Source organism: Arvicola amphibius, chromosome X (genome assembly GCF_903992535.2).
Source record: "Arvicola amphibius chromosome X, mArvAmp1.2, whole genome shotgun sequence".
Taxonomy (NCBI): Eukaryota; Metazoa; Chordata; class Mammalia; order Rodentia; family Cricetidae; genus Arvicola; species Arvicola amphibius.
In genome coordinates, this window is record NC_052065.1 from 54,347,260 (window position 1) to 54,491,438 (window position 144,179).

At 41.6% G+C, this 144,179-nt stretch overlaps 1 protein-coding gene and 2 non-coding genes across 3 annotated transcripts; 2 read left to right on the forward strand and 1 right to left on the reverse strand.

Annotated features, from left to right (window-relative positions):
• Nucleotides 1-389: 389 nt before the first annotated feature.
• On the forward strand, nt 390-496 carry LOC119805589. Its single transcript, XR_005283918.1, has one exon. It is a non-coding gene; the product is annotated as a U6 spliceosomal RNA (small nuclear RNA).
• Nucleotides 497-27,023: 26,527 nt separating this feature from the next.
• Msn (moesin) lies at nt 27,024-96,837 on the forward strand. The gene is made up of 13 exons (XM_038316166.1): nt 27,024-27,204; nt 72,806-72,889; nt 81,381-81,476; nt 82,782-83,056; nt 84,722-84,805; nt 86,556-86,702; nt 88,617-88,713; nt 90,733-90,896; nt 92,056-92,186; nt 92,430-92,590; nt 93,621-93,713; nt 94,062-94,286; nt 94,782-96,837. Exons 1-13 carry the CDS (start codon nt 27,193-27,195, stop codon nt 94,944-94,946), a joined length of 1,734 nt encoding a protein of 577 aa, XP_038172094.1. The 5' UTR covers nt 27,024-27,192; the 3' UTR covers nt 94,947-96,837.
• Nucleotides 81,610-81,722, reverse strand: LOC119805642. The gene has a single exon (XR_005283956.1).
• Nucleotides 96,838-144,179: the final 47,342 nt, after the last annotated feature.

Genomic DNA, 144,179 nt, shown 5'->3' on the forward strand with positions numbered 1-144,179 from the left:
GTCTTGAGTTGCATGAGAAAGCCAGCTGAAAAAGCCAGTAAGCAGTGTTCCTCCTCCGTTCTGCTTCAGTTCTTGCCCTGTTTGAGTCCTTATTTTGGCTTTCCTCTATGGTGGACTATGATCAGGACACATAAGCCAAATAAACCCTTTCATCCACAAGTTGTTTTTGGTCATGGCATTTTTATCAAAGCAATTAAAATCTAACTAAAACAGTTATGCATTTCTTCTCATCTATAAGTGCTATTACTTCTTCCCCCAACATTAGAAAATCATCTTATGTTATCAGGGGTTTCAGAGTGTAGCTCAGTAGTAGCACACTTGCCTAGCATGTGGAAGGTTCTAAGTCCCACCTAATATAATAACAAATCATTTTTAATGTCGGAATTGTAGTATTCACTTCCACAGCACATATACTAAAATTGGAACGATACAGAGAAGATTAGCATGGCACTAGTGCAAGCATGATATGCAAATCTGTGAAGCATTCCATATTTTGCCATAATCCACGGTGTCAGAGAGGCTAGGTAACAAGGAGGGCCCATGGGGGGAACACATGGATCTCCCTGGGAAGGAGAAATGGAAGAGCTCTCCTGTGTAGACTGTGTCAGGTGGGGATGGGAAGTTGAGGGATTGGGTTGGGGTAGATGGGTGGAGGGGGGAGAGTACTGAAAGAGATGACTGGAGCGGGGCTTTGGGGGTCAGGCAAGGGAAACTTCCATAAATCTACTGACCCCAGCTAAGACTCCTGGTGATAGTAGATAGTAGCCTCAACTGGCCATCTCCTGTGATCGATCAGATTGGTGACTACCCCAGCTGTGGTCAGAGAGCCTTCATCCAATAACTGATGATAACAGACCCACAGGCAAACATTAGGCTGAGCTAGGGGAATTCTTCTTAAGAGAGGGAAGAAGGATCACAGGAACCAGAGGGGTCAAGGACATCACAGGAAAATCCACAGAAACATCTAACCTGGGCTCATAGGAACTCACAGAGACTGAACCAGCAATAAGGGAGCCTGCATGGAACCAACCTAAGCCCTCTACATATATGTGAGGGTTGTGTAGCGTGTTCTATCTCTGGGACTCCTAACAATGGGGCGAGGGGAGAAGGAAGGGAATGGGAAGAGAGGAAGGAGGGGAACTGCAGTTGGGATGCAAAACAAACAAATAAATAAAAACTGTCAGAACAACATATACATTTCAGTCCTGTTGCACCATCAAATAGGTGGATAGGTGGCTGAGATCATAATTCAGTGTTAGCATATGCAAGGCTCTGAATAGATCTTAAGCATGGCAAAAGCAACAACAATACACCCAAATAGATGGGTAGATGGAGACCTTGAGAAGTAGAGTAAGTGATCCACGGTCCCAAGGTTCATTGAAGTCAGCACTCTTGTTGCTTTGCTCCCTTCCAGAGGAACACTTTCTCTTGAAGGCTATTGTGTTTTAGTTCTACAAATACATGAGGATTTGTTTTGCTTGGTTTTGGTTTTTGGAGACAGGGTCTCTCTGTGTGTAGCCCTGGCTGTCCTGGTATTCACTCTGTAGACCAGGCTGACCTCGAACTCACAGAGACCCATCTGCCTCTGCATCCCAAGTGCTGGGCTTGAAGGTGTGTGACACTACTGCCCAACTACAAATACATTTTTGATTAGGAAAAGAAAAAAGAACTCTGGGAGCTCAAGGCAGAGGAATGGAATTAAGCCCGTGGAGGGAGGCATTTGTGGTTGGGGAGATGAAGCTAGAGGAAATGCCACTGCTTTCCTGGTAAATGTGGGAGAACATTCTGACACTGGGAACAACCCAGTTAGCATCTAATGGACTCACCAAATCAAAGAACAGGATTTTGTCAGTTTAGCATGGGTGCCTTCAGGATGTGAGCACATATACAGGAGATGAGACTGACCATAACTTCTCTGTGAATGAGTTTGGGTTTTAGCCTGCAGGTGTCAGGATCCCACTGTCAGTTCTTAGGCTAAGGTCAGGTATTTAATGATTTGTGTTTTTCATTTTCATAACTATTTCTTGTACTCTTGGCAAACTTCCTATTTCAGTACTTCAAGTTCTGGCATTCTATATGGATGCTACTGGGACTGATTAGTGCACTTGTAACTTCAGGCCAAGCACAGGGATTAGAAAAAAATAGTAAGAAAGTTCCAGACTTGCTCTCAATCTCAGAAGAAAACTTATATTCTGTCCCAAACCACTCAATACTGGAGTTGACGCCTTGTGTTGACTCATCCCTGAGACATGGGGTTGGTAGGAAGGCTGGCCCCACCCTTCTGTCTGGGCTGAGCTGTGTAGATTTTGGACCCAAAAAATGTGCTTTCTAGGCTATTCTGGGTCAGGACATCGGTACTTCTCTGGCTCTGATATGCACTAGTCTCTCAAAGTTTTTGCTTTGCTCCTTATTGCCATCTATATAAACAGAACTCACCCACTTATCTTCTGAGCTTCATGTAAAAAAAAAAATCCACCCAACCCTAAATCCCCATGGCGTAGTTCTCTTTCTTTTTGTACTAAATCATGTTTCTGGGAGTGTAAACATCCAAAGCATTATGGTATCAGAGAAAAGGGAATTTCTGTAGGCTAAGGGGGTGAGGGTGGAGTACTCTCATGGAGGAAATTACATTTGACTTGGTTTATTAAGGGTGGATATTTGCATTCATTTCTGGCTGTGGAAATGATGTAGCTAGCTAGAATTATAATCTAAAATAAACTCCTTCACTCTTAAGTTGTTTTTTTGTCAGGATATTTTATCATAGCAACGGAAATGAAACTAGGGCAGGTTCTGACACATGGCAGTTTTTGAAAGTCCATAAGAGGGGCAGAAAGACTGTTCAATGACTAAACACATCCTAAGGACTCATGCGGTGGAAGAGGGAGCCGACTCATCAAGTTGTCCTCTGGCCTCCACATGTGTGCCTCAGTGCACACACCCCACCCCAAAAAGAAATACAAATTTAATAGAAAAAAATAGTTTAAGTTCCATAAGAGGAAATGAGGATATGCATAGCTTAAACGATAGAATCTTACCTAATGAATACAAAATTCTGGGTGGACTCCTAAGATCTCCTTGAACTTGCTAACTAGCTGAAAATGACATTGAGTTCTTGATACACCTACATCCTTATGCTGGGGTTATAGGTCAGCAGCACCATGCGTGGCAGCACTCAGGAGGCAGGGGCTGGTAAGGATCTCCATGATAGGTCAGCCTGCTGTGCACAGCAAATTCCAGGACAGTCGGGGTTACAGAGTGAGGTACTGAATGAAAGGCATGGGAGGGAGAGAGGAAGGGGACTCAGCTAGAGGTCACCTTAGCTTATGTAGTGAGTTTCAAGAGAGCTTGATCTACAGTCTGAGACACCCCCACCCCGTTCCACACATCCACCAAAAAAGCACTAGCACTAGTGTTTTGGCACATGCCTGCAATCCTAGTTGGCCAAAGCTGAGGCAGGAGGATTACTTATTGTTCAAGGCCAGGCTGCACTACATGGTAAATGCCAAGCCAAACTGAGTTATTTATAGAAACTATTTCTCAAAAAGGGTAGTATTTTGGGCAAAGTACACATATTCATGAAATTGTGAGAAACATATAAACTTAAAAATGGAAAATGATGAAAAAGGATGGCTTCAGTTACAGAATCCTGATCTGTGTTCTGCAGCAGCAGCGCCTCCATAGAGCAGTCTCCACCAAGCAGAAGGAGCTGCATGCCTGCTATCTAGAACCTATACTCTTGATCACTTTGCTCATGAAAGCAGAGGCAATGACCTGTTTCTGTCCTGAAGATTGTATTCATATAGGAATTCTATAGAAATTGCAGAAAGGCTGTTACTACTGTCCCCTTTGGGACTCACTGATGATTCTGATGAAAAGGAAACTAGTAAAGGCGTTTGAGAGGAACTGTGCAATGCACTGTAGTTGAGTATCCAGAATGAGGAGAAGAATTTCAGCAAGAGGGTGACCCGTACAATAACATATGGCCAGGTACTAATAGAGTCCTGGACTGGTTCATGGCAATCAGAGGTTCATGCATTTTAAGTACTTGTGACTCTCTGAATCTTAAGCAAGAGTTTTCTTGTAATAAATAGAATATCTTTTCTGTTCTAGTCACATGCTTCAAAATTTCATGTCTTATATAATACAACCATTTTACATCCACTTTTAATTTATACTGGTGTAACTCCATACCATAAATTGAAAAGAGAGCCTCCCACAAGTTCTAGTATATCATTTTTGTATGGTATTGCCAAGTCTGGTATTCACTAATGGTTTTTTTTTCTACCTCCCAAGTGCTAGATTGTAGGTGTCCATCAACATGTATTTTTTTCCTATTTGTTTCAGTTTTTAAAATTAGTGGTAGAAAATCAAATACAGGGTTTTATGCATGCTAAGTGCTGCAGCCAGCACAGCCTGGATAGCCAAGACTGGCGGGGGTGCCGGGATTGAGACACGGAGGCTTCTTTTCAGGTGGAAGAACAGCAACCTTTATTTTGCCCAGCAAACTTATACCTCTACTCCTTCTGTGGAGACCCGCCAGCCAGAAAGAACACAAACATCCTTGTCAATTACAGACCACAAGGAAGTTCCTCTGTGGGTCAGGGGGAGTTGGGACAGCTAGATCACAACACTAAGCAAGTATTTCACTAACTGAGCCATATCTTGAGTCTTTAAAACATTATATGTGTGTGTGCTTTATTTATGTATGTGTGCCTGCTTGAGTTTTTGTTCACCATGTGCATGTAGGAACCTTCAGAATCCAGAACACAGTATCAAGCCCCTTAGAACTAGAGTTACAAGTGGTTGTGAGCCACTATGTGGGTTCTGGCTAGAGAACTTGGACTTTCTATAAGAAAGCAGCAAGCTCTCTTTTAAGTACTTCCACCAGGTTTCATGACCCACTCTTCTAAAATTTAATCTTTTGAGATCTTAATCCAAGTACACTATTTTCCCTCTTCCCTTTCTGCCCCTAACCTTTGTCCCACATACTCTACCTTTTGCACTCATTCAAATTTGTGGCCTCTTTTTCTCTAATTATTGCAAGTATAGTATATAGTACACATACACACACACACACACACACACACACACACACACACACACACACACACACAAACACACACTTAACCTTATTGGCCTGGTAGCTTAGCCAAATCAATGAGCTTCAAGTTCAGTATGAGTGCCTATCTCAAAAAAGAAGGCAGATTGGGTGAAAAGGAAACCTGCCACTGACATCGGTCTCTACATGCACACATATACTGGTACAAGCACCTACACTCACATGTGTAAAGTACATTGAGTGTGGTCATTTGAATAAGAATGGCCCCCATAGGCTCATATATTTGAATGTTTAGTCATTAGGAAGTGACACTATTTAGAGGGATTAGCAAGTGTGGCCATGTTGTGGTGGGTTTGGCTTTGTTGGAAGAAATGTGTCACTGGGAAGTGGTCTTTGGGATTTCAAATGCTCAAGCCAAGCTCAGTGGCTCTTTCTGCCTGCTATCTACATATCCTTCCTGATATAGAACTCTCAACTTCATCTCCAGCACCATGTCTACTTGCATGGCATCATGTTTTCTGCCATGACTATAATGAACCTCTGAACTGTAAGCAAGCCCCAATTAAATGTTTTCCTTTATAAGAGTTGGCATGGTCATGGTATCTCTTCACAGTAGTAAAATCCTAAGGCATTGAACAAGTATATACACTATACATATGCATTCACGGGTTTTGTTAAAAATCATTAAATATAGATAAGACTAGTGATGCATGCCTACAATCCCCACATTTGGGAAATAGAAACAGGAAGGTTAGGAGTCATCTTGAGCTACATAGAGTTGGATGCCAGCCTGAACCAAGATCCTGTCACACCCACAAAAAAATGCTGGGTATGGTAATGCTAACCTGCAATTCCAGAAGAAGAAGCAGGAGAAGTTCCACGAATTCAGGGTCAATTAGAATTGTACATATGAGTCATGTATCTATATCTAAAGATATATATATATATATATATAATATATTCTCTCTCCCTCTCTCCTCTCTCTCTCTCTCTCTCTCTCTCTCTCTCTCTCACACACACACACACACACACACACACACACACACACACACATTCAACATCAGGGAGGAGGCTTTCAGGTCAGATCCAGCTTGGGTCCTCTGTGTCTAGTGTCTGAAGTACATGGCATCTTCAGCACTAGGAACTTAGTTTCCAACTCTGGGGGACAACTGAGGGCAATAATAAAAGTCTGTAATATTTTAGGGGTCTCTTGGACAACTCTGACCAACAACTTAAAACGAAGGTTTCTCATGACAGATGTTGGTGCTTCTGTTAGATAGTCTTTGACTCTTGAGGGGAGGATTGTCAAACCAATGGTAAAATTTCATTTAAACTATGCATGTATATGTACACACAGACTTCCATGTATTATAGATACTTTAAGTAGATAGGTAATAGTATAATTCCTTATGACTTATTTAGACATGCAAATATTTTACCCTCCTACTTCCTTCTTCTGTATTTATCTCTTCCCCATCCTTAACAAAAGCTCCCACTCAATTTTATCCCTTTCCCCCTCAGATCACTTGTACCCTGCTCTTCTCCTCTCCATTGCTCCTCCTGACCACAATGATTTCTTTTGCTTTCCTGGTTTCTAAAGTTACTCTAGGTAATACACTCACATGGAAAGATTTGGTACTAGGGATCTCAGGTAATAAACATTAGCCTTTCTGTGCCTAGGTAAACTCACTAAATATGATCTTTTTTAGTTCCATCTATTTACCTGCAAAGTTTATTGTAGTGTGAATTCTAATTGGTCTTAATAATGAAAAAATGTATCCAGATATCAGAGTAAATGATGAAAGATCAGAGATACAAAGGAACAAGCTACAGCCAGCTTCTAACTTTCTAATTCCTTAGCCATAGAAAATAAGACCCTTCATCTCAGGGCTGTGGGGTTGAGCCCCACATTGGGTGTCAGTTTATGATTTAATTTTTCTTTACAGATGAATGGTGTTCTTTAATGCATAATGCACCATATTTCACCATCTGTTCAACAGTTGAAGGATATTTGGGTTGTTTCCATTTTCTAGCTATTGTGAATAAACAACATGAATAATGACTGGAGCATATGCAGAGGAATGGTATGACTAAGCCATATAGTAGATATATTCTTAGGTTTTTGATGATTCTCCACACTGATTTCAGAAGTGACTGGACCAGTTTGCAATTCCATCAACACTTAATGAGGGTTCACTTTTCCTAGCATCCTCTCCAGTATTTGTCACTTGTTTTGTTGATCTTTGCTATTCTGAATAGGGTAAGATGAAATCTCAAAGCTGTTTTGATTTGCATTTCCTCAACTTCTAGGGAAGATGAAAGGTTTATTAGCCATTTATTAGTTATTTTTATTTCTTCTTTCTAGAACTCACCGTTCAGATCCCAGGCCTGTTTTTGAATGGATCAGTTTTGGTTTTGACTTTGCTTTTGAGTTTTTATATATTCTGGATATGAATCCTCTGTGAGATGGACAGCTGACAAAGATTCTTTCCCATTCTGTGGACTTCTTATTCACTCTGTTGATTGTTTCTTTGGCCGTGCAGATACTTTTTAATTGTATGAAATACCACTTGTCGATTATTCAGTTTTGGAATAATGGGGTCCTGTTCAGAAATTCCTTTCATACACCTTTATCATGTAGGGTAATACTTATTTCTTCCAATAGTTTTGTAGAACGAATTCTAATTGGTCTTAATAATAAAAACCCACAGTCAGATATTAGGGGGTGAAAACTGAAAGATCAGAGAAGTAAAGCAGCCAGCTGCTGTGCCAGCACAGCCTGAATTCCCAGACTGGTGGGGGTGCTGGGATTGAGACATGGAGGCTTCTTTTCAGGTGGAAAAACAGCAACCTTTATTTTTGTCCTGAGCTAAGGCCTTTTATACCTCTACTGCTTCTGTGGAAAACCACTGGCCAGAAAGAACACAAACATTCTTGTCAATTACAGACCAAAAGGAAGTTCTGCTGTTGGTCAGGGTGAGTGAGGGCAGCTAGATCACAATACCCAGCCACTAGAGAGACTTCTTATTTCTACCAAATCATCGGACTGAATGGGCCTGAGATCCTATCTCCACCTCCCTAGCACTGGGATTAAAGGTGTGCATCTCCCAAGTACTAGGATCAAAAGCATGAGATCCCAAGTGCTGGGGTCAAAGGTGTGTGCCACCACTGCCCGGTCTCTATGGTTAACTAGTGTCTGATCTTCAGGCAAGCTTTATTTGTTAAAGCACAAACAAAATATCACCATATTTTCCTTTTTTGTCTAAAATAAAAAAGGTTATAACTAATATAAGAAAACTATATACAATAAGTACAATAACCATATGTAATATATAGGCAATAAATACAAAACAATGTCTAGTCCATTAGCAATTCCCAAATTCAGAGAAAATACTCCATATCTATTCTATCTTGATGAGTTCAAAAGGTTGTACCTAATTTATTTTCTAATCTGACTTGACATTACCCAAACTATCTTTTAATGTCTCTCAACCTTACATACTTTATACCTCTTTAGTGAATTTCTTTTCTGAATCTAGTAACAAGGAAAACTATAAAGTCTTCAACTCCATCAAAGATGTGAGAAGGAAATATTACCTGAGTAAGCAGGAAGTGCAGGTAAGTGACTTCCAAGGAAATATGAGAAATGACAGAAACATCTGGCTGCCTGGACAGTCACCCAAAGTTCCTCCACAACATTGAGGTATTCATCTTTGCCCTACAGCCCCAGCATATCTGACAGGCTTTTCTGTGATGAAGGATATTGTAAAGGACTGTTCTACCTTGTCTTGGCAAAGTTCAGCAGTCCTTTATTTTATTTTCTGCTTGTCCAATTTGTACAGTATACTGTCAGCAGTCCAGGCAAGAGCACCTTCTTGCCTAGTGGCTTATTTTTACCCAAAGAAAGTAAACTTTATTTGGAATTTCTTTGATGCCCATCATCTTCTCTGAATGTTGGTGCTGCCAGATGCAAATATATCTCAATGTCATAAAAATAACATATTATTAAAACATCTTAAATGCCATATTCTGTAGATCTCTGAAGTGTTTGGAAATGGCCTGTCTATCTAAAATATATTATCTCTGTTTGACCTTGAAAACATAGATGACTACAAGTTTGACTAATTACTAACCTGCATTTCCTTGTTATCCTAAATAGTTGGTAACAATAGCTTTCAAGGTCTAGAAATTTGCATTATATTGCTAAATGAGCTGTATAGTTACAATACTTTGAACAAGATTAGAAATGTATATATAATATGTTCTCAGAAAAATAATCTTAAATTTTTGTCAATGTACAAAAATCCTTATCAATGTAAAATATTTAAGACTATTGCTTTTTTGGTTTAAAAGTAGATTCAATAATCTACCCTTATCCCATCATATCTATATCCCCCTTTTTGTCTTTTCAAAACAAGAACCCTGTATCTAATCTTTGTTCAACATTTTTACTGACCACTACCAATAACAACATGTAACCAGCCACCCTAAACCATGACCAATATCGATAACCTCCTGCTGTCTGGGGGCAGCAGCATCTTTAGGAGATCCTGAAAAGAAAGTTTTGGGTTAATTGTCAAGTCCGGGTAGAGGTAGCTGTATCATTTGTTATCCAGTCTCTGTGTAATGGGAAAGAGCAGGACTTGTCTCAAGTCCTAGCTAAAGTAGTCTGTGAGACTGGATCATTTCAGCTAGCTACCTCGAAATTGTTATGAGCAGTTTATAGTTCAAAGTTAGGTTGTGTTTTTTTCAGCTTAGTGGTGTTATCATAGTCCTGGTAGAATCATCATTGTGTGCCCCAGCGTCTTTTGGAGACTTCAAAGGTTGCTATTAGGTTTGGACATGGTTCACTGTAGCAAACTCAAGCATTTTAAATGTTATATGCAGCAGATCTCAGAGAGGTTGAAGGATCAATATTTGTTATGTACATCCAGACTACAAAAACTCAATTTCTAGTTACCTTGATAGAGACTCAAATTGAAATTATGTACAGGAAGCTAAATGGAGCCTTTTTAAAGAATTAGTTAGTGCTAATTAGTTAATAATTAGTTATTAATAATTAGTTAATTAGTTAGTAATAATTAGTACTAGTTAGTTAATATCATGAAAAAGTTTAAAAATATATTGATCTTATAAATTTTGAAATAATATTTATAACTGAATAAAAGCTTTAAAGTTTTAAAATAACACCAAAGGATTATGAGATTAGTGAGAATACAATAATCTCTTAATTTTTTATTTTTTCTATCCCATATCAGGTAGCTCTTTTGACATGAGACAGAGATTTTGTTTGTTTTGTTTTCTGAGACAGGTTTTTCTGTGTAGCTTTGTTGCCTGCCCTGAAACTAACTCTGTCAACCAAGCCGGCCTCGAACTTCCAGAGATCTGCTTACCTCTGCTTCCCAAGTACTGGGATTAAAGGAATGTGCCATCACTGCCCAGGAAGACAGAGATTTTGGATTTTTCCTTAACAAGCATGCTTTGATTTAGAGAAGGAGAGAGCCACATTCAACTTCAAAGCCAGGTTTAATTTTTTTTTTTTTTTTTTTTTTTTTTTTTTGTTCTGAGCTTTTTTTTTTTTTTTTTTTTTTTTTTTCTCATGGTTTATTTTTTTTTATATTTAAAAATTTCCATCTCCTTCCCTCCTCCTCCCCCCTCCCTCCCCTCCTTCTCCCCTTTCTCTCCCCTCCTTCTCCCCCTTCCCTCCCCTCCCCTCCACCCATACCTCCCCTCCCTCCCTCTCAAGGCCAAGGAGCCATCAGGGTTCCCCACTCTATGCTAAGACCAAGGTCCTCCCAACTCCCCCCAGGTCCAGGAAGGTGATCGACCAAGCTGAGAAGGCTCCCACAGAGCCCGTCCATGAAGAAGAATCAGAGCCCAGAGCCATTGTCCTTTGCTTCTCAGTCAGCCCCCGCTGTTGGCCACACTCAGAGAGACGGGTTTGGTCGCATGATCCATCAGTCCCAGGTTTAATTTTTAATTGAACTGGGATTACAAAAAGGCAATTTGCATTATATGTCTGTAGAGAACAGCAGAAAGAAACATTTGGGGAGATTTATGAAATTTTATCCTGTTGAAAATGTCATATACCAATAGGCCAATTTACTCTTTTTCTTGGGACAGTTTTTCTAGATGATTTGTTCTTTTTCTTTAGATGTCACATTTTTTCTAGTGGTCTTTGGCTTCCTGAGCTGGGTGCCTTTATTCTCCTGAAAGACAAAAGCAAAACCCTACCCTAACTCTAAATTTTGGGGAGGTTCCCTTTTGGCAAGTTATATATGATCAAATGAGAAGCATTTGTTAGTCATATAAGTTAGTTTAGATTGAATGGTAACAATGGTTGGTGAACTATCTCCTCTTCTAATCAAGAGGTCTCTGTTGTTCATATTTAATCTTTATAATATTTACTTTATGGTTTCTCCTGAAATTTTTGTTTTATTTTCTATACCTGTTCTATCATTCAGAGGAGTATGGTTTCTTACCATAGGCATTAGGTTCTTTAATTGCTCTGGGAAGGAGTTTGCCCGACAATGACAGGAAATGACTGAACCAAATTTAACATGGGGGCCTGCAAGAGGTCCCTCAAGGTGTTTTCCAATGGCAAAGGGCTACCACGACTATATGTTGTTGATCTACATTCATTAGTACAATATTGGCCTTTGCCACACCTTCTGCTTACTTCAGAAGGGAGGAGTGTTCTGATTGGATTGTGCTTAGAAAAAACAATGTTTCTAGGAACACCCTGTTTACAATTCCTTTTAAGGTGACCTTGTTTACCACAATTGAAACACTTGACATTTCAATTTTTCTTGAAACCTCTAGAAATCACCTCTTCTATCCAAGCATCATCATGGTTATGAGATTCAATACTGATTGTATATTCGATACATTCCTCCAAGGGTGCTGATCTTGCCTTTCTTGGCCTAATTGCCCTTTTGTATTGCACATTAGCATTTTCAAAAGCCACAGATCAATAATTATTTGTCTAGCTTCTGAATTTGGTATCATTCTATTTACTGCTGAACTCAATCTTTGTAAGAAATCAGTGAAGATTTCTTTTGAGCCCTTTATAACTTTAGTAAATGTCTCATTTTTCTTTCCTATTTCTCCAATTCTGTTCTAAGCATTCAAAGCTGCTGTGAGGCATAAAGCCAGGGTGTGTGGTCATCATACAGAGATTACCTTTGTACATGAGCATAATCGCCCTCTCCAAGAAGTTGGTATTGCCCTACTTCATTGTTCAATTGGTCCTCTATTGTAATTGCGGACTAGGCTCCAAGACTGTTGTAACCAAGGTCTCTCCAGTCTTGAGGGATAATTATATTACAAGGTGACCATGGATTTAACATCTGCTTCACAAAAGGTGAATTCATGCCATATGAAATTATTGCTTCCTTGAATCTCCTTGAATCCAACATTTCCACAGGAAAATCAGCTCTTATACAGCCTTGGGAATATCTACCATTTGGTGATTCCTGTAAGGTTACTGGATAAATTAAAGTTGGTTGTTTGAAAACCTTAGGCTGTTCCTCTCTAATGTTACAATGCAATGCTAAAATTGGTTCTCCTTTAAATTCCTGTGTCTGGATTTGACTATCTCTATGATCTGTTTTAATAAGTTTTTTTAAGGCCTGTATCTTGGCATTCATATCAACCAACTGTTTTTAGAGATAAACCAAGAATTATAGAACCAATAATAAGAGTTATCAAAATAATAATTAACATTATGTCAATCCTGGTTGATTATACCTTCACTTATTTGTTCCATTTTTAAACCGTGCATTGCACAATCATCCAGAGACTTAACTCTCTCCATTAGAATAGTGTCTCACATTTTTTAATATGGGAAAAAGCTTTCTCTAACTAATTTCTCCCTTTAAGGATTCCTAATTGTCTCACCAAATTGGCTGACAATGGCGATGAAGATGTGAGGCTTATTGCTGCTGCACAGAACAGTAGAAGCCGAGTGGCTTTCAAGGCAGCTACCTAGTTTGGCAGCAGCCCAAGAAGGGAGTCCAGGAAAAGTCCACAACCTACCAGGAGAAAAGAAGCAAAAGAGCCGGCCATCTGCATGGGGGAACGTATGAAAGTGCCTAATTCCTGTGGCGTTCGGAGCTCAAAGGCCTGTGGAGTTTACTGCAGAGAGGCTGCAACAGAAAAATCCCAGACCGGCTTAGAAGGCTTGGGGAAAAGAAAGGAAAACCTAGCCTGTAGGGTGTTGACTCTGGCCAAGTGCAGCTCTGGCTTGTGCCAGTGGCTGCAAAGTCACAGGCAAAGGGCTTTTTAGTGAATTTGTGCCCCACGTTGAGTGTTGGGTGCTAGATGTAGAGCAAATTCTAATTGGTCATAATAATAAGTTAGTATTATTATTATGTCAGATATTAGGGGGTGGAAGCTGAAAGATCAGCTAAGTAAAGCAGTCAGCCACTAGAGAGACTTTTTACCTCTACTGAATCCTCAGCCTGAATGGGCCCATGATCCTATCTCCACCTTCCTTATATTCCTATCTCCACCTCCCTAATGCTGGGATTAAAGGTGTGTGTCTCCCAAATACTGGGATCAAAGGCATGAGATCCCAAGTGCTGGGATCAAAGGTGTGTGCTACCACTGCCTGGCCTCTATGATTAACCAGTGACTAGCTCCACCCTCTGCTCTTCAGGCAAACTTTATTTGTTAGAGCACAAACAGAACATCACCACATAGTTTCAGTTTTCATACTTAAGACTATGATCCATTTGGAGTCAGTTTTTGTGTAAAGTGATAGATATGGGTCTAATTTCATACTTCTGCATATGGACATCAAATTTTCCCAGCACCATATGTTGAAGATGCTTTATTTTCTTCGGTTTGTGATTTTAGTATCTTTGCCAAATATCAGATAGCTGAAATTATGTATACTTGTGTTAGAGCCTTTGATTTTGTTCTATTTATCAACATATTTGTTTTATGCCAGTACCATACTGGTCTTATCGCTGTGACTATCTCTGTGATATATTTTGAGATCTGGAATTGTAATCCTTCCAGCGTTGTTCTTTTTGCTTAGGATCATTCTAGGTATCCAGAATCTTCTGTAGTTCCATATGAATTTTAGGTTTTTTTATTTCTGTGAAAAATGAGATAGGGATCTTTATTGGTATTACATTAAGTCTATAAAGGGATTTTGGTAGAATGGTCCTTTTCACAATGTTAATTCTACTAATCTATGAACATGGGAGATCTTTTAATTTTCTGTGTCTTACTCTGTCTCCTTCTTCAGAAGTTTAAATTTTTCAGTGTAGAGTCCCTTCTTGGTTAAGCTTATTATTATTATTAATTATTATTATTTTATTTTCTCTGAGGCTATTGTGAATGGAAGGGTGTCCATAATCTTCTGTGTTTCTTTTGAGTATATAGAAAAGCTATTGATATTGGCAAATTGATTTTGAATCTTCTCACATTGCTGAAATTTCTGATCATTTCAGGAAGTTTTCAGGTAATTTTCTTTTCAGGCATCTCTTACTATAATATCATGTCATCTTCAGGTAGGGATATTTTGGCTTATTGTTTTCCTGTTTGTATTTTTTAATTTCATTCTTTTCTATTATTGCTCCAGCTAGTGATATGGGCACACCATTAAAAAGGAACGGAGACAGCAGACAGCCTTGTCTTGTTCTTGACCTTACTGGCATGGTTTCAAGTTTTTCTACATTTAGGATTATGTTGTTTGTGGGTTTCTCCTATGTAACTTTTATTATGTTGAGATTTGTTCCCTATAGTCTTACTTTCTCTATGACTTTTTCTTTTTCCCTCCCTCCCTCCCTCCCTCCCTCCCTCCCTCCCTCCCTCCCTCCCTCCCTCCCTCCCTCCCTCCCTCCCTCCTTTCCTTTCCTTTCCTTTCCTTTCCTTTCCTTTCCTTTCCTTTCCTTTCCTTTCCTTTCTTTTTTCAAGACAGGGTTTCTCTGTGTAACAGCCCTGGCTCTTCTGGAACTCACTCTGTAGACCAGGCTGACTTTGAACTCAGAGATTCACCTGCCTCTGCCTCTTGAGTACTGGGATTAAAGGTGTGCACCACCACCCTCTGGCCTTTCTTTATGACTTTTGTCATGAAGGCATGCTGGAATTTTATCAAAGGCTTTTTCTGCATCTATTGAGTTACTCACTTGATTTTTTTGTCTTTAAGTGCACTTACATGGGTTTATTTCCTTGATTGGCTTGCCTTTGTCGAATCATCCCCAAATCTTAACTTGGTCAAGGTGGATGATCTTTTTGATTCATGTCTGTATTTACTTTGAAAGTATTTTATTAAATATCTTGAAACTATATTAATCCATGATGTTAGTCTATAATTTTCTTTTTTGTTGTTGTTGGTCTTTACTTGCTTTTGATATTAGATTGATCCTGGTTTCACAAAGACCCTGTGAACATATGGTGTGCATTTGGGTAATCCAGGCTAATATCGGTATGTGCAATTCAACTGCAAATTTAATTCCTTCTTATAATGTAATATAACATAGTCATTGTTTCTGTAAACTTAGTTATAAGTATGTTTGAAGCAGTATTATATTGCCTACTTCTGGGAGTTAGTTATTAAACAAGTAAATATAAAACTAAAATATATTAGGATAGCTGTAATAAGAACTGTACACAGTTATGTTGACTCATTTCTTTAATCCAAGCACTCAGAAAGTTGACACAGTAGAATCATTATGGATTCCAGGAAAGTCTAGCTTACATAGTGAGCTCCAGGATAGCCTGGGCTACATCATCTCAAAACAACAATGAAAATAACAAGTTCCAGGAACGGAAAAACTTCTTCACATTACATTTAACACTTTTCCGTTTGGCAAAGAGAGAAATTCCATTTAAGAATTAAGGAGCAAGTACTGGAGATTGATGAATGGAGTGGCCAATATCTGTGGTCCAGGAAGCAGAGACAGAAGGATTGGGAGTTCCTTGGCTACTGGTAGGTTTCAAAGCTAGCTGAGGCTAAATGAGACTGTCTCCAAAAACAAAATTAATAGCAGCCAAACTAAGTGGGATTTAAGCTGTAGCAAGAAGAAAGGGAGGAGCCAGAAAGGTATGCCACTGTAAGCAGATAGCAGGGGCACATGTGCAGCCTTCTTTAGGAAGTGGGGAAACTCGGGTGGCAACAATTTATGAGAGTAAATATGGTATCTAGACATGGTAGCGCATATCATTTCAGCACTCAGAAGGCTGAAGCCGAGGACTGGCATGAGTTAGAAGCCAGTTTGTGCTACCTAGGAAGTTCTAGGGCAGCTACAGTATGAGACCCTATCTCAACCAAAAAAAACATACAAAATAAAACAATTTCAAGGAGTAGATGTGGTGATTACATCCCCAGTACAATCTATAATGCCAGAGCCCTCAGGATAGCAAGGAACTCCCTGAGGCCAATAAGCTAGTCTGGGGTATTCTGTGTGGATCTAATCCCCTGAAAATGGAGGCAACTAGAACATTGGAGCAGCAGAACGCTGATAAATACAGTCGTGGCTTAGGGGAGCAGCTAGGCAGTGGGTGGATCTAGACAGAGGCTTTGGCCGGGGAATCAAGATGATCTCATCTCTGTCGCAAGCATCATCAATCAGGAGGCCTGGCACTAGACAAGCTTCTAGAAGATGAAAAGAAAAAGCAAGCTACAGCCCTTTCCTTTGGGAGCTTTTGTTGGTATCTAGACAGCATGCCACAGTAGGAAACAATAACACCTCCATTTCCTGAGCATCTGCTGCAAAAGAGAAGCCCACGGACTCCTGGGCCTCAGATTCTGTCTCTAGAAATGCCAGGCACGTAGTCTGGGTTGTATCTTAACAGAAAAACCCACTAGTCAGCCTCTGTAGCTTTTCCCCAAAATATTTTAGTTTCTGTATTAAAATAGCTTCAATGCAGAAGATAAAGAACTACACAGCCATTCATCTTTTCTAAGAACTCACTTGAGCCTCATTTGAGAGAGGACTGGCTTGAAAGTGTGGACTAGTTCTCCACCTTGAGAAAATTCATTCACTTCTCTTAGCCTTAGTTTCCCCGTGGATAAAATGGAAGCATAAGCTAAACGGGATAGTCCTGTAGTCCTTACGTTTCTGAGGCTAAGGCAGATGAATTACCGTGAGCTTTAAGCTACCCTTTGCTACATTGTGAGTTCCCAGCCAGCCTGGTTATAATGTGAGAAATAGTATCAAAAAGAAGATGTAATAAAACATCAAAATCAATGAAGAAATAAAACAAATCGAGGATCTAAAGACTAGAAGATGGGAAAGGTGTGATCTTTGTGTTCTTTTTGTTTGGAGCCAGAGTATCGCATGGCCCAGGGTGTCTTGTAACTCAATATGTGGCCTTTGCTGGCTTTGAATTCCTGATCTCCCTGCCTTTTCTCCCAAGTGCTGGCTTTATGGGGGTATACCATCACAGCCTCTATAGTTATGATTGCTTAGGATTGTGATTTCTAGTTTTTAGAGTTAGTCATTACATTCCATGAGCTACACATGGGATGTTTCCTTTTCTTTCAGATATTGCGATACACAAGATTAATGACTGGACAGTTATAGACCAATTCACCAGGGGAACATTTAAGTCTTTACTGTCTCGAGGAGAGTAGAGCCAGATCTCTTAGACTCCCCAAACCCAAATTTTTGGAGAAGGGAAAGCTGAACAGTTGGGAGTGGTGTGTATGAGAGGGCAAACTAGAGGACTGGTTCTTCTCTTCCCCTGCATCATTACATCACCAGGACTGCATGCTTTAGCGTCACTAGGGAAACCCAGAAACGTGATGTGGTTGGCTCAGGGGTCACTTCAGCTGTGGAGGAGAGCCCTCCATTTTCATCCTTGAGGCAACTACATATGGGTTCAGAGCTGCACGCGTGTATGGCTGAGCTGGATATAAAACAGTCCCATTAGCACAGCGAGAAGGAAAGGAACTCTTTTTTTCCCCATAGATTGGTTCTCATAGTGTATCACAGATTGCCCTTGGTCTCACAATTCTCCTGCTTTAGTCTCCACAATACACACTACTTCAGATATGCAGCACTTAATATAAATTTAGCAATGTTTTCAATCTGCATTTCTTAGCTGAAAGACTGTAGAATGTTTTGTAGCCTGAGGCTAGGATCTAAGGGACGAGGCAAAGTGAATGTGAGCTGTGAAGGCGGCCATTGCATATCAGATCTACCTGGAAATACATAGTTGGCCCAATAGTACCCATGGAAGCAAATGTGCACATAAACAGCAAAGCCCAGGAGCATATGGACAATACACATGATCAAAGAGAAATACATCTGAACACTAATGCTTATACCTGCAATTCACACAGCTATAATCGCTATTTTCCATGTGCAACTATTTTGTGGTTTGCAACACACTTCTCATACTTCCAGTCCCAGTGCTGTTGAAGTGGAGGCAAGAGGATTATGAGTTCAAGGCCTGGTTGAACTACACAGTGAAGCCCTTTCCACACACTCTAGCTGTCAGACATGAGAAACCAATGTCAAATCAACAGAGAAACTTCCCTTTGGTTGGCAAGTGTTCATAGCACTGAGAGGTACGATGTAAGATAGGCAGCAGGATAGAAAATACATACATGGACTTCCCCAGCCCCGGACCCTACATGTTACAATACCAACCTGCCAGGGTTGCATGACAGATTGGGGGGTAACTAACAGATGTTTGATTGAATTTGAGGCCTATAAATAATAAATGTATTATTTATGTATATATATATTATTTATTTATATATTATATATAAATAAATGCATTGATGAATGACACTGTAATCCTGGTCAAAAGTCTATGGCTGGGGAGGTTATAGACCCTAGGGTAGAAGATGCCATTGTTGTTTTCCTAAATGGTCATGCTGTCAAATTTCCTTCTAAATACATGTAGACCTGGGCTTTATAAACCTTTCTCAGAGAAGGTTCTTCTTGAAGTGGGCATCAGTCAATGTGCTGAGAAGAGACTGGGTGCCCATCACTAAAAGGGAAATCTTTATTAACTTTCCACCAAGGCTTAGAGACCATCAAGGAAGCAGAGACAGAAAGAATGGAAGACACAGGGTGGGGATTTGTTCTGTGAAATGCTGTCTTCTGGACATGACATGGCCATGGCGACGACACAGTCACAATACCTGTAGTTACCCGCACAAGATTCAGTCAGCCGAAACTCCAACATGGATGGTGTCCTGGTTTGGTTTCTGTTGCTGTGACAAAACATTGCTCCAACATAATGTGGGGAAGGATAAAATGGCTTACTTTTTATTATTCCTGCTTCTAGCTTCTAGTCCATCATGCCATCAGGAACTCAGGGCAGGAACCTGGAGATAGTGACTAAGCAGAGGCCATGGAGAAGTGCTGTTTGTTTGCTCCTCATGGTTTGCTCTACTGCTTTCCTTATCCATCCCCAGTCAAACTGCCCAGGGATAGCATCACGCAGAGGGCTGGGTCCTCCCACATCAATCGTTATTCATGAAAATATGAAATATTTTCCACTTTGATGGAGATTCTAGGATTAAACCTAGGTTGCCAAGCTTGCATGGCAAGCACTTTTACCCACTGAGCCATGGCCCCCTTTTGTTTTGTTTTGTTTTGTTTTGTTATGAGACAAGGTCTTAAGTAGTCCAGGCTGGTCTCAACTCACTATGTAGCTAAGGATATCCTCCAATGCGTGCACTAGCTCGCACATGTGCACATAGCAAAGTACATGTCCAAAGGTCGGGTAACAACTTGTGAGAATGAATTCTTTCCTGCTAACATACAGGCCCTACGGGTCAAACGAAGGTCGTCAAACTTGCTGGCACCCTTACCCGTTGAGTCATTTCCTTGGTTCTCTTCCAGTTCGTGTTTCACATTTTCTTCTCTTACTTCTTTTATCTTTACTTCTTTCTTCTCTACCTCTTCCTTCTTCCTTCCTTTCTCCCTTCCTTCCTTCTTTCTCTGTTTTATTCAGTTACTTCATTTTATTTTATAGTTGAAATGTGGTGTCCAATTCACTATATTTTAGGATAACTTGACCTTCTGAGATTAAAGACCTGTACCACTAAACTGAGTTTTATGCTATGCCTGGGACCAAATCCAGAGTTTTCTGAATGCTAAGTAAGTATATTACCAACTGAACTATATCCCAACTCCCTTTTCAAGCCTGTATGTATGTGTGCTCCATGTACATGTATGGTGCTTTTTGAGGCCAAAGAGGGAGTTGACTCTGGAATTGGAGTTACAGGTTTTTGGGGACCAAGCTGTGTAGACTGGGAACTGAATGAGGGTCCTCTACAAGAACAAATGCTCTTAAACACTGAACAATCTCCCCAAATCCCCTTCCTTTTCTTTTATGACAAAGTCTCACAATATATCTCAAATTGGCCTGGAACATTCTATGTATCCCAGGAATTGCTTCAAACTCATTGCAGTCCTCTGGCCTTACCCTTCTGAGTACTACGATGATGAGTATGAGTCACTATGCATGGATTATTTTATATATTATTTTAAAGGTAGTTTATGCTGGGCTTTGTGGTACACACATGTAATTCTAGCACTTTGGAGACAGAGGCAGTAGGAAAACTGCATGCTAAAGGCTAGCCTGATCCACATAGCAAGTTCCAGGCTGAGTAAGAGTTTCAGAAGAATTACAGTATTCCAGGGGCCAGAGAAGTGAATCCGAGGTTAAGAATGCATACTGGTCTTCGTGAGGACCTGGGTTTAAGTCCCAGCATCTACTTCCAGCAACACACAACTGATGAGACCTTGTTGAAAACAAACAACCGCAAAAGAATTCCATGTCCTAATTCCACCCTCCCTGCCCCACAGGAATTTATAGTAACTGAAAAAAAAAAAACAACAATGTGTACATCGAGAAGCAAAAGCACCTGATTCCTTTTAAAGCGTTTTATTTTTACTTTGTGAAATTTCTCTCTCTCTCTCTCTCTCTCTCTCTCTCTCTCTCTCTCTCTCTCTCTCTCTCTCTCTCTCTCTCTCTCTCTCTCTCTGTGTGTGTGTGTGTAGTTGAGTACAGGACAAAGCTTCAGATCCCCGGAGCTGGAGTTATTAGGTGGTTATGGTCTGCCCAAGATGGATTTTAGAAACCAAATTCAGGTTTCCTAAAACACCAGAATGAGTTCTCAACCACTGAGCCATCTCTCCAGCCCCCTTATTCTTCTCAATACTGCTGTTTCCAGAGATAACTATTGCTATTAGCTTGCCATTCACTTTTCTCCTCTGGAGACTTAGAAATATGTATAATTCATAAATGGTATCATATCATTAATATCTTTTTGTGACTAAATAATAGACTGAAAGTTCATTTCATGGTAGTTTGTGTGCTTTTAAAAGGCTGAACAACATCCTGTTGAATTGCTATGCTATTTTTATGTGACACCATTGAGCTACATTTTCAGTATTACAATAATGTGTTTTAAAGGCCACTAATGATTGCCATTCAGATTGTTTTATTTAATTGTTATAGTATTGCAGTGAATGACCTTGCAAATGCCTCTGTGCACAACAATAGAATGTTTCTCTGAAGTGCACTAACCGCTAAACTGGGACAGCGTGTGCTTTTTGTTGTTAGGAACCGAGAAAGCAGTAAGGAGACAGGAGAGGCTATCCCATTGGTCCTGTCTCCTAACAGGAGAAGCTGAGAAGTCCAAAGTGGTACTTTTCCCTTAGAAGGCAATTATACTAACCATTATATCACCAGTACCATACCAACTTTTGCCCTTAGAAGACCAAAACAGAATATATTCTATTTTAAAACTGCAGGGCTAGAAATAAGAGTCACTGTCCTCTGGAATGGAGGAAAAGAAAGAAAACAGCAGCAGTTGACGAGACAAAGCGAATGTGGAAGGGAGGCCTGATGAGCACTGTTAATTGACTGTGCGTGCTATAGGAGCTAAGGGGAAGCAGAAAGTTCAAGGAGGGAGCAGAGACTGGGGAGGGCTTCATGTAGGTGAGGCCCAGGTAGCCCAGGGACAAGAGGGAGCACACTGCCTGTGGCCAGAGTAGCCCGGCGGGAGGGCAAGGCCCTTGCTGGGGAGCTGTGGGAAGAAAAGAAGGCTGGGAAGGGAAGTGTGTGCATCATGGGGCAGGCCACCTGCCAACTCTGGGGACAGGTCAAAGTCCCCGTTTCTGAAGATCACCATGCTAACCACATGGAGGGAGGATGGCCAGGGCAGGGAGCCTAGAGGCAGGAAGACCAGGGAGGCACCTGTTTTCACAACTCAAAACAGTTGGTTAGGGAGGACCTCAGGCACTGTTGGTAGACATGGCAGGGAGGAAGCTGTAAAGGACAGACACACAAAGAGCACGGCTTGGTGACCAACGGGAAGGGTCCAACAGAGGAGAATTCAACAAGATGATACTGTGCACATAACAGACAGTGCTAACAACAAAACCACTAACAGATACGGAGCTGCTGGGGAGGATGAAGGTGAGCGCAGCTCACAGAGCCTGGCCCCTAAGAGGTGGCCGGCACTGTGGGACACACAGCAGGATGGAGGGATGGGGCACGTCCTTCTAGAAGTGTAGAATGTGAACTAGGCATGTTTTGCGGAGAGAGCACAAGCAGCGCATGCAGATTGGTCACATATGACTGGCCACTGGTCTCTGGGGACAGAGCTGGGATCTACTGACTGGACTGGGGAGTCCCTGTTGGCAGAACTCATTTCATATTCCAAGAGGACACTCGTTCATATTGAGCTGATCGCCCGGCTGAGGGAAGCTCCTGGATGCCTACAGCTTTATGTGAGAAATGGCAGGAAGAAAGCCTACCCTCTCACTGTGGTCCATTAGTATGATTAATAATAAATGTCCTCAGGCACTTGACGTTGGCAAGATGCCTTGTCCCTGCTACTTATTACCCGTCCCCTGTGCCCAGCTTCTAGCCAGGCCATTAGGTGCTGTACTGATACAAATCATCAAATGCACCTCTTTCCTGACTATGCCTGTGGCAGCTTGGGACTGAGGTCATGGGTTTAGGCTGTTGGAAAGAAAATAGACTTAAATTCACACAACCCAGGCCCGGCTTCTTATCTTATTACTGAGAAACCATGTGATTTTCCAAAAGGTACTTTATTTCCCGGACTCTCAATCTCTTCATTCCAAGCTTGGAAAAGTCTTTTCTGATGCAATGTGAGTTACTAAATGGCTTCGCTAATACTCACTATATGGTAGATAGCGTTTTCTCTGCGGTCATTCAAACGCTGGTTTTTGTTTCCAAGAAAAGAGTACCCTGTTCCTTTGGTTTGTATTCCCAGCCACATTGTGACACAGGGTGAACTTTATCTGTGGGGTGACTGCAGTATATTCTTTCAAAGTACTGCCTGGTTTCAGAATGTATACACCTACACACACACCACATCCCCCCCCATCAACACCCATAAGCTCATGCACAAAAGAAGCTGGGTAGCATGTTAAGGAGCTGAGCAAACTACTTAAAAGGCAAGGCAGGCATAGGAATCCAAGTGGAGTGGGAGAGGATGCCGAAGGGTGGGGGAAGGCAGAAGCATGAAGGAAGACGTTATAAAGAGGCTGAGGGAGATGGATAGGATTGGTCCCAGGCGAGGAGAGACTGCAATAGTGCAAGTGCAAATTTTGATGGTCAGAACTATAGAACTGTGGCAAGTCTTTTCTAGCCTGACTATATGGCTGATTTATGTAAATGCGTACCGCAAGATCTCTGGCTGATCTGGGCGCTCACTAATTAATTATCTTGGCTGGCCGGCCAAAGAGCTTCTTGGATCTACTTGTCGCTGTCCTGTCCTCATGCACCTTCTTGCCAGGCTATTAGGGGATGGGGGAATTCAAATTCAAGTCCTCATGCTTATCGGGCAACCATTTTACCAATGGATCCAACTCTCAAGCCCCTAAATCTTATTCTTACTCTCCTGTTCCTTGACTCTGATGTCTCCAGCTTTCTTGGTCTAGAATGCTCCTGCACTGCATCTCCTCATAGTGGCCCTTGCCTTGCATTACTGTTTGATGTCAGACTTGCCCAACCTTCCTTGAATGGTAGGAATTTACCTCATCTAAAACCTCAGATCTCTCTTTTCACACTCCCTATTTCTCCGTGGGGAGCCAATCTATGTGTGGACAGCTAGAGTTTATTCTCATGTCTTTTTCTCCAGAAAGACTGGCATAAGCCAGATCATATAGAAACTTAATTGTAGGGATTAATCTGGTCCCGGAAAGACTGGTATAATTCTCAGGTCACATATGATCACAGGAAATGGCTGCATGGGGGGGAAGAACAGAAGTATTGATCATGGGAACAAGGAGTTGGTATACAAAGAGGAAGGAAATTAAGCCGGATTTCCTTGCCTCTACTTTGCTCTGACAATAGGGAGACTAGGTTAGGAGGTCTAACCTCCCAGTAACGTCCAGTTGCTTGACCAAAGTCACCATCACCACTTTAACCAGCGTCTGTTAAAGTGGTGATGTGAGGATGTGGGCTTTACTTCACTGGCTCTTTTTCGTCCCTGATTTTAACCATCATTTTTTTTCTCACTTGTACTATTGCAATCTCTCCTCCCCTAGGACCAATTCCACCCATCTCCCCCAGACTCTTTATAATGACTGCCTTCCCTCTTCCGCCTTCCCCCACCCTTCGGCATCCTCTCCCACTGCACTTGAATTCCTATGCCTGCCTTACCTTTCTAGTAGTTTGCTCAGCTCCTTAACATGCTACCCAGATTTTCTTTTCTTTTCTTTTCTCTTCTTTTCTTTTCTTTTTTTAACAGGAAGGTCTTTTCTCATTTGCCGTAGTATTTATTATCATTATAAGGAAGCATCAAAGAATCATGAACAATTATTAGTGATGGGAAAGCCACAGCGGTAACTGGATAGACTCCCCTAACCATGTCCTATGGCTAGTCATCAGAAGGATAAGGATAAGGCTGTATTCTAACTCCATATGGTGGCAGATGAGCATCAGTGTCTATGGTTTCAATTGGCACATCTCAGCCACCATGCCTTTCACTTCTCTCACCATGCTTAGAATGGCTGTCTGCATCTTCTTTATTTTTCGTGTGAGGGAAAAAAATGAAGTGAAGGGGGCACAGAGGAGAGGAAGAATAAGAAGGAGAGTAAGGGGAAGAAGAAGAAGGAGAAGAAGAAGTAGTAGAAGCCGTGAGGAGAAGAGTAAGGGTAAGCGCTCCCCACCTTCTCTTTGTGCATGTGTTTGCAGGGAGTAGATGGGGAGGGTGTGGTGTGGCTGTGGGTGTGCACACACACATGGGGCTTAGGGAATGGCATACTGGGGATTTCCACTTTCCACAAAGTTGAACTAGTCTGTCGTGAACTTATTTTATTTTAGGTATTTATTTTAGCGCCAAAATCCTTTAGGTTCTAGGTGGACATGCATGAAGAAATCAGTAAGTTCCTTTAACTTTGTGTGTGTGTGTGGGGGGGGGGGAAGGTCCACGGGCCATGGCAGTATCAAAGACTGTGATTGGATATTATTTCTACTCCTGCTACCAAGGTCTTCTGAAAGGTGCTGCTCCTCCTTGGGGCAGATACTCAGGTTTTGTCAGAGGACACTCTTTTTCCCCTCCCAGCACCTGGCAGTGAACTCTGGTATCACTTTCTTTTTTTCTGTGCAGGCTACTTCTTTCTCCTCCTTTTATAATGTTTGAATGGGAAAGGACCTTGGAAACCCAGTAGTTTGGTCATTGTTACAGAAGGGGAAGGGACTTACCCAAGAGAGCGCAGAGGACACAGAGTGAGTTAATGGCAAAACTATGATTTGAAGCCAGGTGGGTGTTCTGGTTGTCTTCTTCAAATGACCTTTCCACTATTCTGCATTTGGGTCTCCATCATCGAGGCATATGGTACGTTACCTTATAAAAGACACACAATCCCATGTTCCTGTACAGTTGTCAGAACAGGAGTGTATATCTCATCTGAGACTTATACCCTTATCAAAAAGTGAATGTGAGTCTGGTGTTGGGGTACATACCTGTGATCCCAGCACTAGGGTGGCAGAAGTAGGAGGCTCAAGTCAATGGGTTACCGCTACTACTCTGTGTTAAACAACAACAAGGAAATGTGTAGAAATGGTGGCACACACCTGAAATCCAGTAGAGACAGTAGGATTATTAGTTCTAGACTAACCTAAGATAATATAGTAGGATTGTGAGTTCAAGACTATCCTAAGCTACATAGTGAGTTTAGGTGCCAGCTCCAGTGACAAACAGATCAAATAAAACTAATGTGTTGGGGGAAGGGCTAAAGAAAGGATTGGTGTACTAATCTGAGTAGAGTTGAGACTGGGAATAGGAGGAGAGAAAGTGAACTTAAAAGACAGATATTTGGAAATGATCTCAGTTCTGAAGAACACGAGGCCCAAAAAACGTAGAAGGAAATGTGCCAGGTGAAAGGAGTCCTGTAGAAGGGAATGGAGTGTTGAGGAGGAGCTGAGGCAATTTAGTCAAGAGAAGTTTCCTGAGGAGCAGGGGAACTCTGAAGAGCTGTTATGGACAGCAGAGGCTTTGTTGTGTTCACAGGGAGCTTAGATGAAGCATGATTGGAAGTCATAGAGAAAAAGAGTTCAAACGTACACAGGGGTAACTTTCTAATCAGCAAGAAAGCTTAGGGAGGGAACAGGCAGCTCTAACGGGCAACTGGTGACCCAATAGTGGTAACTCACAGTCAAGGGCTGCACCAGCAACTGCTAGGGTGTGGCCCCCCAGTAATGCTCTGGCTCAGACTGGGGGCGGAGTCTGATGGTGGAAACTTGAAGGGTTAGGGACAGTGAGAAAGGTGGGAGGGGGCAGAGTGGGCCTGGGTGGGGCGTGGGAGTCCTTCCTGGGACGTTTGGGACCCTGGCCTGTCCCCCCACGTGGCCGGAGTGGCTGCACTGGGCTGGGCCATGCTGGGCGGGGCGATGCCCGAAGTCGCGGGCAGGCGGGAGGGAGGGCGGGGAGAGGCGCGGAAGCCAGGCCACATAAAGGAGCGAGCGGCGCAACGGGGGCGGCTCTTTCCTGGGTGGGGTTTGTAAAGTCGTGGCCCGTTAGCAGGAAGCGGAGCAGTCGCCCGACACTAGAGTGGGACCCAATCTGAGCACCCGGCTCTCCCGAGTCCTTGCCGAAGTGTACTGCGCGCTCAGAACAGCCCGACAGTTTCTAGCCAAACTTCACCAACTCCTCCGCCTTTGCCGCCACCATGCCGAAGACGGTGAGTGCCGGGGCACCGACTCTGTCGGTCCTGGGGGCTCCAGTTTGACCTTTGCAACTCTTTGCCTGGGGGCTTGCCTGGCCACAGGCCTGCCGGGGATGCCAGGCTGTCCCTCAAGGTCCTAAGAAGGAGAGGATAATGGGGTCCTGATTTGAGCGCTCTAGACGGCGAGGGGGTGTCCGAACTAGAAGTGTGGTTAAGGAGGGGCTAACCTTTCTTAGGGTCCAGCTCCCCGCCTCTGGGATGAGGCAGTGGAAACTCAGGGTTTTTGGGCACTGGGAAGAGACTCTACTTTGGAGAATATTTCCCCGGCCCAGGAATTGGCGCTTTTCTGAAGTAAGGCTACTACTGTCCCAGAAGAGCCCCGTGGTAACAGAGAAGCGGGGAGGAGAGAGGAAGTTGCTCAGGGCGGATCCCGCACGCCCATCCACCTTTCCCACAGCCGCCTCCCTTCTTCTCGACTCCTGCTCGGTCCCATTCCACCGCTCCTCCGCTCAAACTGCTTTCCCCTGGGAGATGAAGGGGATGTAGGGGGGCTCATCTGCTGGGTTCCTTCCTTTTACCCAGGGGTGCAAACACTTCACTAGGCACAAGTCTGTGGAGGGGCCCACTCAACCTACTGGAAGAGAGGGCAGGTTTCTCTTCCTCTACGAAATCCCTGGTAGACACAGTGCCTCTCTATCCCCTCAGGACTGTTGTATGAGGTACGGGTTTTCTCCTGTGGGGGCCACACCTATCTAGTGTAGTGGCTGATTAGAGATCTGGTCTCCACCCCACTGGCTGTTGCTAGAAGAGCAGAAGCCTCCAGGGAGTGAGGCCTAGGGGGGCCGGATGCCCAGTAGGGAGGGGTGGGGGAGGGGTGTGCTTGACTAATGAGCTCTGCTTGCTTTTGTGCAAGTCACGCCAGGTCCTTGTTCATGAAGGCCCGATGACCGCCGTGACTTGAGTCTCTTAGATGAAGGAGCTTGCTGGGCTCCTATGTTGTATGTTGCTAGCCCATCAATCTTCCTGGGACTGCGTGAGCCTGGTGGAGCTCAGATAGAGACCAGGATGCTTAAGAAGGGATGAGGGCCCCTGGGAGGAGAGGAGAGTGAATAGCTTGGAGGGAGGCCTTTGTGTCTCTACTGAGGTTTAGCTTCCACCTTACTCTATTTCAGCTTCGCTGCCCGGTCGTTCTTTCCTTCATAGAACTAGGTCCTTAATGAGCACAAGTTTGTTTTTAATTTTTAAATTTAATTTTTTGAGACAGAGTCTCATGGTCTTATGTAAAATTATACTTGTGAAAGCCTATACATATGTGAAATTATACTTCGTTCTCATACACTGCCCTCCTGCCATCTCCGTTACCCCCAGATCTCTGGCAGGTTCTTTTCCTCCCCTCAATCATGCCTTCTATTTTCTTACCACACATATTCCGTTGCTGGGCTTCTTGGTTCTGTCTCTTTTTGAAGCAGGATCTCACCCTATAACTTAGGCTGGCATGGGACTCCACAAGTAATGCAGATCGGTCCTGAATTTTTGCCAGTCTTCCTGCCTCGGCCTCCACAGTGCTGAGATTACAGGCTTGTAAACAAGACACCACACTCCTGGCTTGTTTTGGTGGAGGTCTGATTCTAGCCCAGGCTGGTCTAGAACTCACTTTGTAGCCCGAGGTAGTCTTAAAATCTCTTGGAAGTCGTCCTGCCCCACACTCCCAATTGCAAGGATTGTAGGTTTGAGCCGTCACCAAACTTGGCTGCTACTCCTTCTCTATTGTGTTCTTAACCATTTACTTCTAAACTATGGAAGACACAGAATGAGGGTGTAAAATCAAATGCCTTCATTTGTATTAGCCATGAGTTTCACTGTTAGAACCAATTTTTCCTAGCCAGGCCAGCCTGCATTAAATCTGTTGAAATGAGACTTTCTTGGACCGTTGTCTGGTTGCTAGTTTTCTAAGTCTTGTCTTTGATGTTTATCGAGACAAGGTCCCACATTGCAGCACAGGCTGCTAAGTCCTAGCTGTCTTGACCCAGTCCTAGGAATGCTAGGGTCACGGGCTTTCACAATATGGTCATCCCATCTATCCCTTCTGGAGAGAAAGCAATTCTAAATTCAGATGTCTTTCCTGGGACTTGGAGAGGTGGCTCAACAGCTAAGAGTTCACGTTGCTCAGCATTGGGTCTCAGTGCCCACATGGCAGCTTAAAACTGTAACTCCAGTTCTAGGGTTTCTGACTCCCTCTCCTGGCCTCCTTGGGCATCAGGCACAAATATGGTGCACATACATACATGCGGCCCAAACACTCATGCACAAAAAAGAAACCCCTTTCTTTCTTTCTTTTCCTTTTTTTTGAGACAGGGTTTCTCTGTAGCTTTGGGGCCTGTCCTGGAACTAGCTCTTGTAGACCAGGCTGGCCTCGAACCCAGAGATCCACCTGCTTCTGCCTCCCGAGTGCTGGGATTAAAGGCATGCGTGCCACCACTGTCCAGCTTAAAACTTTTCTTTTGAGAAGGTTTTTCCCTTTCACTCCCATCTTTATCTTTAAAAAAATTCAAAGATTTTGGATACTCTTTTGGATTCTCTAAAAAGAGATGGTGAATTTTCAGGGTCTTGAGATTTTTTCTTTATTTTAAGCTTTATGATTTATTAAGTGATACAATTTATTTATTTACTTACTTAACTGGTTTTATGAAACAAGGTCTCATATATGCCACACTAGGCTGAACTCTGATGCTTTTGCTTCCACTGCCCACCCAAGTGCTGGAATTTGAGGCATATGCCACCATACTTGAACAATTACCAATTCCAGTTTTTCCCATGGTATAGATGAAGACATTGAAACTTGCGGTCGGGGAGGACCGACCACGAGTGAGGCAGCGTACCAACAGGAACGCTCCAACTTGAGTCTAGGTCTACAGCCGTCAGACTTGGAAAATCCTGTTTGGTTTACTGGGATTCTAACTTTAGAGCATCAGCAGGCGAGGGAAAAGGTGATCAGTGGTCGTTTGATGCTATCCTCCAGGATAGCAGATGTGGAGCCCAGCTCCTTGAAGTATTCGAAAATGTCTGGCTCTGCATTCAGCTAAACTTTAACAGGGGCTAAGAACTGTTTATTTTCTTGCCATTCCTAGCATTGCTTGAGCCACTGAAGTGGCACTAAAGTGGTACTTGGCGAATAGGGGGCAGAATTTCAGGCTTCTAACCCTTGAACCAGCCCTGCCTGGACACTCGAGGGTGGGGCGAAGGATCAGGAATGAAGGCTGTGTGAGAGGCTTCTGACTCTATCCACTGCCCCACCCCCAATATGTCTCTTGTTTTTGGAGACTGGTTCTTGCTCTGTAGCCCTGGGCGGCCTATAGGTTGGTTTTTAACCCACAGTGGTCTTCTGGACTCTGCCTCCCAGCTTCTGGAATTACAGGTGTGAACTACCACCTGAGGCTGTTTCGTTTATTTTGAGAGAGAGTCTAGCAGAGCAGCCCAAGTTGGCCTTGATTCCAGGCCATCCTACTTTTCTGCCTCTTGAATGGTGGAATTATATAGTCTCTCCCACATTAAAACATTATTTAACTTATTTGCATTGTTATTGTTATTGGTGTGTGTGTGTGTGTGTGTGTGTGTGTACGTGTGTGTATGTGTGTGTACAAGTGGAGATGAAAAAGCAAATTTCAGGAGTCAGTTGTCTCCACTGTGGGATCTGGGAATTAAACTCAAATTTTTAGCCTTGGCCAATAAATGGCTTACCCTCTGAGCCATCGGGGAAGCCACTTGCTTTGTATTGTTTGTGACAGGGCCTTATGTTGCCTAGTTTGCGTTTGAACTGGATATATAGCCAAGGATGACCTTGACCTCTGTCCTCCCACCTCAGCCTCCCATGTGTTACAGTGTCCAGCTTTTCTCCCGCTTTTTGATTTTCCAATTTTTGAACGCTTTGTGAATGTGTAGGTGGTGGAGAACAGAACAGGAACCATCTTGGGGATTTCATCTATGCTTATCCATGACAGATCTCTTGCACAGGGAGGGAAAAGTCAAGGCACAAAATAGTCTTCACTCTCATGTTAATCTGGGGGAAAGGTTTCTCTGTGGATCAGTGATGGGGTGGTATTGACTGTTGCATTATTTTCTAAATGCCTCTATGGCAGCCTGTAAGGACAGTGTTGCCGGGCATGGTAGCTCATGCTAGTAATTGTAGTACTTGGGAGGCAGAAAAATTGTAGTGAGTTTGAGACCAGCTTGAGCGCTATAGAGTGAGGGTGTTTAAAAACTCCCCCACAAAAGGTTGTGTCTTTTCTTTGGTCTGCTTTTATCATCCAACTGCTTTGCTAGGTTGTCGAAGTGGAAGGGACATTTAGAGGTCTTTCCCCATGCTTCCAAATCTAATTCTCTATGGATGAGAAGTGATGACAGCTACAATTATTCTGAACTCTGTTCTAATAGTGTTGCTTGGCAACAGTCTTTCTTACGTCCCATTGTATATTCCTGGGAGTCCACCCCCACCCCCACTGGAATTTCTAGATGCAGAGTCCCTGGAGGGGGAGATCTGGCTACCAACAGTACTATCAAGGGTTGGGCTTTTCATGGCTATACTGGCTCTGATCTTCGAAGACAGATCTGACTCGAATCTTTGAAAGATAGAATTGAGTTTATCATGTGCTTCTTCCTTAACTCCCAATCTTTTCTCTCTGCTAACCCCACCTCATTCTTCTGTCCTGAAAGAGGGAAAACAAACAAACAAGCAGTACAAAAGTGGTCTTTTGGGGGTCTGTCCGTTGGTCAGGTCATGATGGGGATAAATGACCAACTTTGCTGTTCATCCCTCTTACTTCATGCTTGATAGAGCTGAAAAGCTTCTCAATTCCCAGTTCTATTTGTGGTATCTATTTGTGGTAGAAGAACCCTTAGTTTGGAGGGTTAGCTCAGCAGTTTGGATGGCGGGTGTTGGGAAATAGAAAGTAAAACTGAACTTAGAATATTTGTTCTCCTTCTATAGAAGAAGACGAGATGTTCTTTGATTTTTAAAGATTTAGTGTGTGTTATTTATATTTGAAGAAATAAAAACTTTGCTTGATGTCAGGTGCTGCTGCTGCTGCTGCTGCTGCATGCTTTTAATCCCAGGACTCTGAAGATAGAGGCAGGCACATCTCTGAATTCAAGGGCAGTCAGGTGTACAGTGTGAGTTCCAGGACAGCCAGAGGTACACAGAGAGACCCTGTCTCAAAAAACTAAAAAAAAAATTGGAACGTGTTTCTAGGACCTTTAAAGTTCTCTGAATGTATAGATACCTGCCAATAACTGAAATTCTAAATCTTGACTGAGTCTGTTTACAGAATTAAGCAGATATCTTTATAAAGTTTGTTTTTTGAAACCCAAAGTTTCTGTTGGTTCATAATTGACTTGAAATGTATGAGAATCTTCAGACTCAGCCTCCTAAAAGTATCTCAAGTTGTCATATTAAGCAGAAGACTTGGGGAGATTCTACTTGTCTCATTTTCCTTAACGTTTGTTAAATCTACAGGTATATACGACAGAGTTAGTATAAGTTAATTGTGTTTATCAGTGTTTCACAGCAGCAAAGACTGAATGAAACTAAAGGAAATAAAGTTCTGAATGATGAAGAAAGTCTGGGCATGGTGGTACAGGCTTGCATTCCCAGCACTTGGGAAGTACAGGCAGGATCATCAGGAGTTCAGGCATATTCCCATCAAATAGGGAGGTTGAATACAGCTTAGGCAACATGAGACATTGTCTCACAACACAACAGAAAAGTTACTCACAGTGCGCCATTAGCTGATTTCTTTCTGTTGGCTCTCATTATCTCTTCCAGTTTGTCATAAGGGACCTATACCAATAAGAGGTAACTACAGGTCCCCTTCTAATACTGATATTCTTGACAGCCTTCACGATCAAGTGGTATAGCCCTTGCTTTCCTGATTTCATATGCATTCTTTCAGACAGTCCGTAGGATTTGAGTGTCTTTGCTCTGCAGAGGGTACTGGGATGCAAAGTTGATAGTGCTTGCCAAAAGCTATTATCTTGTCTTCCTATGCTTTGCAGTATGATTTGTTGAGGACCAGTTCAGAATGTAGAGTTTCTGGTTCACTTCATGAGATCCTGCCAATGTTACTGGCATGATTACTCTTGGCTATTTCTCTGTTGAGTCTTGAGGTTTGGGCCGCTTTGTATTTTTCCTTACTAGGCAAGAAAGAAACCAAATGACCTTACATTGTGAAGGTGGTAAGTTTATTGAAGAACTCTAGAAAAACAGGAAAAGCTTTAGAAAAGTAGGGTGTGGTGGCCCATGCCTGTAATTGCAGCACTCTGGAGACTGAGGCAGGAAGATGTTGTGAGACTGAGATCAGTCTAGGCTATATAGTGAGCTCAATGTCAGCCTGAATAACAGCAAAACCCTGTCTTCATAAAGAAACAAATAAAATCTTTGTAGGTTTCCCGACTTCTTTTCTCACATTGTACAGTGCCAGCCTTATAGATTTCCTAGAATCTCACTGAAAGGTTAGGAAGATACTAGGTTCCTTTTTGCGGGGAGAGAAAACTATATTGAGACAGATTTCACATAGCCCAGGCTTGCCTTGAACTTGTGTAGAGGAGGATGTTTCTACTGCTTCTATCTCTAAGTATTGGGATTACAGGCATGTGCCACCACAACTGACTGGAAGTTATGAAGCTCTATCTCACACTTATTTCTAAATATGGTTGAGTATTTAGAGATATTTGTAGATATTAAGAAGGTGGTGAAGATAAATCTAAGGTGTATATATTACCAGTGAGCTGAAGAGTATGGGGTACAGCATTTCAAAAAATGCATCTGCACTTGGAACATCTCAGAGCTTCCTCAGCCCTAAGATCCACTTAATCTAGTTTTTTTTTTTTGAATCAGGGTTTCTTACAAGAGTATGTTGAGTTACAGAAAATCTGAGTTGGCCTTCTAGTTCAACCTTCGTATTTTCTATGAGGACACTGAAACCCACAATAAGGAAGAGATTTGAGTGGGCTGATTCTAGGTCCAGGACATCTTGCCTGATGCCACTATCAGGGAGGATGTTTAGTGTTTTCTGACTCAACGGGGGGTGACTTGACCATCATGTTAGTGACTGTACAGCAGTCCCCAGGGACTCTTAAAGATGGAGATGGTCACGTCCTGGACTTTTCTTGGGAACTCCATAGCACTTCCCAGATAGCTGTTTTATCTTGACTGTGAAGGGTTAGTAGAAGACAGATGATTGAAGGTACCTGGGGAGAGGATATTTTCCCGTTTTCCTGCTCGGGATAAGGTCTTCCTGCCCTAAAAGCCATATTTTTCTTTGACAGAGGATTTTGAGTCCAGGTTGAACTTGATCTAGTTATGTAGCTGAGGGTGACCTTTTGAATTCTGCTTCCACCTCTCCAACTCTTGGATTATAGGAGATCACTACCATGACTGAGTTTTTTGAATCCCTTAAAATTATTTATTTATTTATGTACATGTAGCTCCCTCTCTTCTTTTCCCCTTCTTCCCCAATCTGTGTGTGTGCATACCCCCCATCCCCCCACCTATGTGTGGCATTGTCTATGGCATGTATGAAGGTCAGAGGACAAGTTCCAAGAGTCAGTTTTCTCCTTCCACCAGTTTGAACTCAGGTCATTAGGCATAGTAGACCTTTTACTGGCTGAGACAACTCACTGCCCTTGTATTTTGTTCCTTGTTTTGAAATAGATCTCATGAGCCCTGGTTGGCCTTGCACTTGGCTATATAATCAAGCCTGAATTTGAACTTCTGACCTTCTTATCTCTATCTCCCAAGTGTTGGGCGTATGGACTTGTATCTCCATGCCTATTAATCTCTGACCTCTTTGAATTCAACCTTGCTCTGTCTCTTGCATTATAAGAATGCTATTGTACTTGCCTTTCTAATTTGATGCTGTAGCAGCCGTTTTAGTATAGTCTAGAGTCAACTGATCTCAGCTCTCAACACTCACCTCTGTGTGCTTTACTAGTGGGTCAAGTCTGGGGAAGGTAGTTAGCCAAAAAATGACATTTTAGGCTTTCTTAGAAAGGATGTAGTATTAACAAGTACCAACTCTAGAACTAGACTGTTTGGACTTAGATTCCAGCTATGTGACCCATGAGGTGTTCCTACCATGCACAAAGAAAGCCCTGGGTTCCATCTCAGAACTAAAAGGAAAAGGAACAAAGTAACGACCCCAGCTGTAACTCATTAGTTGCATGTGTGCATACACCGAAATACACACATGTGTGCAGGCACACCTACATGCACATATGATGAAAAATGGTTTCTTCCTTCGTGCTTCTGTTTGAATTAAGGTCAATAAATAGAACTCACTGAAGACTTTCTCTTCTCCCGTTGGCTTTGTTGTGAGAGGAGATGTTGGGGGGGGGGAGTGGAGGGATGAGTTCTCAGCGTGTGATTATGACAGACGGAGGAGTATGATGATGCTTGCTGACCAGAGCCTACCTACAGCATGGGCACCTTGGATTCTGAGACTACGATTTTGGCATAATTTTCCGAGTACTGTTCTTTGGGTATACCTGACAACAGAAATTGCAGATGTAATTTGATATAAAATTTGTGTGACTGATGAAAATTTGTATGGTACTGATTGAGGCAAATTATGGGAAGAGTTGAGGTTTGAACATTTGGCGATATCGGACAAAGTAGAGTCCTGAAAAATTACATCTTGATTATGTATTTTGGAGATAATAGAAGCCAACACCTGTGAGAGAAAATAAAGCTTATCTATGGGACATGGCCAGCATTTTCTTCTCTTTAGTTCTAGTCTCCTTTAGAAAGATAGATGAAGCCTCATTCTTAATATTTGTATGAGGCAAGGTTTTACCATGTGGGTCAGTGTCCTTCTTTTGCTTTCTGAATTCTGAGATTAAAGGCATGTGCCACCAAGCCGGGAAAAGCCATTCTTAAGATAGCTGAAGTAGTTTCTTCTCTTCTCATTTTGTTCTAATCTACCCCCATCTCTGGGTCCAGGCCTTTTTCACAAATCTCAGGCAGATTTAAGTCCATCTAAAGGCTCTTTTTTGATGGTTATAATCTTCAGTGAGTCTGTGAGATGGGGTTAGAGGTGTCAAGGGGAAATTCAGTATGATTGTCATTAGTTAGGTTGCATACATCTTTGCTATCTTCAAGGGTTTAGGATAAGCTAAACACCTAAAATCATCATAATAGACACTTACGAGGAGACTGACAAACCTGTAAGTGTTTTACTAAAACTAAAAATCACATAGCCGTTTTGTCTTGGATTTGCTCTTTCTGCAGCATGAAAATATCAGCAGCTTCAGAGATATGTAAAGGTAGAACTTCCTCCCCCATGTTCTTTATTGTCCTTGGTCCCTGGGGCATGGTGAATCTAGCATGTACCCAGGAAGAATATTGGCCATTTTGCTTCAGGGTTACTCTAATTCTCTTCTTTGGGTCCTTGGGAGGTGCTCATGAAGCGTTTGAGGTGGCTCTGAGAACACTTTTGTCTATTTGTCTTCCTGCAATAACCTAGGCATTTTCTTATGATTGGGAGTTTGCTTCCTGGCCAAAGGCCAGTTGCCAGAGGAAACCAGTGACTAAAGGCTTCCTCCCTGTGATGTCACCTTCTGGAACCATTCCTCACGATTCCCTACGAATCAAGTGACCTTATTTGGCTATTTTTGCCCCCCTCAAATACCCACCTCACCTTACTTAGCAGCGACTGTCTTCTTCAAGTTCTCGCAACTCTACCTGTAAACTGTTCTCCTTAGGTAGAGCCCTGAGAGGAGGAGAAGGAGGAGGAGGAGGAGAAGGAGGAGGAATGGGAAGTGAGGAGGATGAGAGAGCGGGTTCTGGAATGCCTGTGATTTCTCCACCCTGCTTGCTTATCTTTTCTTGCCCTCTTGTTCCTGCATAGTTACCCTTCTTTAGTTTCTTACCAAGATTTCTGACTGCTTAAGTGTGGGCTTGCTTGGCTTGAGAAGGCATAGAGGGTGGGGTCGGGCTCGAGCTCTCAGCATCTGAAAGTATTCTTTTGGAGTAGGGAAAGCCTTCCAATTAATAAGGCCAAGTCTTGGCATGTGCCTGTCGTATGCCTAGGTTTCATTTGGCTTTCTTGAGCTGAGTCAAAGGTCCACCTGCCTCTTTTCCCCAGTCCTCAGATTAGGTTCGAAGAGTCAAGCTTTTGCTGCAGAATGCTTCAGGCTCTTGTCTCATTGTCTTTTCTTTCCTGCTTTAAATTTCCTTTTCAGATGATTTTAGTTTATTATGTGTATGAATGTTTTGCCTGCCTGTATGTCTGTGCACTGCTTGCATGCCTGATGCTCGAGGAGTTCAGAAGAGGGCATCAGAGACCTTGGAACTGGAGTTAAGTATGGTTGTGAACCACCATGTGGGTGCTGGGAACTGAGCCCTAATTCCCTGCAAGAACAGCAAGTGATGGCTAAGACATCTCTCCAGTGCTGCGCCCCTCCCCTCGTTTCCTGCTTTATAGTAGAAATTGTGCAGTGGAAGCAGTAGTAGGCCGAATCAGGATATCTGGGTGACCTTGGACAAATATTTTCATGAACCATAATTTCTTTATGTGTGAGACAGATCTTCTGATAATGTGTTTACTCTTAAAGATAATAGAAAGATGATGTTTGTGTAGCAACAGAGAACAGTGAGTATTTCAAGTTGTCCTATCCCCTATTAACGTGACCTTGAGGATGTTTTCTCCCGCAGGTATCAGCAGGTAAACATTCATTTCAGGAACTCTACTGTGTGGACAGTGACTTCGGGAAACAGCTATAGACAGTGAGCCTTGGGAAGGACTTTTCTGTCCACCCTGAAGACTAGAGTGGCTAGCTAGTTTGGGTTATTGTTGACTCCAGAGAGAATCGACGACCACTGGAGTGGCTATACTTCTCTCAGGACGGGGACGACCAGGAAACAAGCCCAAACTGATTACGAATGAGATTTCCCCTCTCTTTATACAAGAGCCTTTTTGGGGCTATGGGGTTACTTTTATTTCGAGCCTTGCATTACTAAGATTTCCTCTTCTCTGAATCACGGGTGTCTCTCTGCTGCCCCTGTAGAGAGAGAACTTTATGTGTGGCATGAGGTGGAAAGAAGAATTTCTAGCCAGGGAGTATTTTCCCCACATACTCTCCGTGCTTGGTGTTGGGCTTTCAGCTGACCCCACATTCATCACCAAAGGTGATGAAATCATGAATTTGTTGTGAGGGCATGCTCCACTAATACAGCATAAGATAGCGCATGCTTTTACTTCCTCCCTAGCTTCTCTGTCTTTGGCCCAGTAGTTGCCTGTGAAACCCGCCTTGCATCTTAGCCATTTAGAAAGTGGCCCTGAACATGAACCTCATGGGCTCTGAAGTACTGGTAACCATCTTCCTTTTAGGAACAATTTTCTTAGGCAGTTTGCCTCGAGATGACTTACTTGTGTAAGGCTCCGTAATGCTGTTTGGAAGAAGTTTCTTTCCCAGCATTGAGCTGGAATGGTTTCTGGGTTGCAAAGGCAGTTCGTTTCTTCTGCTTTGTTGCCAGCTCCTCACTCTCCCATGGTCCCCATATGGGATCTACCAGTTGCAAGTGAGTGGTAGATCAAAATGGCTTTTGGTGAGAGAGCGTAGGCAAGCAGGTCACCAAGGAAAGTAATGTGTAGTTAACCCGGCGAAGAATGGCCGTATTTTTTTATTTCTTCTTTTTGTAAAATATCCCATGGCATATGAGAATGTTTAGCTTACACAGAGAACAATCCTTCAAAAATTAACTTTAACATACTAGTTCTTATTTAGATTTCTTGGCATATGTTACATTTATACCTTAGTTTTTCTATGGCACATTGATTTGAACATAAGAACTCCTATTTCTTTATTCATCACTAAAAGATTGGATAGATGCACATTTAGGATTATTTTTCTCAGTATTTTATAAATATTCTTCATATTCCAAGCTGGCCTGTAGTTTACTGTGTTGTCCAAACTGGCCTTGAACTTGGGGAAATTGTCCTGCCTTGGGCCCTGAAGTGCTGGGAATACAGATAAACATCACCACTCCTGGTCACTTTTTTTTTTTATAAAACAATGGGCGTTTTTTTGGGGTTGGGGTTGTAGCTCAGTTGGTTGAGTGCTTGCTTTGCATGCAATAAGCCCTGGGTTTGGTTCCTAGTGCTGCGTAAGCTGTGAGTTTGATCCCAAGCACTGCATAAGATGGGGGCAGTGGGTATATGCTGTAATGACCAGTCATTTGGGTGGTGCAGGGCCAAGGACTGAGTGTAAGATCATCCTTTGCTTCAAAGTGACTTTTAGGCCAACTTAAGGTACATGACACCTGAACTAAAAAAAAGAACATTTTAATGGCTTTACAAAATTCCATCCAATGACTATGTGTTTCTGTAGACGTGTTGTGTTTCCAAATTTTTTTTACTTCAGTAAACTTGTGGATTTAAAAGCTTCTAGCTTGCCTTACCTCAAGAAGTGGCTATCTCCAGATGGAGATTGTTAGAGACATACAAAGTTGTACAAAATTGTAGTCAGACTTTCCTTTGGGTTGCCAGCTCACAAAAACGACATGGAGGCTTATTATTAATTATGAAAGCTTAGCCTATAGCTCAGACTTGTCCCACTAGCTCTTGTAACTTAATCCATTTATATTAATCTATGTTCTGCCTTGTGTCTTTTTACCCCTCTTTAATCTTGCACCTCCTGTTTCCTCTCTGTGTCCTCTGGTGTCTCTCCTGCTCCTCTCTGTGTTCTCTGCTGTTTCTCCTGCTCCTTGATTCATTTCCTCATCTCTCTCTACCTGGAAGTCCTGCCTAGCTAACTAGCCATTCAGCTCTTTTTAAAAGTGTCTTGGCAAAAACACTTCTTCACAGTACAAAAAAGAATATTCCATAACACAGCATTTCTTTCTTTTCTGTTTGATACATGATCTCTTTCTGTCAGCCCATTGTAGCCTATGCTCAATGTGTAGCCAAGGATCCAAGGATGACCCTGAGCTCTTTATCTTCCTGTCTCCATCTACCAAGTGCAAGGTTACATGCCTGTACCACCTTACTTATAAATCTCTATGCCCAACTTGTGTTTGAAATAGGATGCCACTTTGTAGTCCAAGGTGACCTAACATACAGTGTAGCCCAGGTTGACCATTTTCTTGCCTTAGCTTCTTCAGTAGTAGGATTCCAGGTATGTGCTACTGTACTCAGCATGGGCAATCCTTCTGAAAGGTTTTAAGTCAGCAGTGGACATAGAGAGGGAGAAACAGCAGAAGTTTATGTAAGTGATTCTGCATGACACATGGGAGGTACTGGTAATAGACAAAAGACTCTCTCTCTCTCTCTCTCTTTGTCTGTGTGTGTGTGTGTGTGTGTGTTATGATGATCTATTAGCAGCTATAATGAAGAAGGACCTGAGTCAGTACATAGAAAGCCAAACTTATTTTTGTAACCACTCACTTATTTTCTTTTAAAAGGCAATCTGTTCTTGATTCACTTGTGCTTGTTTACTGTGCCACTCCACCATGATTTTGTTTATTCGTTTCGTTCATTTGTTCATTCATTCATTCACTTATTGGTTTATTGAGACAGAATTTTAGTCTATCACCTGGGATGGCCTGGAACTCATTAGGTGTAACAGGATATTAGCCTCATACAAGTTACCCTCTTGCCTCAGCCTCCCAAGTACTGGGCTTGTAGATATGAATCACTGTGTCCTGTTACTAAGCGGCCTCTTAAAGGTCTATCACTTGTGTTACTCCTGTCCTAACCCTTTCCGAATGCAGAGATGCTGCAGCTTTCCTGAGGCCCTCATGGGACCCTCATAGCCTAGTTCTTTTTATAAGGATGTCTTTGTAACATAGTTCCATCTATTCGAACATGGCCCTGCTCAAGAATGATTCGAGATGGGAAGTGCTCTCTTTAGCAGCAGGTGAGTGTGCTAGAGAAGGGTTGCTCACCCTCGTTTAGATAAAGGTAGAAGGATTTGTAGAAGCTGCAGTGAAACTGGGACCCTTCCAGGTCTCCTCGCCCCAGGTTCTGCTATGGATTCTTAGAACAGTGTTAAGAAGCCTGCTCATTCCAGCTGTGATGGGCAAACAGTTTAGGGGGGAACAATCCAAGCTGAGTTCAAGGTCTTTGGGGGATAGGTACTCTTTTTTCTTTTTTTTTTTTCCACTAGGGTGTCATGTATTGTTGCCCAACCCGGAAATCTGTTTGTAACTAAGGATCGCCTTGAATTCCTGATCCTCCTGCCTCCGTGAGCCAAGTTTTGGAATTATAGGCGTGTGCCACACATCTGGTTCATGCAGTGCTGGGGATTTCACCAAAGGCTTTGTGTATGCTAGGCAAGTACTTATCAATTGAGCTACGTCCCTTAGCTCTGGGTAGACATTCCTGCTACAGCACGCTTTATGTCTTTACCATATTCTACACATAGCCTTTTGCTGCTCTTTTGTTTATTTGCAAGCCTGGACTTTACCCTAGGATTTGTGTCTTGTAAAGAAGCACATTATTTTAATCCGTGAATAATATCTTGGTCAACTGTAAAACACAACGGGAAGGGTCTTGTTCAAAGACTAATAGTAGGGCTGGGGCTATAGCTCAGTAGAGTGCTGGGGTTCATCAGTAGAGTTCTGGGTTTGATTCCTAGCACTGCATAAATCATGTGTGGTGGTATACACCTATAGTGTTAGCATGCAGGTGGTGGATGCAGGAGGATCGGAAGTTCAAGGTCATATACAATTGAGTTTGAGAGCAGTTATAATAGGTGAGACCCGGTCACAAAACAGGGTCAGAAAAGTAAAGTCAGGCAGTTCAGTCAGTTGCAGGAGAAGTGTTTTTGAAGTTGAGACCACTCTCAGGATTACATTCTTCATACTGTATTAGCTGAAACCGCTAGACCAGCTGTTCTCAACCTCCCTAGAGCTTTATCCTTTAATAGTTCCTCATGTTGTGGTGACCCCCAGCCATAAAATTACTTTCATTGCCACTTCATAAATGTAATGTTTGTAATATAAATGTTATGAATCATAGTGTAAATAAATATCTGATAATGCAGGTTATCTGATATGTGATCCCAAAGAGATCAATACCTATGGATTAAGAACTGCTACGCTAGAGTGTAAGCTGAACCCACTTGAGTGAGATTGGTTCCCACTATCCATTATATAGCCTCTATAGCATAGTGCCTGGCATAAAATCGGTACTCAGGAAATGTTTGTTGACTAGATACATTTCACATTCATTAAATAGATATGCCAGCAAGCCAAACAGCTCCATAGTCTACTGGAAAGCACCTAGCATAGATTTCTTTGGGTCCTGGCAGAGTGGAGTGTAATAGTGCCAAGGCATGGAAAAGCAGTATCCTTGCTGTGTACCTCAGAGTGCCCATTTATCTGTGAGTATTCAGCCTGATTACAGTTAATTTCCACTCCCCCTTTCCATGTCTTCACACAGTAGTTTTCATGCCAAGGGGGAATATTGAAATAAGGCCATTTAGTAGATTCTAATAGGCAGCTGTGTGAGCATTTCAATCTGCCTTTGTGGAGCAGCCTAGAATTTGGCTGTAGCGTACATATTTGAGGCATTACCTAGTGTAAATTTTTTTGGTATGTGTAGTACTCATTATGGCACAGCCAGTAGGCAGGACTGAATTATGTAATCAAATCTGAAGAAGTTAGGGCAGAGCCAGGCATAGATGGGGTGGATAACAGGGAAACCCTGGAGATCATCTTGGAGGACCCAACAGCGATTGCTACCTGAGAGCTCAGCACTGCATACATATCTTTGCAGATTTGGGCGTGTTTTGTCAAAGTAGGATTCTTTTATGGGAAGCAGAGAGGTTTTTTTTTCCCTCACTCAATTCTGAGATAGAGATGTGGACATCATTGGAAGGTCTAGTTTAGTAGGTAAGGGTGCATGTTATAAAATAGAGCCTCTGAAGGTTATCTTGCTTTTGTTCTGTTTTATTTTGTTTTTTGAGATGGAATCTCACTAAGCGGTGTTGTATGGCCCAGGACTTGGAATGCAGACCAGGCTAGTTTTGGACTCACAGAGATCTGTCCGCCTCTGTTTCCCAAGGACTAGAATTAAAGGCACGTGTGATCACACCCAACAGTTAGTTACCTTATTATTAAGAGACCTTTCCCATTTGAATTTAAAGGAATTTTCCCATCTCTTTTGTAGTTCTGAGCTAGACATTGTGCCAAGAATATTAATAGACATAGACTATGGGATAGATTTAAATGTACATTGTCTTTATTTTACAGTTTCAGACTTGACTTTTTGGAAGTACTAGGAATTCAACCTAGGGCATCATCATATATGCCAGTCAAGCACTCTGTTTCTCAACTACATTCCTAGCACTCTTTCTGGTGCTTGTTTTTTATTTTATTATATACTATTCTTGAGATAGTTCGTGTAGGCCAGGCTGGCCTTAAACTTGCTGAGAGTTTAAGCTGAGAATGACTTTGAATTTATGATCCTCCTTTTTCTGCTTCTGGAGTTCTGATATTACATGCCTGATGTATACTTTTTATTTTGGGAGGCCTCACTAATTAAACTTAAGTAGGTCAAGCAGGCCTTGAACTTGAAATTCTACTGTTTTAGTCCACCCCCTGAGTAGCTAGGACTACAGGCACAGCTGTGAACTTGTTTATTCATTCTTTTCTTTTCTGTTAATTTGTTTATTTTTGAGGCAGGGTCTTTCTGTGTATTCCTGCCTGTCCTGAAATTCTCACTGTAGACCAAATTAGTCTCAGACTCACAGATATCCATCTGCCTCTGCCTCCCAAGTACTGGAATTAAAGGTGTGTGCCACCATTGTTTTTATTATGAAATGATTAAATTATTTGCTTTGATGAAAAAAAACACAAGCAACAAACCTAGGGCCAGGCATGGTGATGTACATCTGATCTGTAAATATAGAACTGCAGAGGCAGAAGGATTATGAGTTGAGAACAGACTAGTTTACATAGTGAATTCCATACCAACGAAGGCCACTTAGTGAGACCCTCTGTCTTAGTTTGGGTTTTTATTGCTGTGAAGAGGCACTGTGACCACAACTCTTACAAAGGAAAACATTTAATTGAGGGAAGCTTAAAATTTAGAGGTTTAGTCTATTATTGTCATGGCAGGAAGAATGATGGTGTGCAAGCAGCTACCTCTGCTGGAGAGCTAGCTAATCTACATCTTCATCCTCAGGTACTAGGAAGGTGACACTGGGCTTGGCTCCAGCATTTGAAACCTCAAAGCCCACCCCCAGTGACACACTTCCTCCAACAAGGCCTCACCTCCCAATAGTGCCACTCCCTATGAACCTGTGGGGGCCATTTTCATTCAAACCATCATACCCTCACAATCAAACAAACAAATAAAAAGAAAGACAAAATTGAAAAGAAAGGTGAATTCTGTCTTCTGTGTCTGACTACTTTTCTGAGAGGACCACTTTTAACCAATATAAATGTAGACTCGACCTTTCCTTTATTTTTTCTTTCCCTTCTTTTTTTTTTCTATTGAGTCGAAGTCTCTACATAAAGCCCAGACTGACCTTGAACTTTGAACTTTTCATCCTCCTACCTTAGCTTCTACTTAATGGATTACAGGTGTGTGCTGCCACATCCTGCTAATGTAGACTATTTTAAATACATTCTTACGAATGAACCTTTAAGCATGCATGTTGCACTAACTAATGCGTGTTCTTTTGAAACTTGCTTTGCTTCTATAGAGCTACGGGAAAAACTTCATAGGTATAGGGTAGTTATCTTGCCAAATCAGATTTTAAATTTTGAATGGGCATATTAATAAGCAAATTAAGAAATAGGTGAAACTCGGTGCATATAAAGAGTGCATATGTTTTCTCTTCATTTCTTTTTAAAATATTTGATTAAAAATTGTGTGTCTTACTGGGTGATGGTGGTGCATGCCTTTAACCCCAGCACTTGGGAAGCAGAGGCAGGAAGATCTTGGTGAGTTTGAGGCCAGCCTGGTGTACAGCATGAGTTTCAGGATAGCCAGGGCTATTAAACAGAGAAACTCTGCCTCGAAAAGCCAAAAAAAATTTTTTTTGCGTGTCTCTGTGTGGGTATGTGCATGTGAGTGCAAATGACCTTGCAGTCCAGAAGAGGGCATTGGATACCCTATAGCTGGAGTCACATGTGGTTGTAAGCTATCCAACATGTCTGCTGGGAAACAAACTCAGGTCCTCTGGAACAGTAGTGTGTACTTTTTATTTAACTGCTTAGCCATCTCTCCAGCCCCTGCCCTCATCTTTTCTTTTTGAGGCAACATCTGTAGTGACATTTCATTTGTATTTTAATAAATAAAGCTTGCCTGAAGTTCAGAAAAGCAGAACAGCCAGCTACTGGCTCTTACCTCTACCTCAGTCCAAAATGGCGATCCTGCCTCTAGTAATCTCAGAATGAGACAGTGAGTGAGAGCTGTCTCTTCCCATTTTACATTCCTCTCTAGTGCTGGGATTAAAGGCATGCACCACTACCACCCAGTTTCTGTGGCAAACTAGTGTGGCTACTGTGATTAAGGGTGTGTGTCACCACTGCCTGGTCTGTAAGACTGACCAGTGGGGCTGTTTTATTCTCTGATCTTCAGGCAGGCTTTATTTATTAAAATACAAATGGAATGTCACTACAAATGTCTCAACATAGTCCAGGTTTGGCCTCCTGTGGGCAGTGTAGGTGAGGATGACCTTGAATTTAGGCTCCACCTTCTCAGTGCTGGGATTTCAAGGTTGAGCTACGATGCTGTGTGTGACCCACACTCCTTATCAAACGGGAAATAAAATATATCCTGAGCACTTGTTTGCCTGGGAGAAAACATGCACTGACAGTGGGATTTGTGGCCATTTCTACCGCAACAAAGGATATGGAGAGTTGCTTCCCTTCCTGTGCTCATCCTGAAGGAGAAATTGTTGTGGTTTCACGCATATCTAAATGCTCTGTGAAGTACGCGTTGGTAAGGCAACTCACATTCCTGTGCATAAAATGGCCTCTTCCCCTGTTTTGCGGGTTTCCAGTTTGGAGTCATTTGTTTGTAGGCAGCACCTAGATGAGAAGCCTAGTTCTCGGAAGACTGCAGGAAGACGAAGCTGTGTGAGATGAAAGAATCAATGGAGTCCATCTTTATGTGTGATGGTGGGTACTTGCCTTTCAGGCTCTAAAGAAGACTGGTAAGAAGCCTGTTAGCAGTGAAACAGCTAAACCTTCTCCCCATTTAACATGCGTACTAGGGATCTCCTCTTTGTGGCACTAGAGCGGGCTTTGCAGAGTGCTCCCAGGGGCCTGTGTCAACAGTTGAGGGAGACAGTCACTTGTGAAACACAGATGTAGGAGTAAACAAACAAGCAAATAGATAAATCCAGCCTCTTTGTTGCTAGTCCTAGTCTTAGAAAGTTGCTCATTTGAGAATACTGATAATTTGGAGATGCCAAGCCAAAAGAGGAGAAGCAGAATTACCTCCAACGCTGCCTTCCTTCTTCCCACTGTAGTAGACCCGCCTGACTTCTGTATTGTCAGTTGCCAGGCTTCCCCAGTGTGTGGAGAAGACCTTCAGTTTGCCCCCCTTTTAATCAAGCAACCTCCCCCACCAGAGGCTGACCCCAGGCTTTGCTGGGCCTCCAGGCCATTGTAGGCCTGATTACTTTCCCCTTTAGACAAACAGGAAGTGGCTTACAGACTGAGTATAGGAACTTTCTGACTTCTTGTGAAGCACAGAAAGCAAAGGTCAGAGATCACTTCCCAGAAAGAGAAAGGGAAGGGCATTTTTCTTCCTTTCTTCCCTCCCTCCACCTCTCTCTCTTCCTCCCTCCCTCCCTTCCTCTGCTTCCCTCCCCCTCCCCCTTCCCCTCCGCACTCCTCCCCTCTTGCTCCTCCCTCCCTCTCTTCTTTCCTCCCTTCACACAGTTTTAGTAAGTAGCAGTGGCTGGTCTAGAACTCATTATGCTCACTATGTAACCAAGGCTACAGGTTTGTGGTGTTCCGTCATGCTCAGAAAGAACCATGGGTTGGGATTGTGTGTGTGCGCGCACATGTGTGAGAGAAAGAGGGGGGGGGTGCTAGGGATTAAACCTATGGCTTTGTGCCTGCCAGGTGAGAGAGCTAAACCCCAGGTGCGCATCTATATGCTTTGTTGTTTAGCTGCATAAGATTTGCATCCAAGGTAGCACCTGGCATTTATTGTGGGCCAGCCATGTGGGAAGGTCAGTGCTTCTGTGTTGTCTATGTGACCTTGGGATAGTCCTTTCACGTCACTCAGTTTGGTATTCTCCCATTGGTGAAGTGAGGATGATTGTGCTAGCTTCAGAGTTAATGGGCAAGTTGAATAATGTCAAATTGGAAAGCTCTCAACTGTTAGGTCTGTAGAAAGTCAAGCATATAGGATTCAAGTGCTCAGAAAAGTTTAAATCATGTTTTAATGGCCAATGTTGACAAAGGCAGTAGAGCATGTCAGATGAAAAACATTCAGCTCTCCATTAGGAATGGTTATGATATTTAAAAGGGTAAGCTTCAGTTATCAGAGAAAGTTCACTTTGGATCAGCTTATTCATAGTCCATTTGGGATCAATGAGGCATTGCTGTATAATCAGCTTTGAACTCTCTACTGCCTGTCCTAAGCCATGTGACCACAGGGCATGGAAACTGTTGGCTCTTTCAGGGGTAGTCCAGTAGAGGATGTAATTAGTCGAGTAAATATGCTCTCTCAGATTTCCAGTGTAAAGGGTCTAGTTTGTGGTTGCTATAGAACCCCTTGTGTGTGCCTTTGTTTTTAACCCGGGGTCTTGTAAAACCCAAGAAGCTGCCTTGGAATTCAGCCTGTTTAGACCAGGCTGGCCTCAAACATCTGGTGGTCCTCCCACCTCTGTCCCCCAAGTACTGGAATTATTAACCCATCTTAAATTGATGTGGATAACTGATCTTAATCACAAAGAAACAGCAAAATTTACCATCTAGAACAAGGGCTTTTCTCTTGTAGGTCATTTGTACTCTCACTGACCTCTCCCTTTAGGCTGTGAACTCAGGTCTAGTTGGCAAAGTTAGGAGGTAGGGATGCAAGCTAGACCTTGTGTGAGTGTGCCCTGTATGGACTGGGTTCCAGGGAAGGTTTGAGTAATTCCTCCCTAAGCTCCACTGGGATTCACCCTTGATATGAAGAGCCAAGCTTGCAAGATCTTGGAAGCCATTAAGACTCCTTTTTAAGCAAGATCCTTTAGCTATTGAGCGCTCAGAAAGGGAAATTCTAAGGTTAGGGAGCTGAGATGGAGTTCTTTTTTTTTTTTTTTAGGGGGCAACTGTCTGCTTTATAATAGTTTCCTATTTAAAATTGGCAAGTCAGTTATGAATAAGACACCCCCTATCAGGTTTTCTGTTATTGCTCTGTAAATATTTTCATGTACCCCCAACTGTCTTGCTTCCTTACCCTGCATCTGATTTTTTTTTAAAGATAGATAAGGGCATATATAGCCTAGTGCTGAGATTACCAGTATGTGCCACTACCTGCTTTAATGTTGGGGATTGAAGGAGTACAGAGACTTCATGGGTGGTATCTAAGCGTTCTGCCAACTGAGTGAGCTACATCCATCCCCAGCCCTCTCACTGGTGGCCCAGATAAGACAAATAACACCAGCACAAATGGTGGTAATTCCTTGCATTTGCCATACGTTTTATAGTTGTGAAGTGAAGCCCTCCCCCTTTTACTGTTCTTCATAAATCATTTGATACACACTAACTTTTCTCTGCTTAGCAGGTTAGGAGTGATATCTTCATAGGGAAATGAAGGCTCAAAGTGGGTAAGGAATTGGAAAGATGATCTAACCAGTCCTGGGGGAATATTTCAAACGGGAGGAAAAAGATGAGTTTTGGACTCTGCAGAATACCATGTGGGAAAGAGAACACACATTGCTTCCTAAAGGCTTGGACTTTCTCTTGCAAAGCCAGGGTTCTGAGATTTGCAAGGAAAAATCACTTTTGAATAGTTGGTCCTTCCCCATTCCAGTAGCTGCTAATCTCCCCCAATCTCTCTGAAAAATTTGGATCAAAAATGAAGCTTAAAAAATGAAGTTTAGAGAGAATTCTCGCATTTGAGGCTTTTGTGCTGTTGGCCACCTGTTCCATTGTTTTCTGTCTGCTTGGGGCCCCTTTGATTGGCTTCACAGTTGTCTCCTGGTGTCACCCACTCTCTTGCTGGTGTCAGGCCTCTGCTTTCAAGGCGAATTACCCTTTCCATCTGGTTGAGCGAGTAACTTGCTTGGCTTTGTTATGCAGAGTTGCTCACTAGCAAGTGAGAATTGCTTGGCCTTTGCTTCGACCTAACAGGTCAATGTAGCCTCTTGTATATTAGTACGAATATGAACATTGATTTAGTTTTCTTTCCTTTTATTTATTTTTGTTTTGAGATAAAATTTAAGGCACCTCAGACTGGCCTTGAACTCACTATAGCTAAGGGTGACCTTGATCTCCTGGTTCTCTTGCCCTAGTTTTCCAGGTTCTGGCACGTGCTAAGAGCCCAGTTTCTTTCCACTTTTTTTGATTCACTAATTAGTTTTCAGAATGCGTGTAAAAGGATAGATGGTAGAGACAGATGTGTACGTTAGTGAAAATGCATTCTAAATAATTTTCTTCGTGGACTCAATGAAAGGTTTAAAAACGGGGATTTTGGTGCCAGCAAAGTAGCTTGATCATGGAGTACTTGCCTAACGTGTGTAGTCTTTCGTTGGATCCAAACTGCTGAAGAAATGAAAAGGACTGGGGGTTCTGGGTTTGGTGGTACATGCCAGTAGTCACAGCCTTAAGGAAACTGATACAGGTGTATTGCTGTGTGTGAGGTCACAGTCTCCCTGGGCTACATAGCAAGCCATCCAGGACTACATACAAAGCAAAACAGAAATAATCCAACGAACAAACAAAAAATTGTGATGAGGATCTGAACTCAACGACTATAGTGGCCTAAGAGCCAAAGTAGTGAGATGACTAGTTAGAGCAACTCTTCCTACAGTAGGAGCTGAGCGCTGTTTGGAGCCAGCTAGGCCTGCTGACTTCTGACCTTGTGTTCGAGAAACTCAAGCTTGCCTGTGCAGTAGGTCTTGGCATATTTGTAGAAGTTCATGTTGGCTCTAGCTGGTATGAGTTAAGACTGGGCATAAGGATTTTTGTCCAGTTCCCTATGGGATCCCAGTGTCGGTAAAAATTAAGGTAACTGTATAGCTAATGGGAACTTTCCTCCTGAGAAAGGAGAGTCCTATGTTAGTGGACATACAGCATGAATACAGTTGAGATGAGCGAAAATTTTATTCTGGACTTTTCATCCTTTGGTCTCGGGAGGTAGATGTGGCCCTGATAGTTCAATTAGGAATTCTCTAAACTTGGTCAGCGATGTAGGTAATGGAAGTTGCAGCCTTCAGCCCCAAAATGCTGGAGGAAGGTTTGGGGTTCACAGGAAGTAAGGAGCCTCAAGGGAGATGAGTAGCTCTCTTTGGAGAGTGAGTTCACTGTCTGGGCATGTCGCAGGACTGGGCTGGGGTGGGGGTGGGACAAGCACAGGATGGGAGGTGAGTAATGCTGTGGGCAAAGGCATTCAGTCAGTAGGAACATTCAGGCAGTTGGTGAGTAAGAGCCCAAGGACTTGGTGACTTCACCCCTCAACTCCATATGGAAGTTCTGGCATGGTGCTCTTGGGAATTGAATGCTGTTTGTTCTCCACTTCCTGTTTTAACTGGGTAGCCTTTATACCTGACTAGGGAGTGGGGCCACCCATAGATCAGCCTCCACTAACTCGCCGCCCCTTCTGCTGCCCTGTTTTCCAAGTGCTCTATTTCAGTGTTGTCTGTGATTGTTTCTCCACTGCTTCATCTGTGTGGTACCCTGATTAGAGACTAAGCTTGTTTGCTTAGGGTCATGAGAAGATGGTTAATGGGAAAAATGAGGCTACCTTAGGCTTTCTTTTCTCTAAGCAGCTTCCAAGGGAGCTGCCTCCTCTCCCCTGCACCCACTTCTCTTCTCAATTTCTTGAAACAGAAATCATTATGTAGCCAGCCTAGCTTTGAAATCACTTTGTTCTTTCTCAGTCTTTTGAATGCTAGCATTACTGGGCTGTCTGCTTCTCTCTCTCTCTCTCTCTCTCTCTCTCTCTCTTTCTCTCTCTCTCTCTCTCTCCCCCCTCTTTCCCTCCCTCTCTTCCCCACAGGAAGGACAGTTGTAAAGAGCCACAGTGAGCGGTCAGAATGTGGGCATGTCTCAATGATGGCTTTCTTCTCTTTAGTCCTATGAGAAAAATACCCAGCCAGACCACGTCTCTTACCGTAGTCACAGAAGAGAAGCTTGAAGGCCATATTGACTACCGAATGCCGATTGTAAAAGCGAAACACACAAAACCTTCCAGCCAGTGGGCTAATGAACTGACCAGGCAGTTCTCAAAAGAAGAGGCAAATGGCCAATACATATATCGTGTGCATAGCTGTTTTACCGCATGCTTATCTGTGAATCACGTGTGTGCCTGGTGTTCATGAAGGTCAGAAGAGGGCATCAGATCCCCTGGAACTGGAGCTAATAGATGGTTGTGAACTGCCATGTAGGTGCTGGGAATTAAACCCAGGTCTTTGGAAGAACAGTCAGTACTCTTAACTGCTGAGCCATCAGAACTAATTTTATTTATATATTTTTGTTTAATCTTGACCACACGCATTTATTTTTTTGTTTGTATGGGGGTTGTGGTGGTAGGCATGCATACTTTCCTGCATGCATGTGGAAATCAGGGGAGAACTTGTAGCAGTTGGTTCTCTTTTTCTACTTTGTGGGTCCTGGGGGTTGAACTAAGTTTGCCAGGCTTGTCAGTAGGCACCTCTTACCTGCTGAGCCATCTCTCTAGCCCACCAATACATTTTTGAAAAATGTTCACTATCCTTAGCCATCAAGGAAATGCAAATTTAAACCATTTAGAGATTCCACTTTACCCCAGTCAGAATGGTTATTTTATATAAAAAAGTTAAATGACAGAAAGTGGTGGTGAGGTGTGGGAAAAGGGGAATCCTTCTTCATTGTTGGGAGTGTAAACTGGTACCGTCACTATGGAAATCAGTGTGGCGGTTTCTCATGAAGCTAAAAATAGAACTACCATATGACTAAGCAATATTGCTCCTCTATATACCCAAGTAACTTATGTTCTACCACAGAGCTTCTTTTACATCCATTTTAAGGAATTTTTTTATTCTTTGAGATTTTCGTACATTTGTACAATGTATATGTAGCATATCCATCCACCACTTCCCCGCTTGACATCCATGAGGTTGTATGTGCAACAGCCATACCACGTCCAGATGCCAGCGTTTTACAGTTCTCCTCCCCAGCCTCCAGTTCTCCCATTCTTTTCACCCTGTTTTCATCAATGTTCCTTGAGACTTGACTTGGAGGAGATTGGTCATGAAAACTCATCCATGGACGAGCACTCAGTGATATTTGTTTTTGGCACTTTGACCAGTTAGGAGTCTCTGCATTATCTAATAACCACTGCGCAGAAAACAGAAAAAAAGGCTTCTCTGACCAGAGCTGAGAGCAGTGCAAATGCAAATCTATAGGTATAAACATAAATATTCAGAATGCAGTTTGACAGCATGAGTATTTAGCAAAGCACATAAGTAGGTTCCCCTCTAGGGCCTATGATCGTTTCAGGCATGGACTTTTGACCAGGTAACAGTACCAGGCACGGGATCCTTCCTGTGGAGGAAGCCTCATCCAGTCAGAAAGCAGTTGCTTTACCCCTAGAACTGGCATGCCGCTGTTTTTATCAGCGGGCACATCATGCCAACACGTCAGTACCGTGACATATGGGAGTCTAGCACTGGGTAAGATCATTTTTTTGGGGGGTTTTCTTGAGATAAAGTTTCTCTACATAGTCTTGGCTATTCTGGAATTCACTCTGAAGATGAGGATGGCTTCGAACTCGCAGAGATACTCCTACCTCTGCCTTCCAAGTGCTGAGATTAAAGGTTTATACTACCACACATAGCACAAGACAATTGTTGAAGATCCATGTTTTTTTGCTATGCTGTTCATGTTAGCCAGGAAAGAACTAGGCGAATGGAAAAAGTAAATGGCTCTATAAACAGTGGAGTTTTATTCAGCTGTAAGAAAAAAATGAAATCATGGAATTTGCAGGGAAATGGGTGGAACTGGGAATCCAAATAAGCAGAGTACTCATATTACATATTTTCTGTCATGTGGACCCTGGGTTTTAAGTTAGACATATATGTATGTGAGTGAGTGTGGGCATAAGGCACACAGCTAGAAAAGGGAAAAGGGAGATCTGAGCAGATGGGCAGAAGGGGGAGAACAAAAGGAGGATAATAGAATACTTGTAACATGAAAGCAGAAGGGAAGTTTGTTGGAGGGGGTTCAGCAGGAAGAGGACAGAGGTTAGGGGGTAAAGAGGAAGTCAGAAGTGAAGGGCAGAAACAGTGTGAATGAAAATGCTATAAGGAAATTCATCACTTTGTATGGTAATTAAAAACTTAACTAATAAGATAGTATTGTCGGCGTGAGAGGTGGCTTGGCAGTTAGAGCACTTGCTGCTCTCCCAGAGGACTTGAGTTGGAATCTCAGCACCCGCATTAGGCAGCTCACAACCGGCTGCACTTTCCAGTTCCAGGCTATCTAAGCCTATAGCCATGGGCACCTGCCTCCATGCACACGTTCCTACATGCAGACCCATAGACCTCTGTATAATTAAAGTTAAATCTCTTTGAAAGTATTGTTAATAAAAAAAAAACCAGAAGACTATGTAACAGAGACTGTGTGTGGCCCAAAGAAATAGTTGTCAGCCACCTATAGACTGTGTGCTTTGGATTATCAATTTAGTATGCATCCATTTTTTTTTCCTGAGAAAGATTCTCCCTGTGTGGCTCAGGCTGGTCACAAAGGGTCCTCCTACCTCAGCAGCTGGGACGCTTGGCTGATACACCGTGTTCAGTTTATGTCCATTTCCTAGAGATTCAAAAGTCCTCTATAGTCACTTTTCTTGAGCCAGGTACATTGTAGGCCTTTTACTTCTGAATTAGGATTTGGCTGCTTGTCGCAAATTAAAAATCATGTTGGTTGCCAACTAACCAAACTCCTCTCTCCTCTTCTGGGGTACAATTGGAGGTCATAATTACCTAAGGTTAGAATTAAAATTGAGTCTCTGGAGTAGGAAGTAAACCCTGTAGACAGTGTGTTCCTTCACCTCACTGTTCCTTTGTACACATTTGCTTTGCGTTACAGGTGGCCCCAAATCTGGTAAGTATGTAACTGCTGTTGATAGTAATTAGAGAGCTCTGAAAACAAACATGAAAGGCCAAGCTGTATTCAGTGTGGGCTTCTAGGACTCCAGCCAGCATGTCCTGTTCCTTCTTCCACACTCCATCCTTGGCTGTTGTCAGGCCACGCAGAATCCACCATGCCTTTTTGAAAAGGGCGCCTTCTTTGTGTTGTCGTGGGACCACTTTAAACATTAAGAACGCTGGATCCTTTCGGAGTTGTGGGGGTGATACCCTGGTGTGGCTGTAGTAGGGGGCCTACACAGCTGGAGAGGCATCTCCCTTCCTTTCTGGTCCTTTTGCTCATTGCACTGGGTTTAGCTGTTGTGTGGTTCTTTGGGTATGGTATATACCTGTTTGAGCAGTTTTGCCATGTTGTGTCTTTGGGAATCTTTTGGAAGGAGCATGGTTCCAAGGCCATGCCACTCCCCTCTGAATGTTAGTGTAATAGGAGTTGACCCAAGTCTTCCTAGGAATGCCTTCTCCTTGCTGCTCTATCTGCCTCGTCTCGACATACTTAGAACCATAGGTGTTCACCTTGTCATGTGCTGCTAATCCTGGGAGACAAAAGCCACTGGAATTCCTGGCCAGTGGTTACACCCAGGGCACAAATGAATCAAAGCTTCTTAGTCTTATCCTTTTCCCGAGTCTTGCACCTCTACCCCAGGGATGAAGTGGTTGCCAGGAATCTGTAAACATCCTTCTGCTCGTCAGGACTGACACATACTTGTGGGTAGGGAGTGAGTGAGGATGATGTAAATGATCTTCTGGTGGCAGTGGAGATTATATTGACCCTTCTTCAAGATCAGGGTATGGAGCCTGGTCAGCAATAAGGTGATTTGAGGGGAGGAAGAGTAGCAGCTGTAGATCAATGAAATGGACCTATCTGTAGATGAACTCTCAACTTAGAGCTCGAAGTCCTTGGGTGTAGCGCCTTAACTGTTGACACCCAGGTTTCCAGTTGTTAAAGTTCAAATTGATAGGGATACTTATTTCATTGGAATTTATGAGAAAAGTATATGAGTATGATAATAAGCTAGGTGCTTAATAATGTCACATCTCCCTAAATCTCTTATCATATTTTCCCTCTAAATATTTAATATAAAAGAATTTTAGGACTCCAGTTATGCACTGCCTCTATTATTTTTTAGTATTTATTTATTTATTTATTTATTTAGTGTGTGTGTGGGGGGGGGTGTGATGGATACACTCATGGCAAAAGAGGCTCTTTGATCCTCTGGAGCTGGAGTTACAGATGGTTGTGAGCCATCTGAGGTGCGTACTGGGAACTGAACTCAGGTCCTCTGTGGAAGAGCAGTAAGTACTCTTAATCTCTGGGCCATCTCTCCCAAGTTCTCTTTCTCTACGTTTAATGATGTCCTTTGGACTGCAGTAGCTCTGTTTGATTTTCTTTTAATAGGTGGGGGAACTGATATGTGAACCAGTGACGATCATGACTGATCTGTTTTGCAGCGGACACACCTCTCTCTGAGTCCGCTGCTGCTGTTTTTCGGGTGGAAGGGTGAACAGTTGGAGAATCTGTGGGTATTTGTCACTTTGTGAAGAGGAAGCCCAGATACGCAATTTTAAAAAGTCCTAGGCTGAGGGAGTGCCGGGCATGGAGGTGGGGTGGAGGGGGGAAGAAGTACGTGAGATCCGAGGTAGAAAGGATAGTTCCGGTATGAGGGAGACAGAATGCTCAGAGGAGAGAATGATTAGAGGAACTCTTACACAAAAGGACAAAAATAGTTTGTGAAATCAGTGATTCCCTGCTCCTCTGAAGAGGTCAGGCAGCCTGGGCTGGGGCCCACGCCCAGGCCCTTTTGGTGTTGGTAGATTTCATTTCCTTTTTCTATGTGTGTGTTGGGGGTGAATGGGTGAGGGTTGAGGATCTTGTCCTGGTTGCCCCTCTAGATCTGTCTGTAGGAAGATAGGTTCTCTGTATGAACTGGAGGTGCAGTGTAGTTCTTGTGTGATCGGTAGGTGTTAGGCTTATAATGCTAAGCTGGTATCTCAGTGAAGCAGCAGGAACAGCCTCCTCCCTGTCTTGTACATTAGCCCAATTTGTCAGGCCTTTTGCTTTAATTTCTTTCTCTGCCTGCGACACACCTCTTTCCCACATCTGATGAATTGGTGTAGAAAACCTAGTTGGTGAGGTCTCTAATTTATTCTCTTCTGATAGATTCTGGGAAAGCTTGCGAGATGGGGAAGGAGACTTTAACATTTAACTTGATGCCCTTTAGAAGGGTTTCATTTATCACATGTATCTCTGTGGCATTTGGAAGACATGAATTGTTTGTCTTTGTTCTGGATCCTCCATTTGGTCTCTGTGTAACAATACAAGTTCTCTTTTCTTTTTTATCTATTTCTTGTTATTGTTTTATCCTTCAGAATGTGTTAGCTCTTTAGAAATGTACTTAGATGTGTCAGTGAGATAAAGGCTCCTGCTGACAAGTCTTGTGACTTGAGTTTGATCCCCAGAACCCACATGGTGAAAGGAGAGAACTGATTCTCAAAGGATGTCCTTGGGCCTCCATGTGCGTGCTGTGGCATATGCCTGAAGACAGACAGACAGACAGACAGACAGACAGACACACACACACACACACACACACACACACACACACACACAGTAACAAGTTACTATCTGCCTAGCTATTTCCCTTGTCTATAAATCTATCTCCCTTGTGTCTTTCCTCTGCCCCTGATGGCCTGGATGCCCCTTCTTTGTGTTTTCTCAGCTGGTTTTGATTATTTCCACCTTTGCCCTTGCTATACGGAAGGACAGTTCCACGTTCACTGATCTACATATTACCTCCAGCTAACAAAAATTTCTTTCAGAAAGAGGTGGTGGCGAGTACTTGTATTTTCCAGAACCCGAGTCAGGGGAATGGTGGTGAGTTCGAATCCAGCACCCCCATCTTACATGTGCATGCACATGCCCCCCCCCCCCGTTATTGTAGGCGTATGGGTCCCTTTTGAAATGTCTGAAGTGGGTTGAGAGGTAGCTTTGGTTAATTTTCTAAGTCCTGTTAGACTTATAGATTTAAAGAGTTTTATTCAATTGCATGCATTGTCCATGCACTGCCTCCAGGGACAGACCTGACTAGGGCAGCCAGTAGATGAAGAAAAGAGAAATACACAGAGACACAGAAATAGTCAGGGTCAGTTTGTTTGGGCTCTCAGCTGGAGACACCACGGCACCCTGGAAGCCCAGTGTATTTACTGTGTAGATGTGAACAGAAAGGCGGAGTTAATGCATACAGCTGAACAAAGCTTAGGCAGATTGTTACATATCAATAAACAAGGAGGCAGGCTGTATGGCATGCAGCTGGCTCAAAGATTCTGGTTTAGCTAAGCTCATTAGGAGTTGTCTCTGTGGGAGAGCAATGTTCAGGTTGTGAAGGCTGAGGGGCTGAGGGTGCTACAGTGAACAGTTTCTAAATACACTGTCAACATGCGCACTCAGAATCTCCATGGGTCTTGGTGCTCATGTCAACAACGTACATGCACTGAGGATTTCACTCAGTCAGGCTTCCTCTGCTCCCTAAATTGCACAATTATGTATGTTGCTTAGGTCATTTGAAAAACCGTTGGTAATTTCTGGAGAGATCCTGGTGGGCTTGTTGGGCTTGTTTTCTGTTCCTTTCTGAAGATACTAGATGAAAGTTAAGATAATGGAGAAGAACGCTCTTGTTCTACACTGGGAAATATATATATATACACATACATATGTATATGTATATATATATATATGTATGTATGTATGTTTGTATATTCGGTTTCTGTACATTCACCTCGGTTCTGGAACATGGCTGGGGCACTAAAAGTGTTGATATTGTTGATGGATAGGCTAAACAGTTGTTCCTGGTTTCAGTAAATTGGTAGGTCAGCTTATACGTTTAGAGGCTATGGCTTTACCAACTCAAAAGAAAGCAACAGCAACAGCACCCCCCCCCCCTTCAAACAGTGTTTAGAAAGCTTATCTCAAGCTATGTATTGTCCAAAACTATTACGTTTGATGTCATATATTGTCTCACAGAGCTTCCTCCCTTCCTTTTTATTAGAGCTCACTAGGGCCTTTTCCAAAAGTAATCATAGCTCCACAGGCTCCTACTACACTCCGCTGGAAGCAGGTATTTTTTGCGACTCTTCATTTTCTCAAGGCCTGTGTGATAAATGCTCCGTTTTGATGCAGCCAGAAGGTGAACTGAGCTGTTGCACTGAAGGTTGCTGTGCTCAGTGAGGCAGTACTGAAGAATCATAGCTGACTTCTGACTTTTGCCCTCCCTAAACGTGGAATGTTCAGCCACATGCTTTACTGTATTTATAGGCTAGAAAGGGAAGACAGAGGGGAGCCAGGGAATGAGCTGGTTAGAGAGAAGTGAAGACATCAGCAATGATGGGGCCGTGGGACTTCTCCATAACTTTCAATTTGTTTGGGAGCCGTTCTTACAAATTCAAAGTCTTTACTAAGTTGGCTAATGTCATGCCAGGTAGATTAAGTCGTGCTGCCTTAGCAGAAATGCCAGAGCTGGTATTTAAGATTACTGTGGGATACTTGTGTGACACTTGGGAGCCTTTGGAAAATAGAATTGTACTGTCCTTTGTGTCTTCTGGTTCACTGATCAAAGAAGGACGCTGGCATGTTGTCTTCCAGTCTTGGAATGTAAAAGAAGCTGGCAGTTTGCTTTTTCCCTCCTGGAAGGTTCATTTATTTTTTCTCTGGAAACAATTTGGGCTATCACCTTTTATCTCTAGGTGCGTCGCTGTCAGTGTAGCAGGTGCTCTCAAGCTTATCTAGCCCCTCTTCCTGTCTCTCTGTGAAAATAGGAGATTTACTTCAGATTATTGAGCCTGGTCAGGCAGAGAACTCTGGCTCCCTCTCCAGCCAACCAGATCCTCCTCCGCAGAGGGGAAGTGTGGTAATGACATTATCTTTCCCCAGGCAACCACGTGTTCTCTGAGAACAGGATGTGGGGAGGGCTGGGGCCCAGTCACAAGGTGTGGGGGATGGCCGTGGAAAGTGGCTGGCATGTAGCCATGAAGGTTGGTGCGGGCTTCCTTGGGTTTGAGATTAATTAAAAGCCCCTATATTCATTCATAAGTGTTCACTCTTGTGTATACCCCACCCCTACCAAAGGCATGGCTCTATTCTTAGCCAAGAAGGACATACCAGTGAAACACCTGTGCCTGTGAACGCCTCATCTTTGCCCTGCACTCCAGTAAATGGGCCAGATCTGCTTACTGTACCGGCCCATTCCTAATTGATCCTGCCAAGGTGTTGTTGAACAGCTTGGCCTTAGTGGGCATGGGGACTGCCTTTGCTGCTCTTTCTCAGGGTCCTCGTTCATTTCCTACCCTAAGATGGCTCCTTAGTACACTGAGGTAATTTGCATGTTCGGTTTCGCTTTAGGCCTCATCTTCTTCCCCCTGCCCCCACGGCTTTGGCTGGGTCCGACTGGAGATGTGCTGCTGAGGGTGGGGAAAAGAGGATGTAGCTAGCTTCCTGTGCAAAGGAGGGTGGAGCTGCCGCCTTCCTGCTTGTCTGCCCACCCAGCTGCCATTCACCCAGCACTTAACTGCCTGAAGAGTTGAGCTTGGAATGACCAGAGGCTGAGGGAATCTGCCGGGCATATTGAAGTGGGGATTTGCTCACTGGTTCTTCTTTTCAGTGAGGCTAGATGGACCCTCTGAAAGCACCTTTGGAAGCCAACTAGTCTGACCCCTTATTTCAGGCAGGGAGATGGAGGATCCAGAGAGTACTATAAGGAATTGGTGGCAGAACCAGGATCAGTAGAGTTCTAGGAGACCAGACTTGGAACTAACTCTTCATCTTCCCAAGATGTTAGTCCAGTGGGGTTCAAACCGGCCAAACTTCCTGGTGGACTGTGGCACCCTAAGTTGCAATTGGAGGTTCCTCTGTTTCTTCTGTCCTTTCCTACAGCTGTCTGGCTAGCTCAGACAGTAAAGCATGAGACTCTTATTCTCAGGGTCATGGGTTTGAGCCCCATGTTGTACACTGTATGTAATTGGTCTTTTCCTGTCCTGCCAGCCTGAGATGCAAAAGGAACAGACATGCAGGAAAAGAGGTAACAAGCCATGAGGTATGTGGTAGTGCAGAGATTAGTAGAAATGGGTGATTTTAAATATGAGCTAGTTAGAAACTAACTACCGAAGCTATCAGCCAAGCTTCCAATTAATAATGTCTCGGTGTCGTGATTTGGGAGCTTGGCAGGACAGAAAAAGACTGATTACACTAAGCGACAGCTTATGGCTAGAGACCATTTGATTTCTTAAAGTAAATGATAACAGGCAAGCTTTTGACAGAAGGATCTTTGTAATCTTAACTAAGAGAGCTTGAGAATGGCAAATAACACTCAATAGTTGTAGAAACGCAGGCTCTAGGTTTATCTCTGAATTTGCACTGATGCTTTTTGTCTTCTAAGAAACGTGCTGATTATGTAGCCCAAGGTGGTCTCGAACTCATGACAGTCTTTTACAGCATGGTGCTGGTATTATAGTTGTCTCCATAAAGCCTAACTAAACAAATTGCTTTTACCTCACAGAACCTCTTTTTCTCCCTTCCATGAAAAGTTGCATTACTGCCTTGCCTTTGATGTTTGTTTTTCGTCCCTTAGCTCTCAGAGCATCCAAGAAGGGGCATTTGGTGTTTAAGGTCTGCTCATTGCCTGAAAATACCCCTGGGAATGATTATGTGTGGAATGTTTACAAGGCAGAGAACGCAGGAAGACTCTGACAGGAGCCTTAATTAGAGCATTTTGATCAATATGTTTTGGCTACTGAAGTATCTGTACCTCCCACTGTCTGGTTCTTAACTAGATGGAAGGAAGGAAGGTTGAAGACTCTGGACCGTAGCTCAGAGGTTTGACACAATTTTCTGATCAGAATTTTAAAGTTTCCATTTCCCCTGCCTGTAGCACCTGATCTGTTAGGTCCTAACGTCACGGTCCCTGAATGAGGATTTCTGAGCCAGGAAACATTTTGCACCTAGAGACTGCTCGAACTGTGCTCTGATCTCAGCAGCATCTGCGCCAGAGTGTGTTTCTTTAAACTCAGGTAGTAAGTATCTCTTGGCACTTTTTGAAATACAGATTCCCAAGACACTCCTCTCAAGAGCCTGCTACAGTAATCTTGGCTTGGGGTTCTAGGCATCTAGGTTTTTGACTAATGACAGAAATAATGTTGACAGGCAGTTGAGGGCACCATCTCATTAGCACCAAACAACACGTTTGCTGCATGGGCATCATTTAGCTCATTTTACAGGTGGGGAGATTTAAGATCCTTTGGCTCCTTGCTAGTGGAGCTAGATCTTGTATTGATGGTTTTAGACTGTAAGTCCATGTTCTTCCTGCTATTGAGATACTACTTTTGTTGGTGGCTTTAGGTTGTGGTCGTTGTTGGTAGGAAGGAACAGGCATGCTGATCATTCATACTTTACAAACAAGGATACTAGCATGTAGAGGGATACAGTGACTATGGAAAGACACTGCCATCCTTGGTCTTTTTGGGTGTTAGTTATGTTCAGCCTTGGAGAGAGCCTTATACTAAGCCACCAGCCTAGATGTCTTCTGGTTAACTTTAATTGTCTATGTTTCTCTTCAACCAGATAGTTTTCTGGCCAATTTGTCATCATGAGGCTTGTAATTAATTATCTTGGTGGCTTTTACTTTCAGATGGTCAGCCCAAGAATTCAAGATGGCTGGCCAATTTCTGACCTAAGAAGCCAGAATGAGCAAGGGACTCTTCCAAAAATTTTCCTCAGGTGATTCTATTGAGTCATTTTTTAAGCCTACTTTATGGTGGTTGGGATACCAGCTGAGATATTTAGGACATCTTGGTAAGTTGTATTGACTGGTAAGGGTTAGTAATATAAGACAATACAGGATAAAAAAAACTCAGGCAGAATTCAGAGCAAGCAAGGAAGGCAAGGCAGCCTTTGAAGAGGGTAAAGTATTATAAATGCTCTGCTGTATTCACTAATCCTTTATGACTCTGTTTCTTGGGGGAATTTCCTATCTCTCCTGAGAGAGAGAACATTTAAAAAAAAATCCTGGGCCAGGCTGTGTGGTGCATGCCTGTAATCCCAGCTGCAGAGTTGTGAAGGGCAGGAAAATTAGGAGTTAAAGGTCAGCTTTGACTACATACCAGGTTAGAGGCCTGCTTAAGCCACGGGAGATCCAAATAGATTAATAAATAAACAAAGAAATACATGCAGAGATAAATATGTCTCACTGTTGTATATGGCTTCGCATTATCTAAGTGACTTAGAAATTTCGTTACATAGTAGAATTTGCACTCGAAGAGTTCTAGAAGGGTTCTTTTGAGGCCTCTGGTAGTCAAACAGACTTTGCTTTAACTCGTCCCTACAGAGAAGGTATTCATAATGATAATGGCACAAAGAAAGGGGGATAAATAAGCATCCTAATCTATTTATGATGATTAAGTACTTTCTTATCTATTACTTAAGTTTAGTCTTTCAATAGCCCTGTAGTGAGGTTGAAATTAGTAAAACCACTTTACAGAAAATAATTTTTTGTTTTGGCAAAGCTGGGGATAGAGCTCTGGGTCTTGTGTACTAGGCAACCACTCTACTACTGAGCTGCACCCCAACTCTGGAAGTGAGTGTTAGAAAAGGTAAAAGAGACCCACAAACCTCTTCCCACTCTCTTCTCTTTTGCTCTTGATAGACCTGGGGCCATTATTCCTGGGAGCAAGCACTTTCAGTATTGGTGGGTTCCCTTTCACCAGATTTGGAAGTCTTCTCCCAATCGAAGTGGCTAGGAAGTCAACCTTAGCCTAGCCCTGGGCTTGAAAACAGTACTTTCTTATTAATTAAAATTTTTTCATTTATTTTACATACCTACCAGAGTTTTCCTCCCCTCTTTTCCTCCTGTTCCCCTCCAGCCTTCCATTTACCCCCTCCCCATCCACTTCTTCTCTGTCCCTAGTTAGAAAGGGGCAGGCCTCCCATGGGCATCAACAAAGCATGGCATATCAAATCGAGGCAGAACCAAACTCCTCCCCCTGCATTAAAGCTAGATGAGGCAACCCAGCATGGAGAAGAGGTTCCCAAAAGCCAGCTCAAGTGCCAGGGGCAGGTCCTGATCCCACTGCTAGGAGCCCCACAAACAGACTAAGCTACGCAACTGTCATACACATGCAGAAGGCCTACATCAGTCCCATTTAGACCCCCTAGCTGTTGGTCTAGAGTCTGTGCTCCCATGAGCTCAGGTCAGCTGTCTCTGTGGGTCTCCACCATTGTCATGCCCTTGATGCCTCCTGGCTCTTAGAGTCCCTCCTCTCTCATTTCAACTAAACTCAGAGTTTGGCCCAGTACTTGGCTGTGGATCTCTGCATCTGCTTCCATCAGTTACTGGATGAAGGCTCTATGATGACAATTACGGTAGTCATCAATCTGATTACGGGGCAGGCCAGTTCAGACACCCTCTCCACTATTGCTAGAAGTCTTAGTTGGAGTCATCCTTGTGGGTTCCTGGGAGTTTCCCTGGCACGAGGTTTCTCCCTAACCCCCTATTGAGACATCTCTTTCATTACTCTCCCCATCTGTCCCGCTCCCATTAGGTTGGGTGGAAAACAGTACTTTTTGACTAGGCCGATAAGCTTCCACCTGGCCCTTCAATAGTTTACTGATCCTGGCTTTAGCAACTGTAACACCTAGAGACACAGGGCTTGGTAGGATTCTGCTGAGCAGTTGAAGGAACCTAAGCTTGGTTCAACTGCATTGTTTTTCTGAGACATGATGTTGAAGGTTGAGAAGCTATGTCCCTAAGAAGAGGGAATAGAGCCCTCTTCTGGTGCCTGGGGCAAAGCCAGCATCATCAGGCAGCCAAAAATGGTCTGTCTCCAGTCTACAAATAACTTCCTGCAAAACTTGCTGGCAGGAGCCTGGGTCAAGTAGGAAGCTGACTGGAGAGAGTAAAGCCCAGCTGGGTGTGGTTCCAAATAACAGTTTCTCACATTTGGACGCTTGTGTTATTAATGATGGGCTTGCTTCCTTTTCATTTTGCCACTTTCAGAGTTGTATGGGGCTTGAAGGAGTCCGTTACTCTTTGCTTCCTAGGTATGACCCCATTTCTTTTATCCCCAGTTCTTTATGTTTTTGCCTCCATAGTATTAGGAAAGATTTTGTCTCCCTAGAATTCAGAGGTAGTGCATTTCTCAGCATGGAAGTTAGATCTGCCCTCTGTTGAAAACCAAACTTCCAAATAGTGCCAGCTTTGAGTTCTTAGTGAAAACATACTGAAGCTGCCTCCTCTGCATAGTATCTCTAGATTTAAAGGGACATGTATGGAGGGGCTACTACTTAGGAGATTGAGGATGGCATGAGGGCTTATTAAATATGCTGTGGGAACAAGAGCCATTCTTTTAAAATTAAATCTTATTATTTCTGGTGCTGGTCTTCGTTAATCCTTGGCAAGCCTCTACAGCTGAGCCACACTGCTAGCCTAAACAGGCAGACTTTAATCTCTCTTCTCACACTGCACGGTAGCTGTATGCCACTGGGCCAGTGCCTCTCTTTCCCGTACCTCACTATTCATATTGAACTGTTGGCTTTGAGTCAAATGATCACCGAGGGACCTTTCAGGTTTTAGAGTTTGTTATTCCATGCTGTTCATCGTTTTTCAGATTAAAGGGGAGAAGCTCTGAAGGGAGAAAGCAGGCGAATTTCTGGGGAATGGCCATGCTAAGGGCACTGTGGGCCACCCCATGTCCCTGGAGGAAGATAGGAGCTGGAGTTGGCCGTTGTTTGTTTCTAGGGCATGTCTTGACTGATGAGCTGCTTTTGATTAGTGAGACCATAATTAGTGTGTGCGCGCGCGCACACACACATGAGTAGTTTCTTTTCTGACTTTCACATGAGAGGAGTAGCAGGGGACAGGATTTGGGTCTCGAGCTGAGCAAAAGTCCGTGAAATCGAGGCTGCATTGAGGAAGATGACATCATTGTTTCTGACTTTTGTCATCTTAAGCCTTTGTGCTGAGCTCTTCCCCCACACTGATAAGGTGGTTGTATGTATTCTCGCTGCTGAGAAGGTTTAGTGCTCCAAACATGGTAACCGAAAGAGTAACCCTCCAGTTTCTAGTGTGCTCTTGTCTGTCAGTTGAAATGCTTCTTGGAATTTTTCAGAGGGCAGGGCCCAGCCAAAACAAATGAAAGAGACTCTTGTCTCCTCTGCCGTTTTGGAACAGCTCGAGTGGTTGGAGAACTAACGTTGAGTCATGAAGGTATGGGTGTGGGTCAGTCAGGATTGGTGTGATTCTCTTTTATAAAAACTATGGGCAGCAGACACAGGCATAGGGAAAGTTAAGCCCAGGCAGGTCTGGAAAGGTCTGGGAATAGGTCAAAAGAGAGGGAAGGGGTAATTGCACCAGGTACCATTTCCAAATCACTAGGGAGAAAGCAGAAAAAGTTGTTGCATAGTGAATATGTGTGTGTGTGTGTGTGTGTGTCTGTGTCTGTGTGTTTGTGTTAGAGGAGGGGCATAGTGAAGGATTTTCCAGCTCCTGGGCTACAGAGTCAAGGCAACTCTTGTTTTCTTCCTAGAGAAAAGAGGGGCTTGAGTCTGTTCTGGGATCCTGAGGATCACGATAGACCAGGCCCTGCTGCTGGAAATGCTGGGGGAAGGTGAATCTGGTCACACTGGTGACTGAGGAAGAGATTGGAGTTCTGGGGTTGCCCTAGTAAGGCTTGTACTTCCTCTGGCTCCTCTCCTCCCATCATAATTGTCTTTCTTACATTATCAGCCCCCTTGAAAGCCCAGAAAGAAAGGCCATTCCCTCAGAATTCAGAGATGGCAGGTAGTCAGTAAGGCTGTTGAGCTGCCCAGAGAGACAAGGGGACCCTACCCAAGCAGTGTTTCCCAGATGTACCCAGGCTTCCTATGCTGCAGTGTGTGGGCTTTGGCAAAATAGTTACCAAGGCAGTGTCTGAAGAGAGCGGTGAAATTGCCATGACTAGAGAGGTGGGTGGAGTTATGGAAGGAGCTCCAGGAATGTCCAGAAGACCCGCCTCCACCAACTGCTAGCAGAGGACATTTGGCTTCAGTGATGTGAACTGAGCCTGTGGGTGATGGGGCTGGCACAGGGTTGGTATCCAATACGTGTCTGTCACCTGCCCCTATATACTTCAATTTTTTTTCACTTACAAACTGACAATATTTACGCTCATCTTTCCAGCAAGTTAACATGTGATTATTTCTCTCCCCTTCTTCCCCGCCCCCCGGGGGACACACACATCTATTTTATATAGTTAGAAATGCCCAACAGGTGGGGGCAGATTACGGCCAGACCATTTTGCTGTGGAGGAGTGCTGCTTCCATGGGTGATCCTGGCTCTAGGGAAAGGGAGGGTCTTTTATTTGAAGCTAGTGGACACATCAAAAAGCACCCCCAGCTACTGCTGCCCAGACAGCGTCAGCGGCTGGCCTGATTACGTTTCAGGCTAACCAACTTGAGTGTAGGAGTGATCCTGGTGAAGGCTTTGGATGGGAAACCACCAAGATGAGTTCATTTGCACGGAGGCTTCCCGTGGGAAGTATCTATGTTCGACTGTTCAGCAAGCTTCAATGGATTTATTGTTCTTGGGCTAGAGGTGGGAGGGCCAGTGGATGTGAGAGGATGACACACTCTTGAAATTCGTACCCATGGTTTTTCTTTTTCTTGATCCTTAAACCCTTCTGTTCTCCATAGATGCAGTCTTCGACCTCAGCCTATGTCTGCATACTCAGGCCCGGCTTAGGCAAGGATTTAGCTGTGTAAACAGTTCTCTCTACTGCGAATTATGCTTTAAATTGCTAGTTTACCCAGATCAGCTCCTTTATTCCCTGCCAGGGAAATTTTTGCTGGATTTGGATGCTTCAATTTCAGGGTTTTCAGAAAATTTCTGAGTGTATTTATGTGTACATGACCATAGTGTGCAGAGGTCAGGGGACATCTTATGCTAGTGGGTGCTTTCCTCCCAACATACAAATGCATGGCTTGAACTCAGGATGTCAGGCTTGGTGCTGGGCACCTTTACCCTCTGGCCACCTTTTTTTTTCTTAACCTTCCCAGACAAGACGCTGCCTCATTGAAAAAGAAGGGCCAATTCCAAAAGGAGGACAGTAGGTTCCTATGGCCAGAGGGCCTTATGCGACATGGGTCTGCGCTGTAGCTTGTCTTGTGTATGTGCATCTTACATTATCAAAGAACAAACCAACCTTTCCCAGTACCTCTTACCATCCACATCACTTTAAGGCTCCATTTATTTTACTTAAATCCCCTTTCCTCACTTTTTGTGTTTTCTTTTAGTTTTTCTATTTTGAGTCTCATTCCCAAAATTAATCCTGTCCTTGGAGATCTATGGAAAAACCACCTTAACATGACTCTTAATTCGCACAAAAGATTTTTCTGTTCTGCTTTTCAGGGACTTCCCTGTGTAGTAGCACTGCAGTTCTTTGGTAATTCAGTAATTGCCTCAAGGTCAGAGAATAGTTCTCCAGTTCTCCTACACCCATAATTCTTTAAACACTGTGCTGCTTCTGTATTAGGTGAATTGAAATACATTTCTAGGAAGTTCTTTACCCAGAAATCCTTCTGTCCATGAATAGCGTTTGAAACAGGAAAGACCTATGAATGTGGACACAGTTGGCTCTCAACCAACTGTGGGTTGGAAATATTTGGGGAAACATTGTGTGTGTACTGAGCATGTGCACTTTGTATGATTATTCCTGAAACAACAAAGAATAGTACTTATTTACATAGCATCAACATTGTATTAAAGCATTGATTTATGTTGTCAGAGACTGAACCCAGGGCCTCAGTGTGCTAAGCTGTGGCGGTTCCACTGAGCTGCATTCCCAGTTCTTATATTTGGTATTATAACTATTTAGAGATGATTGAGAGAACCCAAGAGGATGTATGTAGGTTATATGCAAAGGTTACCACACTTGAACATTTGTGGAGTTTGGTGTCCTTGGGGGTCCTGTAAGCAGTCCTTTACAGATACTAAGCCAGCATTTGTTTTCACTAAGCTCTAACTTAAGAGTTACCCTTTTAATTATAAATATAAGCAAAAATTTTAGTATTAGCGGTACCTATTATCCTGTCATCAGTGGAAGTCTTTAGACATTTAGTTATTCCAGCTCTCCCAAAGTATCATTTAGACTAAATTTAAATTTACAGTAGTGCAATAGCTATGTTGTATTCAGAAGACTTGCCACCCCTCCCCTGTGACTATTGACAAGTTATACTGATTGGAGGAGCAGTGTCACTCCTTTAAATGATGTAGCCACAGATGAGCTGTCCTTTGTGTATTCACAAACTTCCCATTCATGCTTGGGCAAGGGAATCCAATTAAACTCAGTGGACCAAACAGAAAAAAGAAGCCATAGAAATAAGGAGAGGGATTCTTTGAGAAGAAGACTGCCAATGGAAGATGGAAGGGGATGAGAAATGTATGGAACTGTCAAAAATATTTTAAAAAATAAATCACAGTAGTAATTATTAAGACCCAATACTAGATAATGCTAGGTAACTTAATATGGTATATAAGTACATGCTATTAAATTTGACATCTTTTTCAATATAAATTGTCTCCTTGTTTTTATTTTATGCCTTTAAAAATATTCTGAGATGTGTTCCATTGGCTTTGCCAGATTGGCAAGAATGGTATCTGACATAAAATGGTCAAGAAATGTCCTCTTTTCTCTCTATATGTACTGTGTTCAAGCTGCCTGTGCCTCCACCCCTGTACCATCCATGAAGCCTTGTGCATGCTGGACAACTGCTCTACCACTGAACTGCTTCCTTACCCTATATCCATCTATTTTATAGCCTCTTATTTGATGGCTATTTATGTAACCAGCATTTTCTTGTGCCTACTTATAATTACAGAGATGTAATTCTAGAGTGCTCGCCATTACACCATAGAACCACACAAGATGTAATTCTAAATTACAAATAAATATTGAGATGAGAATAAACCAATATATATTCCCTCCTCCTCTCTTCGACAGGATTTCCAGAGCTTAGCCTAGTGTTTGGTTGTGGATCTCTGCATCTGCTTCCATCTGTTACTAGATGAAGGTTCTGTGATGACAGTTAGGGTAATCACCAATCTGATTACAGGAGAAGGCCAGTTCAGGCACCCTCTCCACTATTCCTAGGAGTCTTAGCTGGGGTCATTCTTGTGGATTCCTGAAAATTTTCCCTAGCACCTGGTTTCTCCCTAATCCCATAATGGCTCCCTCTGTCAAGATCTCTCTTTCACTGCTCTCCCACTCCGTCCCTCCCTCAGCGGGGCCATCTGGTTTCTGCACATTCCCATCCCCCATCTCCTCCTTTCACCACCCCCAGGACCCCAGTTTACCCAGGAGATCTCATCTAATCTCCCTTCACCAGGGCCATCCTTTTGTCCCTCTTAGAGTCTTCTTTGTTACCTCCTTGGTCCTGCCTCAACTCAACTGCCAGGGTTTGTTGACTCCCTGTGGGAGGCCTTACCCTTTCTGAAGAGTGAACGGGAGGTGGGCTGGGGGAGGTGAGGGGGAGGAGGGGTGGGAGGGAGAACTGTGGTGGGAATGTAAAATGAAGCATATATGTGAAGAAAAGCCTCTATCCCCATTTCTCTGTCTGTGTCTAGCCTTAGTCACTGTTTTTTTTTTTTTGTTTGCTTGGCATGTTTTAGTGTGTGTGTGTGTGTGTGTGTGTGTGTGTGTGTGTGGTGTGTGTGGTGTATATGCATGCTTGTGTGGGTATGTGCATGTGTAGAGGACAGAGGTAAATGTGAGGTGACTTCCTCTATCACTATTTTATTTGTATGAAAAGAGCTCTCCTGCTGAAACTGGAGCGTATTGATTGACTAGGCTGATGAGCCATCGAGCTCCAGGAATCTGCCCCCCTCCACCCTTTACAGTGCTGGGACTGGAGACACGCACCACTAATACCAGCTTTTATGTGGTGCTGAGGATTGAACTCAGGTCCTCAGAATTGTACAGCAAGAATTCTACTCGCTGATCCATTTCCTAATCCCCAATGGATAGTTTGCTGTCACTTTTCATCCAGCACAAGGTGACTTGAGGCCGTATTTATCATGGCAACCCCTTTCCCCACAAATTCTAGCCCACTGGACCTTTTTCTCCATACTGTGTGAGGACTCATTACTATAGGAAGCTTAGGGTAACACCAAGTAAGGTGGCTAACCTCGCCTTACTCACAAGGCACTTGATTTACTTGTTCCTACCTTCAGGGCCTTTCCTGTTTCATTGTCAGTCCTGAAATAGATTTCCTCCCTGAATCTCTGGTGAGATTTCTTTACAAAGGTATTCCTTGGGTCTGGTATTTATCAGAATTCTTTAGCTGGCAAAATGGTGTCTGCTTCCAAGTTGGTGCTACTGACTTTTGTGCTTGGAAAAAGCCCAAAGTTACAAAGGCTTAATAAGGTTTAATATCATACCTATTACATGGGGATTCACATCTTTGGCAATTCCATATTTTGGTTTCCTCTCAATAATGTGAATTTTTAAATAATTTAAACAAGGGAGAAAACACCCATAACTTCCGCATTCAGAAGCAAAGCCTAACTAACACTAAGATATTATTCCACTTATCTATATATACACACCTTATGAAGCTGAACTTGTATAATATATGAAATATTGTTTATAATTTTATTATGAGTGCATGTGTAACATGGGAGCACGTGGAGGTCAGAGGACAATCTCCAGAGTTGGTTCTCTTCCTCCATATATGTCTGAAGGCTTCAGTTGAGATTATATATATATATATATATATATATATATACACACACACACACACACATATATTCATGTTTGTGTGTGGACACTTTATATACATGCACACACACTTTGATTATATTCTTCATGTTTTCCTTATCCTCTTTACCTTCAATAGTTTATTTTTGTGCTCTGCTGCATTTAATTAGGGTTTCTTGCATGAACACATGTTGGAGGTTATTTACTTGAGCAAGTACAACTTGCCAGTGGCTGCACCGGAATGACTCCTCCCCCTGCAACAACTAATTGCCTAGAGCTTCTTAGGGAGGGGTCGAGTCGCATTAGCTTCTGCCCTATCCATGTTGATGTGCCCAGTATTGTGCAGGTCTTGTGGAATGTGCTCAGTATTGCTGTGAATTCATAGTTGCAGCTGCCATGCCATATCTAAAAGACAGCATTTACAACACTCCTCTCCAGCCGCCAGCCACTTCCATTCTTTCCGCACCATATTCTGTGATGTTCTGTAGGCTTTAATTTGGAGTGGGTAAATGCAGGGCCAAGCACTTAAAAACCACTTAGTCTCAGCACTTTGACTAGCTCTGAGTCTGTGTTAACTGAAAGCCATTGCAAAAAGAAACTTCTTTAAGGTTCAGAGTGAAGCTAGTCTATGGATGATACAAGCACATATTTAGAGGCCACTTTGACTACATGTCTATCAAGTAAATCAGTAGTAAGTAGTAGGTTCCTCACTAAGGCGTATGACCTCCCCAGTCATGGGCTTTGGAGCAGGTTTACAGTATTGAGCATGACTTCCCTCCTGTGGAGTGGGTCTCAGAACCCACTTTCAGTCAGAAAGTGGTCGGTTACTTCCATAACCATCATGCCTCTATTACAGTGGCTCTCAACCTTCTTAATGCTGCAACTCTTTAATACACTTCCTCATGTTGTGGTGACCCCCCAAACATAAAATTGTTTTCATTGCTACCTCATTACTGTAATTTTGCTCCCGTTACGTATTGTAACATAAATGTTTGTGTTTCCTGATGGTCTTTGACCCCCGTGAAAGTGTTGTTGAACCAACCAAAGGGGTCATGACCCCTATAGGTTGAGAACCGCCACATCAGTGTCACCTTTTGCTTGCAAGGTTGCTGTTGTAGCTTGGAAAGTCCATAGCAGAGAACCCGGTATTGTTTTTTAATTTTACCTTGTTTCTTCAACTATCTCCTAGTGCCATAGATAAGCCAGGCAGTAGACCAGAGGTAGGGAAGAGAATGCTGTGACCTGGAATTGGCTGGTGTAGGTAGGGAACACTTTCTGAAAGAAATACAAACAATATTTTCTTCCTCTTTGTAGCATACTGATTTGCATTCGTGTTTGCCTCTTGGTGAAGCAGTGTCTCTGGCTGTGTTCTTATCTTCAGTAATGTGGTTGAGAATATGGTTAGCTTATGACTTATGTCAATATTTTACCTTTCTCCACACCATTTTCTTATTTACTCAGCTTCTTGGCATTTGAATTTTTTCCTTCAAAGTTGAACAGAGACTTTTAAAGCCAAAGAACTAATTTGCTTTCTTTAATCTCATCCTAGATCAGTGTGCGTGTGACCACCATGGATGCAGAGCTGGAGTTTGCCATTCAGCCGAACACCACTGGCAAGCAGCTGTTTGACCAGGTAAGGGAGGCCTTGTTCCTTAACCACTTCTTTTGCCGGTAGGTCTCCTCACAGTGTGGACTACCTACTCCTTCTGAGTTTTGGAAAAGGTCTCTTTTTCTACTTGCCCTTCCACGGGAGGTAAAAACAAAAGCTGAATCCAGACTTGATTAAAAAGGAGGCAAAGTATAATTTTGGCAACCTGAAATCTCAATCTCACTGCCCTAATAATCCTATCCTTGATCCTTAACAAAGGAGACAAGAGACAAGGAATGTTATTCTATGCTAGATTTGTTGAAAAGATGAATATATTTTCTTTCAACTTTGAAAGATGTGCTTAGTTATCTATGTATCTATCTATCTATCTATCTATCTATCTATCTATCTATCTATCTATCTATAGACAAGACAAGTCTCTTTAAAAAAGCCCAGGGTGTCCTTGAAGTTACTACCTAGCTTAAGCTGACTTCTAACTCAAAGTCTGTATTCCCCAGCTTCCCAAGTGCTGGGATTATAGATAGGTGTGTCTCTCCATGCCTGCAAGTTCCCCTCTTACTTCCATGAACAGACTGTGGCATGTGTGCCCATGTACATACACAAATATGAAAGAAAGGGGGAAAATTCATGTTTATATGCCTTTTGTTTTTATAAAAATGTAATATTATTTATATCTTTACCATTATCCAAAAAACCACGATTACTGTGACATATAAGGTTGCACAAAATACCAGATCAGAAATAGACAAGACAATAAGAAAGCCCAAATATCTTGGAAGAAAGCATTATGTACAAACACGTGGCAGAGTAGTAAATGATGGGTCCCCTTCTAATACCATGATGCCTTTTGTCTCATTTATGAACTAGAATTGGGAGAGAGGCTTGATGATCTAATTTTGGATTTAGTTGGAACTTACTCCTTCTCTGGAGTTTGTTTGTGTTTTTGTTTTGAATAGTGTAAGGTAATCACTGATGGTTAATTTGTGGAAATACTGAGGAACTTTGTGTTAGTCTGAGGAACTTTGAAACACATAAGTAATGTTTTGACATTCCCTTAGCTCACAAGTAATTACAGTACTAGTCTGCAATGACTAAATGCATTTTGATTATATTAAGGTTTTCGTGTGGGTTCTATATTGGAGAGCTTTTAAAGGGATCAGCCTAATGAATTGGCAAGAACACTAGCTTGAAAGTCAGAAATTCTGATCTCTAGAGCTGGCTTTGCCACTAATTTCTTGCTTCCTGCAAACATTTCTTTTCTTCAGGCCTCAGTTTTTCTATTTGTACATATTTCCTCAAATTTGGTTGTCTCTCAAAAATTTATCTCTGTCCCTTTTTATGACACATCTGCTTCTCTCCCTTCTATATGTTCGTTGTTCAGAGTTCAGACAACCCTTTTCTGTAAAAAGAAAGGAAATGCCTCATTTGAGTTGGTAGGAGGAGAAGGCAGCTGGCAGAACATCACTTCTGGATTGGCTCCTAGCAGTCCATGAGACAAACATAAGGAGGCCACATAGACTCCTGCGCTCCTTGTTTTAGATAGTAAGGTCTTAGGAAGAGGTGCTGAGGGGAGAGTATCAGTCATGGTGGATTTTACTTTGACCTCTTCTTAGACTCCGTCCAGAGTTCTGATTCTACTCATCTCTCAAACCAAATGGTCCTCCTTCCTGCTCTTACCACTGGGGTTTGTCCTTTTTCTTTGGAGGGGGCTGGCTGATGAAGACACGGCTTAGAGTCTAGGGCAAAATATAATCTGTGGGTAAAGTTTTATTAATTTAAAAAAGCCTCTACTTGGTAATTTATTATTAGTATTGATTTGCTTTATGCACTGTGTATGTAGTTCCATGGGAGGCCACTGTGGCTGTGAGCCCTGGGCAGATTGGAATGGTAAATTTTTGTTGGGTGTGGGGGGTTCTTATTATATAACTCTGGCTGACCTGGTACTTGTTATGTAGTCCCGGCTGCCTGGAACTCAGAGCAATCTCCTGCCTTAGCCTCTTGACTCCTGGAATTACAGATGTATGCAAGCATTCCTGGCTAGCATGCCATTCTTAAGGTTATTGCCTCCCACACAGAGCCCTTAAGAGATTTTGATCTTTCATAATCATCGAGAAAAGGAATGAGAGAAAACCTGGATGATTTATCACCCAGATGAGCAGTGTCTTGAGAAGCATATTTATGAGCACCTACTGTAGATTATCCCTGGTAGGTGCTTGAGCTAAAATTTCATTCAGATTAGAGTGACTCTGAAATTGGGTGTGGTAGCCTGTATTCCCTGAAGACACAGGCAGGAGGATGGGGAGTTCAAGGCCCTTCTCAAGAGTATAGTGAGCTTTAAGTTAGGCCAGCCGGAGCCACAGGAGATCCTGTCTCAACAGATAAATGAAAAAGTGACCTTGAGTTCTATTATCCAACATGCTGACTATTATTAGTGACAGTACTTTATATTCTTAAAAAAATGGTGAATTGGGTTGGAAGTGATAAACATGTGAGGTTTTACATATAACTGAGTTCCTTAATCATCACGATGCTCCTGTCCCTAAGAGGACAACGAACACACCTTAGTATGCTGGAATATGAAGTTTCAAATACAGTTCTGAGTCGTCATACTTTTCTCCCATGCACTGCCCTGTGTGGAGCGAATGAGGGTGTTAGAGCTTGAAGACATCTCAGAGAAGAGGTGGTTTTCTATCCGTAGGTCCCCTGACAGGCTACCAAGGTAAAAAGAACACAGCCACTCTCTGTGAGGTCAGAAGGATCAGAGCTGTGGTATCGTAGGTGAAAATTGTTGGAATGAAGTATCTGAACTTGACAAGATACTAAGCAGCTATCTGGCTGGAGACAGATAATGAGAATCCATAGAGGTCTATGTGCACAGGTGGTGGGAGGATGTGAGCTCTTCCCTTCCCGTAGCTTGATAAAGCCTAGGGAAGAAATCCATTCTATCTGACTTTGAGACCCATCATTCAAGGAAGCTCTTCTGCCAGAGCTGGGGCTTGAAAGGAATTGAATAAAGCTCTAGGGCCATTCTGGAACTCAGCAGGCTTCTGACCAGAGAGGAAGTAAAATAAAGAGGAAGCATATATCTTGGCACCTGGTGATAAATAAAAGCAATGGGAAAGCATAGCTTGAGGAGGCCCAGGGCTTGGTGGGAAATGGGAATGGGGACCACAATTGCTCCCACTTACTTCTGTTTCTTTTTTGTGAGTGTGCTCTCTGCCAGGAAAGAGAAAGAACACGTTTTGCTTCAGGCATGCGGCACTTGCTTGCTTTAATCTCTTAAGGCAGATTCTTCAAATGGCTTCTTCCTGAATTTTGTACCTGCCACTAGGTGGCAGGGCCACCACTATGAATAAGACTGTTTGCCTTTTGAGATTATAATATAATTACAACATTTCTTCCTTCCCTTTTCTCCCTTGTACAAACCTTCCCGTATACCCCTGCCCACTCTCCTTCAGGTTCGTGGCCTCTCTTTTGCACTGTTTGCTATTGCACATATATACGTATATAGAAATCCTGCCTGGCATCTCGACCATTCTAATAATTGATCTTTTAAAGAGCCAAACTTATGTGGAATGTCCTGGGAGTTCAGTTGTGGGAACCACAAAATCACAAAGCTTTCTGATTCAGTAAGGTACTTATGACTGGCTGACTTTGCATTAGGACTTTTTTTCTGTTTTTTTTTTTTTATAGGACGATTAACATCTATTATGACACTAATGAGTAGCAGCCCCATTCTACAGATGAGGAATTGAGGCTTAGTGAGGGGGAATGTTCTGCTTAAGGCCACGTAGCTCTAAAGAGTGGTATAGCTCGAGCTTGAACCTGGGTAGACGCTACTGTTTCCCAGTGCCTTCTGTCAACTATGCCCTGTGTGAGCCCCCTTAGTTTAGCCTCTGCCCTAATCAAAAGCTCAGCTCAGTGGCATCTGTTCTGTGAAGAAGATGCTCACTGGAGCACAAGCTGTGCGGAACAGAAGCAGCAGAGGTTGTGGTAGTGTCTTACAGATTTTTCCAGTTAAATATTGATTTGCCTTTAGAGGGGCGGCGATGCAGCTGCTGCCAAGCCTGTAATAGAATCTTAGTGCCCCTCAGATGTCTGGGCTTTGATGCAGTTTTGCACATAATTTCTCCTGCTGTATTTTTCTTAAGGCTCTGGCCTTGCTTCTGATGCAGCTCTGGGCTTCTGAGATGGCTCGTGATGCCGCCGGTTTCTCACACAGATACACGAGGAAGGTGGCACTGACTCTTGAATTGATTTCTGCAAGTAAAAAAAGATGAAAAGGATTCTGTCTTCTACCCCGAAACGCCTAGAAATTAGCAACGATTTTCTTACCGGCAACTCTCTTCCTTTTATTGGACTTCAGTGTTCTTTCCTGCTAGTTTTTTTTTATTATCATCTGTAAATTGCACATAATAATTGCTTTTCTTTTTTGTTGATATTTTTTTGAGACAGGGTTTCTCTGTCCTGGGACTTTCTCTATAAACCAGGCTAGCCTCAAACTCAGAGATTTACTTATGGCCCCCTTGAGTGCAAAGTTTAAAGGTGTGCACCACTATGCCCAGCACAATAACCATTCTTAATGTGTTTTGGTATATTCACCCCTCCCTCATTTCCACTAGTCCTGCTGCCAGTCTCTTTCCTCCTCCCAGCTAGTCCCTCTTCTACTTTCCTGTCTGTCCCCGCCCCCAACCAGTGGGTTTCCTTAGGCCATTTAGAGAAGCCTGGGTACCAGTCAAACTGCCTGTAGATCTTCAGGAATGGGTGTGGCATCCCAAAGCCCTTTCCGTGACAGGATCCTAGCTCAGATCTTCCGGAGGTCTCATGTGTGTAGTCACAGCTGCTGTGCCTTCCTGACTGCCCTGACCAAAGCTGAGAGCAGTTGTTGTTATGTGTGGGGATATGCATTTCATTTGACAGCAATTTGATAGGCACATCACTGGACTTCTTTTTACCAGCCTACGCTGTGTTAGCGCTGCTTCCTCTCCACAGTCTATCTGGGGGAAGAGTGCAGAGTACAGAACAGAATTCACAGTCTCTCTCTAGGCTTTTTTTTCTCATTCTCCCAAAATGTGTTTATTGGGATAGCTTCCCACTCATCTTGATTCATGATGCTTTTAGTGCACCTCTCAATTTTACCATACCCCTAGGCCTCTTTGGTTATGATGGTCAACTGTTTAAGGGTTTTTGTGTTGTTTTGTTTTGGGGTTTTTGAGACTGGGTTTCTCTGTATATCTTTGGAGCCTATCCTGGATCTCTTCCTGTAGACCAGGCTGTCCTCGAATTCACAGATATCTATCTACCTGTACCTCCCAAGTGCTTGGATTAAAGGTGTGTGCCACCACCCAGTGTTTAAGGGTTTCTTAAGGGCAATTTTAGCATAGGTCATATGAGCTGGGTGTCTGCTACCAAAGGGAGCAAATTTTTTTCCTCAAGGAAACGAGCCATTTCTTAGCATTATTAGGACTCTACTCATTGAATCCAGAGAGGTTTGTTCCTAGAACAAAGAGCTAGATCCTTTTCTCTAACTTGAAAATCAGGACCTTTCCTACCCCAAGCCCTGGCCCACTTTAACTAGATGTCTTGGCTACTATAGGAATTGGAAATGAGTAATTCTGGCCTCAATTTCCTTGTTCTTGGAATTGGAAATAGATCCAGGAGTTGCCTGCAAATGGCCCCCATCACTCCCTGGACCTTAATTGGAGACTTCCTTGTAGCCTGTAGTCACAGGTCATTTCTTTTGTCTTTGGTGTTTTTTTTTTTTTTCCAGCATCAATTCTGACTTCAGACTGTATTTCCTTCCTCCCATATCCTCACTTTGGAGCTTTAGCATAGGCTGAGAGACTGCTCATCTCTCCAAGCTCAAGAGCTTAAGGAAGTGGAAAATTCATATCATTTTGATTTCCCTATGCTCACAAAAGAAGAGGCAGTGTTCATATCAGAATCCCCTTCAGTCCTAGGTTTTCTGAGCTGCCACAACTGGCCTCTTGGTTTAGGTTAAGGCCAACTGTTTCTTTATCACTTCTCTTGCTCTTATGTCCCACTCCCCCAGTACCTAGGCATGTTAGCCCTGTGGTCTGTACTGTCTTTAGTGGGTCTTTTTTCTCTCCAGGATCTGAATGTTTATGGAACTTTTATTTTTCCCACCAGTTGCATTTCAGTTATAACTCTGAAACTACAGGGAAAAGTCAGAATTATTATTTGGGTCCTGTGTTAAATGTAGGATGAGAAAGAACTTTTTAAAAAAAATCTTCCCATACCCATCCTTAGGTATGAGATTATTTAACAATTATCCTCCCAATTAGATAATGAGGAAGTTGGGACCAGCAAAAAAAATAATAATACGGGCTGCAAATTAAAGACAGAAGATTTTTGTTCGTATTCCCTGATATGTGACATCAAAGTATAAAGAGAAAGTGTGACATACTAGGAACATGATTTCTCCTCAGAGTGATTATTGTACGAGATGGGAGTTGTTGATTTGTTTATTAGAAAGAACATTGGTGACTCTGGGTTCTTGTTTTTATCTCTAATTAAGTCTCATAGATTTTCTGCTCACTGCATCCTAAAGATTTATTTCCGTCCATTTATATCCAGACTAAAAGATGAGAACTGTCTAACGTGGCTCTCTCTTGTGCTGAGCATGCTGGTGTGGAGACTGCACCTGGACCATCAACATGGCTAGAGTCAGGGCCCAAGAACAGACTCCACCTGCCTTGTCCTTGCAGGCCCCCATTTCTCGCGCTCTGTTCAGTCTGAATGGCACTGGGCAAAACAGGGCCCTTCAGCTTCTTCACAGACCAAAGTTTGGTCCCAAATATTTCTTTACCCAGGAACAGCATAGCTTTGGGGTATGGGATCCTTGTACATTGTGCACCCCAATTTGTCTTCTCAAGTGTTCTTTCTTGGGATATTGCAAGTGAGACTTTGTCTTAGATTTTGACATGACTCCCACTTTCTAAATAGAAAAGGACAGCTATGAAACTTGAATTGATGACATTAATGACTCTTAATTCAGTCAATTACAATGAAGTAATTTTTTAACAAAACTGAGAAAAGCCTGAGTTGGGAAGCTTCTAGGTAGCTGGACAGGTAGAAGTTGCTGAAGGGACATAGGAGCCCTGCCCTCCTCCAGCTGCATCTCTGCACCTTTTCTGTCTGTTCATCTGAGTCTTTCTGTTCATCTGTGCCTCCTTTGGGAATTTGAGACAGACATTTAATATGTAGCCCTGGCTGGCCTGGAACTTGCCATGTAGACAAAGTTGTTCTTGAATTCACAGAGAACAGGGACCAGTCTGCCGCTGCCTCCCAAGTGCTGGGATTAAGCACAGCCCACACCCCTACTTTTGGCACAGGATCTCATGTAGCCCCAACTGGGCTAAGACTCTGTGTAACCAAGGATGCCAAGACTGAACTTCTGATCCTTCTGCCTCCACTTTCTCTTGAGGACTGGGATTACAGGAATGCATTACAATTCCCAATGTAATATCCTTTAGAACAAATAGAAAATCAGAAATAGCAAGGAACACATGAGAGTACCCCAGAAGGATATGATACAGGACTTAACTCAAGAATCTTTGTCTACAGTCTCTAATCCATTCTGGGAGCAGACAGCTGTATAGTGTTGTAGGAGAAGGCCGTGGTAGAGAATTGGCTTGATTTAGAAATATGACAATTTAAATCTTGCCTTTGTCACTTCTTATCTGCACCTTGGGCATATTTTATTTCTGGGCTTTTAATATTACTATCTGTAAAATGCACATCACCTACTTCTGTCATCGGGCTCTTTTGAGAATTGAAGATGATAATGCATGTAAGGTTATTGATGTGGACCGGTGTTCACAGTAGTACTTAGTGGGGAAAGAAGCTGATAGCAATTCTTTCTTTTTCTTTTTTATTGTGTATTAAGCTTATGTTAATTGTAAAAATAAGGGATTTGTGACATTTTCATACACATGTATTATATTTTAATTACAATGACCCTCCTTTCATCCATTGGTCCTTGTCCCTTTTCAAAATAGTTTCCTTTCTACTTCCATGTTCTTTTTTTTTTTTTTAAAAAAAAACTAGACTCCTTATATGACATTAATTCCTTTTAAAATACATTTTATGAATTATTTAAGAAGTGCATACATTATCTTAATTATTTAAGAAGTGCATACAATGCATTTTGATCATATTTACCTTCCTCCAGCTAAGTTTAGACCCTCTCCCCCCAATTTTATGTACTCATTTTTTAACCCACAGAGTTTAGTTAGTCTTGCTAGTACATTCATAGGTATAGAGCCATTCACTGGAGTATGGGAAACCTACTAAAGGCACATCTCTGAAGAAAATGGCTCCCACTGCTCCAGAAGCCATCAATGGCCAATAGACATTAGTTCTTGACAGCTGCTCTCCAGACCAGCAGTACCTTAAACCCTTTCAGGATAAATTAAATTCCTTCCACTTTTCTGTTCCTCAGTACCTGGCACAGGATAGCTATTAACCCAGTGACTGTTTTGTTTTTTTCTAGGTGGTGAAAACAATTGGCTTGAGGGAAGTTTGGTTCTTTGGTCTTCAGTACCAGGACACAAAAGCTTTCTCGACTTGGCTGAAACTCAATAAGAAGGTAATCACTTACTGGTCTGTCAGAAGTTCTTCCAGCTATTAACATATGTTAGTTAGCAAACCCGAGATCCTTACTCCGTAATATATTGAACAAAACAATGAAGGAAACAGTGTTTAGAGTTCTAGTTTTAAAAGTTATCTGGAGGGGAACAACCAGACTTAGTCAGCTGTCCTAAGTCAGAGATGTCCATTTTTATGTAGGATTGTGTTTTCTCAGGTCTGCATGGCTGGTTCTGCAGCTTCCAGAACTCCCACCCTCCTTTTGTATTTAGAAAAAGGATTTCTTGTTGTAGACTGATCTTGAGCTCCACACATAGCAGATGGTGACCTTGAACATCTGATCTTCTTGCTTCCTTTTTTTTAGAGTGTTGGAATTACAGGTAGCCCAACACCATCTGGTAATCAGCTCCCCCTGATTACTTTCAACAAAATAGAGGCAGCGGACTCAACTGAGGGAAGGTTATTGCATTTCCACTTTGACTTCTGAGCAAGATGGCCACGCCAAAAGGAGTGGAGATGATTCTTTTCGACTTGTTGCAGACCTTAGGTTTCAGTGGTTTAAGGTGTTGAGATCCCTTTCTCGAAGTCTATAACTTGTAAGAAAGAGCCCAAATACCACCCCATGTAATATCTGCAGACACCTAGCAGACTTTTCTCCCTATACCCCCAAACTGTTTGCCATTGACCTTAGAGGTCTCAGTACTGTGCTCCGGCTCATTTTCCTGATGGTATCTAGAGGTGGGCGTTTCACTTCTGCTCCAAAGATCTTGTTCTATTAAAGAAAGGAGCTTTGTAAAAATTACATTTATTTACTATGTCTGTGTATGTTTATGTGTGTATACATGCACGTCATGGGAGCCATGTCAATCCTCTCTTCCATTTTGTTCCTTAAGATCTAAATGAGGTCATAGCCTTGGAAACAAGGGTCTTTACCCTCTGAGGCATGCTGGTGGCCACAACAGTAGCCACTTTTGCTGGACAAATTAGGAATGATTTCTCAGGCTTTGGACAGTCATCTGGTGGCTGTCTAACCTAGCCATTTCTGCAGCTTCGACCAGATTTGCTCTTCTCCAGTAGTTTATAGCGTAGGAGAATAAGATTCCCCAGTGAAAGTAATGCCGCGCTTCTGTGTTTTAGTTTAGTTTAGTTTTGTTTCGTTTTAAATTACGAGGAGAGTGGTCTTCCAGCCTTGGGAGATTACCTGAACTTAAGCTCTCTCAGTGCTCCCGTCATTCCCATCACAGACTCGCTTTCATCACCAGAGTCTATTGTTCGAGCGCCTCCATAACCTTCGTGTTCCTCCCAGGTGACTGCACAGGATGTGCGGAAGGAAAGTCCACTGCTCTTCAAGTTCCGGGCCAAGTTCTACCCAGAGGATGTGTCTGAGGAACTGATCCAGGACATCACCCAGCGCCTGTTCTTCCTGCAAGTGAAGGAGGGCATTCTCAATGATGACATCTACTGCCCACCTGAAACTGCTGTGCTCTTGGCCTCCTATGCTGTCCAGTCTAAGTACGGTGACTTCAATAAGGAAGTGCACAAGTCTGGCTACCTGGCTGGAGATAAGCTGCTGCCCCAGAGGTGAGTTGGTACCCTGCTCTTCTTCGACCTGGCTAAAGTGGGTCATGGGTAACAACCAAACACTGGCTAATTCCCACTCCCTATGGGGTGCCAGAGAAGTTTCTTTTCACTAGGTTTTGTCTAAAGACTGCTGTGCTGCTCAGAGACACATTTGCATATAGTCTTATATCCTATTGTATTTCTGGTCTTCAAAAAGCGTTTTTCCCCTTTGTCTCCCTGATTTCAAAGCTTCATTACCCTGGAGATAGGCACTTACAAAGAACCAAAGATGGGTTGATTTGTTTTGTCCTCCCCTGTTTCCATTTATTTTGCACTGATGAGATTTTATTTTAGAAATTCACGGGAGGGAGGGAGGGAGGGAGGGAGGGAGGGAGGGAGGGAGAGAGAGAGAGAGAGAGAGAGAGAGAGAGAGAGAGAGAGAGAGAGAGAGAGAGAAATAGGCAAGCCACGGGTACCATTCTATACAGTTTTCTGCTTTTGCAAACTGCAAAGGTGAAAGCTCTTAAACACTTAATATTTTTTGTTTTAATATCATGACAATGCCAAATAAACAAGGCAAGAGGTGTCCTTATTTTCTGGCTCAGGAAAGAGAAATACAGGGGTACTCGCTCTGATTTGCCCCATCTCCCACATTTGAGCCGGAACTGGCCTGAACCCCCAATGTATTGATGATTCTTTTTTCAACCTCGAAGGTTTTGTTTCATTTTGCATCAGATGGCTATTTATTTCCATAAGCCTTTGGATTAGAGCAGGAAAAGAAAGATGAAGCAAGCCTGATTCTGGGATCCCTAGTGGAATTGGAGCTGTGGTCTGTGCACACACCATCAGGAGATCTTAGGGATAGGAATTGTGCCCCTGGAAACTTTTGTAGTCAGGGCCACAATGTCCAAGATGGCGTATTTAAAGCAGGCCTTGTTTAATAATCTGGTAGAATTATGGGTCAGACCTCTTGGTTCCTTCAGAGTAGTTTGGGGCTAATTCCCTGCCCAGTACCCAAAGCTGTCTTATAAACACCAACTGTTGGCCCCCAGGGGATGCAGGAGAGAATATCTGTGCCTGTCTCTGCTGTTAGCCACTTAATATGGACTCCTGATGTTTTATTGTTGAGTTTGGGGATGCAACACATTATTAGTTTTTTGGTTGAAGGAAGAAAGAGGGCCTGGCCTTTAATGCCAGCACTTGGGAGGCAGAGGAAGGGGGAGCTCTTTGAGTTTGAGGCTAGCCTGGTCTACATAATCAGTTTCAGGATAGCCAGAGCTACAAAATAGAGAGACTCTTTCCAAACAAACAAACAAATAGATGAATCCTGTCTCAGGTAGGTAGGTAGGTAGATAGATAGATAGATAGATGATAGATAGATAGATGATAGATAGATAGATAGATAGATAGATAGATAGATAGATAGATAGATAGGGAATGAACTTATGAATGAATAAAGAGAATGATCCCATTGTCCTCTTTGGTCTTCTGTTCTTGGAGCTCTTATTCTAGGAAGTCCCTTAGGTCTGCTTAGGTATGTTCAACTCTCATTGTCCGTATGAATTCAGTAAGTAGTACCTCAGTGGTCTAACTTTATGTTTGCATCAACTCTTTAGAGAGCTGAGTGCGCTTCCCTTCCCTCCTGTCTATCGTCTGCAATTTTTTGATCATTCATTGTCGTTCTAGGGTCTTGGAGCAGCACAAACTCAACAAGGACCAGTGGGAAGAGCGGATCCAGGTGTGGCATGAGGAACACCGAGGCATGCTCAGGTAAGCCTTGCATACCAGTTGTGAGCTTCACTGGACTTGCAAGAAGGATGAGGATGGGGCCTACAAAGAAGAGGCAAATGATTAGAGAAATTGGTGAATTTTAAGAAAGAGAAAGAGGAATGCTTTTGGCACTTAAATATAGAAGACAAACTGGAATCATTGTAAGACTGTAATTTAGTTTTGGGCTTTTTTTTAAAGTTTGTAAGACCAAAATTTTAATGTAAAGGACTTTAACTTGAAAAGATTATTAATTATCAAATCAGGGCTTCATTTTTTGTTTATTATTTTGTATGTGTGTGTACATATATATATATATATATATATATATATATGCGTGTGTGTGATACATGTTGTGTGAATGTGGGTATGTCAGAAGGTCATAGAACAACCTTCATTTTCCGTACTTGGTTCTCTATCCCTCATGGGTTCTAAATATTGAATTCAGATAGTCAGGTTGTATGTCAAGTACATTTACTCACAGAATCATCTCACCAGTCCAGTTCAGAAGTTTTTTTTTAATTGTTACATTTGTCTATATTTTGTGTGATGCACATATGCAAGTTCTCTCTTTCTCTCTCGTGTATGTGTGTGTGTGTGTGGCATGTGGTGTGTATGTGTGTGGTGTGTGTGTGTGCACGCGTGCGTGTGCCTGAGCACCTATGCTTCATGCTGGGGTGCACATATGGATGTCAGTGGCAACTTTTTGGAGTCTATTCTCTTCTTCTACTCTACCTTGTAGGTCCCAATAACTGAACTCAGATTAACAGACTTGCTAGTGCCCTAACTAACTGCACCATCTTGCTCACCCCAGAAGTTTTTGAGAAATGATCTCAGTATGTAGCCTAGGCCACACAATTGTCCTAGCTCTACCTTCCAAGTGCTGGAATTACAGGCATGTTCTATGATTCCCTACATCCTAAACAGTTTTGACTCCAATGAAAAGGAAGGAACATCAAGATCTCAAGGAAGTTTCTGGGCTGCTTAGTGATTCCATCCCTAAAAAGAATTTGGAAAAGAACTCTGTAGATGGAAGTTTCTGTCTAGTCTGGTTCCACTGCCATCGAGTCCCAAATAAACATATGGGTTTATATTAATTATGAGCTGTTTGGCCTATTAGCTCAGGCTTATTATTAACTAGCTCCTACAACTTAAATTAACCCATAATTCTTATCTACACTTAGCTACATGGCTTGGTACCTTTTCTCAGTAAGGCATTCTCATCTTGCTTCCTCTGCATCTGGGTCCCTCTTCCCAGAATTCTCTTAGTCCAGTTGCCCCACCTATATTTCCTGCCTGGCTACTGGCTAATCAGCGTTTTGTTAAACTAATACAAGTGAAAAATCTTTGCATTGTATAAGAGCATTATCCTTCAGGAGAACTCTAAATATTGTAAAAGAATTTGATGGCTGAGGAAGAAATCTCATTTTACTGTCATCACGCTGTCTCAGTTCTGCTAGGAAGGAAGGCGCTTCTACACAAAGATGTCACAATGCAAAGGAGGGAGAACATAACTTCTGTAGGGCAAGTTTCCCAGAAGACAAGGGACAACTTCTCCTTGTTCTTTAGGTTCCTATTGGCACTTTTTGTTTAACAGAAATCATGTATGTTCCTGTTACTCATCATTTGCTTACAGTCTATTTCCCAATCCTATGAGCAAGACCATTGTCAGAAACACAGATCAGGCTGACTTTTTTTTATATTGCTCGAGCTCTATTTTGTGACAATCCCTCTCTCATTCTGCATCCTATAGGGAGGATGCTGTCCTGGAATATCTCAAGATTGCTCAAGACCTGGAGATGTATGGTGTGAACTACTTCAGCATCAAGAACAAGAAAGGCTCAGAGCTATGGCTGGGTGTGGATGCCTTGGGACTCAACATCTATGAGCAGAATGACAGGTATACCTCAGATTTCTCCAAGTTATTTGGATTAGTCTTAAACATAGGTGTCATCCCTTACTGCAGAGTAAGACTGTACCATTTGACTCCCATCTCACTTATTTTTCTACCTAATGAAGTCCAGCCATATGTTTGTACAGCTTCCTTAACCCTATATTGACTAGAGTTGTATGATTATTATGGTAGTCACTGGCCAGATGTGAGTACTGAACATTTAAAATGTCATTACAACTGAGATGTGTAATAACTGTAAACAGCATACTACAGTTAGAAGAACCACTATGAGTAAAAGATGTGTGCTCATAATCTTTCTGTGCCTGTAAAAGAATTCCTGGGAGAAATCAACTTAAAGGAGGAAAGGTAGATTTTGGCTTGTGCTTTTAGAGTTTTGAATCTGCAGTTATGTGATAGTTGTTTTGGACCTGTATTGAGGTAGAATTTTGTTGTGGCGAGCATGTAGTTGCTCACCTCCTGGCAGCTGAGAAATAGACAAGAAAAGAGGAAGAGACTGGAATCCCAGTACTTCCTTCGAGGGCATGCCCCCGGTAGCCTACTTCCTCCATCCAGGCCTCATTCACAAGCATCTGCCACCACTAATAACACCATTATCTGGGAACCCACCCTTTAACAAATGATCTTTCGGGAGACATGTAATAGCTAAATTATGCTGCCTATGGCACTGCATGCCTGCTATCCTAGCACACAGGAGGTGCAGGCAGTGAGAATCAGGCGTTCAAGGCCAGCCTTGGACACATAGTTAATTCAAGGGTATTAAGACTAAGGTTTAGGATTGCCATTTTTCTGATGAAACACCATGACCAAAAGCAACTTGCCTGGAGGAAAGGGTTTATTTCATTTGCTCTTCCATATTTATCATTAAAAACGGAGAGGGCAGGATCTGAATAAAGCAGGGCAGAAACCCAGAGGCAGGGGCTGATGCAAAGGCCATGAAGAAGTGCTGCTTACTAGCCAGCATGGTTTGCTCAGAGGCCTGCTTTCGTAAAGAACTCAAGGCCACCAGAGGACACCAACCAAAATGGGGTGGGCCCGCAATCACTAATTTAAAAAATGCCCTACTGCTGACGGATCTTCCTGAGCGAGGCATTCTTTTCAGTTGAGTTTCCATCTTTTCAGATGACTGGAGCTGGGTCAAGGTGACCTAAAACCAGCCAGCACAATTGCTGTCCTGAGCTATGTGAAACCTTGTTTCATCTGCTTCCCCATGCAAAAATAATTCAAACTACAGTAGTGTAAAATGTACCCATATTTTTAAATGTTGATATATATGTTCAAATGATAGTATTAGGATCTATAGTGTTAATTAAACCTTTATAATTAGATCATAATATTTCCTTTTTATCCATTTTCCTATAGCTCCTAGGAAATTATAAATGTGACCCTTATATAATTATATTATATTATATAATTATAAATTTTGGACAGTGCTGACATAGAATCAGTTTTGTGAGGGTTCATAAAGCTCAAGCCTCACGTTTATGATTAAGTGACTTTTGGTCTATAAGTCTTGCTATACTGTTGTCTTTCTTATTTATTTCCCCTCCCCCCAGTCTGCTCTTGGTGAAATCATGAGATGATTGTTCCATTTGCTGACTTAATCTTAGAGTTCGTTATTTATCTTCCCAAAGTTAATGATGAAGTATAGAAGTTTTTCAGTTAAACAGTACCGCAGATTCTCTGGAAGGTCTTTACAAGGTATTTGCTTCAACCCCAAATGGGACAAAAAAAGGGCAATAAGTATATTAACAGTAGCCGAGTTGACAGTAGGTCTCTCTCATCAAGGGAGAAGTTTGTGTTAGCGGATAGAGTGGGATTGGCGGAGGTGAGGCAAGGTGCTAGGTCTGTTTCCTTCTTGCTTTCTCCTTGTCATGGTGTTGTTGTCCCCTGTTTCTACAGACTGACTCCTAAGATTGGCTTCCCTTGGAGTGAAATCAGGAATATCTCCTTCAACGATAAGAAATTTGTCATCAAGCCTATTGACAAAAAAGCCCCGGTGAGTGACTCCACTCCTTGCCTCTGCTTGGCAGATTTTTGCCAAGGCTTAGGTAATTCTAAGAGCAAATACGTCATTGGGTTGGCCTGTCTCTCCATTTTCTATTGTGTGTAGCTTGTGCACAACAGAACATTCTGCACAGATGGAAAGTAGAGTGTCAGAGGAAGTGGATGCTGAGAACTGGCCAGGTCATAGCTGTTATTCGGTCCCTCTCTATTGTCAAGCCCCCTTTGTGGGTGAGCTGTGCTACAGGAAGTCTTAAATGCTGCTGCTTTGCAATTATCTCAGCTTCCTAAGTCCCCAAAATGTACTCTTCGTGTACTTGGCTCATGTTTAATTGTGGAGAGGAGGCAGAGCCAGAAGTTCAAGGTGACATTACAAATTTACCTTGTAAAACTTTCAATAAAAGAAGATTAAAGTATTTACTTTACACGTATTTCTTTACCCATGAGTTTTTAAGATGAAGCCCAGACTGGCCTTAACTTAAAGTAACCCTCAGGCTTCAGCCCCTGAGTGCTAGAATTACATCCATGCAGATACTCTAAAATGTGCCTTTTTATTTTTACATTTAATTTGTTAATTTATTTAGTACGTGACAATAATAATTTTGAAAGAGATCATGAATTTGGGGGAGGCACATGAATAGGGTGGTGTGATGGACATAAAGTGTTAATGTTTTCAATAAAATAAAAAGCCAGGTTAAATCAAAGGCTTTAAAAAACAAATATCAATCAAGGTAGTTGATATTTAAGAAAATTAGATACTTGTGTTCTTACAGCTTGCTTTCTTGTAACTAGAACACACTTTTCAGAAATTATAGAAATGGTTTTGACACCCATGTTGTACTTGTTGACTAGAGTATTACCTATTGTCCAGGAGGCCCTTTGAGACTCATTTGAGAATTGTAGCTAGACATCTAGGTACAGAGACATGACATTGTCTGCTCCCTTAAGAGTTGATCCAGTTGGGCCAGTTAATCACTCGTCCAAGGGAGTACCACTCAGAAAAGTCAATCCACCTTAAGCTAAGGTAAAGAAGTAGTAGGAGTAATTATTACCTCTTTAATGAGCTAGTCTACTTTCCCTTCCCCAGTGCCTACCCTGTGGTTGAGTCTCTGTTGCTGTCATGAGGTCTGTCGGATGTGCTTATCCTACTGTATTCTGATGCAGAAAACCATAACTCTTTCCTTTTGTTCTCTTCTGAGGTTTGGTTTCTAGTGCTGACCAGAACCTAAGTATGCGTCCTCTGGTGCTTTGGGCTTTTTCATACTTTGTGTAAAGATCCCTCTGCCATGTGGCTACTTTCCCACTACCTGGCTGACTTCCATATTGGCTTAACTCAAGGCCATGGCCCTCTTAAGCTCCCACCTGTGAATCAATAAGAAATTAATTTCAAAACCTGAAAAAAATTACTATAGCAGAAAAACACACTCCTGATAAAGTATTAGAGGGTGCTATTTTTTTTTTAAGATTTCCTTTTCTATTTTCCATGTTTACTTTGTGTGGAGGGGGTTAAAAGGATATACATTCCATGATGTATACATGGAGGTGAGAGAACAACTTGCGAGAATTGGTTTTCTTTTTTTATGTTGTTTTGGGGCATCAAAATTCTTATTGTCAGGCTTGGTAGCCGGCTCCTTTAGTTCCTGAGCCATCTTGCTGGCCAAGGGCTGCTTTTCATTAGCAGAGTTGGAGAAAAATTGGCGTCAAAGATAACAGACATGATTTCTAGCCTTGAGTCTGCCACTACCCTGGCAATTGACTCTAGGAAAACCCCTTTCCTTACTCTGATATAGTATTCCCACTGGAGTGCAAACGACTGGGTTACACAATCTGTCCAGTACTTTGGGGTTTAGCTTTACAGAAGCCGGAAGGTCACTTCCTCCAAACTTTAAAAATTTTGAAATTAGGTATGCTGTTTCTGGTGTGTGTGTGTGTGTGTGCATGCATTTGTGTGCTCAAGGGCATATGTGAGCCCTCTTGTCAGCCCTAAAAAACTCAACTGCTTTTTTCCCTCCAGGACTTTGTGTTCTATGCTCCTCGTCTTCGGATTAATAAGAGGATCTTGGCCCTGTGCATGGGGAATCATGAGCTGTACATGCGTCGGCGTAAGCCTGACACCATTGAGGTTCAGCAGATGAAGGCACAGGCACGGGAAGAAAAGCACCAGAAGCAGATGGAGCGGTAGGTGCCATAGCGCTGGAATTTGTAGTCCCAACTCTTATGCTGTGATAAGGAAGATTCTGAAAGTTTCCTAGACTGCTTAGGGTGTTGCCTCAGCCCAGGACCAGGACTTATGAACTGTAGAGGGGAGGAAACCCCATGTATTCAGTCTTAGCACAGACATTTTTGCTTTTTTGTTTATTTGTTTATTTGTTTTGTTTTTCCTCTGTAGCTTTGGAGCCTGTCGTGGAATTAGCTCTTGTAGACCAGGCTGGCCAAGAACTCAAAGAGATCCACCTGCCTCTGCCTCCTGAGTGCTGGGATTAAAGGCGTGCACCACCACCGCCCATGTTTCTAGTAGTAGGAGACAGATAAAATAAACAAATTGTTTAGCATATGCAATAGGGAAAAGTGCACGCTGAGCATTCTGACAGGTAGAGCCAAGGTCTAAGGATGCTTCCTAGGGTCTGGAGAGATGGCTCAGCAGTTAAGATTGCTTGCTGCTCTTGCAGAAAACCCAGGTTCATTTCCTAGCACCCACATGGCAGCTTTCAACCATCTGTAACTCCACTTCCAGGGGATCTGGCACCTTCCAGTTTCTGTGGGCTCTGCGTGCATGTTGTGTACTTATAGACACATAGGAAAGCACACACACATAACATAAAAATTCATAAAGTCTTTAAAACAAAAAAATAATGCTTCCTTGAATAAGTGATGAGGCCAGAAAAAGCAAATACGTATTCTAGATAAGCAACAAAATCTGGGGAAGAGGAACCTAAAACAAGGTTTAAGGCAGGCAAAGTTAGCCCTAGCTGTAGACTTGAAGCATAAAACCTAAACTCACTATGCTATCAAGCTGGAAGACAGAGTGCAAGCATTAGTAAACCATTGTACAGATGGAAGGGTTGAGAACAAGAACAAAGCCATCTGATCTAGTTGGTTACTTGCAGTACCAGCATTCTCGTTTAGGGCTCATGAATTCAAGGTAAATGGACTGAGCATGGACATCTGTGTGGAGCTATGATGTGATGGCTAGATTATAGAGGAAAGTGAGAGTGGTCCTTGATCACAAGCTCTGCCTTATGTAGGGAGGATGGGAGCTAACAGACTAGGGTCGTGGAACTCCTCGAGGCTCCATGCACCTTGCTGTCCTGTAAGCATTCCTCCTTCTCTTTTCTAGTGCTCTGCTGGAAAATGAGAAGAAGAAGCGTGAGTTGGCAGAAAAAGAGAAGGAGAAGATTGAACGGGAGAAGGAAGAGCTGATGGAGAAGCTGAAGCAGATCGAGGAGCAGACCAAGAAGGCTCAACAAGGTGAGGCTTGGCGTCACTGTTTAGGACAAGTTTCTCCAGAACCCCACCCTAGGGTGTATATACCCTTTTCCCTGAGCTGCAGAATTAGACCATGTGGTCCAGGTGTGGCCACAGAGTAGATAAGGAATTTGTTGAGAAAAATTGTTGGAACCACTGGGCCTTGAAGTGCAAAATTCGTAGCAAGCACATTAGTGTGTCATCTTCATCTCTGAGCCCTCCATCAATTTCCTCCTTTTCTACCAGAACTGGAAGAACAGACCCGCAGGGCCCTAGAACTTGAGCAGGAACGGAAGCGTGCCCAGAGTGAGGCTGAAAAACTGGCCAGGGAGCGTCAAGAAGCTGAAGAAGCCAAGGAGGCCCTGTTGCAGGCTTCTAAGGACCAGAAGAAGACCCAGGAACAGTTGGTAAAGTGGCTTCTTGGGCTGGGGCTATGTGCATGCAGTTTTCTTGCTTGCCCCCCTACTGGTTTATAAATTCCTTTGCCTATGTAGCTGAGTCCTTCTAGCTCATTTGTATCCCAAAGGTCTCTAAGCATCCATTCAAAAGCTGGCTGAAGAATCATTAGCATGGCCCACAGTCTTCCATAGCCCTTGGGTTTCATTTATTTTCTTAGATAGAGATCTTATCCTGTAACCTAAGAAAGGAAAAGGAAGAGGACCTGCCATGAGTTGCTTTAGCCGTGTTTCCTCATTTCTTGCTTTCTTCTGTTTCTTTCCTCAGTAGCCCTGTGCAATTAAACCCCATAGAGAATAATGTGACTAGACAAGGAATTTGGGAATCACGGAGGCTGAGAGACTTGTCAGAGGGCACTGCTGTGTGTCATGAAGGATTTCCAACTCTTCCAGTCTCCTTTGGAAAGATTCCCTCCCTGACATCATATATAAAACCGGGTTCTGTGACTTGGAAGTTAAGCATCTAGGGCCAAATTTCCTTAAGATAGCCCCTTCCCTTTTGTAGTATTGATGAGTTAGTATCTCTCAGGAAAAAGATGTCATAAGAAATTTGCTCAAGGGATATGGGCTTGTATAAACTCTTTCCCATTGCATAAATTGCCTTATGATATTAATATTCATTCATTTGTTCTGGTAGCAGTCTTGGTGGACCCCTGCGATAGCAGTGAAGCATTTGCTACTTGAAACAGTGACTTCCAAGCTTTGCTGAGGGCCACTGCATATACATTTGACAACATTAAGAGGGGAAGAGGGACAGAGATGATCAGTTGTTTGCCTTAAGGAGGCGTGTAGTCTAGGAGGGGAGCTGTGACTTATGAAGGGGTCAAGAGTGGAGTAATATGGTTCAAAGAGTCCCTAGGGCTGTAAGAAATTGGTAAGCCAATTGCGTACCAGTTCCACAGAGGAACTGGGGTTACAGGCATCTGTCTGGATCCTGAAAACCCAAAGGTCAAGCCCTTACAGGCTTCTAATATGCCTATAGGCTGCAGAAATGGCAGAGCTGACATCACGGATCTCTCAGTTGGAAATGGCCCGAAAGAAGAAGGAGAGTGAGGCTGTGGAGTGGCAGCAAAAGGTAAGATACGGAATCCAGAGCGAAACATTGTGGGAAAGAGTATGCTGTGTATATTCCAGTCCTTGCCTTTCTTAGATTTAGACTCCCCACCTTTTAGACAAACACCCTTTTCACAGTCCTTATGGGAAAAGGTATTCGAAGCTTTCTCAAATACTTTAGAATTCCCCAATACCCATGGGAAGTTGATACTATCACTCTCATTTTCAATTAAAAAAACCTTTCAGAATCAAACCAATAAAGTCATCTGTCCTAATTGGTCTCTTACTAGACTTGTCTTGCTAGGTATGATTAGGTTAGCAGAAGTTACCCAATCTGACTGCCAGTCCTTCTTTTTCTGTCACTGGCCAGGCCCAAATGGTACAGGAGGACTTGGAGAAGACCCGTGCTGAGCTGAAGACGGCCATGAGTACCCCTCACGTCGCCGAGCCTGCTGAGAATGAGCAGGATGAGCAGGATGAGAATGGGGCAGAGGCCAGTGCTGAGCTGCGGGCTGATGCTATGGCCAAGGACCGCAGTGAAGAGGAGCGTACCACTGAGGCAGAGAAGAATGAGCGTGTGCAGAAGCATCTTAAGGTATCCAGACCGTGCCAAAAGGTCAAGGAGACTGTGTGATGACTTAATAGCTCATGACCTTTGCTAGAGCTAGGGTATACATGCTGTAGTGATGCCCGTGCTGAATAGGAGGCTGGGACAGTAGAAACCTAAAGGGAAGACACTATCACTTACTAGTCACATGCTAGAATGCCTCATTTAGCTCTCTCCTACTTCCTACTTCTCTCTGTTCAGAAAACACCTCACTAACAAGATTACTACTTGAATATTTGGAGTATTATTCTGATTGTTCTATTCTCAAGAGATAGCCACCATTAATTCATCCTACACTGTGTGTGTGTGTGTGTGTGTGTGTGTGTGTGTGTGTGTGTGTGTGTGGCACAGGCTCGTGTATGCGCATGCACATGTGGATTATAAGGCTAGGAAAGAGGAGATAAAATAACAAAGGAGAGAAATCTGATCGAAGGCGTGATGAGAAGAAGCCATTGACCCTTGACTCCTCTTGCATCCTCACAGGCCCTTACTTCAGAGCTGGCCAATGCCCGAGACGAGTCCAAGAAGACTGCCAATGACATGATCCATGCTGAGAACATGCGGCTGGGACGAGACAAATACAAGACCCTGCGCCAGATCCGGCAGGGCAATACCAAACAGCGCATTGATGAGTTTGAGTCCATGTAGTGGGCATTCAGCCATTAGGGACCCCTCCTCCTCCTTCCTTGTCCCCACACTCCTCTAGTTTTGCCTAACTAACACTGTGCTGGAGCCACTAACTAGAAAAGCCTTGGAGCCATGCCAAGCATTCAGTATAGCCATGGGACCAAATTTAGCTCTTCAGTCCCCCGACTCAGATCCCTGGGCAAACAAATGGCCCACTGTGGTGCCAATGGAATCTCCTTCTTTTCTGTCACATTCAGCCTAGCTTTCTAGAGTGGGTCCTGTTTCCCTAGTCCAGAGGCTCATTCCTTTTGATTTGGCAAGCACTCCCCACTTACTGTCTTCCTCTGGGACTCAAGTGTAAAACAGGCTGATAGCTTGCTCCTATCCCTTGACTTTTTCTTTCAAGTCTTGTGATTTGCAGAGTTAGAATAGTGTGTGGTTTAGGGACAGAAGTACGGCCTTGGCTCTATCTTTTAGCATGTCAGCTGACCAAGGATTTGGCCTCTTCCTGTCCATCCATCCCTTTTAGAGTCATTTAGGCTTTGTAACGATTGGAGGGTAAAGAGATGTTTAGTCATTCTTATTTCTTCTACCTCCCATGTTGGGCCTATTACAAATTCAGTCCCAATAAGCCTCGTCCCTGTGCTCAGGGACTCAGTTTCTAATCAAGGAGAGATAAAGGGATGACGGAAACAGTGCGTTCAAGAGAGCACACTAACAACCTAGAAAGCCTCTTGCCACTGCGCATCTTTAGAGCCTTTCTTCTATCAAGTTAGGTCTATGGGTAGGGCTACCCCCATGTTAGTCCATGTTCCTGGTTCCATCTCTGAATCTGTTCCTGTCTTCTCCAGTCTCCAGATCTCTTCCAGCTAGGACAGAGAGGACAAGCACCCCCAAACCTAGCCAGTTACATCTAAGGCTCTTGCCACAAAGGGAGACATGGTTATTCCTGGCTTTAGTATTTTCTCTGCCAGGAGTTCTAGACTCCTCTCACCCAGAGCTGATTGGACCACTGTTCCTGCTTCAAAGATATACATTATAACAAGTAAGAGTAGCTCTTGTTTTTCAGTCACCCAATAGTCCTTCCCCAGCTTACCCAGTCCCGAGTGGTGAGTGGGTCCTGCTTCTGACAGATCTCTAACCCAGGTCGCATCACTAACTATGCTGTCCCTTGGAGCTACATCCAGAAAGCCGCTTGGTTTTCTGGCCTTGTCCCTTCACAGCCCCACACCCTTCTCTCCACTTTGGAGCAGCTGCTTCCTCTATTTGTCACATTGTGCTCTTCTAATTTTTTTTTTACCAGTATTATATATTCTAGGGATAGCTAACTCGATATTGATTTCTACTTTTTTTTTTGGCTAATGCACTATTAGAGATGCTAGTCTTGGAATGGGATCATTTTAGCTTCATTATTTTTACTACCCCTACTCCATATCTGGGAAGTATATACTGTATTAGAAAACATTTTGCCAAAACCAACATGTATGAAGACTTCAGTATTAGTGATTTACATGTCACTATAGGTCATACAATCCATTTAAAATGTACTTAATATTTGGTTTTATTGTTCCTGTTTGCCTTTTCCCCAGGGTTGAGTCCCTCCATGCAGTATCCCGAGCCCAAAGCCTCCCTTAGCCCATGCCCCTTACTTAACCTTGGGTAATCTTTTATGCGTTGCTGTGAATTATATTGACACTTGGTGAGCTGCCCTATACTGGCTAAATTCAAACCTGGAATTGTGGGGGCAATCTAGCTGCATTAAGGGCAATAATCCACCCCCACAGAAACTGGGGAGGTTAGAATTTATATTCAGGTTTTTTTGTGTATTTTTGTTTTTTAAATAATTGTTTTGGAGGGGTTTGTGCTCAATCTGTGTTCTATTTCAGTGCCAATAAAATTTAGGAAGACTTCACTGTGACTCAGTCTTTCTTTCTGCATATTTCATTGTAATTTCTAGTCCACAGGCTACCTTTCTATATTTTCGCGCATTTTACCTTGACTTAAGTTCTAGTGGAGGGAGGAATATAATTATCTTTATTTTAATAGGAAGGACTGACTTTAAGCACCACCAAAGCAAGAGCAAGCAGATTTGAAGGCTCACAACCCAGTTGTTTGGTGTGGCTACGGGACGTACATTAACCACGAGATACTCCTAGTCTTCCTTGGCAGTGGTGCATGGCGCTTTGAGGCCAGGTCACCTAGGCTGGCCTTAACTTCAAGATCTTGCTTTTGCCACCTCTGTGCTGACTGACATTCCAGGAATTTGTCAGCAAGTATGGTTTGGCTCCTTATCTCTGGCACACTCCTGGGAGGGTCAGCCCCTGTTCTGCCTCCTTGTCTGGAAGATTTCTGACTCATTTTGCTCCCTACCACCCTTCCTTTACTGCACTGCTAGCGAAAGACAGGGAAACTCCCTTGGGTCTTGTTAGAGAAGGCAGTGGAGGATGTTGACTGAAGTGGGTGGTACTTGGAGTTTATAAAGCATGTAAATTCTGTAGCTTAAAAATGGTTGTCATCGTGTAGATGAAGAAATTGAGATCCAGACAACAATGGTCTAGACTTGTTTGGACCTGACATTCCCGCTTGTTCCCTTCTTGGGATGCAAAGATTTGGAAGGAAAGCTAATTTACTACACCTACATTGTGAATTCTCCCAAGAATCCTTTGTCAGCATGTCTGCTAAATGTAATCCTTCAGAGACCCAGTTTTCAAATATTAGAAAACTTTTAGCTTTTGAGGCAAAGTATCAGTTACGTATGGAGTTTGAGGCCAGCCTGGGCTTATTGACACTGTCTCAAAATATAAATAAACAAAAATCCAGACCCAGGGTCACAGGTTCGTAATCCTAGCTACTCAGAAGACATGGGCCAAAAGATCACACATTCTGCGGGCCGGGGTCCAGAATGAGTTCTAGGTTCTTGACTATTAAGAGCTCTTTTTTTAAAAGAAAGAAGTATTTGAGGAAAGGAATGAATGCAGACAAGGGTATCAACATGTACAAAGTATAGTGATGAATAGAAATGCCGCAAAGAAATCCATTTCTTTGTATGTTTACCACAAAGTACTAATAAGGAAAACTAAAAGGGCAAGAAGGGGGCTAAGATGTATGTAGTTCAGTGGGACAAGACTTTTCTAGCACGCATGAGGCCATAGTTCAACCTCTAGGGCTCAAGAAATGAGCAATAGAAATTGAAACAACTACATGAGTGTGGTTTTGAGATAGATTAGACATGATGCTGTAATATCCAGATCATTCTAGCATGATTATAAGACCCCTTACAAAGATGGAGAGGATGAGCTAAAAGAAGACACCGTGTTGCTGGCTTTGAAGGTGGAGCAGGACACAGGGAATTTCAATGACCTCTACAAACTGTGCCCCCTCCCCGCCAAACTAAGACAATACAATGCATTGAGGGTTTTTGTTTGTTTTGATTCATTTGTTTGTTTGAGACAGCCTTTCAGACTGCACGTCAGATTATCCTGGAACTGACTATAAAGACCAGGCTGGCCTCAAATTTGTGGCGATTCTGTCCTTACCTCCCACATCCAACTACTACAGATGGGAGGAATGTTAGTTATCAGGTTTGCATTTGTGTTAGTCCAAATGACTATTTCACACTGCCTTGTCATTCTAGGAATGACAATATTGCAGAAATAAAGAATAGATTAATGCTTTCCAGTAGTGAAGAATCAAGGTACAAAAGCTGACCATGGGGCTACGGCACTGTAAGAACAGTACTGGAGAAGGTCAGCCTTTGTTGTTATACAATGAGTTTCAGACTTTTTCCTAAACAAGCAAACAGAGAAAAATTAGCTAAATGAATAGAAAAAGGAAATAGGGTAGAAAGTATGCAGAGTAGAGCTCGAATGTTGTGTTCTATATCCTGTCTCAGTGTTACTATCTTGGCAGTGATGCATGATAATGTATAGGATGCCACCCCCAGACAGACCTGAGTGAAGCATTTTTGTAGTGAGTGTCTTCATTGTTTCTTTTTAAAAGATACTTTTTATTATATTTTATGTTTATAAATACCTTGTCTTCATGCATATTTGTGTGCATGCCTGCTGTCCTTAGAGAGCAGAACTGTGTGGCAAATCCCTTGGAATTGAAGTTACAGACAGGCGTGAGCAGCCATGAAGGTGCTGAGGTCTGAACCTGCATCCCACAAGAACAACAAGTATTCTAAACCTGCTGAGCCTTCCTCAGCCGCTCTTTATTATTTCTTACAACTGTGTATGAGTCTTTGATGTGACTTGGTTTAGAGAAATGAGTGGGAAAGTGAATAAGAGAAAAACCCAACTACATTATAAAAACATCACAATGGAAACTTGTTATTTTGTACACTGTAGGTAAACAGTGACCTGCTTGTAAATGCCAAATGCCACGGCAATACTATGTAAAATGATGCTTATCTGGAGACATCTCAAACGAGTTAAGAGAATAAATAATTTCCAGCATATTTATATGCTACATTACTCAGGATATAAGTAAATATACTACTGAAACATACATATAAATGCACTCACAGATATTCTGTTGTATAAACAAGGAAAACATAAAAGAATATATGTAGTATAATTCTTTTTTGATTTAAAAACCAAGCTTTATTTTAAAAGTACAGAACATAAAAATTTTATTAGTGGTAGAATCCTGGTAATCCAGGTAAAACCCTGCAGCAATATTAGAGCATGTGGTTCCTTTGCATTTACCATCAGAAGACAAATCCAGCATGGGTAATAAACACAGAGCAGAAATCCAACTTTCAATACAATCCCAACAATGAATCATTTCATGCAAAAATAGGTCAGGACTCTAAGTCAGCAGGCGCTCTCTTGCTGTGTCTAATTAAAATTTTTGAAGCAGGAAGTGTAGTTAATGCTTGAAGTTTTAATTTCAACAAGAAATTCTGAAAATGCCTCAGCATCCCCAAGTGAAGGAAGGGAGCCAAGCTCATTGTCTACTTCTAAGAGAAACGGAGCTTGTTCCAAGCAGAGAGCAAGCTAGCTGTGCCTAAGAGGAAATGCTGCTATCTGTCCTTAGAAAGTGCCATCTGGAAGATAGGAAAGTGGGAGCCATGATGTCATTCCTCCATCTGTCCTCATGCCCATAAGCATACTTTAATCAACTGTCAATGACTTGATACTCATATTTTTAATGGTAAGTGGGGGTGTAGCAGTAACAGAAAGAAATGTCACTGATAGACTTCTGAAATGGCAGCATGAGATTCCATTGAGTTCTAGAAAGAAATGAGATTCCATGGAGTTCTAGAAAGAAATGACCGCACGTAAACAAAAATGGGGGTGGGGAGAATTCCACATCTGCTCCCCATCAGCAAACAGCCAAAGCACAGGACACCAGAGAGGCCGAGTTAGCTGACATGCCCAAGAATTTAAAAATTCTTGCATCTGGGTGCCTGGCTGGACCAAAAAATTCTCTGAGAAACTTGAAATATACATCACCCGAAGCCCAGGAAATTCATGTGCCTGGGAAAACATTTCAAGAGGGAGCCTGATTTTAATGACCCCTGTTTCTCTAAGACATAGTTTTGTGCAAATCCTTCATTTCCAGTTCAAGCATGCTGTCTTGAATAGGATTAACAGATCTGTCATCGTCATAGCCTGAAGGCACTGCTCAGGCCTGCAGGCTTAAGCCATGTCCGTAACTACTCTGTCCATTCCCAGGAGTCCTTTTACGTGGCGCCGGTTTTGGGAACACTTAGCCATGTGCCTCACAGTGCCCTGCATCCTTGGCCACCAAATACAGCAGGCCACCCACTAGCCCTCAGCCCTCACTATTGTTTCACCAGGAATGAAAGAATCGGAATGCTGGCAACCCCACTGCCTGCTAACCAGAGAGAAAGTGACTCCCCAGTAGCTGCCATTCAGTTAGAATTCTATTTCTATGGTGTTCTAGAGCAGGTGTGGTTCTGTGGAGCTAGATTGGAGAAGCTGACTGGAAAGAAGCATTAGGGAACGAAACATCAGGATGTTGAATGCAAAGAATCTCTTTAAAGAAGGGGTCTTTTGCCATGGTGGATTCTTCAACTCAGGCAGGAAGAAGGGTCTAGAATTTCTGTTGCCCGTGACTAGGAAGATAAAGGAGTTATACTATATTATCCTTGTGATATCTCTCTAGAAGAGTGTCACTTCAGGGGCCTGGTTCCTGAATTTGAACCTTCCTGTCTAATCCCTTAATCCCCTGCAAGTGATATAAATTCTTGCTGTACTGGGCTTTGTATCTACAACGAAATAATATCTGTATGCTTCAGAGGTTTGTGGATTATTAAATTGTTACATGTAAGGGCAGGAAGATGTCTTTCACTGAAAAAGTTGGAAAATACTATCTTATTTCTCAAAGTATATTGTAATCATTTGGTGCACTTACAATAGATTGCTGGGTGTGGAATATCCCATAGTAAGTGTAGTGCACATCCCAGAAAACTCAGGAGGCTGAGGCAGAAAGGTTATAGGTTCAAGGTATACTTGGATATAAAGCAAGACACTGTTGGAAAGTCACTGTTCTGGAGTCTAGAGGAGAAAAACTTGCATGGGTGGAGATCTAGAGAGAAGGGACTCATCTATGTTCACAAAGCTGCCAGCCAGAGATCCACTTAGAACTTGTTTCATGACTATTCTCCGGGTCTTAAAGGTCAGAACTTCCCTGTTCTTACAATGTTGCCTTAAATTTGGAATTAGTGCTGCTTTACCAAACTTAATTATAATGTATGTTATTATACCACACCTACTATCTTCTTTACTATAGAGATGGTTGTGTTGAAATCAGGAAGGAGCACTTGCCTGCACTGGAGGTGGTGGTAATGAACAGTCCCTGTCGTTCTTATGATGGCCATCTCATGATTCCGGGTAACTTTTCACATACTTATTGCAGTCTGCCTACCAAAATAAATGCCAGGTGTGGTTGTGCATACCTTGTATACCAGCACTAGAGATGCACAGGCGAGCGCATCTGGATGAGTTCCATGCCAGCCAGGGTGACAAACAGCAGAAAAGAATCACATACTGCTTTTGGTAATGTAAAATGCTGTCACCACTTTAGAAAACAGTTTTACTGTTCCTTTAAAACAATATAGAGGATAAAAATGTATCATAGCGGTAAAAAAAACTTCACTAGCATGCGTGAGACCCTTGATTTTATCCCTGAAACCTCAAAAATTATTGTTACCATATGTCCTTGCAGTTCCATAGCTCTATCCCCAAGAAAAGTGTATATATATATATATATATATAAAATAAAAATTAATAAAACTTACATGCAAGAAGGTTTGTCTATCATGTACAAAGATCTAGGTTCAATTTCCAGAACCACAAAAACTTACACATAAATATTAATAGTCATATTATAACCAAAGTTGGAAAAATTCAAAATCTTTCTCAACTTGGATAAGTATAAGAAATCTGATGGAGGTATTTTCTTAACTGAGGTTCCTCTCTCCAGGTACCTCTTGCTTGTGTTGCATTGATGAGAACATAGCAGAAAACCATTTTACTCCATTCAGTTATTACCAAGAAAACTGACAACAAATGCTGGCAAGAATGGTGAGAGGAAAAGTAATCCCCTAGTCATTGCTTGTGGGAGGATAAACTAGAATATCCAACAATGGAAGTCCGTGTGGAAGTTTTCCTCAAAGAATTAAAAATAGAACTACCATATGTCCCATTATACAAACCCCCAGGGAGTCTGTCCAAAGAACTGTATATGCTACTACAGGGAAACTATCACGTCCATATATACAATGGGTTTGTATTCAACTCTAAGGAAAACTGAAAGCTTGAAACTTGCAGAAAAATAGTGCATCAGGGAAAAGTACTCAGACAAGAAAAAAAATCTCCTGCAATGTTCTTTCTCGTAACAAAAAAGACTGTGTGTGTGTGTGTGTAATATTTCTGTAAATTCTAGTAAAGCCTATAAAACTAGAAAGGGAGACCAAATGAGAACAAAAAGATGTGCATGAATGATGGTGAGATGGGTATCACAGGCACCATGAAAGCTGAATGGAGAATGGGGACAGGATAATATAAGGGGGAGGTGAGATGGAGACCGTGAAGGATAAGAAGGATCAACTAGAAACAAATTTGGTGTTTGGAAATTCTATAATGAAGCCTAATATTTTATAGTAATCAAAAAGTAAAAATAAATGTAACATGCATAATGCTGAAAGAATGTCACCCTAGACAGCAACTTGATCCCATACATGGAAACAAAAAATACTCACACAAATACGTATTCTTCTGCTCTCTTGTTTCTAGTTTTTACTTATATGAAAAAAACAAAAATAGTGAGGGACAAGAGAGAGAGAGAGAGAGAGAAAGAGAGAGAGAGAGAGACAGAGAGACAGAGAGAGAGACAGAGACAGAGAGAGAGAGAGACAGAGACAGAGAGAAGGAAAGAGAGAGATTGTTGGTTTCTGTTGGCAGAAACCAGAAGAAGGCATTGGACTCTGTGGAGCTGGAGTTACAAGTTGTGACATGCCTGCAGTGGAGACTTGAAACTGAACTTAGATCTTCAGGAAGGGGAGCAAGTGCTCTTAACTACTGAGCCTTCTTTCCAGCCCCTTTTAATTGATTTAGGCAAGAATTAGGCAAAGAAACATGTATATTATTATAGTGTGGATCCTATAAGATACATTAATAGAAATGTAATATATTTGGCATTATTAGACAAAATGAGATGGGTATTGAGGTATTTGATCCACTTGGAGCTAATTTTGAAAAAATTATTTACTTTTATTTTATGTATATTGGTGTTTTGCCTGCATGTATGTCTTATGAGGGTGCTAGATCCCCTGATAGAGGAGTTACAATAGTTGTGAGTTGACATTTGAGTGCTGGAAATTAAACATGGGCCCTCTGGAAGAGCAGTCAGTACTCTTTTTTCAAATTTTAATGATTTTTATTGAGCTCTATATTTTTCTCTGCTCCCCTCCCTGCCTCTCCCCTCCCCTTCAACCCTTTTCCAAGGTCCCTATGCTCCTAATTTACCCAGATGATCTTGTCTTTTTCTACTTCCCATGTAGATTAGATTCATGTATGTCTCTCTTAGGGTCTTCATTGTTGTCTAGGCTTTCTGGGATCATGATTTATAGTCTGGTTTTCTTTGCTTTATGTTTAAAAACCACTTATGAGTGAGTACATGTGATAATTGTGTTTCTAGGTCTGGGTTACCTCACTCAAAATGATGTTTTCTAGCTCCATCCATTTGCCTGCAAAATTCAACATGTCATTATTTTTTTCTGCTGTGTAGTACTCTATTGTGTAAATGTACCACATTTTCCTTATCCATTCTTCGATCGAGGGACATTTGGGATGTTTCTAGCCTCTGGCTATGACAAACAATGCTGCTATGAACATAGTTGAGCACATGTCTTTGTGGTACAATTGAGCATCCTTTGGATATACCCAGAACCTTTTACTGGGCCCTGAGGAAGGTTGTTTCCTAATTTTCTGAGAAATCGCCATACTGACAACCAAAGGGGCTGTACCAGTTTGCACTCCCACCAACAATGCAGGAGTGTTCCCTTTACCCTACAACCTCTCCAGCATAAGATGTCATTAGTGTTTTTGATCTTGGCCATTCTTACAGGTGTAAGATGGAATTTCAGAGTTGTTTTGATTTGCATTTCTCTGATGTCAGTCAGTACTCTTAGCCACTGAGCCATATCTTCAACCCATGGAGCTAATTTTTACACATAGTCATAGATACGGGTCTAATCTCATACTTCTTTGTGTGGCCACTCAGTTTTCGCAGCACAATGTGTTGAAGATGCTGTCTTTTCTCCAGTGTATGTCTTTGCCTCTTTGTTAAATAAAAGGTGGCCAGTTCAGGCCCCCTCTCCTCAGCTGCTCAAGGAGCAAGCTGGGACATCTCCTTGGACACCTGGGAACCTCTCTAGGGTCCAATCTCTTGCCTTCCTTCAAATGGCTCCCTTAATTAAGATATATACTTCCCTGATTCCATATCAACTCTTCCTCTATCCCAACTGTCCCATTCCTCCAAGCTCTCCCCATCCTCCCCTTCTGTCTTCTCTCTCCCCATCTCCTCTTATCCCCATCCTACCTGCACCCCCAAGCTCTCAATTTTTGCCTGGCAATCTTGTCTACTTCCAATATCCAGGAGGATAACTACATGTTTTTCTTTGGGTTCACCTTCCTATCTAGCTTCTCTAGGATCATGAAATATAGGCTCAATTCTATGGCTAGAATCTACTAATGAATGAGTACATACCATATTCATCTTTTTGGGTCTGGGTTAGCCACACTGATGATTATCTTGCATATCACCATAGAACGTTCATCTGGCGTTGGATGGAGATAGAGACAGAGACCCACATTGGAGCACTGGACTGAGCTCCCAAGGTCCAAATGAGGAACAGAAGGAGGGAGAACATGAGCAAGGAAGTTAGGACCTCGAGAGGTGCGTCCACTCACTGAGACAATGGGACTGATCTAATGGGAGCTCACCAAGGCCAACTGGACTGGGTCTGATGGAGCATGTGATCAAACCGGACTCTCTGAACGTGACTGACAATGAGGGCTGACTGAGAAGCCAAGGACAATGGCACTGGGTTTTGATTCTACTGCTTGGACTGGCTTTGTGGGAACCTAGTCTGTTTGGATCCTCACCTTCCTAGAACTGGATGGAGGGGGGAGGAACTTGGACTTCCCACAGGGCAGGGAACCCTGACTGCTCCTTGGACTGTTGAGGGAGGGGGAAGGGGAGAGGGGGAAGGGAAGGGATATGGGAGGAGGGGAGGAGGTGAAAATTTGTAAAATTATATAATTTAATAAAAAAAGAAAAAATATATAAATAAATAAATAAAAGGTGGCTGTAGTTGCAAGCACTCATGTTATGGTCTTCTAATGTTTCAAGTGAATTAGATACCTCAATCTGAAACCTGAATGCTAAAACTGCTAGAAACAAATTATGGGCAGTAGCCTACAAGATCTAAGTGTAGGGAAGGACTTTCTGAAGAATACTCCATTTACTCAGAGATTAAAACCAACAACTGACAAGTGTGAACTCAGAAAACTAAAATGTTTATGCACATATAGGGCCACAATCAGTCTGCTGGAGAGGAAACTCAGAGAATGGGAGGTGATCATTACCAGATACATATCTGACAGAAAATTACTATCCAGGCTGTGCAGAGCACTCACAAAACAAAGAACTGAGGAAACAAATGGACCGATTAAAAATGGGCTAGGGATCTAAACAGAGAGTTCTCAAAAGAAATAATAAAAAGGTTACAGAATACATCACAAGTTGTTCACCATCCTTGGCAATTAGGGAGGTGCAGATTAAAACAACTTTGACATTTCATCGCATCTCAGTCAGAATGACTAAGATCAACAAAACAGCTGACAGCAATTGTTGATGTGGTTTTGGGCACAGAGGAACCCTGTTGGGGGGAGTGAAAATTGGTGCAGTCACTCTGGAAATCAGTACGGATAATATTAGAAAAAAAAACCCTAAAAATAAATCTACCGTGTGATCCACTAATACTGCTCCTTGGCATATGCCTGAAAAATGTCATCCTTTCTCCACAGATACTTGCTCAACCCTGTTCATTTCTACACCATTCACAATTGCTAGAGAGTGAAAACAGTCTAAATGTCCTTCAACAGATAAATGGAAATTGAAAATGTGGTACATATATGGTGTGGGAGGTCCTTCTGTATATGTGTTGCTTTTATTGGTTAATGGATAAAGAACTGGCTTGGCCTATAGCATGGCTAGGAGGAAGGTGGAGTTAGAGAGAAGCAATGGAGCTGCTGCCAGGGACAGACACTGGAAACTTTACCCGGTAAACCACAGCAATGTGGCAATAAACAGATTAATAGAAATGGGTTAAATTAAGATGTAAGAGTTAGCCAATAAGAAGCTAGAGATAACGGGCCAAGCACTAATTTAAATAATACAGGTTCTGTGTGATTGTTTTGGGTCTGAGCTAGCTGGGTGGTCTGGAACCAACAAGCAGACTCTTCCAACACATATACACAGAGGAATACTATTCAGCTGGGAAGAAAAGTGATCCAAGAAAGGAGGAAAGTATAAAGGGACCATAGGTGGGAAAGGTTGGAAGGGGGATAACAAGATATAGGGGATGTGAAGCAGAAAATGTAAAAACAGTAAGGGGGTTGCTAACTGGCTGGTGAGGAAGGGAGATCAATACAGAAGGAGGAGCAAGGAGCCATATCAGCAAGGTTGTTTGATAAAGCTTCAATGCATCTTATTATTTAATATTTATGTAAAACCATACATAATGCATATATGCATATTCATATATTATATATAATAGACATAATATATACACATGTGATATATATTGAGGGAAGTTATGGAACTAGGGCTGACAATGCTCCTTATGAAAACCATAGACTAACAAGAACCCCAGTCTGAGGCACAAGAAATTTTCTTTAGAATAGTTTGTCTAAGTAGTCCAAGTGACACCCCAAACATAGACTGTAACTTTTGCTCTAGGTTGCCTATCAGAACTTGAAGGTAAAATCCTGTTGCTGAAGATACTACACACTTAGGTCACACGATTCAGATGACTGGAACTGGATAAAACCAGAAAGAAAACCAGCTTCTTGCAGTCTGGCTTCCATGGTTTCAGCAAAATATTATGAAAACTACCAAGGCGTGAAAGCAATTAACAGCCTTACTCAACTGTGGTACCTATGAACCACAGCAAAGATCAGTATGGCAAGATGTACAGACAGGTACAATAAGTGGCACCCATCTGTTGATGGTAACTAGTATTAGAAACCTAGTACTATTTACCATGTCTGGTACTAGCAACCTAGTCAGCATCCTTGTCATGAATATTAGAAGAGAATCTTTTATCATCACTTTGCTAGATTAGCATAGTTCCTAATCACATTTTATATCTTATCCCTATGACCACAGCCAAGTGTAGCTATCACCTCTCAACAAAGAAATCTCTCATTGCATCCAGTGGAGAACATCACAGAAAACCACAAGTGGACACAAAGCAGAGATCAGTGATAATGGGGATTACAGGTTCAATGGATACATCTACATCATAGCTCATGCATCTATGGCTCAGGGAACTTAGTGGAAGAGGGGACAGAAAGATAGTGAGAGTCAGAAAACCAGAAACTCCACTGTGAAACAGTCTCTCATAGAAATGGCTGCATGAAAAAGATCTGAACGTTAGTATATTAATAGATATGCTAGCACAGAAGGGGAATTATCTCTCATGGTATCTCACCCCTGGACAAAGAACTATAAGCCTCTGATGAGAAAGTTGGCCTTTCTCTGGGATGAGTCCAGTAATTTGTTGTCCAATACAAAGTAGTCAGCTTTGAAACCATATACACACAATGAACAAAAGTGAACTCAACAGGTTGTATTTATATATTAGTATACACGGATCAGGGGGTTTGGGAAGGGCTGGGATGAGAAAAGGGATGGGTGAAACTGAAGTAATTAAAAATAAATATATGCAAGTATTTTGATGAGATTGATGAAACAGAATGTGCTTAAAGTGTAGGTATCTTTGGAAATTTACTTTTACAAGACCACATGAACAAACTGGAAATATGACATATTAGTTCCTTTTCTCATCACTGTATTCAAAGGTCTTACAAGAAACAACTTAAGGGAGGAAGGTTTGGTTTGTGGCTCAGATTCATGAAGGGGATGTGGAAGCTTGTGCTCCATCTTAGAGGTCATGGATGCAGAGTGACTTGTTATACCTCAGCTAGCCTATCAGGAAGCAGAGATGGCAGGTCAGAATGTGGTTGGCTAAAACCTCTCTCTATCCCTGTAGCTGCAAGCTGATCCCATGTCCAAAAGGTTTCATCATATTCCTAGCATCATAGTCGTCGCAAGATCAAATGTCCAAACATATGAACCTCTGGGGGACATTTTTATGTTCAAGCAACAATATAGGGGAATGAGGAACGGAGACTCAGTTTATTCTTTTCTCTCATAAATTTGATTTCTCATATTTTTCTTCAAAGTATACATAATATAAGGTCATCTTTGCTAGATTATTATAAGAAGTAGGATAGAGGATGTGGTCATGTTCAAGTTATTTTCTTGGGACCTTTGTGTGTGTGTGTGTGTGTGTGTGTGTCTGTGCCTTTTGTAGTTTTCTTGGATCAGCAGCATTTCTGAGAAGAACATCAGATTACCTTGTGAACAAAGCCAGCTTCTGTTTTATTATTCTATAGTACTTGATGGGAAATATTATGAAAGCTGGGCTATGTGGTTGCCTTAGACATTGTTTCTGCTCAATGGAGTTCACCTACACCATTATGGTGAGTTTTTTTGTCCCTATATCTGTGAGCTATGTTGATGAAAGCAAACACAGCAGGCTTAAAGATGGGCCCTACTTTCTCCAGGTTAAGGTAAAAAGCATCACAGGCTCAGGTCATAACTCTCAATAGGATTTTGACAATCACATTATTAAAGAGCTGGTTCATATGAGAAGAGACTTTTTCTGAGAAGAGTATGCAAAGTTTTGTGAAAGTTATTCAGTGATTATATTTGTCATTCATAGTAAGCTTAAGTACATTCGTAATCACTCTAGAATTATTTTGAGTAAATGTGCAATCTATTATTACTATGTCTTTAAGAGACAAACAAAAATAATTACTCTATTAGTAGTTAAAGACTGTAATGATGTTGAATGGGTATACATTTTTATTGTAAGGCTAAAAATGTCACACAAAAATAATAAATAGAAATTACATTGGTGTGATTCAGGAAACTTTGTATTGCTATGACTAATGCCCAAACAAAGAAAAAATTACATGAATAGTTTAAATTATAACCATTCTCTAAAAAATAATTTCCCTGTTAAATGAAAAATACAAAAGGTAACGAAAGTAATTCTAGTCAGGGATGTAATGTAGGACAACTCTAACCTTATTAGCTGACGACAAACTTAGTATTCAGTGGAAACTGGAGTTACTGCACAGTAAAGCCCAAACAGCATTGTAATTGACAATTTGCTTCAAGATATGACTGTAAGGAGATAGTACGATAAACTTACAGGTGTTTTGAGATTTAGAGCAAAGAGAGCCATAGGTAAACCGTGACTAATTTTTCAGTCCTTTTTGACACCTTTATTGGGAATTTTAGAATTTCTATTATGCAAAGGACCGAAAAAGCAGCAAAATCTACTTACAATGGTCTTGAGCAGGTGGCTATCAGGAGGCTATATTTGCATATGCAATTATACTCTTTGACTTAAATTTGGTTGTTTTGTTCAGGCAGCTCAAGGGAAGGCAGATCAACACTGGACGGTGGAACAGAGTTTGATCTTCTTGGCAACATGGCTCCTAGCCTAGGAGAAACTCCTTCAATCGTGAAATGTTTATCGAATCCCATGGCAGAGTTGACTTGGGACACTTCGAGTTTAGTCATCTACTCTATTGTCTGCATATTTTAAACATATGCTTAAGTACTGCTATGTAAGCAAAATGGTGATGTCCAATATGCTCAAGATATCCTTCAGAGTTGAAAATAAGTATGACAAAAAGCAGTGGGGTAGTGGCGAATGAAAGAACACGTGACTGCTCAAAATGCTGGTAGTAAGTGACTGTGAGTGCTGAGCCACAGCTGGACCATGTACACAAGACTCCTGCCACCTAAGGGAGCATCATGGGGAAAGGAGTAGGAAGAATGTAAGAGCTGGGGACAAGGAAGACAGCTCTGAAATGCTATCGTCCGAATGTGCCCTGGTCATTGCACACATGAACATGCAGTAGCTGTGGTTGCCTGCACAAGATGTGTGCTAGATCAAGTCAGTCCTAGTTCCAGGGTCTAACTGGGAATGGGCTCCCTTGAAGTGCTCTCCCAGCTGAGGAGCTATTGCCAGTTGATAGCAGTTGGGAAAGGGATTGCCATCTTTATTTTGAAATGTGGCTGCTAGTAGTTTGTTCACGCTCCACAGAAGGCAAATGGACCCATGTGCAAATGGCCAGCACTCACTGGACTCAGTGGGTTATTTTAAAATGGAGGACATGGAGGTGGGAGGGAGATGTGTTGGGGTTGGGGAGAGTATGAGAGGTGAGGTGAGTACAGTGAGTTATAGAGGTCATCAAATCATCACATATCAGGATTATTGTATGAGAGAAGAATACATTTTTTTAAAAAAGAAAAAAGCACATCATATATATGAATGAAACTTTCAAACAATAAATAAAAACATTTGTCAAAAAATGTGTTGAAGGGTCAGTGAACGAAAGGGCTAAGTGGGTAAAGGTGGCTATTGAACTGGCTTTGATCCCAGAGGGTCACAGTGTGGAGAACAATTCTTGTATGTTGTCCCCTGATATCTATCTACATCCACACATCCATCCACATGCCCTTATAACCCCTGCCCCAACACAAGGAAACTAGTAATTGCTGAGGATTTTTGCATCTAAATTTATCATGAATGTGTGTGTGTGTGTGTGTGTGTGTGTGGTGTGTGTGTGGGCGTGCACTGCTGCGCGCATGTGTGACATGGAACAGAGGTAGGGCTATTTAGGGTGGCATTGGTATCAGCAGAAGGGAGTGAAGTGATTTGGCTGATAATGGGAATGGCGAGTCCCTGGTTACTCTCCTGTGTTATATACTTCTTCACTGTGGAAAAGGCAACCATTCAAGCCCTTTCTTCTTTTCAGTTCAATGCATGCTTTATTTCCATTCAGCCACCATTTATATATAACCATTACTTATCTTACCCTTGTGTATTACTTGCGATTTTACAGTCATGTCATACATAACAATTCATTACTACTTCTTATGATTATCCTCATTTTACAGATGAGAAGTTAAGGCACAGAGAAGTTAGGGATCCTATCGAGTATCAAACAACACATCAATGATCATGTTGAATTTTCAGCCTCCTTCTAACTGAGTAAGCTTTCCACTTGTCCTTAATTAAAATGAACCACCTGTATATAATCATACTGACCAGAAAATAGATTAAAGTGTACCTATTCTATGTCAGAGGATATTTTTTAACATAAAGGCTTTGTAAGGTAGCCTTGACTCACCATGTAGCTCATGCTGGCCTCACTTGCTTCAGCCTTCTGAGTGTTAGGATTACATGGCATCACCAGTTTACATTCTGCCTAGGGACTCTTTCATACGCTAACTCATTAATACTTACAACAGTTCTAGATGGTAGAGAGCAGTGTTGTTCTCATACAAGATAAGGAAAACTGAAAGGGTAAATAGCTTGCTAATACAAACACAGCTCAAAATAGCAAGAACTGAGTTCTGAAAACAGGGAACTCTGGAGACGTGTCCCTTCTTTGTTTTTGAGGATAGGGTTTCTCTGTATAAGGCTGGCTGTCCTGGAACTTGCTCTGTAGACTAGGCTGGCCTCCCAACTCAGGGATCCTCCTGACTGCCTCCAGAGTGCTGGGCTCAAACATGTGTGCTACCATGACCAGATTGGAGACGGTGCTTCTTAAACTATCATGCAATATTTTATGCTCCATCTCAATTTCTGAAATTTTTGAACTAGGTGTCTGGAGTACAGATAACTGGTTTTCCAGAGCATATTCTGTCACTGGTAGGTTTTTGGCTGTTACTTTTCTACTCTGGGTCTGTTTCCTTTGCCAAGAAATAGAACCTTAGACCCCAACCGAATTATAAAGCCCTTTTCAGTAACAAATTGAACTGGAAAATGGTCAATACCTATTTAAAACCAAAATAGCATTATTAAATGTATTGGAAAAGTGCTTTGGAAATAGCAATACTTCGTAGATTCATAGTAATGAGACACATAAGGAGGGTCCCAGCCCTCTCTGGGGGCATGATTAAGCATTAACCACTATTAAAGCAATACTAATGTTAGTGACAAATTCATTGAATTTTTTACCGTATACATGTCTGTTGTTCATTTCCTCTATAATAAATGAAAGGGTACTGGTGATACAGAAATTTGACTCTTTAATTAACATCCTAGACTTGATGCCATTGCTAGCTTAAGCAAGGATTACTAGCCCCGAGGCTACCTGGACTATCCTTTTGCCAGCGCCGGCTGTGGTTCCACTTTACAAGTACAGAAAAATTACAGATGGTTGCCATGGATTCCTGAAGGCAAAGCTCTGCCAGGGCTGGCTTTTTGTTTATTTTTGACAGGGTCTTATGGAGCTGAGACTGTTCATGGACTCTTTATATAGCTGAGGATATGAGGGGACTTGAATTCCTGTTTTTCCTGCCTCCACCACTGTCAAGTACTGGGAATACAGGTTGTGTGCTACCATCCTCAGAATAGTCAACTCCCTCTTTGAAACATTTTGCGCCAACTGTTTGTCATTATAAATCAAAATAAATTTTGAGATGACACTGCAACCATTTCCATCTTTGCAGAGGGATTGCTTCTCCCCTATCGGTCCATCCAAGGGACAGTTGTGACTGGTAGTAAAGAGAAAAACTGTGAGTTGTCCAAAAAATAAACTTCAGTGACTGTGATTGCTCTAAGAAGGGTGTGTGTGGTTGGCCGTCATGTCTGTGATTGGTCTAAAACATGGATATTATTGGTCAAACACTCCTTCTTGAAGTCTATATAGCAGGCTGCTTAGGTTCACTCAGTGAGATAGCTAGGAGACCTTCTCCTGTTCGGCTCAGCTTTAGTAGTGTGAACTGAGCTTGTAACCTGAAAGGAGAAACACAGAGCACAGAGGGCAGTGATAATGGCAGAAAGAGAAGAACAGCACTGGCAATACCAGCTGAGCATTTGGCAGGCCAGCCTATAAGAACAGGAAGGCAACCATCTACTTTTCAGCCGAGGAGGCAGTGGCAGTCTTGCTGGGCACAGTAGCAGACATATCAAGAGCAGTGAGCTCTGAGCTCCTAAATGATCTGGTTTAGAATGGAACCTCTCCTGTATGGCTCTAATGGTCATGCAAAATCCCAGGCAGCCTCTACAGGTACCCCTAAAGAGTCCTGGTCAAGACACTACCCCTCTATTCAGAGTGAGTAGCTGCGTGACAGGTATCAGGTTGCCATTGGTGTGGTTGCTGAAGAATCATCTCAACAGTTTAAGGAGTGGCCAGGGCAGTAAGAAGAAAGGCAGTAGAAGGAGAGACAAGGAGAAAGAGAGATGGCGGTGGTGGTGAGAACAGAAAGCCAGGACTGAGGAAAGATAAAAGTGTATAAAAAGTAAGAGAATAAAAACTGAGTGTCCTGGTCACCACAATAATCCTGAGTTGCCTGCTTGCAGGGACAACGATCTCAGTCTCTACTGAAAGTTGCAGCTCAGGCTGCTGCCATGGGCCAAGTGTCCTGAGGCCTAAAAGTCTACATTACTTAGAACCCACTAAAGATGTAGATACTAAGGGCCAATGTGAGGACTTTAACACTAGGGGGTGCACTTGCTCCCGCATCTCCCTACCTATTGCTGCTGCAGGAACCAAGCACTCAAAATTGAAAGCTGATGCGAACCAACGCTTGAAGAGTTTCTTGTCTATACACAATATCTATTTTTTCTTCTGAATCTTTTTGAGATCATGATTTAATTACAATAATTCTTCCACTTTTTTCCCTCTAAATCTTTCCATATACTCCTTCCCTGTTCTCCTTCAAATCCATGGCGCATATATATATATATATATATATATATATATATATATATATATATATATATTTCTAAATACAATATGCTCAGTCTGTATTGCTACCTGTATGTATGTTTTCAGGGTTGCCAGTTTGGCACGGAACAACAAATTGGTAGGATCTTCCCTTGGGATGGCCACCTCTCCCACCCTCAGCTTTACTCAGTTGCCTATAGTTCTTTGTGTAGGGTTGAGGCCTCATGGGCTTTTTTGTTCAGTTTGGTAATTTCACTGGTGTCGTTCTTTCTTGTTCAGCTCTTGTTTAGGCAGTCATGTTGGGGAGTCATATGGCTGAAGCTTCCAATACTGCTACTACCCTCAATTTCTACCTGGATAGAACAAAACCTTCAGCCAGCGGATTGGTGATAAGGCAAAAACCCTTTAGTCAGAGAAAATCCTTTAACTTTACCTCATCTTCTCTATCTCTCATGATTATAAACATGCACAGTTTAAACTCAGTACCACAGAAGTATGAGAAAACATTGCTGTCACCCCTCAAGACAGAGTATTTGTGAGGGAGACACGAATCCTCTGGTAGAATAAAGGCAGGCCGAATCCAAAGAAGTTATCAATCCAGCTTTTTTTTCCGGATGATGTATTGCTGGTATCGTAGCCTTGTCTCAGGTCATGAAGACCTATTTGGACCACGCTTCTACTTGCTGACATTTTTTCTCCCAACAAAGGAGCAGCTGCAAAGGATGTGAGGATTCAGAGAGAATTGGGTACTTCTTTTGAACATGAAGTGATTCTCTTCATTGCCTACTTTGGGAGCCCAGGACAAGTGTCAGAGGACTATTGGATGAGACTGACATGAAGAATCCATCTAGATAGAGAAAGAAAAATGAGTCAGAACCACTCAGTGTTCCACACTGTAAATTTTGGTTTGAGCCATTGAATAGAGTAAAATTCAATGACTTTTCAAAAATTCTTTTCAAAAGAATGAGCAGCGATAAGATCTCAAAAATGCCAAGGTCTTGGTGCCCAGAAGCCTACAAGGATGACTTCAGCTAAGACTAATAGCAATAGAGGATACACAGCCTGAACTCACCATCTCCTGTGACCTGGAAAGACCTCAAGTGGGGGAGTGGACACCATCCAGCCACATAACTTTATATCAAGTCTGTCCTGCCTATGGGATGGGTAAGGGGGCCCTAGAGATTGAAGGAGTAGCCACCAATAACCAGTCTAGCTTCCAATTCCCATGCCAGAAGAGTAAGCCCCATCCCCGGACACTATCTGGAGCACCAGGACCCCACAGGCTGGATAACCCCAGAGACCTAGGATAGAGCAAACATGACAGGAGAAAAGAATGTCAATGTAATAATACCTAACAATTATTTTGCTGTACACATTGATTGGTGCCTAGCCCAATCATCATCACAGAAGATTTATCCAGAAACTGATGACTCACAGCCAAACATTGGACAGAGCCTCGGGGAATCTGTAGAAGAGTGGGTAGATGGAAAGGATTGTAGGAGCCAGAGGGGTCAAGGACATTGCAAGAAAACTCATAGAATCAACTAACCTGGGCTCCTAGGGAGTCACAGAGACTGAACTGACAAACCAGGCAGCCTGCATGGGACTCACTTACACCCTCCTCATATGTGTTACAGTTGTGTAGCTTGGTCCTCTGTGGGGCTCTCCTAACAGTGAGAAAGGGGCAGTCTCTGACACCTCTACTGACTTTGTGACCTTTCTCCTCATACTGGGTGGCCTTGTCCAGCCTAATATATGGGGCGGTGCTTAGTCTTACTGCAATTTGATATGCCATGTTTGTTGATATTCATGGGAGACCTGCCCTTTCTTAAACGTGAACAGAGGGGGAGTGGGAGGAGAGGAGAGAAAAAAAGGAAAAAGTGTCAAATCCAGCTGGGGTCTGCTCTTAGGTGTGGTTTGTATACTCAGCAAGACTCCATTGGAGGAAAACAGTATTTCCTTCTTGAGTGATTATCAACTAGAGATAACTTCTGGGTTAGTGGGTTAGGGATTGGAAGTTTGTGTCCATTTCTCTTCTCAGCACTGGGACCCCATCTGGCTTCCATCTGTGAGGCACAGAAGTGGAAGACTTGCTGGTCTCTGTTTACACTATCTGATGCTTGAAAGGCACCTCAAGTTAAAGTATCCATTGCCTATTGCATAAGCCACACCTCTGCATGTGGGGTTGCAAGGCAAACAACACAAACAAAATCACAGGAAATGAAAAAAACAGAAATATTCTGCCTTCAACAAAAGACACTGGTCTAGTTTGCTATCTGTGTTGCTTGTAACAACATGACCTGGTCAGCTTCGTGGGGGAAGAAAAGGTGATTTCAGCCTACACTTCTAGAAAATAGTACCCTCACTGAGGAAGGTAGCAGCAGGATCTCTAGGCAGGAACTAGCAGGGAAACTATGGCGCAAGACTGCTTAGTGTTTGGCTTTCTCTGGCTCCTGTGGAGACAGCATCTTTCATAACCGTGGATAACCTGTTCAAGGACGACACTCTCCTAACTGGGCTGGGTCTTCCTGTGACAGTCAGTTTAGATAGTTTTCTACAGACGTGGCCACAGCCAATCTGATCTAAGGAATCCCTCAGAGGAGAGTTCCTCCTCTCAGATGACTCTTGGGTGTGCCAAGTTGAAAATAAAAGCTAACCAGGACAGATACGAAAAAGTTGCTAATTTCACAAGAATAGATTTTCATGACAATGAATGAGGTGAAATTCCAGACAGAGTTTAAAAAATATGTTTAGAATATTCAACAAAATCAAGGATGACATAAATAAACCCTGGAATTATGGAAGCAAATATAAATAAATAATTGAAGAAAATAAGTAAGTCAATATAGGATAGAGAAGAGAAATTCTAGTTGACTAAAGAAACAGACATTCTGAAACAACCCCTCATAATGGAAATTTTAAATATTTTTATTTAAAAATTTCATACAATGCATATGTATTTCATCTTTTTGATATTATAATATAATTAAATCTTTTTGCCCTTCCCATTGTCTCCTCCAAGCATTTTCTTTTTTTTTTTTTTTTTCTTTTTTTGGTTTTTCGAGACAGGGTTCTCTGTAGTTTTTTTTTTTTTTTTTAGAGCCTGTCCTGGAACTAGCTCTTGTAGACCAGGCTGGCCTCGAACTCACAGAGATCCGCCTGCCTCTGCCTCCCGAGTGCTGGGATTAAAGGCGTGTGCCACCACTGCCCGGCTTCTCCAAGCATTTTCTAAGCCCTCCTTAGTCTTACAAATTCACGGCCTCTTTTTTGTTAATCGTTGTTACATGCATATACACATATACGTGTATGCATATATATTCCTATATACACAAATACCTATCCAGAGTAATGCTGCCTGTATGTATTTTTCAGGGATGACCACTTGCTATTGGATTAACCAGTTGCTATGCTTTTCCCTGGGAAAGGCTATTTATCCCATTTTCAGCATGCCTTAGTTGCTTATATTATTTTGTGTAGGGTTGAGGCCTGTGGTGTATTCCCATCGATTTTAACCTGTCTATTGTTTTTGTTCTTGTTCAGTTGAACATAGAAGCTTTCTTAATGAGGGGTGCAGACTACGCTTCTCTGTGAATATAAGCATACATATTGGGAATGTAGTTAGAGAGTCTGTGGTAGTTGTAGATTCTACCCCAAGATTCCTGACTTCACTAACCCTGTCTAGTTTGCTAGGTCTCCATTACCAGACATGATTTCTCTCTTGTTGAACAAATAAGTCCAATCAGAAAGCTATTTATGTCCACTTAGGTATGTGTATCACTACTGCACCCTTAGGCTTTTCATGCCATGCTGGTCATTTTATGGCACATAGGTGTCATAACTGGATAGAATCTCTGTTTGCTTCCAAGTTCTGAAGTGCGTCGTGCATTCAGCAACAGAGACTTATGTTTTCCCTCCAGTGGACAACCAGGGACAAGAGCAATAACTTACAGTATTTGAGAGTACCTTGGACAAAGGCTACCAATAGCTCATAAGAGAATTCATGCCTCGTGTTGAGGGCCTTTTTTAAAGGCGCTCTTTCTTAGAGGAATCATTGTCCGTTCAGGTGGGAAAACTTCATTTAAACTGTATATGTATATTTATATACCTACTTACATGCATGACAGATTTTTTTAGGTGATAGTAGTATGATTTTAATGACCCTTTCACACATCCTTAACGTTTACTCTCTTTAGCATTTATTTCCCTCCATCTCTCTCATTAGATTCCCTCCCCTTTTTCCAATCTGATCCCCTGTGCTTATACCAAGATATATACTCACATCTGATGATTTGGAGCTAAGAACCACAAAGGAGAGAGCATATGCAGCATTTGTTTTTCTGTGTCCTGATACCTCACTCAATATATTAGTTTCGTGTTTGGTCCATTTCTCTTATAAATTTCATGACTCCATTTTCTTTTTCCTCTAAATTGTATTTTATAATACATATATACTACATTTTCATTATCAATTTAATCAGTGGAAGGACATTTTGATTATTTCCATTTCCTCACTATTGTGAACATGGCTGGGCAAGTATCTGCAGAGTAGGATGCCAAGTCCTTTAGGCATATGCCAAGGAGTGGTACAACTGGTTTTGACGGTACATTTATATTTAGTTTATGTAGTTTCTCCACACTGATTTTCATAGTGGCTATCCGAGTTTGTAATCCCACCAACAGTGAATGAGGATTCCCTTTCTCCCACATCCCCTACAACATTTGTTGTTGGTTGCTTTCTTGATCTTTGACATTCTGTCTCTTGTAATATGAAACCTAAAAGTTATTTTGATTTTCATTTTCCTAGTTGCTAGGGATGATTAACATTTTTGGAGATACATCTTAGCTATTGTCCCCCCTTTTTGAGATCTGTTTGTTTAGATCGAAGACAGGTTTTTCAAATGGGTCATTTGTTTTTAAGACTCGTTGTCTTTTGAATTCTTTATATATTATGAATAGTAATCCTTTCTTAGATATATAGCTGGAAAAGCACTACTCTCCTATTTTGTGAACTTCCTATCCACATTGTTTCTTTAGCTTTGCAGAGCTTATTAATTTTAATAAAATCCTACTTGTCAATTGTTGGACTTAATTCTTGGGTAAATTAAGTCATTTTCAGGAAGTCCTTTTGTATACTTATATTATGTCAGGTAAAGGCAAGATGTATTTCTTGTGGACAACAGATAGATAGTTGGATTTAGTTTCTTCATCCATTCAACCAGACTGTGTCTTTTGACCCGAGAACTGAGGCCATTAATCTTTAAAGTTATTGTTGAAATGTATGTGTTACTTATGGTTATTGGGTTATTGTTTTTTGGTATTGTTTTTTTTCCCTTAGTGAAACTTCGTGTTTTAGTAATTATGCCTTTTCCCCCACAATTTCTTGGGTACGCTCATTCCCCTCTTTAGCCTGAAGCATTGCTTCCTGTATTTTCTTTAGGTTTTATTTGTTGGATATAGTTTTTTAGGCTGCCCATATCATGAAAAGTTTTTTCTCTTTTCTTCAACTACAGCAGGTAGTTTTGCTGGGTAGATTAGTCTTGGTTGGTCATTAGAGTCTTTTATGACTTGAGATTCATTGCTCCAGGCTCTTCCAGCTTTCAGTATTTCCATTGAGAAATCCACTGTTATTCCGACCCTTTAAAAATTGTTGCACTTTTTTTTTGGTTCCATATAATTTGTGTTTTATCTATAATATGCTGTGGGGATTTTTTTTTCTGACCTTGTCTGTTTTGTGTTCTGCCTGCTTCTTGTATCTGTATGTGTCTGGCTTTTCTCAGTTTGGGTACTTTTTCTATGATCTTGTTGCAGTTCTGGTCTATGCCATTGACTTGAGCTTCTCTCTCATCCATGTTTATAATTTGAAAGCTTGGTCTTTTCATGTAGCTCCCCAGTTCCTGTATGTTCTTTTGTGTGTTTAATTTTCTCATATTCTTTGCTAAATTAATCTAAATACTTTATCTTATTTTTGAGTCCTAATATTCTGACTTAATGCTTGATTCATTTTGGCTTGTAAGAATTTCTTTTTCATTTTCTAATTGCTTATGGGTTTTTCTACTTCGTTTTTCATTTCAGCTTGAGTCCTCTCAACGTTTCTCTTTATTGAATTCCATTCTCAAGTCCTGGATTGTCGTCATCATTTCTACAAGCTTTATTTTTCATTTTTTTAGTTATCATTCAGTTGTTTATTCTCCTTAAGTTATTTTTCCTTATTTCCTTGAGTTGTTCCTTTGTGTCTTCTTTGAACTCCTTGAATCCTTTGATTAAGTTTTTGATTTTGTGTGTGTGTGTGTGTGTGTGTGTGTGTGTGTGTGTGTGAGAGAGAGAGAGAGAGAGAGAGAGAGAGAGAGAGAGAGAGAGAGAGAGTTTTTCCTAAATTGTATGTCCTGAGGTTCGTCTAGGTCAGTAGTTCTCAACCTTCCTAATTGCAACCCTTTAATACAGTTTCTCACATTGTGGTGATCCCCACCACAAAATTATTTTCATTACCACTTCATAACTGTAACTTTGCTACTATTATAAATTGTAAATATTTGTGCTTTCTGATGGTCTTAGGCAACTTCTGTGAAAAGGTCCTTCAACCATCAAAGGAGTGGGGATCCACAGGTTGAGAATCACTGATGATTCCTAGAAGTTTTCTCTTGGGATTTTCGGGATAGCTTATGAGTAATATCCCACTCTCTTCAAATACAGGTAGTTTTATTGCTTCATTTCCTATTTGTATCCCTTTGATTTCTTTCTTGCATTATTGCTATAGCTAGAGCTTCAGGTACTATTTTGAAAAGAAATAGGAATAGAATACAGTCTTGTTTTATTCTCAATTTAGTGGAATTGTTTCAAGTGTTTCCCCTTTTAAATTTATGTTGATTTGGGTTTTTCATATACAGCTTTTATTATGTTGAGATAGGTTCCCTTCAGGAACTTTTATCATGAAGTCCTGTTGGAATTTTGTCAAAGGGCTTTTCTGTATCCCTTGTGATGATTGTGTGATTATTATCTTTAAACCCATTTATAAAATTTTATTAAATTTATCAACTATCTTATATTTAACTATCATTGCATCTTCAGAATAAAGCTTACTTGTTCATAGTGGATGATTATTTTGACATGCAAATATTTTCTGAGTATTTTGAATGTAAGTTTACAACAGATAATATGGTTTTACATTTATGAAAGCTAGTTGTATCTTTACCAGCTTTTGACATTAGAATAATATTGCTTATAACTATTCTTTGAAATTTTGGTAGAATTCTTCTGTGAGCCAATCTATGCCTGAACATTTTATTTTATTTTATTTTATTTTATTTTAGTGTATTAGTCAGGGTTCTCTAGAGGAACAGAACTTACAAAATGGTTTTAAGTTTCTGCTTAATCCTTTCATGTGTTTTATTTTTTCACATTCTTTGATTGAGGAGCCCAATTCCTCTACTTTATCTTCAAGCCCTGATAATCTACTGGTACAGGAGAATTGTCTGTATTCTGTTGATCATATTTTAAATAAATGCTGATTGGCCAGGCAGGAAATATAGGCAGGAAAACCAGACAAGAAGTAGAAATGATGTGATGAGAACAGGAGAATTCTGGGAAGGAGGAAGTTGATTCCTCCTACTCCTGCCCAGACCACCGGAAAAGGTACTGAGCCACATGGCTAAAATAGATCAGAAAAATGGGTTAATCAAGATGTGAGAGTTAGCCAGTAAGAGGCTAGAGCTAATGGGCCAATCAGCTTTATAACTTATAGAGATCTCTGTGTTATTTCTTTGGGGCTTGCCGGCTGTGGGGTACCAGGTGGGACAGAAACCCCAACAAGCCAGGCCCCCTCATGTTACAGAATGTTGTCCATGTTACAAAATGTTACAATCTACTGGATATGTTGTACTTTATCTATTTTATTGGTAAGGTTACCTGTGTGTTTTCTAATTGGGTTATTCAGTTTTTCAATTACATTTCATTTCAGCTTGAGTCTTCTTAAGTATTTGCATTTCTTTACCTAATTCAGTTTTCAAGTTCGGAATTGTCTTCATCATTTCATTTAGTTGTAGATTTGTGTTTTTTGGACAGCAATTGGGTGTTATCCTTTAATGATTTAAATGAGTTGCCTATTTGTATCTTCTTTAAACTCACTGAATTCTTTGATAATGCTTAAGAATGTTCTTTTAAATTCTATGTCCTGTGATTCATTTGGTAATTCTCATTGGAGAACATTTCTTTAGGACTAGTGGGTTGATGAGACATATGCTGTTTTGTAATGTCACCTGGGCATGTGGACTTCTTTATTTGGATTGAGTATGAAATTCTTGCTTGCCTTAGGTTGGGGCACTGCAGGAGCTGGCTGAGCAGAGCTAGAGAGATTAGGAGAAGCCAGTAAATGAACTGCTTTATTAGACCTAGGTCAGAAAAATCCAGTTTGTGAGCTGCATGCCTGGAGGAAGGCCTGCAGGTATAGAGACATCAGAGGGGTGGATCTTGTTGCTGTAGTTGGGATCTGACATGTCTGTCAAAGACCCATGTATTAAGCATTTGATGCTCAGTTTGATGCTAATAAAGAGGTGGGAGCTAAAAGGTAGGGCCTGATCAGAGAAAGTTAAGTCACAACAAGCTTATTTCTCTGCTTCCTGGTCATGGTGTTGCTTGTTCTCATGCAATTCTAATCTTATACACTGTCTCACTATTAACCCAAGAGCAATGGGCCGAAATCTTAAAAACCATGATCCAAAAGAATTGACCCCTTCCTTGTCATCTTTGGTAGAAATTGTGGTAGTATGAATGAGAAATGTCCTCCAACGACTCGTGTATTTGAACACTTGGTCCCCGGTTGGTGGTGCTTTTTGGAGAGGTTGTAGAAAGTTTGGGAGGAGGAGTCTTTCTGGAGGAAGTGCATTGTTGCAGTCAGGCTTTGCTGAGTGTTTAGAGCCTCAACCTAGTTCCAGTTCACCTCTTTGGCTTTGTATTCGAGGTTGAGGATGTGATCTTTCAGCTTTGTCTTCCTCCCCTGTCACAATACCTGCTGCTTGCTACCATGCATCTGCCATCACAATTAATTCTCACTGCTCTGCAACTGCAATTCGAAACAAACCCTTTCTTCCATCGGTTGTTTTGGCCCTGCTATTTTATCACACCTACAGAAAAGTAACTACCACAGAAACAGAAAGCTGACTACCTAGTGCATAATAGGAGAAAAGTTAGAATTCTGATGGGATGACTCACAGGTTTTGGTCTTGCATAATTGTTTGAGTGCTATTCACCAAGAGAAGAAAAGACAGGAAGCGATGAATTGACTATTCCTTTAATAGTTTTGATTACATTGCTCCCTGAATCAATTATTTTCAATTTGCTACAAAGATAATTTAGGGTCTTTGGAACAGTTATTTAGAACTTCCATTATTGCGAATTTCCTACCTTCTCTCACATTGCTTTCATTTTGAGTACCACATCCGTTCCCTCCCATGCATTAAACAATTTGTCTTGCCTTAAATAAAGCCTCTATTAATGAGCATTTGTACATGTACTCATTAGCTACCCATTTGGAGATTGCCAAACAAATATAGCTTAGCATATATTTTTTGCTAGCCTGTTGAAAAATGCTACATTCCCAGAAATATTCTAATTCCTTAGTGGGCATAAATCTGTTTTCCTTTACATGACCATGACATCTTATCTATGCTTATAGTGAAAGTACTTATTAATTCATCCTGTTGACTGTTTATCTCTGCACAGTCTAAGTTTGTGTCTAAATTAATTCTAGATCCACCAATAATGATGTGCCAATAACATGTATATATTCATTATTTTAATGAAATGAATTGTTCCATGTGTCCTTAGGTAAATATCTCTTCTTTTTGCATTTTAGTAGTAAATTATTTTGTTCTCCAATAATTTCATATATATATACACCTTGTATTTTGGTCCTTTCTCTACCCTTTCTCTTCTATTTTCCTCCTGCCCATACCAATCCCCCTCTCCTTTATAGATTTTTCTCATGTTTATTAGTTCTAATTTTGTTTACTGTCCTGCAAAATTTAAGACAGGCCATCTGTGTGATGCTGAGTTAGGAACTAACTTTCAGAGTCTGGTGGGCTAACCAGTGGATGCACAAAAGGGTATCATGCTTCCTTATATGGCAGGGCCTCATGAGTCCTTTCCCCATCAATTGCTGTCTGCTGGAAGAGGGGCATGACTTCTGTGGACTCAGTGCTAGCACACACGATCACTGTATGTTGGTGATTGTCATGTTTATGTTCTGTTGCCTGATTAGAAGATGGTATTTTGCACCTCCATTCCTTATCCTTTGGCACTGACATTCTTTCTTCCCCTTTCTGACAAATATTCCTTGAGCCTTCCAGGAGTGTGAAAATGTCTTTTCTATGGTTGAACCTCAGTTGTCCTTTATTCTCAACATCTTATGCAGCCACAAGCTTTTGGAGTTATCTTAATTTACAGCAAGAAGATATGATTTAAGGGTGAGAGTAGTTTCTGTGTGCATATAGTGCAAATATGTTGATATTCAGAAGCCACGATACTATGTCAATTCAGCTAAGCAGTCATCTTAGATTCCCTCTACCCAGGGTCTTAGAACTCTCTAGTCATAGGATTTGAATGAGGTTCATAGTATCAGGCATGGATTCTTTATTGTAGAGGAAAAAAATCTAATTACAGAGCAATCAGCTACCTCTGTAACAGCCATAGCACCATTACACTAATGGGTGCCTCTTGCCTGACAGGTTGGTATTATAGTATGTAGAGTTCATGACTAGGTTAGACTTGTGATGCTTTCATCCCACAGCAGCCTGCAAACAGCCATCTGACGCAAAGAGAGCAAGCCAGCCGGGAAGAAACTGGTAGTCGATTCCCGCTCAACTTCTCTATCCCTTGCATCCATGGTGTCTGAAATCTATAGCAACAGGGTCTTATCAACTATGTTTTGCAGTTCATTAGAGCCTTTCTGATCAATGACTACTGAAGTGTCTCACACTTGACTGTTTTTTTAAAAAAAAAATATTTCTTTTTATCTTATGTATTGGGGGTGTTTTGTGCACCTTATACATACCTGGTACCCACAGAAGACAGAAGAGGGTATCAAATTCCCTGGAATTAGAGTTACAGATGATTATGAACTGCCATGTGAGTGCTGGAAACTAAACCCAGGTGTTCTGGAAAAAGCAGCCAGTGCTTTTAGCTACTTACCTATCTCTCCAGCTCCAGCACTAGGATTCTTTGTTTAATGACCCCTTGCTATTAGAACCCATACTGTCTGGTCTGGGTATCTTTACCTACAAATTCTCTTTTATTCTTTTTAATTATGGTACCAGATAGTAGGTTACCAAGATTTTTTTAAAATCACAATCCCTTCATATTGTTTGATCCTTCCTCTCATCCTCCATCCCTCTTTACGTCTCAACTTTTCTGTTCTCTAAATGTCTGCTATTCACTGTGTGGTATATCTGCCCTCTCTTAAGAAATGAGGCCAATGTTCTTTTTCAAGTATCTTGGGTTCATGAGGTAGTCATACATACAAAACAGAAGCATTTAAAGCTAGGATCCACATACAAAGAAAATGTATCTTTTTATCTTTCAGGTTCTGGGTTATCCCAATCAGCATAATTTTTCCAATCCAATTTTTCTGTAAAATTCAGTTATATAGCTGAGTAATATTTCATTGTGTATATGGACCATTATCTATTTATCAGTTTATGAACATCTAGGATAATTCCATTCTTAGTTCTTATGAACAAAGCTACAATGGACATGAATATGCAAGCGTCTCAGTTGTAGGCTATAGGTTCTTTAGGGCATATACCCAGGACTAGTACGGCTGAGTTCTATGGAAGATTTACTTTCATTTTTTGAGGAACTTCCAGCCTGATTTCCAAAGCAGATGCAATAGTTTACACTTCCACCAGCAGTGTACAAAGGTTATTGTTCCCTTCCCATGTTGGTACTTCCTGCCATTTGTAAACAAGGGGTTTCTTGTTGCTACCATGTAAGCATTTGTTGTCATTTGTATTCCTGATGATGGCTATTCTGACTAAAGTGAGCAATGAGATGAACTCTTGAAGTAGTTTTAGTCTATGTCGCCTTGATGGTCAAGGAGGCTAAGCACTTTTCAAAGTGTTTCATAGGTACTTGCTTCTATTTTAAAAAGTTTCTTTATTTATTTTATGTGTATGTTTATGCATATGTATATGTTTAGGTATATATATATGTTTATTTATATGCTTTTCTTATTTTATATATATGTTTTCCTGCATATATTTTTGTGCACCAGGTGTGTCCCTAGTGCCTGAGGAGGCCGAAGGCATCAGATTCACTGTAAGTCAAGTTACAGATGGTTATGAACTACCACAAGAATGCTGGGAACTCAATCCATGTCTCCTGCAAGAGCAACAGGTAATCTTTACCTCTGAGCCATCTCTCCAACCCTAAGCATTTGTAATTCTTTTTTTTTGAGAAATTTCTGTTTAATTCCATAGCTCAATTTAATTAAGTTGTTTGTTTTTCTCACATTTAGTTTTTTGATTTCTTCATATATTTTAGCTATTAATCTTTTACTAGGTATACAACTGGCAAATATTTGTTCGCTATTCTTTGGGATCCCTCTTGAGTAATGGGTTCGGATTAATTTTTCTAAGAAAGATAGAAAAAATAAACTCATTCTGAAATTGTGGGCTTAACTAGACAACGGCAGGGAGATAGAACTGGTACATAGTCATATGACTCTATTAAGGTAGCATGTAAAGAAATATTCAAAGGAGTTGAAGAAATTCTGTACTAAGACCCCATGTGTGTAATAAAAACTTTTCTATGTCTTTAGAAATCATTTCAATAGGTAGGAATGGTATGAATATGCCAGTTTCCCTTAGATTAGAAGCACAGTCAATATTCCTACTTCTTTATTGCTTTCTTCTTCTACTTTTTTTTCACAGGGTTTCTCTTGGAACTCACTCTGTAGACCAGACTGGCATTGAACTCATCTGCCTGCCTCTGCCTCCCCTGTCCTGGAATTAAAGGCATAAAGGCATGCACTGCTACCACTACCCAGTGCTTTCTTTTTTATTTAAATGTTTCTCTACAGTTCTTAGACATGATATTCTTTAATACAAGAATGAAAATAAACCCAGTAATGATTTTCTTGTCTACAGGAGTCAACATTTATTTTGAAAGACTGCTAGAATTCATGTGTCCACATCACTGAGCTCCAGGGATCTAAGGGGGTAGGGCTGATGGCAGAGGTTCCTATTCTCTTTGCCGAATACCTTTCTTGACGGAGCAAGACTTTTGAATAATGTTTTAGAAAGTTCTTCCTCATGTGTTATTTATGTTAAGAAATGTGATTGTTCATTCGTGGACAAATTATTGGTGATGGGTTTAAGCCTCTCTTAAGTCCCTGACTTAGTGTGTAATCCTAGCCTCACTTCTCTCATTTTGAGATGGATAAACGTGAAGTGGTTTCATAAACTATGTGACAAGATAGATATGAGATGCAGATGTACTGGTAAAGACTGTTTTCTTAATTCAAACTTAAAGGCTTTTTTCTCTCATTTTTTTATTAAAAATTTCCATCTCCTCCCCTCCTCCTCCCCCTTCCCTCCCCTCCCTTCCACCCATACCCCCACTCCGCCCCTCTCCAAGACAAAGAGCCATCAGGGTTCCCTTCACTATGTTAAGTCCAAGGTCCTCCCAGCTCCCTCTAAGTCCAGGAAGGTGAGCAACCAAACTGACAAGGCTCACAGTGAGGACTGAGAAACTTAAAGGCTTTTAAATAATATTTTTAATTGTTGTTTGAAGTTTTAAATACATGCAAACTATATGTTCTGCTCATATCCACCTTCTCTTCACCCCTACAACTTCTTTCACACCTTTGCATTATGACTCCTTTCTAAATGCATGTCCTTCTTCTTCTTCTTCTTCTTCTTCTTCTTCTTCTTCTTCTTCTTCTTCTTCTTCTTCTTCTTCTTCTTCCTCCTCCTCCTTCTCCTCCTTCTTTTTCTTATTAACTCTTTTTTTATTTTTTTAATTTTTTAATTAAAAATTTCCATCTCCTCTTCTCCTCCCACTTCTCTCCCCTCCTCTCCACCCACACCCCCAACCCCTCCCTCTCCAGGCCAAAGAGCAGTTAGGGTTCCCTACAGTATGGGAAATCCAAGGTCCTCCCAACTCCCCCCAGGTCCAGGAAGGTGAGCATCCAAACTGACAAGGCTCCCACAGAGCCAGTCCATGCAGTAGAATCAAAGCCCAGCGCCATTGTCCTTGGCTTCTGTGTCAGCCTCCAACGCCAGCCACATTTCAAGAGTCTGATTTGATCGCATGTTCCATCAGTCCCATTCCAACTGGCCTTGGTGATCTTCCATTAGATGTGTCCCACCGTCTCAGTGGGTGAATGCACCTCTTGCAGTCCTGACTTCCTTGCTCATGTTCTCCCTCCTTCTGCTCCTCATCAGGACCTTGGGAGCTTAGTCCAGTGCTCCAATGTGGGGCTCTGTCTCTATCTTCATCCATCACCAGATGAAGGTTCTATGATGATATGCAAGATATTCATCAGTGTGGCTATAGGACAAGGCCAGTTCAGGAACCCTTTCCTCTGCTGCCCAAGGAACAAGCTGGGGACATCTCTCTGGACACCTGGGAACCCCTCTAGAGTCAAGTCTCTTGCCAACCCTAAAATGGCTCCCATAATTAAGATATATACTTCCCTGTTCCCATATCCACCCCTCCTCCATCCCAACCATCCCAATCCCTCAAGCTCTCCCCATCCTCTCTTTCTCCCTTCTCTCCCCCAATCTCCCCTTTTCCCCACCTCACTTCCACCCCCGTGCTCCCAAACCCTACCTGGCAATTTTGTCCATTTCCAATATCCAGGATGATAACAGTATGTTTTTCTTTGGGTTCACCTTCTTATTTAGCTTCTCTAGGATCATGAATTATAGGCTCTATGTCCTTTAGTTATGGCTAGAAACCGAGTGGCTGGCTTTATCAGGCATGAAAAGACTAAAGCACACTTGTCTTTGTATCTAAAGGTCATTATATAATGATAAAAGTATATATTCAAACAGATGAAGTAAGAATTATAGTATATGCATTTAATTTCAGAGTATCTAAGTATATAACAATTATTTACCCAAAGAAAAAACTGAGAATCTCACATTTATATCAGAAGACTTTTATATTCTGTTTGCATTGACAATCTGAACAGACAATTGATCAAACCATTGGAATCTGAGCCATACTGTTGAGCAAGTGGACCTAATAGAAAGATACAGAAGTTTACACTGATAAAAAATACATGACACCATTTTCTGAAATGACATTGGATTTTCTTCAGGATAGGTCATATAGGAGGAGGTCAATAAATAAATCTTAATGTACTTAGATAAATATCACATTACTACCCTCAAAGCCACTACTAGATAGACACCCAATGACTGAAAAATAAAAGGTAAATGCCAGATAATGGTTTTATCTTCTATGACTGCTGTGCAATGAAGTCCCATAGAATTTTCATCCCCAAAATTTTAGGCTACTCCTAATGTTTTTGATTACTCCCCAGGATTTGGTGGTAAGACTCTATTTTAGAAAAACAACAACAACATAAATACAACAAAAGTGTATCTAAATCATGGAACATAGAAAAATAAAGATGGTACTTACCTGTAAGACTTCTTCTTTTTAAAGTTAACCCATGTGTCTTCTTTTTTAACCCAATTAATGCTGTTTATAAGTGCATGTTTATAGGGTCCTCTACTAGGGCATGTACAAAGGGTCAGGAGCTGCACCTATGGCAAAAAGTGACTCTTCCTTTCCCAACAGCCAGCAGTTGCCAATAGCTCCTGCCCTAGGGATGGGGTCTCAGGAGCCCTTCGTCACATGTGCTCAAATCTTAAGTGAATTGACCTTGTGCTGAGTAGTAGCGCAGCTGCTGTGAGTTGGTGTGTGTAACACCCATGTCATGCCAAGAATACGGCATTGGCATTTTGAAGTACCCCTCCCCCCCAATTCTTCAGCTCCTTTTTCCCCCCCGAGGAAGTGTTTTGTTTATGAAGAAAGATTTTAATGGCTTTATTTTCTAATAAAAACAGGATGTCAGAATTAGAAAGGTTCTTAATCCTGTAGAATTTTGTTAAAAACAAATTTCTGGGCTCCACTCCATATTCAATGAATAATATTTTCTGAGCCTGTATCTCAGTTGTAGATTTGATAAGAAAATTAGAGTGTGCTTCACATAGCCAGATTTGAGTCTGTTGTAACATTCACATGAAGTGGTCCACGCATGGTAGTTTTGCATCTCTTAAGGGAACACAAACAAGGTTAGACACTGTGTATACCCATGAAACTCTAGTTATAGTGCAGTATCCCAGCAATTTTATTCTAGTTCGATTTCTATGGAGAGAGGAAACTGGATCTAACTCTATCTTTATGCATTTTCTGACTTGCTGTATTATTATATACCTTTAGTAAAAGCACTATGTAGATATAAGCCACACACCACAAAACACATTCATTGAAAGCAAAGGAATTCAATGCTTTTAAAAAATACATTCACAACATTACCACTATCCATCATTTGTCAACCTTTCCTGTTCGTGCTCCCATAGGTAGTCATTAAGCCCTCTCACTCCTAACAAATCTCCAAGCCCTGGTGACCACTACTATGTTTCCTAGCTCTATGAACATTGCTATTTTGTTTAGTCTTATCAGTGGAGTTTAGATAATAAGTGATGTTTTGCTAGGCTTCTTTCAGTTAACCCCCACTCAAGGGCTCAGTACAACATGGCAGGGAAGTCATGTTGGCAGGAGCATGGAGTTTTCAATGTATGGGGTCCTGTGCTCAGGCCACATTTTGTGTTGTCTCAATGAAGAATAACACTTTCTCTTTATTGGCTCCAATCTCTTCAACATTTACAAATTCTTTGTTACATGCCCACTTCTTGTCTAAGGCCTAAACTGGGTTGTACCTCTTTCCTCCCCATGCTCCACAGTTTTCCTGTTTTTCTGCCCCCACTTTTTAGTGATTCTAAATTGTGTCAAGCTGGCAAAGGAGACCAACTGGCACAATGGTATTTAGAACAAAAGAATTACCCAGCAAAATTCAGCATTGTGAATTACCCAGCAAAATTCAGTGTTGTGTCTTTGTCCTCTTTTCCCCATGGAACTCATCAATATAGCTAAATTTAAAAAGGATAAGGAATGTGTCTAAATACCAAGCTGTTTACATAGGTGTATGTTTAAATGTAACCCTTTGGGTAAGATAAAGTGTACAATAAAGGCTTTATATTCACTGTATTCTGGGTCTTGGGATCATTTCATGATGGACAAAAAACCCACAAGCATTATTTACAAAAGTCAAGTTATGGAGTCAGTCTAGGTGCTCATAATAAAGTCTCCCTCCCTCCCCCATCTCTCCCTCTGTCTCAGTGGAGTATTATTCAGTCATAAAGAAGAACAGAATTGTCATTTATATCACAATAGATGGAACTGGAGTTCAACATATTAAGAGAAACAAGTCAGATTCAAAATGACAAATACTGCATATTTTCTCTCATATGTAGAATTTAAATAAAAAGATATGAAAATAGAAGGGTGCCCAATTAGAAATGGAGGGAACCAGTAGAAATTGTGAGGGAGACAAGAAAGTGTGGAGGGAGGTATGTATGATCAAATTATGTTATATATGTATGTGAATGTGTCTTAAAACATATTATTTTGCACAAATAAAATAATATTAATCTTATTTGTAAAGGTTCAAACCACTCTCCTACTGCCTTTCCCTGTCACGCCAGTAGAGGGGGGAGTTGAGAAAGAATTGCCTTCTTTTTATAAACCACTAGATTAAGAAGAGGCAAAGTTCCAAAGAGAAACTGGGATCAGATTCTAGAGGGAGAATCATATATGGAATAATGTCCAGTTGGAAATGACCAGTCTTTTGAGAAACAGTTGCTTAGTCACAATAAAGCAACAAAACATTCTTCTTGTGCTTCTTCTGCCCTGGACTTTGGATTTTGCAGAAACACCTGAGACTCACCAGAAGCATCGGTGCATGTACAGGTTAGCATCTGGTTCTTGCTTATCTGTGATTGACAGGATGTTGGGCCAGGGTTCATGTTGTTCTTAAAGACAACATATCTCTCAAAAGTATCCTATGTCTTTGCTTTATCCTCTGAAGAATTTTGTTTGGCTTGCCTGCCACTAGGAAGCCTGGACCAACACACATGGAATGGATCCAGATTGACTACCTGTGCTCTACTCCCTTCCCCACTCCAGCATCCCTAGTTATTCCCTCCCCCACTCCAGCATCCCTAGTCATACCCAACATCCAGCCCCTCTCAAGGCCCTACCCCCTGTTCCCAGATCAAGTCTGGTGAGTTCCTTGAGCTCTAGCCTGTCTTCATCCTCTCATGTTTCCAGACATAGCCCATCTAGTATATTCTGTGCACCAGCTCAGTCTGAGAAGTCCCAACTGATATGTCCCTCAGTCCCCAAGTTGGGTCCCAATTCCACATCTAACAGGCCAGTCTAGTCTAGTGAGTACTGACAGCACCAATATCAGTCCTTAGGTTTGGCCCAAGCTGAACATCTTGTACACTGTTCCAATCTGGTAAATTCCCTGGAGCTAGTTCACCTGCATCATATCCATGCTCTAGGCCTAGAGTCTCCCCTGCCTGTGCCAAGCCGAGCTTTCAAGCCATGCCTTGGCTGCATAGGCATCCTGTTTATGAATGAGAATTTTGTGCTTAGAGGAATTGAAGGCCCTGTTTAAGAGTTGTAAGAGTATTAGGGAATGGTTCTTTATGCTTGTCATTCCAGTGGCTGGGAAGCCGTGACATAAGGACTATGAGTTAAAAGCCTGCCTTGGCTACATAGCAAGTCAAAACGCACAAGCCAAAAAGTTTCATAACTGATCATGTACAGAGATAAACACAGAAGACCTCTTGATTACAAACCCTGAGTTTATTATTTTTAATTTGTCTTTATCTGACAGTTGGTAGGAATTTCTATCCGTTGTAGCCCATCCATGTTTGTCATATCTCTTACTACTTCTAATAAACCAATGTGTGGAAAAAATACACAAATGACAAAGTCATTGGTCACTTATTTCCTACATGAAGTAGAAAATACAAGAAACGCTTGGGTTCTGCTGCTTAGGAAGTAGCTTTGGCATAGTAATGAAAGAGGCTAGAAGAGATCATAGTAGAGAACAAAGAAGGCCTCCCTTCTAAAAGTGGTCTGTGTTTGGATTATTTTGGTATGGATGCCAACCAGCATATCACAGATTGGTGTCTTAACAGAAATTATTTTACAACTGTTCTGGAAGCTAAAAGTCTGAGCCTAACATGTTACAGCTTAGGTTTTTCCCAAGTCCTCTCTTGCAGGCTTGTAGGTGGTCATCTTCCTCCAATGGCCCCTCTTGGCCTTTTCTCCATGCTCTATGTCCCTTGCTTTTGTTCTCAATTCCCTTGTTATAACAACATCAGTCATATTAGAAAAAGGTACTGCCCAAAAGTCTCACATTAGCTTAATTACTGTTTGAAAGCCTTATCTCCAGATACAGTTAAAATTTTCGGTATGAGATAGGTGATAAGGCTTCATGCATACATATGAATTTAGAGACGAGGGTACAAAGCAGTCCACAGAACACTTCTTCAGATCTGGGGATGAAACATTTTCACGTTTTTAGTTCAAATAAATAGTTCAAATGAAAGACACACAAACAATTTGAAAGTGAATCATTTGTACTGGGAAAGATCAGAATATTAATTGCTCCCAGTCACGTACACCTCTTCTCCCCATGTTCTGGTTCTTTGACTGCAGGTAAGTGAAGAGTTTCAGTAAGCACGATTATCTGTTGGCTGCAAGAATTACTCTGTCATTTTAGTCTTTTTCTGCAACTATCTGATCCCTCGAGAAAAGTTTGGGCTCTTAGTTGTCAAGAGATAAGTAGAGAAAATGAAAATTCCGTCTGTATACTCCAAAATGTATTTTTTTTGTCCTTAGTCTATGGCAATCACAAAAACATCAGACATAGATTTCAGGTTTCCTGGCATCATCTCACATTGAAATTCTTGGTCATGCTGCTCCAGTAAGTACACATACATTTATCAGACTGAGTTTTCTAATCTGAGACCAGAGAATGTAGTTTGGGAGGGTGAGAAATGGATTTTATTATTATCTTTAAAATTGCCATTGTTTGTGATACAAATCCACAACACCATTAAGAATTCTCAGCTTATCTATACAGTTTCATCTCCTGCTACTCTTCAATATAACTCTCACACTCAAACAATATGAGATCTTAGCCCTAAAAATTGCCAGGCTGGTTCATGTATCCATATCTTTGCACATTCTGATTTAGGACTCCCTTCTAGAATACCAATAGCATTCTTTCCTTCTTTACCTACAACATGCATTCTAGCCTCTTCTTTATTCTTTAAGTCTCAGTTCAAATTTCTTTTGTGAAACTGTTCCTATCCTCCCCAAGAGCTAGCCATTTTGTCTGTTTTTGTCACTGTAGCTTGTGTATTGTCTGTGTTGGAACATATTTTAGCGACAAGAACTTTGAACTAATTGGAATACTCTGTTGCTCTGGCAACTTATAAGGATCTGGCTCAAGGTAAGTTACCATGTGTTCCTGAAATTAATAAATTCAAGAATGAGACATTGCCAAGGATGAATGCTTGCCCTTTCTTAAATGTCAGTATGATCTACGGAATTTCTATGATTAAGACAGAGAGATGGGAGAAGCTTAGTTTAATATTTGATTCATGCTACCTGACCTAGGCTTCAGTTGTAGGAGCTAATCTAATCTAATCTAAACCACGTTTCCAAAGCTAAGCCCGAAGAAGAACAGTTTCCATTGTCATAATACCATCCCCTCCCTCCAAAGAGGTAACTAAGTTAAAAGAGTGGACAATGTACTGGCAGATATTTTTCTGGTGTCATGTTGAAAAATCAAGAAAATTCGGTTTCTCATACGAGAGGGTCGCTATACTTAGGGTCTCCAAAGAGGGCCTGAGGGACCAGAACATTGCCACATCAATGAGGAAATGCTAGCATGGAAATTGCCACATATAGACTGTGGAGATAGTGTGGAGGAAGAGTGGAGGGTGGGAGGGTGCAGAAGGACTGATGCAGAAACCAACTGTCATTCTTGGGTAACTGAAGTGCTATGGGCTAGAAATCCAGACAGTTACTGCTCAGACTTCCGTTCAGCAATGACTCTGCAGTCCAGAGGGGAGGAAGGCAGTTACAGAGCCTCTTGATGCCAAAACTGGGCTAGAGGTAGTTGCAGAGAAGCCACATATCCATGACTCCCCACTCCATCCTATTTTCATATATTCTTACATCAGAGCTCACTGTAGGTTTGTATTACAGGCACGAGAGGGAATATGATCTATTTTATACCTGAGGATGTTATGTCTTACAAAAGATAACCATGAGGCAGCCAATTTCTTCACAATTTGCTGGCCAATTTCTCTTTCCTTGTGGACCCTCTATGCTCACATCTTAAGTTCTGCTCTGACTGAAGTCTCATGTTTTGCCGACACACAATATTCTTGATCTTTCCATACATTCAAACTCTCCACTGTAGCATAACCATAACATTGGCTCCAGTGTTGTCAGCTTCCTTACTCACTTTGTTTAATATAGCCTCCCATGTACCATATGCTCTTCTACATGTTATTTGATGCATGAATGAATAAAATATAGTCTCTGTTGGTCACAAAGTATTTCAGATTGCAAATACATTGTTTCTAGAATTAGGGAGGCGAACAGCAAGAGACATCTAAATTATTAAAAAATTAAATTATATTTTTTAATATTTTGATCTTTAAAAATTTTATGCTATTATATATATGTGTGTGTGCCTGAATGTATGTTTGTGTACCATTGGTGCACAAGTGCTTGTGGGGGACAGAAGCGGGCATTAGAATCCCTGAAAACTGGAGATACAGGTGGTTGTGAACTGCCTGATTTGGGTGCTAGGAAATATATCCCGGGCCTCTGCAAAAACGGCCTCTTATTTTATTTAGTATTTATGTGTATTGTGTTTGTGCACACGAGTATGAGTGCCTTCAGAGGCAAGAAGAGGGTAATTACCTGGAGCTGGGGTTAGAACACATGTGAGTCACTTAGCATGTATGCTGGGAAAACCCGAATCATCTTCAAGAACAGCAATCACTTATCCACTAAGCGATCTCTCTCTCTCAAGCTGCAATAAATAATCCTAAACTGCAAGAATTACCCTGAACTAAAGCAGTAGATTCCAAGCAAAAAGAACGGTAAGTAAATCTATTCTAACTAGGTTTTGCAGTGAAACCACTCCATGGAGACGATACTTAAGTTAAGATCTAAATGATGAGAAGGGAGAGACTGTTGATTGGATGGAATTTCAAAGGCTTTGAGGTGGGAGAAAGTTAGCAATGTACATAGCTGAGGTATCAGCAGTATGGAAGGAGCATGGCGTCCACAAACGCATTACTTTTAAACCTAACCTGCCAAGAGTTCTTTAAGGGGAACTGAAGGGGACTGGAATTTACTGTTTTGTCTTTATGTATTAGTCTTGATCTAGTCATTTTCCATTAAAACCAGGAGCTTCTGACTTTAGGATGTTTTGATAAATCTGTTGGTCAATCATGTTATCTGCTTGTTATTTTCATTTTTTTTGCTTACTATGTACTTAATGAATCCAATGATCCCAAACAAAAAAAAATCATGGCCATGGTAGATTATTCTCCAAACTGTCCAGAATAGATGCTGAGGTGCTTTGGAAGATGAATGTTTCTGCCACATGTTGTCTAATCAAGAAGCAGGGTTTTCAAGTCTAGGTGAATACAACTATAATAGGATGAAACCTACTAATCTCAACCAAAATTTAAGTGAACCCTTGAGACTTTCTAGGAGGAAATTATAAAGTTATGGGTGAGGGGACTTTGTAAACACAGAGGATGGACATTATCTGTTGAGATCTTTGACAGTGTGAACGCTTTAGCTATAGAAAAGATGTTCTTGGTAACAGATGTTTCTAGGAACAGTAGAGACTGCAGTATAGAGTTGTGGCTAGATAGACCTATTTTGTTGGGGACAGAGACCTTGGAGTAGGATTAAATATGAAGTCCAAAATCTATGTGTTTTTCTAGGAGGAAAACTGACATTTCAAATGTATTTTAATTTGTTTCCAATAGCCATCTTGCTAGTCCTGATTATACTAAGCCTACTAACTTTGAAATTTGTGGAAGATATACAGAATTATAACTCTAGGTTGAAGCTCAGACTCAGCCTAACACTCATTGAATGCCACTGAAAGAGGGGAGAGAAGAAAGTAAAGGAAAAGAGGAAAGAAAATGGACAAACAAAAGAAGGACAAGATAAGACAGGAATGAATAGAAGAAATAAAGAAGAGACTTGAAATCAGATGAAGGGAGAAGATAGCCTCTCTTTTTGTCCAGTAGGCTCGTTAATCCCACCTCATTATGACATTTCTCTAAGGTCTAAAGAATTCTTCATAGAATAGCATTTCAACTTGATAAAAAAAATCCAGCAATGGGTAGCCAAGATTGTCAAATTGATTTGCTCAACTAAAAACCTGCAACATCTTTGGAATTTTCAGTATCTCAAAGCCAGAGGAACCAACAGAGCTCCTTGCACATGGGACAGTGAGCAACTGAGATCATCATTCTACTTGTCATCCTGACCCAGAGAAAAGCTTCTCTCTGAGAATCTAACCAGTAAAACCATCATTAACAGCGTAGTCATCTGGAAAAGTCCAGAAAGAGATAGGAAGTCTCACTACTCAAAGTAGAAAAGAACAAGGACTGGTCTGATTGAAAGTTAAATAATTCATGGAAATGTTGTTATTAGGATTAATTCAGCTGCCGAAAAAATATTAAGAAGGAAATGTAAGATTTTGTATGAAGAATACAAAAAAAAATCCATGAATTGATAGTGTTCATTGTAAAAGACAAAAGACAAGTTATACTCACCCCTTTATCCCTCTTTAGTTGACAAAGTTTGGGGATGAGAATTTGTTAAGCTTACATAACCCCCATGTTGTCATCAAGCAACCTTTGATTCATTTAGTTTTCAGAATACTTTTTTCCAAACAAAATAGAAATTGCTACTTAGCCAACATGATCCCTACCAGCTGTTAAAGGGGATTATTGAAAGAAATCTCCCCAGTTTTTTTTCTTCTATGAATTTGACTTTCGTGAGTCACCTCAGGGAGTATGGTCAGATCAACTCCAGATGTCTTCTCAAAAGAACTTGAAGGTTGTGTAAAACTAAGTCTTGTGGTCTGTGGTTAAAGGTCTCTATTTGTGAAGTCCCATCTTTGGAGAGCATTTATATCTCCAACTCTCTCTGATGTCAAGAAGCCAAGCCTTTTACTTTCGTATTTGGAAAATGAAGCCTAAAGAGTTTTCACAATGGGTCAGTATAAAGCCCAGAGTCGTCCTATACTTATCTTAGATAATTCTGTGACTAGATTCTGCAATCTCTCTTAGGTCCTAATTCAGAATACTATGAACTCTCTGAAAATTCCAAGTTTGTTCGATTACTTATTTATTTTATTGGGGGGGATTGGGTAGAGTCACACTATGTAGTGTAGAATAGTATCAAAGTTATTATCTCCCTGTTCCAACTTTTCTAGAGTTGAGAATAGAGGCATGCAGGTTATAAATCAATTGCACTCAACTTTTCTAGCATCTTTCTAAGAGACTAAGGTATATTTGTGGCTTTGCTTTTTGACTTTAGATAATAAAGATTTCTTCTCTTCTGCCCAGCCATCTTTTTCTACTTCCTCTTGGCTTTTAGTTTGTACTTTTCATCACTAAGGGTAATAGTGTAACTGGTTAAAGTTACATTTGTGTTTGTTTTTCACTGAAATGAGTCTCATCATGTCCATAGGAAGAAAACAGAGAGTTGTAACATAGTTGCGGCACTAGTAGGTGAAAGTTCACTTCTAGCCAGATCTTAATTCTGGTTCTTTCACCAAGAACTTCCTGTGTTGTAGTATTAAGTCTACAGGAAGAGAGCTTGCCCTTTGAAGACTTCTCTACTATAGTAGAATTGGAGCCATGGTCTTAACATGGTTGAGAATTATTTGTGACCCAAGATGGAATGAAGCTATGAAAAACAATTCATTCAACAAGTACTTTAGTCGGATTTAACTAATATTGACAAAGTATTTGCTTCACATTGGGGCTTATCCTCTGGAACTTCAAAAATAAGTAAATAGAAGAGGATTCCTGATAGAGCACATCTTCTAGCCTGGTAAGCAGCTAAGCATACATGTTGCATAGTCAGTCTTTAATTGAGGTACATGCAGAATAAAGGAGAAAAGATTCAGCCATATCCTAGATGATAAGTAATAGAGAAGACAATTGAATTGAGCTTGAAGAATAAACATAATATCTCACAACAGGAGAAATGTGAGTAGATCAGAAAGCTCTCTAGATTCAGAGATGTGTATGTGAAAGTTAGATGCATACTAATGTACATGGCATGCATTAGTTGGAATATAGAATAAGTAGAGACAGATGAACATACCGTTTGTGGTAATATTTTGAAAAATCTTGACCACTTGACTGACAAATTCAGTATAACAGTAGAAAGCCACTGATCCTTTGAAAGCAGTATAATTAGACCAATAGATTTGTGTTTTTTAAAAGACCACTCTGGCAATAAATGTGAAACATTAAAGATAAAGACTTTATTGGAAGAAAATGAACATCATAATCAGTTTTTCCTTTCATTTTAATGTTTGCTATTAGAACCACATCGTCTTGCCCCTCTATAGAGCATTCTGAACTAATGTCATCACTGCTTTTTAATATTTGCTAAGTAATTTTTCTGGGTCAAACAAGATCTTTGTCCTTGATGAAACTGTAGGCTGCTAATAAGGAAAGAGTGGAAGACATAAAAAATCACATGATAAGGCAGCAGGAGTTATGACTGGAGAATTAAAATATTTGATGATGATCAAAGATAATATATTGCCAGCACGTATTCCTTCCATGAAGATAAGGCACACACAATGATGAGTATGTTTGTTTCAAATATGGTGGTAGGCATTTGAAGACTTAGATATTTGGGGGTATGGGTGATACATAATTTGATTATACTGATCCAGAGATAGAAGAGATAGGGATTCATGATATGGGTGCCTGTCTGTTGATGTTCTAAAAAATATTCAGAAAAAAGAAGGTAATCAGTCAGTAAGCATTCAAAACCATGAGAAACAAAAAGACAAAAGTACAGAATCATATAAAATGTCAGTATGTGATATGAAATAAGGGGCCAAAATGGTAAGGGAGATAAGAGAATAGGGTAAGTGTAGGTTCACAAATTTAAAGCTATTCTGCCTGAAACGAACTAATTACTGCTTTTTTTTTTTTTGCAAAGAATTGATGCTTACATCATATTCAAATGTTGCTCACTTGGCTTTTGTTGACCAAATTGAGTCTGAAGCAGGGTGATGCCCTGTAAACATGTTGGTGAATGTGTTATTACACTTTGTATATGTATGCAGGTATCAAATTGAAATACTGCACACTGTATGTAAGTGTAAACATAATACGTAATTTTCAAAAGAAAGAAATAGTAGTTAATTGAGATCAAGAGGGATTCAGACTCATAAAGAGACTATCTCCTTTCATTATTAGAAGTGTGTGATAATTTGATTATACTAGATTGAAAAGCAATTCAGAAATGCAGATAGAAAACACATAATAACTAAATTATGGCATATTAGAAGGTGAAATAGTGAGACAATCTATGGAGCTTGCTTTTTCTAAAATGATAATAACAAGTTCTCTCAAGAATGATATGAACATTGTAAGGAAAGGGATTTTTAAATACCATCTGTAGCTAGAGTGCACTTACACTCTGAAATATCAACAGACGAAGGAGAAAATAGGATGTTGTCTCAGAGGGGGCCTTTGCCTTAATAAAATTGGTGCGAACTCAGCCTGTGGAGTATTGGAATAAGATGAAATGAGAGTGGTGAATTCCAGTTCAGATACCTCTTTGATTCAATTAGGATGAACTGAGAGGTTCACAAGGGACGCCAGAGTCTTAAGGCTGCAGCTTGCCATTCAGGGAAGAACATTTGGAGAAGTAGGATTAGGGGAGAGGAAATTGACTTAAACCACAACAGGCATGGTTCAGATAAGATGTGAGGATCAGCTTCCTGTCAGCAGAGCATAGCTCATGGAAAGAGAAGTGAGAGAATCTCATTATTTACGATCTCCACCCCCAAACTTAGAATCAATTCTGCTTTTGAAAATAAAAAAGGTTAAGGTCTTAAGTGGGGTTAGTGGAAAGGAATAGTGGCCCTTCCAAGTGGCATATAGTATGAAAGATAACAGGAGAGATGATTTGAAATCCAGCTCTACTGAGTATTGAAAGACTTGAAATGTGTCTTCATTTAAGTAGTCTAAAACTTAGTTTCATGATCTGTAAGAAGATCCTAACAATATATTCACCTCCTAGAGTGGCTTTGAAGATTGCAAAAGAGGATGTATGGGAACCGCACAGTAAGGTGCCTGACACGCAGCCATCTTTAGTTGCTGCCTCTCTTTTACCATTTTGTTTCTTTAGTTCTAACTACTCAGGGCCCTGAAACCTCTGTCTGTCCCTGGCCTCGGTTACCTCTTTTTCTATTTAAAAATTATTAATAGATAATGAAAAATTCCTGGACTTATGGATTCTGGGGATTCATATTGTCTAAAAGATAACCATCACCAAGATAGCGTCATGCTAGCTGCAAAGTCATACAAAGCCTCTTATCTTTTCCATTCTGCAACTACTGTTAAGCTTTGAGAATGTACCAGAAAACTTCCAAGATGCCCAGTAGCATCAGTGAATCACAAAGTGGGCCTGCTGTGAGGTTAGAGGCTTTGCCAAGCTTTGTAACTTAACTTTTCTCATTAGGGATATGTGACTACTAAGTGTACCTGTAGGTTCTCCTACAATTCCAATGTGGACACAGATTTAGGCTTAGGCTTAGCCACAAAGATCCCTACAATGAGGGCCATCAATAGAGGACCTTAAACAAATCTAGATATGGTCTAAGACATAAGATCAAAATATCCCTTGCAATTGTGTAATCATTTTATAGCCTTGAAAGCTTTTTCACAAATGTTAGGTAAGTATTTAAAATAAGTAATGTTTATAATATAATATTATGATATCATAATAACAAAATGAAATAGCATGTAGGAGAAAAGACAAATAAATGCATCAATATTAGTTTTTTATATGTATGTCATATTACACACATGCAAGGTTCAGAGAAATTTACCTAGTCTGGCTCAACTTTCAAGACTTAGTTTTAAGTATTCTTTGGAGAAAGTCTTTTCTATACTCACACACTATATTAAATTCATTGCTATTTCTCTTACAATTTGTTATAATTGTTCTATATAACACATTATTATTGTGATATTATTTTGTATCTGCTTCTTTTCTTCATTTAAATATGAATTCTAGAAGGCAGAATTCAATTGTGCGTTTTGTCTTTGGTACCCACATCACTCAGATCAATTGACAAATTCATGAATCAGGGAGGAAAGCTCTTAAAAACATTTCAGTCAGGTCCATGTAGAAATGAGAAGACTGGTACCAGAATAAAGAAGGGACATTCCAAATTTCATGCCACAAGCCATGACATAGGTGAGTCTAGACTCAGTCCTTTTGATACTCTATATTCAGTTGTTCTTAATGAAAAGGTCAAAATGGCATGAAAATAACTGTTTAATTACTTTCTGTTTTGGAGGAGGAACCCTGCAAATTCTTTAGTTCAACCACTACCCTGAGCCTTAGAGAAAGGGAGCTATTCCGGTAAATTTCATGCTCTGTGAGAGCAAGAACAATGCTTGTTAAACTCAGGTTCCATTTGAGGTGTTAATTTCTTTTCCTTAATTGATTTTCGGAGTTCTTTGTTAAAGAGATGTTCCCATTGTATGTAATGCACGCAACAGACCCATCACCTTGTCATTTCCCTTTTGCCTTTGTTTCTAGTTTTATACTTCTCTGTGTTATCTGTGTCCCTTACAAAAATATGATATCAAAGGCAATGACTTTTGAAAATCTATTTTTAAGATTCATTTTCTTTTTAATTTTACGTATGTATGCATATCCGTGTGTGGGTGTGTGCATGGAGTGGAGTTTTCTGAGGCTAGAGGCATAGGGTCCTCTGGAGCTTGAATTACGGGAGGTTGTGAGCCACCTGACATGGGTGCTGGGAATCAATCTTGGGTCCTTTGGAAGAGCAACAAGAGGAGCAAGAGCTCCTATGACTGAGCCATCTCTGTAGCCCCAGTTATTTTTAACTTATTAACAACAATATGCTACTAAATACTACGGCTTTCCCTATATTAGATGCTCAGTTCAGCTTTATTGGTGAAAAAAGGTTTTATTCAATTTCTTTGAAATGCCATTATGTTAGTTTGCTTTATTTTGTTGTGATAAACAATATGACCAAAGCCAACTTGGTGAGGAAGGAGTTTATTTTATCTTTCACTTCCACATCACAGTTCATTATTGAGAGAAGTCAGGCTAGGAACTCAAGGCAAGAACCTGAAGGTAGGAACTAAAGTAGAGACATGGCAGAAAGATGCTTACTGGCTTGCTTCCCATGGCTTTCTCTGGCTGCTTTCTTACATGATTCAGAACACCCAGGGAT

Bases quoted from the DNA above. Each gene is read 5' to 3' on its own strand.
- Msn (XM_038316166.1), top strand. The intron at 92,187-92,429 runs GTGAGGCTTGGC...CTTTTCTACCAG, and splicing joins GACCAAGAAGGCTCAACAAG to AACTGGAAGAACAGACCCGC. The intron at 92,591-93,620 runs GTAAAGTGGCTT...ATATGCCTATAG, and splicing joins AGAAGACCCAGGAACAGTTG to GCTGCAGAAATGGCAGAGCT.